Raw genomic sequence first — 137,536 nt, forward strand, 5'->3', positions numbered from 1 at the left:
GAGGTAAGAGCCAGAGCAGACACAAAAAAGCAGAAGAGCAAACTTATGCATTCTGGACCATCCTGCAAACCCATGACACAAGTAGCTGTCCTGTGAAAAAAAAAAAAAAAAAGGTGCACTGTCTGCTCTTTCTCCAGACATCCAAGGAGAAAGGAAGCTTGCTGTAATCTAAGCATTAGCAGTCTGAACATCAGTCCTCCTATTCAGACTTGTGGCTCCTCAAGTCAACTCTTGATCAAAGGTAGAAGAAAGCAAGTATGAACTGACAAAGTTAGTGGACCTGAGACACAAGGACTCCTCCTAGACCCCCCTCCTTGGACATGAACAGGGCATAAGCCAGTTATTGTGGTACTGGAGGACGACAGCTTTCACATTACATACTGTGGAGCCAACAGACCTGCAGCAGTCCATGAGTGGGATCGGGAAGGGAAGGGAAGGGAAGGGAAGGGAAGGGAAGGGAAGGGAAGGGAAGGGAAGGGAAGGGAAGGGAAGGGAAGGGAAGGGAAGGGAAGGGAAGGGAAGGGAAGGGAAGGGAAGGGAAGGGAAGGGAAGGGAAGGGAAGGGAAGGGAAGGGAAGGGAAGGGAAGGGAAGGGAAGGGAAGGGAAGGGAAGGGAAGGGAAGGGAAGGGAAGGGAAGGGAAGGGAAGGGAAGGGAAGGGAAGGGAAGGGAAGGGAAGGGAAGGGAAGGGAAGGGAAGGGAAGGGAAGGGAAGGGAAGGGAAGGGAAGGGAAGGGAAGGGAAGGGAAGGGAAGGGAAGGGAAGGGAAGGGAAGGGAAGGGAAGGGAAGGGAAGGGAAGGGAAGGGAAGGACATAAATTACCATGGACTAATTCTTCCTTCTCATTCTATTAGCTAATATCTACAGTCTTACTCATCCCATAAAGCCCTGACTACAAAATAATTTAGGAGGTCCACAGATACCACTGTTTTGTGCTATGATAAGTCTACAGAGTTACATGCAATGACATTTATAATACAATATGACATAACATTTAATTTGTACTAAAAGTCATCCTGGAAAGTCACTATTGTTTATGCAATAGTACAAATGTTCTTTAATGAACTGAAAAGAAAATTTTGATGATCTATGAAGAGTTGTAATACATCTGATGTTGTAGCAGATCTTGAAATAAAAACATTTTAGCACTCACTGCTTTTTATGCATATACATTGTTATAAAATAAAAAATTGAAAGAATCAGGATAGTCACAAGATACTCCTTTTCTTCTTATAAAAAAGCTCATCACAGTTGGCAAAAAGCTTTCCTTTGCTTCTGTCATAGCCATGACCTTAACTTTTCTAAAATGCTTTGTCGCAATTAGTCTTGTTTAGATCACTATTTTTGCTGGGGGGTCTTTCTTACTCATTTCTTCTCTGACATGCTATATATTCACCAAAATATCCAGCTGTTCTAGGAGGTGACATTTGGAGTTTAACACAACTACTGCATAGGACAGTTTTGATAATGTCCCAGTAAGCTGCAATTGACTGAATAGTATTCTAAAATCCATTTGGTTCCATTAATCTTTGAAAGTAAACCATTAAAACTGATCCTCTTCCTTGATGGGCAATAAATATAAACCTCACAATAAATGATCTATTCCTAACAAGGCTGTAAGTTTGACATACTCGAGCACCTACTCTCTCAGTCTAGAAAGAGGATCCAGTATGTCACCATGTATATGCACTGAGCCGGAAACTATCCATTTGTTACCCTTTTTTTTCCATGCTATATGAAGTTTTTCACAGTTGGCTATGGGTAGCACTCTCAACAACGATTTTTATTCCATTTAAGTTTCAGGCTGGGACCTCCAGTAAAACGAATCCTTTTTTGGATTAGAAAATGATGTCACTCCACATTTCCAATGAATCAGATATGCCCTCTGCATTATCTTTAGTAGAATCAAAATAACAAGAAGAAAAATAATGTAACAGCAAAAATTAATTGAATTTTCACAGTAGTTATTTACAAACTACGTCCGTCCTCACTTTAATCTTGAGTTTAGTCTCCAATCCTGTTCCAGCTGCAACTGATTGCCCACTGACATGTCTTTTGAAGTCTGCCACACTAAATGTTCCAGACCTTAAAAGTACAATAACCACATATAACCCTACCATTCCCAAAGCACCATGTGCCTCATCTATTATTTTAACTTAAAAATGTGGTGTTATATCACCAATTCTGACATAGCTCCACTTGGCAGAGTTATGGAAGTAGAAAAGGCAATTTGCCAGTCAGGAAGCTGGGCAAGAGCCATTCTGCACTTAGTACACAACTTAGGACCACTGAAGATTCACTTAATACTGCCCAAGCCAAAATGGTCTTCCAGGAACTGTTATATCTGACATCTTTGCTCTTTCCATGCTCCATTCCTCTATGACAATTCTTAAGCCTTTACATGGAAAATGGGTTGTCTAGGGATGGTGGTGATCCCTTTCTGGCATTTAGGCATTTCTTCAAAACAGCAGCAGCCTAAATGGCTGTTCAGAGTGGGCTGCCAGCAATTACTACATTTTCTTTTTTCTAAGTTCTCAAAATTTCGTTTAGAATCAAGATTGGAATTCCTGCTACTGAATGCATTGCAATCTCAGAAACTGGAGAGTCTTATTCTGCCCTAGAGATTCCATGGTCTGTGCTTCTAGTTGTTTTCTGTTCTCTGCAATTACAAAGAAAAGTATTCAATCAATAGATCAGATCAGTGTAGCAATGGATCGGTGTACTTTATCGTTTTGCATTTAACTTCCGCAGAAAGTCAATGACGTTAATGCTTCCCTTACATTTTTTTCTCCATTGTAATTTTCTACTTTTGTCCAGTTTTTCAGTAACTTGGAAACCTTTTGTAACTAGTTTAGCAACCTGTCATAGTTTTCATTCCACTCATGCATTAAACCTCACCTCCCGTTTGCAGTGGGTACTGAATAGTAAGGCCTGCTGCACTTCCTCAGTGCTGGTTCACAGTGCCACCTACACAAGAGAAGAAAATGGGTTTGGAGTATCTAACGCAGCTTGTCCCACCTGGCCTTCAACAAGGTGAAAGTATCCACCCAAATGCACAGGGACAATTTGGTTACTACTTCCTGAGTCACCACTGAAAGGTAGGGAGGGGGCCAGTTTGTCTCATACCCCACACACGTCTATTTTATCTGACCTAAAACGTGAAGGACACCTGTCCACATGCCCTTTTTCTGGTCTGAACAAAGGCACAGAGAGAGTGGCAAAACCTCCATGGGCTACCAGAAACTCCCATATTTAAGACCACAGTAACACTTGTCACACCACCCTCCTGTTCTTCCCATGAACCGCAACGAATCAAAGTAAACCTTTAAGGTGCCTTCCAGAAGGTCTGAGCACCCACCATAGGGTGGATTATTAAAAGTGCAGATTTCTCACATACAAGAGGAGTAGTTGACCATGTTCAACTCCATATTTCAATTCAACCACAGGAAGAAGTTCCAAATAAGAGTATCTGTTTGAGCTGTCCTGGTCAAAGGTGATGATAGCTTTTTAGATGTGATTTGCAAAATATCTATTGATGAACACACTTGCACTCCCTTTGCATTTTTTTTCAAGTGGTATTTGTTAGGTAAAATCCTTATTACCTGTTAATTCAGTCCATTGTCCACTACCTGAAAACCTTTTGGTCAATTAAAAAAATAAAATAAAATAAAATAAAATAAAATAAAATAAAATAAAATAAAATAAAATAAAATAAAATAAAATAAAATAAAATAAAATAAAATAAAATAAAATAAAATAAAATAAAATAAAATAAAATAAAATAAAATAAAATAAAATAATTGAATGTATTTGTATTCTCATAAGCGCAACTTTTACCAATACCATACAATATACGTTCTGTATTTAACCGTCTCACTTATGTGTAACTTCACTGTAATAGCACACATAACACCTGAAGAGCATAATACCAGAATTTAGTTAATACATTTGAGTGGGTTAGTTTTATCAAGAATTGGTTTGCTTGTTTTTCATGAAAAAGTCTTGGCTAAATCAAGAAATGAACCTTTGCATTCCAAATTCTTGTGCTACTCTGAGAAGCAGTACTTGACATTTGTACGGCAGGCAAGGATTGATTTGCCCCACACGGGAAAACTAAACAAAACAAAGTGATGAAGGAAAAGCTTATAAACTGTAATAATGCAGTGGTGCTCAGAAAAGTCCTTAAATCTGGTACAGAAGATGTGAAATAAGAGAACTTTCATAAAAGTGCCATTTTCCAAAAAAAGGGCCCATCTTTTTGTGATAACCAGGACAACTACGTGAAGCTAGCAAGGTTTCTCTGCTACCAGAAGAGGACGTTCTACCTTTATTTGAGCTCTTTCCGTGGGAGTTGTATGAGTTTTATCAGTTGTATGAGAAACCAGATCAGATGATGCATGCATCCAGGACAACGGGAGGGTCCTAGAGGCTTCTTCATCTCTCCTGAATTTTAGGCAGAGACGTGTCAAGACAGGCTTCCAAATTTCCTCAACCCAAATCCAGATCTCTTTCAAATAATCAGCTTTTGCTTGCAGTTCTATTCACACCTGCAGAAAACTTTATGCAGACATGCTCTTTATCAAATTGAAAGTCCTGAGCTGGCCATCCTTGACACAGGCAACAGCTCCTGTGTTGAGAGACAGAACAACGAGGGGGGAAGAGTAAAATAATAATAATAATAAAATTATGCTAATACGATATCGACACCACAAAATAAATATTCCACATATATATGTATGTGTGTATATATGTTTGTGTATGTTAATAGTACCTGGTTAGTACAAGGTTACACTTGAGGATTACTCTTCCTCTTACTCAGTGTTTTGCTGCAATTTCCTCAGATAACAGCCGCCTAATATTTTGGATTATGAAGTCTGTTGCAGCTAGAGCTGTATTACAGATAGGGAAAAGCCACATATTTTATGTAAATTGAGAGCTAAAACTGAAATTTCAGAAAGTTTGAGATGTTAGCATATAGGGGTGTTTTAAAAGGCTTTATTATTCCAAGTTCAGGGCCAGCTGCAAAGATTGGACTCACATCCAAAAACATATATTAAAATGCATACACTTCTTGGTAGAAAGAAGTTTTAAAACCTGTCAGGCTGAGAACAACACTCTTTTTGTGTGCTGCCTGACAATTCAGTTACAGATCGACCCTATTGTTTTTTTGGTAATTTAAATGTGATTGTTGGCAAAGCAGAAAAGGGTGGGGGAGTAGTACAGGGAGGCATACAGTGAAAAAGAAGAAAGCATTTCTGATTATACAATGTTGTTACACACAAACCCAATATTTAGCATCTAAAAAAAAAAAAAACAATAAAAGAAAGAGCAGCTGTTTCTGTGTGATGTCAGAGAACAGGTGTGATACAAATCTCCATACCAGCGCAATCATATTGATCTCCCGATGATGCACGCATGAAGCACATGTGCAAACCTTATCGACCCATCCGGCATCTCATTTCCAGGAATACGGCCTGAAAATGCCCCTTTATAATTGAAACCATTATCAGGATAAACACCGCATTGGCCAATTAGGAAAAAAAAAACAACACAGACAAACTTGGGGGAAAAAAAAAAAAAAAAGAGAGAGAGAGAGAGAAGAGAGCAGGAGCAGAGCGGGGAACCTGTGCCCCGGCGGCGCGGTGCCGGGAGCGGGGCGCTCGCTGCGGGGGCAGCCGGGGCAGCCCCACCGCTGCCCCCCAGCCTCTTCGGGACGGGACCCCCGCCGGCGGCCGGGACGAGCCCCCTGCCCCCGCTCCCCGGGGGGCATTGCCCGGGGATGGGGTGGGCTTGGGGGTCCGGCCCCCTGTAGGCACCTTGCGCCCGGGGTCCGTTCCCTCCGGGAGGAGAGGCGGCTTTGGAAAGCTGCCCTTTTCCCCGGGATGAGGGGTGTTTTGGTATTTACTGTTGATGTCGTCTGCCATTAGAGGGCACTAAGCAACCCTGCATTCACGCTGCTCCAGCGAAAGAGGAGAGAGAGGCGGGGCGGGGGGGCGTGTGGGGGGAAGAGTGGCACCAATTTGGGAAAAAGATTAAAAAGGATGCGGAGTCCCGGAGCTTCTGAAGTGCTCAAAATGCCCGGGCGCTGCTCAGGACGATGATCATAATAATAACAAGGAAAAAAAAAAAAAAAAAAAGGAAAGAAAGAAATGCAGCGAGGTCAATCATTTACCAGTCTGCTTCTTAATGCGTGTGACTGCAGGTGGTACCGGGGGACATTGTGATTCATGCCCACTTTCAAAGCGGGACCCGGGCCCGGGCTGAGGCACCCAAACAACTGTCTTCTAATATTAGCACGGCTGTATTTCTGGATCTATTATAGTCTGTCCAGACAGATCCCATTGTAATGGGATCTTTTATTAAAAGATTAGCACTATCTCCTGCAGTTGGTGGAAAAAAATCTGTTATCGCTGAGTTATTTGCAGTTGTGGGGAGGGGGCGGGCGGTGGGGGGGGCCGGGAGGCGGGCGCGGGAGGAGGGCTGCGGGGAGGGCCGGCGGAGGGCGCGGGCGGCCGCGGCGCACCGGCCCCTGACCCGGCACTGTCCGGGCATTCCTGTCTGCATACTTCGCAGTCTGTTGTGCTTTGGTGGCTCAGAAAAGCGAAAGAATCGAAATTAAAAAGGCAGCTTTTGAATAAACAATGCCATTTTCCGTTAAGTAATCGTTTTGTATAAAAGGAAATATCGCCTACTCAGTTTCATTCAACGGTGCCAAAAAATGTTATAAATGAGAGACCGCCAACTTTTCTAAGGGGAGAATAATGCCAGACTGTGCTTAATAAACTAGTGCCCTAGAAGTTCATTATCGATGTTGCAATCTTTTCTGATTCTGAAAGGAGACCGCCTACGTCGCCCCCATTCCCGTCTCGTCCTCCCGGGCTCCCAGTGAAAAAGGCTGTCACTTGGGCAGAGCCCTAGGTATTAAACTTTTATTCGGTTCCTTGCTGGTTTTTTTTTGTTTTGTTTTGTTTTGTTTTTTCGGTCCGGGGTTGGTCGCTTGGTTGGCCGGGGCTTTTTTTCGGGGGCCGAGCCGTGTGCGCGCCGCTGCGGGCACCGGGGGCTGCGAAGCGCGGATGGGGAAGGCTGGGGAAGGCAGCGCGGAGGGGGGAGGCACCGCGGAGCGGGGCGCGGAGCGGAGCCCCCCCCGGGCAGCGGAGCCCCCTCGGGGGGGCAGCGCAGCCCCCTGTCCCCCCAGCCCCGCTCCCTGCGCCGCGACCCCCGTGGGTTGCCAAAACCCTCCGGGTGCGCGGTGCGGGTCCCCAGGGCTTTGCGCTGCCTCCCGCGGGTGCGGAGCTTGCGCGGGTGCGCGCCCCGGGGGGGTGGGGGTGCGCGCCCGCGTGTGTGCGTGCACCTAAAGCAGATAATTGGAGAGGGTTTCCAGAAGGTGGAAAATGTCACCTGATTCACACTGAACTTTTTAAATCTCCCCACCCCCGAGCAGACACACACACACATTAGGAGACCGCCCACCGCAGACAGCTAAGACCCCCGTATAGATTTAAAGAGAGACTGCATTCAGAGCCTGACGTTCATTCAATAGAGCGATCATAAGCAGGCTGGCTAGTGCTCGCTCCCTCTCCCTACTCCCCCTCACTCTGTTTCTGTGTCTCTCTCACTCCGTGCTACGCTGAGGATGTTAAATCAGAGAATCCACCCGGGCATGCTCTTACTCCTGATGTTTCTCTGCCACTTCATGGAAGACCACACAGCGCAGGGTAAGACCGGATTGTTTATTCGTAGATGCGTTTTATTGCTGTTGTTATTACTGTAATTTTCCGTCTTTCGGGCGCTGTTTAGTTTGCTGCGGTGTTAAACGCCTCTCTCCAAGGTCCAACAGGAAAGAAGTTAACTGTGAGCATGGGGCTGCTTTGTACCGAGGCGCAGAGGTGTCATTTAGGTTGCTTTTTGATCGGATCTTCGCCCCGCTCTGCACAGGCACAGAGAACAGATGAGGATGTTTCTTGGTATTTTTGTTACTATGCAGCATGAATGAAGAGCAGCATCGTGGGGGAACTTTTCCTAGGCGCGGGTCCCGAATGAGTGCTCAAAGTTTGTTGGTAATTTAGCTCAGATTCTTATCTCGCCTGCCTGACAGAAGGAGAGGTGATGATGGGGAGCCCCACAATTACAGCTGACGCTTTCAGAAACCAATAGTGGTCATTTTCCGGACATTCCTTTAATATTAGGATTTCCTCCTTCCCCCCCTCCCTCCCCTAGTGTGTGTGTGTGTGAGTAAATGTTAACGTGCTGTAAATTCTCCTGCGCTGAGGAGTATGCTTCAGTAAGTTTGCTTTTTTCTTTTTTTTTTTTTCTCCATGCGAACAAAACAGCCCCGAACCTGGTATTGACAACTCTTAAGAGCCCTCTTTCGACACAAGGGAATATTGATTTTTAGTTCGGGGGCTTTTTACCCCTTATCTTGACCGTGTGCCACCCACAACCTGGATGTCTAACCGTTGCTTGCTTTACCATTTTGTTTTCCTTTTTTTTTTTTCCCCCCACGCCCCTGAGCTAGAGCAGAAGTTAAACTAACGTAGGCAACTGTAAGACGCAAAACTTTTTTTTTATTATTTTTTAGGGCGTTGTTTGTTCTGTGATTTTTGGCAGGGGGTGTGGGGAGGGGGTCACGACACGACACGTCCCCCCACGCCCCGCGACATCCCGGCTGGCCGATCCTGACCCCTCACTCCGGTACGTTCCCATCGGAGTAAGGAGGCAGGATCGAGCCCTCGCTGGATGAGCACCAGAATCAATTGGTATTGAGTCGCTGGAGAAGTCACATTGGTTATTCACGAGAGGCTCATCCCAACCAAAACTCTCCAGCTAAAGCAGGGGGAGTTGCTTGGACTAATGTTCTTGGCGTGACTCCACGAATAACAGGCATACTAGTAAAAAAAAAAAAAAAAAAAAAAAAAAAAACTCTATCCGGTTTAAGGACAGTGTACTTTCCTCTGCAATGCTTGCCGGAGAGACGGCACCTCCAACTTTTTCAGTTGGATCGATTTTGAAAACTCTGTAGGGACCTCCTCCTCTGTGTGCCCTTGCGTTGTGTGTACTTTGCTCACTTTCTTTTTTTTTTTTTTTTTTTTTTTTGGAACTTTGCTGACTTATTTTAGTAAAGGGAAGACGTTTGTTAATAGAAGCAGCGAAATGTGGAGATTTCGAAAGACTTCGCTAACAGCGAATGTTCCCAGTCCGTGCGGATTGCAAAACGGGCTGGGGCTGCAACTGCGTGCGGCACTAAAACAATGCTGCTGGGCAGCCGCCGTCAGGAGGAGAGGGCAGGGGGAGGAGGGAGGAATTTGCAAGCGCGATTTTCTTTTTATTCCCTTTTAAATGCACATCCTTTTCAAGCCTCTGTCACGTGCCGGCAGGGCTCCTTCTGCTCTACATATGGAATAAATACCTCGGAAAACTGCCTCGTCCTGTTTTGATCTGGTCTTTTGCTTTCAGTCGTTTTTAATTATTATTATTTTATTATTATTATATTATTTTTACTGTTATTATATTTAACCGCGGTCCCAAGCGGGCCGGGGTAGCTGCGGGTTACGAAAGGGGGGCAAACTAAATCAGTCGCAGCAGCCAAAGTCGGGGTCGCCCGGGGCGCAGCACGCGTTGTGCCCCGGGGGTGGCGGTCACTGAAGGCGTGCGGGTGTCCCCCCCCCCCTTGTCCCCCCGCAGCTGGGAACTGCTGGCTCCGGCAGGCGAGGAACGGCCGCTGCCAGGTCCTCTACAAGACTGACCTCAGCAAGGAGGAGTGCTGCAAGAGCGGCCGCCTGACAACCTCGTGGACGGAGGAGGATGTCAACGACAACACACTCTTCAAGTGGATGATTTTTAATGGGGGAGCCCCCAACTGCATCCCCTGCAAAGGTGAGGGGGGCCCTGCCAGGCACACAGGCCCGCGTAGTGGGTTGGGGGAGGCAGGGGGCCACAGGAAAGCCTCGCTGCCCCGGGGGGACCCCCTTTTTCCTCGACCGTGCAGAGGGGTGGAGGGGATGGAGCCCCCCACGGCCCTATCCTCACAGGCTGGGGGATTTCCCTCGCCTTCCCTTCCCTGCGTGGGTGTGGGGGTGCGGGGAGGTGTGTTCACTGTGCGCCCTAGGGTCACGGCATGTTTTCGTTCTCTGAGTGGTTTTGGCACCAAGTGTGTCCCGCACGCTGGGTACTGAAGGGGTGCCTCTTTCCTTCCATCAGAAACGTGCGAGAACGTGGACTGTGGACCCGGGAAGAAATGTAAAATGAACAAGAAGAACAAACCTCGGTGTGTTTGTGCTCCGGATTGCTCTAATATCACTTGGAAGGGCCCCGTGTGTGGCTTAGATGGGAAAACCTACAGGAACGAGTGTGCCCTTCTCAAAGCCAGATGTAAAGAACAGCCCGAACTTGAAGTCCAGTATCAGGGCAAATGCAAAAGTAGGTTTGCAAATCTCATCCAATCTCCCTCAAATGCCAAAGGGTGTGTGTCTGAATGTAGGGAGGAGGAGCTGACGTACTTCCCCAGTGTAACCAGAGTGATGTTCCAAGTGCTGGGAGACAGTAACTAAACCATGCTCAGCAGACCAGGGCCTAGCTGGACTGAGAGTTCCCCAGGGTCTAGCAGCGCTTACGTCCAGCTCCCCTGAGATGGGAAGGTCCCCTACAGCGGCCCTTAAATGAGGATTGCTGCTGAAGGCTTTAACTGATCGTTTGTTTCATTGTGTCACCCATTCGCTTCTCACTGGCATGCTGGGGGTCCCCTAATTAATCGCTCTGTGTTTCCATCTTTATTTCAGAGACCTGTAGGGATGTCTTATGTCCAGGCAGCTCCACGTGTGTTGTGGATCAAACTAACAACGCCTACTGTGTGACGTGTAATCGAATTTGCCCTGAGCCTACCTCTCCTGAGCAGTATCTCTGCGGGAATGATGGCATAACTTACGCCAGTGCCTGCCACCTGAGGAAAGCCACCTGCCTGCTGGGCAGATCCATTGGATTAGCCTACGAAGGAAAATGCATCAGTAGGTATCTCGGCCGGAGGGATAAGACTGGAGGGAACTGAACTTGCAGTCTTGGCTGCTAGGGGTTTCTGTGGATGTGGATCTGTGGGTGGGTGGGAGCACGAATGGATGGATGGGGTTTGTGCTGGGGAGCCGGAGAGACTCCGAGCACCCTGGGTTTGTGTTCCCCTCCAGGACAAAGCAGAGCCAGGGTGCGCTTTGCACCTGCAAAGATTGCAAAAGGAGTGAGGGAGTAAAGGGCATGATCTTGCTCCTCTTGCTGTCACTGTGGGTGCCGACATTAGCGTCCAAGGGAAAAGTACCCACCATTAAATAGATAATGACATGGTTACGGCATAACAAGGTCTCAATATTCGGTGGATCTGGATTCCTGGAAACAATTGTCTTGGCAAAGCTTGCGTTAACTTAATTGGAAACATCTGATCACTTTTTCCTCTTCAAAAATATTGCAGAGTTTGGAGACAGTTGGTGGGTGAAGATAGGAAAATAATCTCAGTGCATCCTGACATTTTGCACTGTGATTCCCAGAAAGGAGCGGTAGTGAAGCATGTTACAGGGGAGCACCTTGCAGCCTCTGCTCCCCCAAACTGCTGGAGGGATGCCGGGGAATCTCAGACAGCTTTTAGTTGGCATAGGTTGAGGTGAATTCCCTCTCCAATCTTGTAGACAACGGCTATATGTGGGTTAGTATAATAATAATTGATTTAGAAATGCTGTATGTGTTGCCAAATTCTCCACTTACCACTAATTTGGGGAGCTGAATTTCCACTGACATCAAACAGAGCAGGAAGGTCATGTGCAATATAGGCAAATGTAATCCTGTATTCCCAGGGCCAAGCTGTACTGGCACGGATGTCTTTCTTCCCCCACGTACAGACAGGGAAATGTGTCCAAGGGACTACTTGCTTAAAAACAGCAAACATCACTCCATCTACAGCATCTGAGCTTTGTCTATTCACAGTTCATTGGGAAGAAAAGGAGTTTGAGGTTGTTTGGGTTTGCTTTTTTTTTTTTCCTTTGTCTTTTCACTTACCTCTAGTATCTTGTGTATATTTTTAGAAGCAAAGTCCTGTGAAGACATTCAGTGCAGTGCTGGGAAGAAATGCTTGTGGGATTTTAAGGTTGGCAGAGGTCGGTGCGCCCTCTGTGATGAGCTCTGCCCTGAAAGCAAGTCAGACGAGGCAGTCTGTGCCAGCGATAACACAACTTACCCAAGCGAGTGTGCCATGAAAGAGGCAGCCTGCTCCATGGGTGTGCTTCTAGAAGTAAAGCACTCTGGATCTTGCAACTGTAAGTGAGATTTTTAACTCTGCAGACACTTAAGGCTTCTGAAGGCAATCCCTAGGTAACAAAGACTTACGCCTTTAAACCTAAGAAAGTTTAATTTAGAGATTCAAGATACGGCACACGTGCCATACGAGTATGTATGTATCACGCACACGCTTTGGTTACTGATGAAATGCAATAGATGTCCAGCATCCAGTTGGCTTTCAAGTTGGGGTATTGGGGATATTCTGAGAACAAATCGTTTTCTCAGAAACGGGTTGCCCTAGGAGTATACTTTTAGCAATTTTTCCTAATTTGTCTGCTCTCGTGTGCTTCGCTGATTGCTTTATTAACACTCGGATAAACTCTAACTCTGTCCAAATGAACGAGCCTGATGGTAGCACATGAGCACCTGGCTTGGCACAGTTGCCTCTACTAACTCTGAATGAAGGACACAAAGCAGTTAAACCTAGAACACAAGAGCGCTTTTTATTTGATTTCAGGAATCTGCCAATAAAACCTGAGCCATTGATTCTTCAGAACTTTCTGCAGTTATGACTTCATAGATTATGTATAAAAAACCTTATTGCATAACAGCAGATGCCAAAGAGCATCTCACTACAAGTCGCATAAAATGCAACGCTGTATTATGGCTGTTCAGAGGGCTTTGAAAACATGCACTGAGCTGCTTCTGCGCTGTTGTTGTCCTTATTTAAACAACAGCTCCCCTGTATTCCCCCATCTAGCCATTAATGAAGACCCAGAGGAAGAAGAGGAAGATGAAGACCAGGACTACAGCTTTCCTATATCTTCCATTCTAGAATGGTAAAACCTCCATCACTATTGGAACAGCCATTGGGCACGAAATCAATGTCCATACTGTAAATAAGTGTATGCTTATTTATTTTGGGGAGAAAAAAAAGTATACATATAGTTGAGTCTCGTAGACATTTATTTATACTGTGTCATGTTTTATAATTTATACATAAAATGTCTGGTTGACTGTACACCTTGTTTTTTGAAGAAATTTATTCGTTACGGGAAGAGCAGTGTTATTTATTGTGAGGTCTCTTGCTTGTAAAGTAAAGCGTTTCTTTCTTCTTGTAAACTATAAAAGTCCATTCCTTAGAGCTTACCCACATGATCTCATCTCTTTGTTTCACTGAAGTTAACTCTTTTCCACTTTAACAAACTTGCATGTCGGTTTCTGTTATGTTTATTTATTGGATTTTCTTCTTGCCGGTCCTGTACATAAAAGATCCCTCGGGTTTTTGTTTACAAGGAATCTTGACTGACCAAAAGGCATTGTAACTGACTTAAATATACTTCCAGGGTGCAGTGAGGCGGTCTTTAAGGAAACTTCTTCCACTTCACTTTTCTCTGCTTCTGATCAGATCACATTCTGACGTGATCTCAATGCGCTGAGCATATATACTGTACTATACGAATTCCGGACCCAAAGAAATCGGATTATGAAGGTTGTTAATAGCTACAGGGCTAACTGTAATAAGAATAAAAGTTTTATTTTATTTTTAATGTTTTATTTTTTTGTAACATGCATAAATGTTTTATCAGGTGTTTCCTTTAAGATGGTCTTGCAGTACCACTTTCAAAGTTTTGTTTCCCGATCAAGTGTGTCACTAAAAGTTTTATCAAAGCTTTATCAGTTCAAGTTTCTTGCTTTTCATAATACTTTTTTTCTGATGCAATTTTATATTTTCAAACATGGCGAGTTAAATATAAATTCATTTAAATATATAGTTTTGTACTTTTCTACCATGTAAATGTGCAATGTATATAAAAGTTATAATGTGTATTTGTAAATAAATGATGAGTGAAAAAATAAAAAATGGAATTTTCCCTAGATGTAGTCCTCATTTTTTTTTGCTTCTAAAGGGTTCTGGTGCAGGGCAGATGTACCTGTAGTCAGGGGAAAGGAGGCTTGTTCCTGACTTAGCACTGAAACACACTGGTTAAGGCCAAAGCTTTCAGGAACACTAGTTCAAGAAACACTTCTTTTCAGACAGAAGCAACATCTCCAGTCTGTTGATGTTACTTTGTTTTAAATCCAAGTACTCTGAAGGATGGGAAGAGATTCAGCATTTTTGTTTCCCTCTCCATCCTGAGAATAAAATGTCTGTCATTTCTTGGACATCTTTAATTTGCACATTTCTAGGAGGTTTTGAACACGCATTTGAGATTGTGTTAAGCTTCAGTTCCACGTTAGTGAGGTTCTTGTTGTATCTTTTTAGATGACTAATAGAAAGGGCAAATGATGAACTTGTTGCTCAAATGTAAGATGGGTAACAGCACAACAGACAAAAAAAATGATGCATCAAACAGCACATTGTCACTTGGAAATTCTTTGCTCCCAAGAGGAGAGTTAATTCAGAAAATCTGTTTAGTTCTGAACCAATCTTCAGTTTGAACACTTTTAGTGTCCAAGACTCAGTGTCCAGTGAACTCAGAGGAAAGGTAACAGCCAGCCATAAGCACAGCAGGGATCAGAATCTTGTTTTATGCTACCATGGTTATGCTGTTCTTCCAAACAAGGCTCCACTTATCAAAAATTCCCTGTCATACTGCACAAAACTTAAAAATGTACTTAAGCACCTTATTCAGTAGCGTTTAAGCAGTTTGCTGAGTTGAGGTTTCAGAGCGGAAATTGACTTACCCGTTTTGTTTGAATACAAATCATATTTAAAGCCTGTTCCTGCTATAGTCTTCTGTGTATTTCTTACTATACAGTAAACTGTAATTTGTTATGGATTGTTTAGCATCATCCAAAGCAAATATAATTTATTCATCTATGAACACATAAAGACTACAGGCGTGCATTTATAATATTGTATTCAAAATAATATCAAAAAAATTCTGCCTTTCCTCCTCCTGTTGCTTCGTTTAGACAAGTCATCTCTTTGGAAAGAAGTGCACGATGAGAGGAGCAAAGTGAGCAGGATTTTAGTCTCCTGAGGGCAACAGAACCCAGAATAAAGAAGAATGGGGGCTGGGAAAATAGAGGGATGGAAACAGACCCTATCGGAAAATCTCCTGACGAACTAATAAACACATGACAATGAAATAGAGATGAAATGCTTAATAGATGTGGTGAGTACAAGGGGAGAGTTTTCTCAGCTTCAGGTAGGTGCCAGCTACCTCATTTCCAACAAAACAACAACATTAAAAGGCTGCTTTTAATTGTAAATATATTTACATGTCTTACTGTAGCAGAGCAGGATTTCTGGGTTCTAATTTTGCGTCCTGCTTCACAAAGTCACAGCCAAATTCAAAAAAGCATCAAAAATGCCAGGAAGCTATATTTATGTATGTACATGTACACGAAACAGCCACACACATAAAAATAAATAAATAAATAGATAGATATATCTACGTTAGGGTTTTGCTGATAAAATTATCTAAAAGTTCTGCCATGACATTTTCCATCGCTACTGCTATTTCCATGCAGCTGAAAACCTCGAAACCTACCTTGCACCAAAGCCTGCCTGTGGTGTACAGGTGAGGCATCTCCTGAGAAGCTTCATGAGGTGGGTGCCTTCTGAGCATGTCTAACAGACACCAACCTCAGCATCAGGCACGATGGCCCCAGAGCCTTTCTCCTAGAAACACGTCCAGAGGTAGTGGCAGCACAGCTGCCAACGTTTTACATAATATCATACTTGGAGATAAGGTGCTTGCTGATGAAGTAGGAGATGCAGGTTCATCGCCAGTCTCTTCCTGAGGAGATCTTTCCCACATCTCCCAAGAGCACATCCACCAGCAGCTCAAGGTGAAGCTCAGAGAACTGTCTGTCATGCCTCCTGAAGCCATGCTTGTGTCGGAGAGGAAGCAAGATTCTTTGAGAGAGGATAATTTGCAACCCTAATAGGTGCTCCTTTTGAAGAGGAAGTCTTGGGTTCTTGCCCCAGGGGCTGCCTACACGTTTTGCATTTGTAATTGAGTAACATACATAAATAATGCTTGAAGCAGGGGACAGAATCCAGGTTGCCTCCCCTTTTCCTTCCCCTAGTATGTAAGTGCTTCCATCCTTGAGCTATGAAATCATGTTTAACCCTCTGTTTAAATCAAGATTACAAATATCACATCTCTTTCTACACTGAGTCATAGTTACAGCATGAGAGGCTTTGCTTTTTCCTTTTCTCTCCTCCAGACTTGTATGTGGGGAACTTCCTGGGAAGTGGAAATGTGGTCTTAATTCCCTCACTCTAAGGAAGGTGCTGAATCTGTTTTTTCTAATTCCTTTCCTTTCTGGGGGGTTCAAGAAGGTAGTTTCCAGCTCTGAAACCATCTTGCACAAGCTCCTAAATCCAGAAGAGAAATAAATTTTCAGGAATATCTTTCCTCTTCGGTGTTTTCTGTCAGCTGGCATATGTATTTCCCTTGCTGTAAATCACATTTCTGAAACTCCTAGTGAACTCCTAGTTCACCATGGCGTGTACTAATGTACTGAATCCCAGACCTCGAAATACGTTCACAAACGCAGGCACTTAAATGTCAAAGTGTATATGTTTGAAAACAGAAACCCATGCTCTGGCTCTTAAGCAAAATCAGCTTAATTCCAAGAGACTCGGTTTGAGGCATTTGAATGATAAGAATATTGCTTCTAAAGCCCTGGTTCCCAAATGTATTCATCCATGCAATACATGCAAGCGAGTGTAGACAGTTTTGATCACACTCAAAAGCATTCCTGATAGCTATGTTCATATGATAGACTTAAGAACAATATAATGGACCTCTTTTGCACCTTTTACCTCTTTGCTTGCTTTCTGCCTGCTAATGCACCTCACCTAGAACTACATTCCAAGCCCCTCAGCAAATTTCAAACAGCTGCCATTTCTTTTTTTTATTACATAAAAATGTTTCCTTCTTTCCCTCCAAATGGGAATCAGGTGAAATTAAATTTCAGTATGCAGTGTTGTTCTCTAGGCAGTGACATTTTACTATATAACGAATCACCAGCACAGAAACATCTGTATCTTATCCCTTTGAAGAACTAGGATTCCATGCTTTCTGGTGAAGCAAAGCATTTGTACATAGACCAAGAGGTTCACAAGCTATCAGATTTTAAATTCGTAATTCCCTGAAGATAAGGCAATTACTTTTTTTCTTTGTTTGATATTTCTGTAATTCCAAGGCCTGCCTGACCCATTATGGCAGCATGAATTTTACAGGTAGGGGTATGTGAAAAATAGTTAACTCAGAAGTTAACTATGTATTTATTTATTTATTTGTGATAGGTGTAAATAAATAACGGACTTCAGTGGCTGAATTTTGCTGATGCTCATTTGGGATTATCTGTATAATTCAGTTAGATTACTCTTAAAAAATACAGCCAATGAAATTATCAAGCAGTGTAGAAATATAATATGAAAGCAAGATGAGAGCCATTGTGTTCAGTTTAGAGACTGATTTGGAGTTAAAACGTGTACAGTTCATTTTCCTCTAATTTATAGGTACCTTCTTATGATCTCTTAAACTTTAAAATGATTTGTTCCACTTTCCTTTTGGATTGAAGAGCACTATTGTGTCAGAAAACTGAAAGGAAACTCTGGACTGTGATAACAGGTTATCAGACTTACTAGATGCAATTACAGGATAAGGAATTTACCAAAGTGGTCCAGTGTAGATCAGAATGCCTGAAGGCTGATGAATTTCCACCTGTGCAAATCAGCAACAGTGTGAGAGCCTCCCAATGCTTCCAGTGAGGTCTATAGATAGTCAGAATTCCCCAAAACTGAAATCACTGCATTCCCATTGAAGAGTTAAATTTTACTAACCTGGTTTTAAAAATTTTTGAAATATTTTTAAATTAATGTTGGAACCTTTCTTGATGGTATGTTAGAGGTTCACAACAAAGACAACATTAAAAAAAAATAAAATATTTTCCTCTGTAGCAGGATTGTATGCAAAAATACAGTTTTACATAAGTTTTAATATATTTTTCAAGATCCCTTAGCAGCTTGGAATGCTGTCATTCAGATAACAACATTCCTATCAGTCTTTTGCTGAGCTTCATGTTATTTACTGTTATTTTAAGTTTTAAGCACTTCACATTTTAAGAGTCACCTGGAAATACAAGCATGATGTTGATAAGTGGCCATTGTTAGAAACTTGTAGAAGGTACTAATATGTGCATTTGATTTTTTGAATTAGAAGTATTGCTGAAAGAAATATGGCAAGACATATAGATAAAGCAGATAGGTAGTTATGCAAATCCTTAAACAACATGGAAGAAAGTGTCACTGAGGACAAGAAAGCCCAGCAGAGGCCCACCAGGATGCTCAGGGACTGGAGCACCTGCCCTAAGAGGGAAGCCTGAGGGATGGGGCTGCTTCTGCCTGGAGAAAGGAAGGATTTGGGGGCAACCTTCTACCTGCAGGAAGGTCATGGAGAAGATAGAGGGAAGATCTCCACAGCAGTGCATGGTGGCAGGACAAGAGACAACAGGAATCAGATGAAATGAGAGAAGTTCATACTGGGTATAAACGAAGCTTTTTTCCCCACGAGGACAATCAAGCAGATGATCTCCTGACACCTATTCCAACCTGAATTATCCTATGATCCTATGAAGAAGTAAGTCCACCCATTTTTAAGTATTACAGACTCCAGAATCAGAAAGGAATGTCCAGTTTAAAAATAAACAATTCCCTAAAGAAACATTTATGGAACCATATCACCACAGCTGCTGGATGCAATCATCAGGAGGAACATAGAGTGTTCCTTCTTTAATATGTCTTTCCCTTACACGATCCTTAAGTGATCCTAAAATTCCTCATAAATGCTATTTTCCCGTTGATTTTAGCAAAACTTTTTGCTGTGCAAGGAGTGCAGTACCTGTTCTCTAGAATATTCATTCTATATAGATTAGAATGCATAGTGGAGAAAAGGCAAGCAAACATATTAAAGTTTGTCTCCGTATTTTTAAGTGAAAAAAGTAAATAAGATGAAAGAGTGAAGTAGTTAAAATGCAACTTTAAACTATTGTATTGTTCAGATTGCAATATTTTTTTTAGGACTGACAATAATTCTCAAAGAGACAATAACAAGTACAAGCTAGATTGGTCAAGACAGCAAGGAAAGCAAAAAAAACCCTAAGGCAAGACACTTGGAAAAATAATGGATAATGCCCACTGGAGCAACTAAAAAGAGCCCTGCAGGGAAGTTTCCCATAATCTTTTCCCACATACAGATGGTTTAGTTGGAGCAATTCAAATCCTTGTTTCAAATGGTGACTCCACCAAAAAAACTACAAAAAGTCTAAAATGCTTGGCATAAAGATACACAAATATTGAGTACTTCCACATTTGGACTCAAACTTCAGAGAAATTATTTTTCATTCATTTTATGGGAAACTAAAAAGGGACTCAGTCTATCTCTCTAATGATACAGACACAGAGCTCCAAATTTAAGCAGCCCACAGACTTGAGAGTCACACTTCCCAACCCAGCATGCCTGGAAGCTGTGACAATTCATTTATTAATCTCCCTGGCAGCCTCCATTTACGGGCTCTGAAGGAACTTCAGCCTTAATTGAAAGGCACTTGCCACTGTCAGCAACCTAGCAAGCAGCACCACATGTGCTGACGGGGTGAAACCCAGCCAGGGCCCACAGCAGAAGCCCTCATTTCCTATCTGGAAGAAAGTCTTGGGCAGGATCTGAAGTGTTTAGTTGCAGCCGGTGTACAGCAAAGGTAGCACAACAGCTAGGCTTGGGGTCATACAGTGTCTTCATTTGGATATATTTCACAAATATTCTGCAAGTTTGTAAATAATTGCTTATCCCATACTTCAAAAAATATGTGCTGAGGCTTAGCAGTATGCACTGATCTTGGTATTATTACCATTTTGTCTGTAAAAGCAGACTGGGTGGGGTGATTGCAGTGCTATTTTGGAGTCAGGTATTCAGATACATGCTTAGGACCTTATAAACATTCGGAAATAGATTTTACTCACTGCCCCCCACCTCAGGTCTCCTCATTACTCAGTCATTCAGGATTTAAATAACTCTTTTCTGAAAAAAAAAAAAAAGGTGAGAGTTTTCCACTTGATAAGATTTCCTTTTCTATTTTTTTCTCAAGAATAAGATTCCATATGGAAAACTGGGAGAAACAGAAAAGTGTCGTCACAAGGGGAAAAAAGAAAAAGGAAAAAAAAAATAAAAAGGGCAGAGTAAAGGTCCCAGGAAAACAGCACAAGACTGAAGAGTTATTTCTCTCTAAATGCCAACAATGCTAAAAGTTGTACTTGAATAACTACACACAAAAAGCCAATTTATCAGCCCGTCATATGTTTAAGCAATGCTTTGAACGCTGAAGTGCCATCTACTGGTATGTCCTGTATTAACTAACAACATTCCTTGGAGCCCACCATGGGACACAGGAAAATGAAGTTTCATCTTTTTCGCTGCCACTGGCTTTTTGGTGACTGTGAGTAACAGCCCTTGCCAGAGCAGTGTGCTAGTCTCCCCACTGTGAAAAAAGGACATTAAGATTTCATAACCTGGGGGATTTCACATCCCATGCAAAGCTTTTTGAGATATAATGGTAGAAAGATCTGCAAGAGAAGTAGGAACTCCTATAGGAGCATCTCCTTGTCCAAACACGGCACACCAGTAGCAAAGGTTAAAAAATGAAGTGGGAGACACAGAAGGAAAGGAGAACAGAATACATCAGAGGAAGATGAAGGGAGAAGAGGGTAAAGACCAGTAGGAGTTAAGCAGGAGGAGAGTTGATAGAACACACTGTAAGTGATTAATTGGTAAGGACAATACAATTTACACTGCAGTTTTAGCAGATGTGTATGTGTTGTTCCAGCTGTGGGAACAACAGACTCTCCAGATCTTGTTTCTGACACACAATAACTGTGAACTCCATTATGTGCAATAATAAATCTAAGCAGCACCTCCAACATATGAATGAGCAAGAAAAAGAGGGTCATATTTTCAGAAGTGTTAGCACATATTTGTCAACACCCAACTTAGCTAAATAGCACAAAGGAAGACTACAAGACAATGGTAACCCATACCCAAAGCAGTGTGTGAGCTTGCAAGTAGATACACATTTTTGAAAATCTGACCCATGTTTAATAGGTAAGGCCTCCAGGGATGGCAGACTGCGCAGGGTCTTGGGTAGCCTGGACGGGTTTGTTTTGCCGATGTATTTACTGGCTGGTATGTTAATTTTTTCAATGTGTTATAGAACAGTTCCCAAGTTAGGGTCATGACCCCACTTGGGGCCCACAAGCCTGGAAGTGAAAATGAAAGTGGGGTTGTGACCCTGGAAGTAGGGTTGCTAAGGGAAAACTTTGGGAAGCCCTGATGCTGTGCTACTAGGTGAGACCCCTATGTGGACGGTGAGTTTAATCACTGATGAGGGATAAAGTTTTTAACAATGCCTATTTCTCAGAGACTTTCTGACTGATTTACTGCCGGATTCAAGTACAGGTCTCAGGTACATAAAGAAAGATTTGAGAATTAAATTCAGAATTGTACGTGCTACACCTTGAAAAGATCAGGCCAGTAAGGACAGACCCACCATTTTCTTTAAAACTTCCATCAGTCGCATTAGTCTACTGATCAGAGCATTTCCCCTGACAATCCTTGGCTTGAAGAAATCACACCCATCACACCAAAATCTGCCATTTTTCAGAAGGGTGATCACCACCAGAGTATCACTGTGGGATGCAGCTAAACTTACGTATTTTTGCTTCACTCTGCAGTGTGACCAGAGGAGGTGGGGGTTGTCCCTCCCTCACCACCTGCATTATTTTGGGGCATGGAAAGAGTATGTTTCATTAAGGAATGAGTCAGTAATGGTGAGCGAGCATACTACATAGAACGGGAAGCCCACTCTGAAAAAAAAAAAAAAAAGACTGAGTCTTACTCTACTCTTTAGAAGTAGCGCACATACTGTCTTCAAGAACAGATCCTAAGCTTGAATTAGTCTGGACTTTGAAGGTTTGCAGTTCAGCTGCCACTACACATTCACCTCGTGCCACTTCAGGCACCCTAGGATGTCCTGGTTGGCCTCCAGCTGCTGTTCCCAACGGGCACAGTTTCCCAAAACTCCTGTGCCACATTTGACAGCCCCATGAGGAATCCAGGGATACAGTAATGAATTTTAAATGTCACAAGATCCCTACGTGTGGAAAAGTGAATTGAGCTAAATCACGTGAGTACTTCTGAATGCAGTCATTAAATGTAGACGCAGAGAGTTGTATCTCTTTATTTCTCATGCTCTATGAACATTTATTCCAATCTCAAATTATAGTGTGCTATGAATGCAGCATTCATGGTAGAACTGGAGAGTATTCCTGACTTCCACCTAATGAAATATTTTGTAGCTATTAATAGAACAGTTGTGATATGTAGCATGCCATTTCAGTAAGCGAAGAGACATTAACAGCTGATTTTTGGCAGTGACGTGTCTATTTCTCATTTATTAGTAACTTGTATTGATTTATACTAGGATTAATTATTGATGCAAATATTTCACCCATATTTTTTCTGTCACAATCAGAAGAAAAAATGCATGGCTGTGAATAATCCATACAATGGTTTATGAAGCCCAAACTCCTCTGAGAGTATCAGATATCCACCTGGTGTCCCTGAGTGCTGGATTTCACATTTAGATTTCTGAATTAACAGATGTGTACAGTCACATACAGGCAGAAAGCTCCTTCTTGATGCAACATCTGAGGAGCCGTGTGAGCACTGTTTATTTTAACAAAATTGTGAGATATCTTGTGCTTGTGAAATTTGGTCCAAATCTACTAATTTCAAAACGTTATTAACTAGTATTCTGAAGTGAGCTCAAGTTCTAAATTTCAGTTCACAAAGCATATCTGAAAAAGGATAAGTGCACATACTGTAATACAGATCCAAAACCAAAATAGTCACAATTTTGAACAGAAGCCCCTAAAACTCCAAAACATACTTTTATAATATATGCAATCCTATTGAAAAGTAAATCTTATTTACATTCTTGCCTGAACACTTTGATACATCAGATCCAACGTATTTCAAGTCACCTTAGGCAACTAAAATTTGTAGAAGTCATTATTATCAAAACTATAGTGTTAAAAAGGGGAGGTCTGAGAACGAAGGAACTCGATTCAAACTTACAAAATTTTTATAATGCTGCAAATTTGAGATATTTGTATTTGTTATGTTTCCAAGCTTTTTCTCCACTAGTATTAAGGCTAGAAAGATGTTTTAATACAAAGCACAGGCTTCTATGTATTCATGTTATGCAAGAACTTGAGGATTTTAAGAAACTAAACAAAAACAAATATCGAAAAACACAATACAGTTGTAAGAGTCAGCAGGGCTGACTGCCAAGCAGAGAGGATTTTATTTATTCAGAACTGTTCTGTGTCTATGAAACTGAAGCCTTGTCTGCACTTAAGAACATTTCTTTTTATTGGTCCCGCATTGGGCAATCATTCTCCTTATCCAGAAGTGGTAATTCTAGATGAAACATGATTTTAAAGGTATATCCTACTTCTGGTCATAGCAAGAGCCGAATCTTCAGCACGAGTGCCAGCATACTTATATCTGCACTAGGGCAGTGTGAAGCACAGTTACGATGATGAAAAAAATTGCACCACTAGCAAACATAATCATTCTAGTAAAACTTATTAAGTATAGACCAGACTTGAATACACTATTTTCTGAAGAACCGCAGAAACCAAGCTGACATTTGGGATTTGCTTTTTCACAGGAGCAAGTAGCCACAGCTGCTTATAAAGTTTTAATAGCTATGTTTTTCACTACAGTAGCAAATCATATAGGAATATATCAAATAAGCTTTTATAGTAGTCTTGTAAAATAGTCAACAGCATGTATCAAGCCCAGAACCTACATTCTCAGTCTTTGTTCTGATTATGTTAATAAAGGGAAAAAACAACAACATACAAAATAAAAACCCCACAACATAATATTTTGACATATCTGATACAGAGAAAAGGAAGAGTTGAATATGCCTGTCATTATGAAATCCTCATCTTCTTTAATGAAAAGCAAAATATTTAAGGTCAAATTTTCAACAACTCACGGAAAAAAGCTTGCACATATTATTTGCATATTCAGGCCAAATAACTGTCATTTTCTTGTACATACGGTCACTTTGATGTCTGTCTCAGGCAAATTGGCTGCACTATCCTGTTCACAGCATTCTTTGAATTTCCTTGGGTTTCACAGAAACTGCAAACCATAGATGACATCTTTGTTTAAAGCCTTCAATGGGGATGGTGGCTTAACCAACTGTTGCTTATTTTCGTGAGGGAGGTGAGACAGAGTCACTGTTATGTGCAGTCTTCTTCCCTCTCCCCAGGTTAAGGAGGAGCACTGCTGCCAACTAAGAAACCTGGTTTGAGGAAGGAGGTGGTGTTTTTCACCCTTCCACACCTTCTGTGAAGGCAAGTAGCCCTAAGCTGCTATGCTCAGTACGGAGAACTGTGTGGGGCTTAGGTTACTGAGCTGGAAAGGAACCCTAGGTGGTATTCAGAGGCAGGTGAGCGTGCAGTGAAATCTTCTGAGAACGCTGCACTGATAAGCTAAATGGCTATAGCATGGGTGAGCAAGTGCAGCATGAAATTGTTATATTTTGTTATATCATTGTTAGGCCAGCTACTGCCCTCCCACAACTCGAAGTCATATTCCAGAGATTCACCCAGGCCAAGGGTCATCCCCAACAGGCAGTTCAAATACAGCTTACACAGTGCGAGGGGCAGACATGCTAATCACACAGACAGAGGCCTTGCCATTCCTATTAGCTCTGGGATCAAAGAACAGTCCTCAGTCCATTTTATTCACTAATACAGACAGAACCTTAAAGTCGGATTTACATGCTGCATGTGTGAAACGTCTCACTTATAAGGTCTAGGAGTTACTTGTATAACTTGCAAGTGATGGAATGACATAAGACAAAGCCACAAATGAGTTGTGCACGATACTCATCTTAATTCTCTAGCAGAGGCACACAAGTATCAACCTGTCCATGTTCCTTACTCCTTTAACAGCACTGCCGAGATTCTTCTTGGAGAATCAGAAAAAAGAGATAGCAGGTAAGTGAATATATTCAATTAGTATCTTAATATGCAAATATTATACAAGTAATATACTAATAACAGAAAACGTTCTTGTTATTAAAGTGCTCAGGAAAAAAAATTGATTGATTTGAATAACTCGAGTGAACTTCACAAGCTGTGTTTCCGAATAGGAGAAGTGCCAGATTTGGAATAAGTAGTTGCCTTATGGAGTCTTGGCGTTTTCTCCTGTTCAGAAATGCAAACTGTGAAGTTCAACTGAGCTATGCAAATCATCCTGTCTTATGCTTCTCTTATTAGGCAATTCTGTCTTGATACTCTGAGTAATGAACTGCAAAACACAGTCTCAATGGTACATGGAATCAACATGTTACTTCAAGAGCGGAGACACTCTTAGTAAATAATTGTTTGGAATAATTTCTTTCATGCTGAAATTAAAGAGCTGCTGTATGCACAAACATAGCTAGGAGGACTGAAACAAAGAATAAGAAGGAATGAAGCACTATTGGACACACCTCGTGGGTTCCTGATATCACTAGGAATATCCCAGGTGCATAGTTCAGTCTGAGATGCTATCTAAACTATGGGATGTGGGCAGATAATTCACATTTCCTTTCTTGTGTGTCACTGATCTGTCTGCATGAGAACAATTTATCTGACCTGCTAAACATAAACACATCAAGAAGCTTTGCTTTAGAAAGGATCCCAGTAATTTTTACAAGGTTAAGAAAAATACCAAAATATATCAGTAAAAGAATGAAAAAAGGAAAAATGTATGACAAAAAATCATATTAAAATAGCCAGATGGACTACTAGCCCTTGCAAGCAAGAGGAGTTAAAATGCATAAACAAGGCTTATGTGGCTTTGTTTTCATTCCAGAAAGTTGATTTTACAGCAAGTAATTAAAAGGTACCATCTTGTAACACCCCAGTGGAGAGAAAGCTAGTTTTCCAGAATTAACTAAGCAGAGACTATGCTATTACCTTCATACTACAGAGCAGCAAAGGAACTGCTTTGTCTCTATCAGGATTTCACAGACATAGTTAGCAGGTACTAGCTGATTGACTGGAGGGAAAAAAAAAAAAAGAGCAAAAGAGAAAGAAGTGAAAACACAGCTTCTGAACCTTCACTGTATTGTTAGCTGGAGAAATCTACAGTAAATTTGGGCACCCAGCTTAGCCCAAGCCCAGTGAGCCACTGTGCAGTATTACTCCTCTACTCATGAGAGCTTTGTGCGTGTGAAGTGTGGTGTTCTTAGGAAGATCTCGTACTTTTTTTCCTGCAATAAGATGAGTTGTTCTCTAAATTCTTCCAGTGGGAGAACTTTCTGTCTTGGGTAAAACCACTTGAAAGTATTAGCTACTGGCATGCTGATGATCTTAGCTTAGCTTTTCACTGCAAAGGACATGGGCAACCAGCCTTGCTAAAAGTGACAGCCAGGCTCTAGCAATATAAAGGTAAGCGGTAAGAAAGGCAAGGGAAAACTCGTACAAAATAGCGACTGTTGCATTTCTCAGGCTAATTTTAGCAGTGTGATTTGCTTAGATTCATTAATTATTTCAGCAGACCTAACTGCCAATAAAGACATCTGCCATAAAATTCTCTTGATATCATCTGAAAATTAAGTCTTGGTCTCACTTACTTAGTGGTCCTTGCATGGCGGAAGAAAAGACTGTTCTATTTTTCTATTGACATGATGATTTGAGGGAAAGATGTCTTTTTTGCCATCAAGGAATCCAGACTGCTTGCACACCATTAAAAGATTCGGTCAAGAAGTCCTTTACTAAGGAAGTTACATTCATCCCTAAAAATTATGCTCTTTAAATAAAAGAAAATGCCACCCATATTTTCAAAAGCTGTAACTTTTTGCTGTCTATATAAAAATAAGATGAAAAGGAAGGGAGTTTTGAAAACTGACTACAATCATCCTGCAAAACAACAGGGATCTTTTTTGTAGTATTTTACAGTCAAAATCCACAAAACTATGGGGTCTTAGATGTTAGAAAACAAGAGTCATTAAGCGTTTAGGTTGTTGTGATTAATCTTACGAAAAAGCCCTCTCATATAAAAACCACTGAAAATAAACAAATAGAAATATATTCTCTTCACATATTTTGCTGAAAACAGACTACCTTTTCAGTCATCATGAGACACTTCTGCAAGAGGTCTTCAAGACATCTTTTAACAGGCTGCATGGTAATCGTATTCTAACTGTAATTCTATTGTCAGAAACTGGTGATAGGGAAATCAGGGCCCAGGATACTAGAAAGAAATACAACCTTCTTCCAGATATTTAGGTGGAATGATATGGAAATAAAAAGGACCTTGTGTTGTTTCCTTCTGATGACTCCTCTCCACCTACTTTTGCTATAAACAAAGGAGTATGACCTATGCCAGAAAAAAAAAGAAGAAAAAAAAAAAGGAAGAAAAAAAAGCAGGACTTGGTGCCTTGTCAAAACGGGAATGAATAATACAAAAATAAGCATAGAATTGGACTAGGCTAGAATCAACTCAAAATAAAAAACATTCCCTAGGAAATCTGAGTTTGGAGCTTATTTTCATATGGAGATATTTAAACTTTCACTGATATTTACAGCTGTAGACATCCCAACATGGTCTTTTTCCATCAGTAAGCGAAGTTTAATTTCTGTCTTACGTATTTCAGATGGTTTCTATGGGTTTGCTAGAATGACCCTACCAATGTGCAAAACGTCACAGCAGAAGGCAATAACTAAATTAATTAATATAAAAGGAAACCAAGAAGAGATGGGTAAAATGCTAGACAAACATTTTGTCATACTGATATTGAGTGGTCAGATACTGTCACTCTTTGATGAGATAATGTATTTTCAGAGAAAGGAAATGCAATAACAGTAACCCACTTGGTCATCGAAAAAAAAAATGTGGTATGACACCATAAATGAAAGCCTAAGTTATGGTGGAGGAAGGTGAGGATTACTAGAAGAACAGTAAGGCAGGTAAAACAAAATGTCCAGAAAGACGAAAAAGGAGATGATTACAAGTATTCCTGAGAAAGGAAGTATCAGACCAGAGTGTTCCTCAAAAATCATGCTTAAAATATTTGTAAAGATGTGACAAAAGTCCACGCATACATATGTTCATAACAAAAGTTAGGATATATAGCCACTACACAAGACACCACAGATAGCACCTACAAAGAACTGGACCAGTAAATTTACAAGAGAGAAAAAAGAATGAGACTCTAGACGGTGGGACTACTAACAATACAAGACAATCGTGTGATCCCGACATCCTATAAGTCAAACACAATCCCAGGACAGGATACAAAGAGCACGAAGTTCTTTAACAGTCTTCCAGAAGGAGCACTGGGGCAAAAATAGCCTAGATAATCTTAAAACAGAATTCCATCAATTTATTAAAAAGATTAGATGATGTAGTTTCCTAAAATAGGAGAAGATTGGATGAGCTAGAAGATCCCTTTCAGTCCCTATATATGTTTTAAAAGACCATAACACCTTGCCACTATTTCTAGAAATAAGACTTCAAAGCACAATAACCTGTATTCAACAATTTTCTATTGCAGTTAATTTTCTTATTCCAGTTCTTCAAAATGAGAAGCTATAAATGCAAAACTCTTTAGCCATTTGAAAAAAAGGAAAATCTGCATACAGAAATCTGAGTTGCTATGGAAAACTTTTAACCTTTTAAAGGCAACAGTTTTAACCTTTTAAGGCAACAGTTAAACCATAATAAATCACAGAATCCTAGAATGGTTTGAGTTGGAATAGGCTTTACAGCTGCCTGGACCTAGAAAGGACCTAGAGATATTGGTTGACAGTTGGCTGAACATGAGCCAGCAGTGTGCCCAGGTGGCCAAGAAGACCAATGGCATCATGGCCCCTATGAGAAGTAGTGTGGCCAGCTGGGCTAGGGGAACGATTGTCCCACTGTACTTGGCTCTGGTGAGGCTGTACCTCAAATGCTATGTTCAGTTTTGGCCCCTCACTACAAGAAGAACAAGGAGGTGCTGGAGCAGGGCAACAAAGCTAGTGAAGGGTCTAGAGAACAAGACTTATTAGGAGCAGCTGATGGAACTGGGGTTATTTAGGCTGGAGAAAAGGAGGCTCAGGGGAGACCTTACTGCTCTCCACGACTGCCTCAAAGGAAGCTGTAGTGGGGTGGGGGTCAGCCTCTTTTCCCAGGGAGCAAGTGATAGGATCAGAGGAAATGGCCTCAAGTTGTGACAGGAGAGGTTTGGGTTGGATGTTAGGAAAAATTTCTTCACTGAAAATGTTGTGAAGCATTGAACCAGGTTGCCCAGGGAAGTGGTTGAGTCACCAGCCCTGGAGGTATTCAAAAGACATAGATATGGCGTTTAGGGACATGGTTTAGCGGTAGACTTGGGAGTTCTAGGTTAACAGTTGGACTTGATGATCTTAGAGGTCTTTTCTGACCTAAGTGATTCTATGATTCTACAAATCATCTAGTTCCAACCCCCTGACATGGGCAGGGACACCTGCCACTAGAAGATTTAGGAAAGAATGAGGGAAAGAAAACATGGGCTTTTCCTTCTTTGGGAGACCCTTACAGCTGAAGGCTGTGGTGATGGAAAGGGCCATAACAATAATTATTCAAGGCAAAGCTCAAATTAATTTACATAAGAATTCGTCAAATTCACTTTTATTTTGTAGTAAATAATTAGCAGCTAAACACAGTCGAATATCAATGTCATTTTTTCTTCTGAATATCTAATTTTCCCTGCTAACAAGTCACAAGGTGATCGCTATTTAGATACAGAAATTGTGAATGCTGTATATGGACTTTGTAACTTGGACATTTTTCAAGAATTATCTCTAGAAATTGAAAATCAGAAACATGTAAGAGCAAGTTTCAACAGTTTGTCGGTGTTTTTAAAGACAGAAAACTAAGGAAAGGGAAAACTCCTCTGTGAAGAGATACTAATAATCCTTCTGAAGTGCAATTTCTAAGTTTGTAAATAAAGAGCGTATTTCAAGTCACTGCAAAATTTTGCATTTTTTTTTTAATCCAAGCAGAAAATTGTGACAAGCTTTTTTTTTTTTTTTTTTAATCATTATCTTTTGGAAGTTGTACTTTTTTGTATTCATTTCAGTTCACTGGAATCAGATAGGTCAATTCAGCAATGCATTTTAGCATGTTCCAAATTTCTTTAGGGCCAAGAATATCTTCACTGAACATACAGAGGACTTTTATTATGTGAATGTGAGAAATACTGTTGGGTTTGAAACACACCTGAGGAGACTTTATAAAGTCTTTTAGGCTAAAATGTGCTCAAAATATGTCTATTTTTTAAGATGCATTTCTAATGAGGTAATGTAACTTAGTGGTACCTCTAGTATCCAAATAAGAAGGTAAAAGCTCTCTAAACTCTCTGAACCTGTTAGATACAACTTACACAGTTGTCGTGTAGCTTAACAAAAATAATCTTTGTGAATAGATATATTTACCATTTCTAAGATTCATACAACTAGAAAGAAGCATGACGCATAAGATAAAATTCAGACTTCCAGAAAATGTTGGAATTTTTTTTTTTCTGAGAGCCTTTGTTCTCATTCAGAATGCCAGTGATCCTCTCTAGACCACAAAGATTCAATAGAAAACCTTGACCATTATGTCCATTTTGTTCATAAATGTACCCTTTTATTTCATCTTGTGCTCTCTTTTCAGAACAACTACTCCCTTCTGCAAAAGGAAAACCCTAATAGCACTTTCCTCCAGTGAATTCCAGTAAAAGGGGGCAAGCTATAATAGAAGTATGGAATCATGGGCATTAAAATGAAACCATATGGAAACATGGGCTGAGGATTTAAGCAGGAAAAGTACTGTTTAAAAATTAATCTTTATGGCTTAATGCGGATTGTTAGGAACACTTAAAAAGTTCTGAAAACTATTAATTCAATGATGTTACATAGCTGAGGCTCTGAAAAAGCTAAAACAACATCTATGTCGTCAGACTGGCTCATCGTAGAAAGACAGCCTGGGAAATACACTTTGTGACCTAAATCCAAACTAACAAAAGACCCTGAAGAATACTTATTGTATCTGTCATTTCAGTCACAATTTCTGTGACCACTGACATGTACATGTGTACAAGGAATTCATTACCCTGTTGTGGTATTACTACCCTTCACCTTCTTATGAGGGAAATAGAAAATGAGAAAGAGGAAGGGTCTCCGAAGTCTCACATGGCAAATAAAGAGTGAAGAAAGGAATATGAGAACTATAGTAATATTTAGCCTGTTGTTTATAAAAAGGGAATAAATTGTAAACTTCAAGGGTATATAATGGAAAATATATGAGACAAGTAGTCTTAAAAAGGGTGGTGGGGTTTTTTTTTATGCTTTCTGAATTGACAAGAATACACAGACACAACAGGGATTACAAGTCTATTTGATAAAGTCTCTATTTAAACCTGTTTCTGCTTTCTTTGTGGAATGAGCTAATCTCTCAAAAAATACATCCTATGAAATGACTCAAAAGGTAACTGCTAATGTAAGGCTTAGAGGTCAGAACAAATGCGTGAAAAGAGGTAAGGAGAGGAATAATAAATATACAGATAAAATTAGGAAAGGTCCAGGATGAGGTAATTTCACAAGCCAATTAATCTAGCAAATGCTTAACTGTTTCACTGAAGAGCAGAAAAGAAAAAGTGATGATCTATATGGTCATTGATATGAGCCGTTCATATGAAACAACACATGGGTGAGTTAGGTCCTCCCCTATTTGATGCTGAGATGGTAGTATCAGCATCAAAAGGCACAAATTTGAATAACTTTACTGTATTAGCTAAAATTAAACTCACCAGTAATACTGAACTGGGTGGAAAAGAACTATTTGTGTCTAACACTTTCTGTTTCAGATGAAATATATATATATATTATATATATATATTTGATGTTTAAATAGAACTGCCTTTGGTGAAAACTAAATCTGATACAAAACTAAAACAACAATTTTATCAAGAAAATGTCATAGAAATTGAAATAAAAATGACCCCAAATTAAAAGAACTAATTAATTATATGATTAGGGATTTTAAAATATATTTTAAATGATTTATTTTATCTCAATAGTTCCATTTTATTTGTCAGGGAATTAATATCACTTTTGCTTTGCCACTGCTTCCTGTTGGATGTAAGTATTCTCTTCCTCAATATAACAGTATCCTGCAGTTGAATGGCTGATAGGACCAATTAATATGTTAAGCCTTTTAGTGGCATAGGACTGAACCATCCCATTTTACCCTGATGCTGAAACAGGCCTACAACTTATTTCATGTTAAGACTCTGAAGTTTGATTTGATAAACATCAAGCTATACTCTCCAAAATTAAGAACTTACCTATTTCTTGTAAGTAGAAACCTTGTAGCATTCATAGTCCTACTGTTATTGTTAGATTATGTGATTATTACCTCAAAAAGAAAAAAAGAAATGCAGTGAAATAACTAATTTATAGTACTTTTTTCAATCATGAAGACAAATTTTAGTATCCAATAGAAATTGCATGACTACCAGAATGATAATCCCATAATCAAATATGTACGCTACTAATGACAAAGTACACCTCAGGTCTTAGTACAAAACTATATAGGTAAGCAGACATCCTTTTTCTGAATGTTTTTGTGATTAGTTTTATACAGGCTATAGTATCTTAGCAAGTAGGAAATATGATGTGCATCACAGGTGTCATTGTGATTCAATCACTAAAAAAGTGTTTAAAGAAAGCCATTTAGAGAAGAAAATAGAAAATTAATTGAGAATAAGCAATCAGGTATCTTAATTTATAAAAATAACAACACATTTTGGGAAAGGTGTGGCATGCAAGCTAAAGATGCCACTGCCAAGAATCTGTATTAAAAATGCATTCCTCAGCACGTAATCTGTCCGGTAGTTATTTTGAAGAGGCTATAATGGTCTTCCACCAGTGTAGTAAATAAAACCAGGACATTCTTCAATATCTCCTCTTACAAATGAGCCAGAATTTCTTTTCTCCTGGAATTTTTCTAAATATTCTATTTAGAAAATATTCTGCCAATATATACTTTCGTCATTTACTTCCATGGAAACAGAATCATTAATCCTTAAGAATTCCAACAGCTGCTTTACAGAAATCATATTATTTTCCTGGCACCACAATCCTTTTTGTAGAAACTCATTGTGTCACCAAAACCACATACCCTGTACAGTTAATACAGCGATGGTCACAACTGAAGTACAATACAGTGGGCTGTACTACAGTGTAAGATTTTGATCACTTCCATCCAAATACAGAAGGTGCAGAAATGCATGTATGGCCTTTTCTAGACCAGCATGCCACTGCTTAAGACAATTACAGAATCTGTAATTCCTTATCCAAAGCACTCAGAGAGAAAGCAAGCATAACCCAATTGGGATGATGCCTTCCTCTTTTTGCCGTCTCTTGATTTCAGATTCCAGTTACTACAGGGACATCCACCCCTCATTTCTATATGAACAGTCACAGATATTACAGACTTTTTGGCAACTCTTGTGAATCTTAGACGGTCAAACTGTGTGTTTAAGAGACAATTCAAATTTCATTTTACAACAAAGATCCAAAATAATACTCGTGGTTCTGTAGGATAATTTGAATATGCAAACTGAGTAAAACAAAAAGACCCTAAAATCTGAAGGTAACCCATATTTTTATTATTAAAAAACAAAAAAAAAACAAAGCACAACAAAAAAACTCATGACACTCTGAGCCCAGCTTCACATTTCTGAACAGAAGGGTTTGTAACACCAGGTCTGTGATAGACTCCATCCCCATATAAAGTATACTATGGTCAATCTTCTCAGCAGATGGAGACCTGGGGATTTCCATGAGAGGGGAACCGCTAAACTGCAGAGATCTGAACACTTGCCCTTTCCCAGAAGAACTGAGCCATGGAAGCTGTTGGGATATGTTGGCAGCATGAAAGCCTGCTCATCAGTGAGCTCTGAGCAACACACCAATGCCTGCAAAGAGCAAGAAATAGGGTTTTCTTCAGTCTGGTCAAGAAAACAGGAGCACAATGGCGAATAGCACATGGACTGTCACACCAGGAGAAAGAAAAAAACTTTTGTAAATTTTGCAGCACAGTAGTTAGATGCTGATTCTGAACTGCAGAAGTCCAGGATCCAGCTCCTGCTTCATTTCGTATGGGGCATAAAAAAGCAGCCAGCCTTGAAAGTCCTGTTTATATGAAAGTGATGTGGAAATAATGAAAAACTTAGGAATATAATTTCAAAAAATGCCACACAACACGTAACTGTCTTATGGTGTTTCCTACCACTGAATATCATCAAGCTCATCAAAACTGTGTCTTTCAGAGAACATTTCTGAGTTGAAAAAAACTTAAATTTAAAGATATTATTGAGGATGAGAACTCCAGCTTGGAGGACTCGATGACATCTTCTCCTGCATTCCTATCATTAGAAGCACCTTAGAAGTTCTCATAGGACTAAAGCAAATTATTTTCACAGGTTTCTTATTGGACAGCGTAGCTGCTTCATAAAAATTAATTGTTACTACATATTTTAATAATTCTCTGCTAATCTACCAAAACCACTAAAAAGCCTCTTCCTTCAATGAAACTGGTGACATTTAGTATCCATAGTAAATGCTATTCAAAAAATTAGGTAAGAAGAAAGAGAATACTTTAAAACTAGTTTTAAAAGAACTTAAATTTCTCTTACAGAGTGATGGTACCTCTTGTGAAATCTGACTACAAAATGTGTTTATGCATCCAAGTGAGGATCAGGTCACTGATAAAGTGAGCTTCAAATGGCAAACAGTAAAAAAAGAAAAAAAAAAAAGAAAGAGAGAGAGAGAAAAAGACAAAAATATTAGTTTCAATATAAACTTATTATATACCTTTAACTAAATTATCATTTAACCAAGTAATCTTTCTTAGACTTTATTTTTCTAAATTCTCAAATCTTTATGTTTATTTTAGCTCACCTGGCTGCTGTTTTCATAAAGAATTAGAAACTTTAAAATATATGTATTTTTTAAATTACTTCTTTTCAGTAATACATTAAGAAATAGTTCCTAATTTTGAATGAAATGGAAATAGAGTTCAGAAAAATGGCAGTTCCAACGCACTACTTACCATTCAATGATTTAGTCTGTTCAGCGGTATTATATAATTACAGTTTTAAAACTTTATCTTTCACATTAACCAGTTTAGGGGGGTTTATCCTAAATCCTATGTATTACTTCACAAAGCCCCTAAAATCTCATCACCATAATTTAGAGCTGATAAAATAATATCAGAAACATCAGGTTTCCTGATGAAACCTGATCAGGTTTCCTATGATGGTTGGCTACAGAGGAACCTTTTAATTTTAGTATCACGAATTGAAAGACCAAGTGCCAGCCAGACTTATATTCAGTTAAGACTAGAGAGGAACATTTCCTGAAGTCCACGAACCTCAGGAAAAGTTCTGATGGAAGAATAATTAATATTAGCATTATCTATCCAGGATGGCTAAAAGGAACAGAATCTCTAAGAACTGCTCTCCTTTTATTATGCTAAGACACTCCCACTAACAAGTACTCAGGCACACCCAGGATCTTTCAAAAAATCATATGAGAAAGCAGATGGCTATAAAAATTCAAAGACTAAAATCTGCTTCACCTCCAGTTTAAAAAACAAAACAAAACAAAAAAAGCACTAGAAATTACCCTACAGATGTTAATAATTGTCTGGGGTGGGAGACGGGGAAGGGGGAGGCTGGCTTCTAAGTAAACAATACAAAAAAAGACAAAGAGGTCCCTGCTGATGTAAAACAATAAAAGCAGTTTTCTCAGCAGTGTCAGCTTAGCAAGCCTGAGGGTCTGTATTTTAAACCCCAGCGGCCTGACGTCACTCACCCTGATGCTGTGTGTGAAGGAAGCTATCTCTCCGCGATGACCGACCTGAAAAGTGTTTTCAAAGCCCAGTGGGCTAATGTCACTCACACCGAGGGTGGATGGTGGGATCTCTCAGGGTGGCAGCCCGAGGGAAGCGAGCTGCAACACCAGCAGCCTACCATCACTCACTCTGATGGCAGGGGGTCAGCTGGGATTCTTTGGTGGCCTCCCGGGCAATAGTTAAAAAGAAGATTTTGGTTCACATGTCAATGTCTAGCTTGAAAGCAGGGAGTATAAAAAGTGATTTTTTTTTTTTAATTGTAGTTCACAAGTGGCAGCAGTGCAGTCAGGAAGGGGAGTTTCCCTGCGAGACTGTTTGATTGCATGTGAAGCTCACAATGGAGCTGGCGTTGCCTGGTTTTAATTTTTTTCTCCTGTATGAGCTGAGATGTTTTATTCTCCCATATGGGGGGGGGGGGGGGGGGGGGCGGGGGGAGAGAGAGAAATTAAATCCAGACAGCTCCAACTGCATTTTAAATTTCATTTGCAATCAAACAGACTTTGAGAATATTGTCATCTTCCTTACCAACCTGGCTGCCATGTAGGGAATGTAAATAAATACTGAAATCCCCAAACATCATGTTCTTACGATCACTCATCTTTTAACACAGAAATTGACATTTGGGACAAAATCTTCCATCAAATTTATCCTGGCACTGAAAGCATGGTAAGGTTTGTAAATAACTATATAAGAGAAATAGTCTTTGTCCAACTGCAAATGCTTGGAAAAACAAACAAACAAACAAAAAACCTCTAAGGGTAACTGCAGCTGATATTTCACCAGCAAAAGAAATTACTGTGGGTAAAATGGAGCCAACAGAGTCACTACTTACACAGTGAGCTCTTAAAAAGACAAAACATACTTTTCAAACCAAAAATTGGTATTTGAAAGACTAAATTCCAGTCCTGTATAAGTTAATGTGAATAACTAAGTACATGTTAAGCTACCGCCATGCTTAGATATATGAAGGGTCAGAATCCGAGAGTTGTCCAACACTGAAATGAATATTTTCTGTACGTAAAATCAATACAGACAACACACAACATGGAACTGAGTGAGAATACATGTAGCTGTAACCAGTATAATCAGTTTGCTTGTGTCTTGTACCCCATTTCTACCACTGCTTTGCCACATAGGGCTGTCAAGATCTCTGAGAATGTTGACTTCGTTTCCTGAATAGTTCCTACAAGCCACCCAGGATAAAACGCAACAATTCAAAACAATGATTCACTAAGGAGTATCTCTAGATTTCTCACTTCTAACTGCAGTTTATTTGAGACTATGAAATTATTTGTATCTGAATCGATTTCCTTGGGCATAGAGTAAAATTGTACAACCTTACTCTCACAGAAAAAAAGTAAAAGGTTAGATTTTCCTCTCAGATTCTCACAATGTGTGGTGGTCACATATGTGAAGAGAAAATATGACTCTAACCCTGCATAGTTAAGCTAATAAGCTTTCTCATAGAGTGAGACAATAGAAACTGTGAGCATACTGTACAGCACAATAAGTGCTGGCACATAAACTGTTTCAGTCTTGAGGGACAGTGTTTCACAGTATATCAGTGACAGAAGACCAGCTTGCAGCCAGAATTATGAATGAAAAGTTTAAGCCTTCATGGAAGTATGGACTTCGAATGATTCTTTTGCGGTCACCTCAAAAACCAACTTACTGTATTATTTGGGGGAATACTGCATGTAAAGCTTTATTTTCTAAGACTGTGTATAAGCACACAAATTGATTAGTTCGACCTAAGACGCAACGATTAAGAAGGTCTTATATCATATATAAGAATACATTTACACAAAGTTAAGCCAGTCAGATAAAACAGTACATACCTAATTTAAAACTTTACAGGAATATCTTAGAGGTCTATTTCTAAGGTCTATTTCCTGTTAAAAGTGGGAAAGAGAAAAACTCGTATCTCTCGCCCTTTCCGAGGCACCAGACTGCAAGGGACTGTTGGTGCATATTAATTTCACGGTAAACTGTGTGCTTGGAATTGCCACACATGCTGTCTCTGGAGAGCTATGGTTATTTGTCTAGAAATAGTCTCTCATGTTTGTGACTACTATACAATAATACTTCAGCAACAAATGCTATGGTTACATTTATATTAGTAAATAAACAGTCCAAAGACCCTTTTGTACCCCTGATACAGCTCAGCTTACGTGGCACAGCTCACATCCGTAGAACTAAACTCTTTCTCCTCTTCTCCCCAGCTCCAAAAACACAATCCAAAACCCAGAATGGCCTCATCCACACTGCTTATTAGGAACAGTCCCAGGCTCACGCTGGTTCCCAGACTGTGCTCAGACATTGTTTGGGACGGTGCTAATTGGCCTGGGCCAAAACCTTTCCAGGGACTGTGCTAGCAATTAGCAGCACGTTCACTTGCACACATGCTCAAACCCATCAGTCGCTGTGATCTAGCACAAGACAGTCCTATCCCTGCAGCTGCCAAAGGCAGCTCCTGATTTTGGCACCTTCCTTTTATGGATTCAGTTAATAAAGCGCCAGCTCCAAGCTCCAGCTGCCCCATGCTACTACCCCGTCCTTTCCCCATCACCCACAGGAGAGGTAGCAGGAAGAGCTCGAGTTCAAAGAAGAGAGCCGTGTGATGCGCTCACATGCTGCCCAAACTGCCGTTTCCATCTCTGACAGTGAAAGAAGACAGCAGATGCAAAAACCCTGAAAGCTGGGTCCACCCCAGAGGTCTTCAGATGAGCTCTGAGTATCTGACAACTGATGGAGAATAGACAGACTCACACAGCTTGCCTCAGTTTACATTCGGACCTTCAAGGGCAACTGGCCTCAGCAAACCACTCTTCACCAGCTGATGCCTTTGAACTGCATTAATCTTCCCCTGCTTCCAGGGAACGACAGATTTTTCCTAGCTGTGGCATCACAAAAGGTACAAGTTTAGATTAACTGAAGTAAACGTGAGTTGGTGTGAAGGCCTCCTATAACCTACCATCATTGAGGCCACTGGAAAAAGATTTTGGAACAGAGGGATAAAAGTTCTTGAGTTTTCCGAGAGGCAGATATTCCTACTCTGTCTATCTGAACGTGCATGAAGGTTCGGTGTGAGAGAGAACGTGCATTATTAGGTTGGTAACTGATACAGTTGAAAAAATCACAGAACCTCAGGGAACAGTTTTTCAAGACCTCTCAAAACATGTGAAGAAAAACTAGTAAGCGCAAAGGTTCAGTGTAGTTTCCCACTGACATTTAACACAAGCTGTCACTTTTCCATATAGGCCATGCTCAATTAATCATTGCTACAGGATTACTCCTGCTGTCTGTCATACTACATCTGACTTTGACCATATTTACTAATGATGGAAAAATTCCTTTTAAATACTCCTATCCGTAAAAGCACCCAATTTGTAAAGCACTGTCCTTACTGTCTTTGTACTATGCTGCCCAGAATGATTTTTCATTTTTCCTCTTTTTCTGCATAGCTGCTGTTGTTTTGAAAGAGAAAAATAGTATACTTTTCATTTCCCTGTAAGTCGGAAACGTTTGACGGGAAGATAGTGTAGAAAATTACGTATTTGAGTGGAACATTCTAACAGGATGATTTACAACAGAAACTGTTTTGCAACCTTTGCCTAATACAAAGACTATGAAATAGTGGCTCCAGGTCTGACGTTTAATTAGGATTATATAATACAAGGGTGTTGTTTGTTTGTTCTCATTGGAAATTAATGTTCTGTTGATTTGATAACTGCAGAAAACATTTGTTCAGAGTTTCTTTAACTTTTCATTAGAACTATTATTCTTCTGTCCTTTATTTGGGACAAGAAAGCACTGAATTAACTTGCTTGTGTAGAATTTTTGTATCTCATCTTGTCAAACTGCACAATAGAGAAAAAGGCAGGCTTCTCCTGGAGCAACTCACAAACCATTAGACAAAACTAACATCTCCTGTAGGAGTTTCACAACTTTTTGTTTAACGCTTCTTATAATTTTTCCAGTTTTTCAGTAAAATTGAAACTTGAGATAAGGGGTTTTCTTTTTCTTTTTTTTTTTTTCTTTTTTCAAAAATGGCAACAGATTTCAAAATAATTAAAATGATGTTAAGAATGCAGACTTTTCTTCCCCAGAACCAGAAACTTTTCAGTTCTTCACAGCATTGCAGATCCCTCTCTAACCCTGCGCTTTCACACCATGTGTTTCCGGAAAGTGTAGGTCATTTGAGGTTTTGGCACTGAGTACCACAGCGTTTGACTCTTCCTTTACAGCAATCTATCTTCCTTAACCGTGAATGAAGCGTCATATTCCAGGATGTGTGCGCTGTTATTTACTTGCCTTTTTACAGTTAATGCATTAAAAATATGACTCAACTTTAAGAGAACAGGGGCCTTGTCTGTCTTCCTTGTCTAACTATAGGCAATACGTCTAGAATTGGTTTATCTTCCTTGTCTGACTAGGGGAATAAGTCTAGAAGTGGTTTATCTTCCTTGTGTGACTATAGGAAGTTAAGTCTAGAATTGGTGTAAAGTCAAAACAGGGCTCCTACAAGCACAGCATGTTAGATACTTGTTTACCTTAGTGCAGCAAGCACCTGAGTGTATTTTAAGCAGAAAAACTAAGAAATAGGTCAAGACGTGCAAGAAGACACCAGAGCTCTGCTTTCTCTGCATGGAGCGTGCCCTTTTCTCGGGGACACCTAATGAGGGACAGCGGGGCTCAGCCCCTGCCACCCCGGGGTGCCCCGCACCCAAGGGTGCCGTGAGGCCTGGCAGGGCCCTCCCGAAGCGCTTCAGTCCCCACGTCCTTCGCTGAGGACAGCAAGAGGAAGGCAGGAGGAGGTCGGCAGGGCGGTGTGAGGAGGGTGCTCGCCCCCCCCTTGCCGGTGCCTGCCCCCCTCCGGCCCCTCCCGCCCCCTCCATCCCTCCCCGCCCGCCTTCGCGTTTCCTGTGTCCGGGCGGAGGAGGTTTGTCCCAGCGCCGCCGCCGTCCGTCCCCCAGCGGCTGCGCCGAGCGTCATGGCGGCGTCCCTCTCAATGTCAGCGGCTGCGAGGCTCCGCGCGGCGGCCCGCCTGCCGCCCGCCAGGTAACGGCACCGCGGGCGCTCGCCGGACGCCGCCACGCAACGCCCGGCACCGGCGGCACGGAGGGGCGGCGGGGGCGGCGGCCCGCGGGGGAGGCCGCGCTGCCCGGGGCCTGCGGCCGGGCCGGGGCCGCCGCGGGCGCCGCGAGGGCACGGCCGGGCCGGGCCGGGCCGGGCGTCCGCCCGGGTGTCCGCCCGGGTGTCCGCCCGGGTGTCCGCGCGTCCCAGCTCGGCCTCCCGACCGCCGCCGGGCCTCCAGGAGGGGCACGGGGGGGTCGGCGCTGGCCCTGCCCGGCCTGTGGGCAGCCGCCGCGGCTCCTCGCGGCGCCGCCTTCCCGGGGATCCCTGTCCCCGTACGGGCGCCGTGGCTTTGCCCCCTTCCCCTCCCCGACGTCTTTTAATTTTATGTAATTTTTTTTAGAGGACGCGTGTCCGCCCTTCCGCTGTCTCCCCACTCGCCTCGAAATAACACTGGAAATCACCTTATAATTTTTGGTGCTGCTGTGTTGTTTTTTTTTTTTTTATTGTTTTTTTTCATTGTAGAGACCTGTATCGAAGGTCCAGTGCGTGGCCCAAGCCGTAGCTGAAGGTGTGTGCGCATGTTCTGTGTGCGCCACGAGACAAGTTTTTCTGAGCTCCTCTGATCAGCCAGAAAGATGTAGTTCAAGGCACTCTACTGCGATTTTGAGGGCTTTCAGTGCTACATCAATTTTTAAATATAAAAGTGGGTTGTAGAAAGTTACAGTGACTCTTTTAAATGTGTATGTTTATATGTACATATGTAAATGTACACCCAGAAAACTGTACATACATACAGAGAAGAAAAAGGACTACAATCGTACTATTCTTTTACGCATTCTATGTTGACTGGCCCTTTAGTCACTTGTGCTTATTCCTTAAAATGACACCTGTTTTACAGTGCTGAAAATTAATCTTCAGTCTCATAAAAACACTTTGGAACCCAAATATAAATTTAGGAATTCCTCTGTGGTAATGCAGAAACTTACTGTTCATGTTCACTTGTTTCTGCCCGCTGTTTGGTCCTCTGTGGTGCTGATACAACTGTCCCCTGTACCTTGTAAACTGTGTCAGTCAACTGATCCAGGCTAAAAATAGCTTTGTTTGTTTGTTTGGAAGTTTTACCACCCTACCTCATAAGCATTTATTCCAAAACAAGTAGTAGGATGTAGCAGGGGTGGGAAAGGAGCAGCATGGAGGTGTGAGGTAGGGACTGTCAGGTTGGTGATTCTTCCAGGAACAGGATCTTTGAAATCATGCCCCAGGTTCCTTCTCTGCCGCAGAAGGAGATTGGAGTGTTAGTGTCCTTATTTTTTTCAGTAAAAGAGAAATTGGAGATGCTCATCTCAGAGGAAGTTGAACTTGTGTTTCACATTCCTTGGGAAAGTCACCTGATCATAAATCTTCAGGTGGCTTGGGAGAAGAGGCAGGGAGAAGCACCGTGAGTCTCTCTTATGTAGAATTTGTCACATTTTTGCAATCATTGCATGTTAGAAAAGTGAGAACTAAATTTTCCTTGGAACCAGGAAACCTGGAGTACTGTGTCAAATTCGGGATTGTCCAGTATAGGAGAGACATGCAGCTACCAGAGAGAGTTCAGTGAAAGGTCACGAAGATAAGAAAGGAACTGCAGCCTCTGTCCTGCGTGGAACAGGACTGCTCACTAGGAGAAGAGACTCTAGCTTGGTGGGATCTTATCATTATATAACTGTCTGAAGGGAGGATGAGAAGAAGATGGGTCAGTTTCTACCCAGGAGTGTTCAGTGGTGGGATGAGAAGCAGTGGGCACAACCTGGCACACAGGAGGCTCCATCCGAGCACCAGGAGCCCTTCTGTGCTGTGCGGGTGAGGGAGCCCTGGCACAGGCTGCCCAGACAGGCTGTGGGGTCTCCTCCTTGGAGATCTCCAAAAGCCCCTGGATGTGGTCCTGGGCAGCCTGCTCTGGGCGTCCCTGCGTGGGCAGGGGTTGGGCCAGATGGACCCAGAGGTCCCTGCCACCCTCAGCCCTTCTGGGATGCTGTGAAACCACTGAATTAGAGATTCATGTTGTTTGCTGAAATTATGGGAGTAATACGGTTTATTGTTTGACCACTGTAGGATTAAAGTTAAAACCTTAAAGGAACAGTTCTATTTGCAGTGGGTTTGTTTTGTTTTCTTTCTTTTTTTTTTTTGTTTGTTTGTTTTTCATGCAAAACAAGTTTCTCCAACAAGTTCTTCAGTTTTTGGAACAGAATAGTAGTTTCCTTCTGATTTTGAAAACAGTTCCCAAGATCATTTTCCAGTAGTCAGAAAAGATTATATTCTGATTTCCATGAGTTATATTTGATCCTTACAAGTACTGTGTCCTCCTGTAATGCAAAACTGAATTTATCAGTGCATGTTTAAGCACTTCAGAATACACATGCCTAAGTTGCTTGGTGTTTCTGAAGTGTTGACTGCTAACACAACAGGGAAATAAGTGTTTAGTCATAAATTAGGAGCACACACAACAGTATTCCTGATACCTTTAGGAAAAGGAAATAGTGTATGTCTAGTTTAAATCACTGAAGCAGCAGTTACTGAGTCCATCACTCTTCTCTCTAGTGGTGACCATTAAGAGGTGGCTTGAACTGATACAGAAAGTAGAAGTGCCTTTTTTGCTTAGATCACGGTTTTGAAACTTTTATACTGTGAGATCTATCAAGTTTAATGATCTTAAAATTATGTTGAATATGTTCCGAGTTTGACCTCTCTGGGAAGAAGGGCGTACCTAGCTTGTCTGTCTCACTGAATTACTTCAAATTTGACCTCTTTAAGTTATGCTCAGCCAAAATTTGATTTAAGGGTATAATTTAAATAGCACATTTTTTCAAGATTCATGTGAATAGAAATAGAAAAAAAAACAGTAAAAGGAAAACAAAGGAGGGACTGTCTTAAATGTCTTGTGAAAGATTGCAGTTTTGTCATGCGTTAGAGAATGTGGATAGGCTGAACTGGGAAGAGAGCACTTGAACTTCTGTGATCGAGTGACTGCTTCAGTTAACAAGGGAAGACCGACCGATGTCATCTACCTGGACTTCTGTAAGGCCTTTGACACGGTCCGCACACAATGTTCTTATCTCTGAATTGGAGAGAGATGGATTTGAAGGTGGGCTTTTCAGTGATTAGCTAATTGTATGGATGGCTGCAGCCAGAGAGTGGTGGTCAGTGGCTCTGTGCCCAAGTGGAGGCCGGTGACTAGTGGTGTCCCTCAGGGGTCTGTCCTGGGACCGGTGCTGTTTAACATCTTCATCAACGACACAGGCAGTGGGATCGAGTGCATCCTCAGCAAGCTTGCAGATGACACCAAGCTGAGTGGTGCAGTCGACACACCAGAAGGAAGGGATGCCAGGGGTGCCACCTGGAGGGACCTGGACAAGCTGGAGAAGTGGGCCCATGTGAACCTAATGAGGTTCAACAAGTCCAAGTGCAAGGTGCTGCACCTGGGTTGGGGCAATCCCAGGCATGAGCACAGACTGGGAAAAGAACTCATTGAGACTGCAGAGAAGGACCTGGGTATGTTGGTTGATGAGAAGCTCAACGTGAGCTGGTAATGTGCGCTTGCAGCCCAGAAAGCCAAGCGTGTTCAGGGCTACATCAAGAGAAGCATGGCCAGCAGGTTGAGGGACAGGATTCTCCCCCTCTGCTCTGCTCTCATGATACCCCACCTGGAGTCCTGTGTTCAGCTCTGGGTGCCCCAGCCCAAGAAGGACTCAGGCCTATTAGACTGAGTCCAAGGGAAGGCCACAAAGATGATCAAAGGGCTGGAGCACCTCTCCTACAAAGGCAAGTGGATGAAGTTGGGATTGGTCAGCCTGGAGAAGAGAAGGCTATGGGGAAACCTTATTGCGGCTTATAAAACTTTATAAATGAGCACATAGGACAAGGGGGAATGGCTTTAAACTAAAAGAGGGGAGATTTAGATTAGAGGTTAGGAGGAAATTTTTCACTCAGAGGGTGGTGAGGCACTGGCACAGGTTGCCCAGAGGAGCTGTGGATGCCCCATCCCTGGAGGTGCTCAAGGCCAGGCTGGATGGGGCTTTGGGCAACCTGGTCTGGTGGGAGGTGTCCCTGACCATGGCAGGGGGGTGGAATTCGTTGATCTTTAAGGTCCCTTCCAACCCAAACAATTCTGTGATTCTGTGTTCTGTGTTTGACAACAAACCAATTTCTGCTGAACTTTGGAGCTATTCATTCCAAAACCACTTAGCATTTGAGACTCTCGTTGTTTCACAGTGTATTGCAGTCAAGATACAAAGATTCTCATTTCTGTTGCAGAAGTGGAATATTTTGTGTATGGAGGTGTAACACCTGGTTATACTATCCATACATTTCTTAGTAATGGATTTTTCTTGTCACTTATCAGTGATAAATGATGGTTCTTCAGAATGTATTCCCTGCCTCATGTAATTGTGTTGTAAAGACTCTGAGGATGATCAGAAATGTTTTGCTTGTTCATTGTAATGGACACCTGAGGTTATGAGAGTGAAGAAATAAGGACATTTGTGTAGTAGGAAGTCAGTTACTCAGTTCATGCTGTATGCTGAAGAGAATCCGGCAACTTGGGGCATCATTTAAATCTTATTCTTGAGTTGGCATTTATATTAGCAAGAGAACAGAACAGAATGAGACAGGAAGCCATTTTTGTGGGAAAATAGCTTCTAAATGCAGAAGAAGCCCATCAAATTGTTCAATTACTATCTTGCTCTTTCATCAGTAATAGATTTTTTTTTAATTTTTTTCCTCAGATTAACTGACTTTTTCATATTACTGTCTTTTTTATCATTATTATTTATTTTCTTCAAAATAGCATTAGCTTTTGTTGCATGTTCTTAAAGTATGTCTTAGTAGGCAGACTTCAGACTTCCCAGAGACAGATCTGCATTGACCAGAGAGCTGCACAATAATTCACAAAGCTCTTGCTGTTCCTGGCTAATGGAAGCACTGTTTAGCTAATGTTAGTGCTAGCCAGTGTGACTTTTTTTCAGACTTTGAATAAGTAACAATTGGCAGCAATTCTTTTTTATTATTATTATTTCAGTCACCTGTTGTTCATGCCAGCCACATACTGTCATATGCTGTACAAGATAATGTACATGTGGTGTTGTCAGGTTCAGACAAATCAGAAACTCTTGATTTTTCTTTAACAAACAGTAGTTTTGCGGCATTTAACTTAACCAAAATTGATACCAGTGACTAACCACATCTGCATACACTGTATGGGTTAAAATTTCAAAAGATCAGGGGATAAAGTTCATAGATATCTTAACCTTGCAATGTAAGTTTCTTTTGGTTGTTTATGGGAGAAAAAGACCTTTGAAGTATTATATAGTTAACTTGGATTTTACAATTTTATTCAATTAATTTAAATTTTGTTTTTAATGCATATCAGAGAAATAATGGTGAATCAAACTGCACTACCACAGTAGTACAACTGCCGACTGAAATGCAGAACAAAGCTCCAGGGAGTTTCTTACTCATAAGATTACAGTGACGTGGAGGTTTGGAGCACACTCAAGGTGAAAGATGTGGAGAGACAAATGGACACAGCAAGGGGAGAAAAAGATGAAAAACACTGTAGCTTGTACAGATAATGAAGATAAGTTTAAAAACAAGACTCCAGGCAGCAGTGAATCTTCATCTGATCTTGCAGACAGCCTCAAGCACCAGTTTGAAAGAAGTAGGTGTTACATATATCTAAGTGTATAGTTAATTTAAAATCCATTCTTTTTGACTCTATCCACAGTGTTGAAACAATGATTGTGTGGATAAAAGAGTCTAGCAGTCACATCTTGAGTATTCACTGTGTCTGAAAGCATAATCAGTGGTTATTTTTTATTGTCACATGCCTCTTGAATCATAATCTGGTCTCTCTTTCTTATGAAGGAAGAACCTCTTCCTGCATCAATTTTTCATGCTTTGACAGATTTCTGACGAGTAGGATAACTCAAGTCCTTTTGCAGTACATTACGTAGGATGTCAAAATCGATAATCCTTACTTGCTTCTGTCCTGCAATATTTGACATGCCAACAGCATACCGTGTTATTCATGACTGGTGTATTGTTCATGGATATGCATGAACCTAGCATCATGCATATCTGTACAAGGCCAGAGCAGCTCTGGTGAACCAGAGTAGTGTTTTCAATCTCCTGCTTTTGGCAGTATGGGGAGCAGGGTGAAGGACTGTTCCCTGGTTCCTTTAGGATGGAAAGAGGATGCTTCGGAAAGGCCACACGGAGAACAGGAAATGTAATGAAACATTGGGAACGTTATAATGTTGCTGTCAAAATGAAGAATTCTGTCAGAGATGAGAGAAACACACAACTGAAAAATACCGTTTCATATTATTTAGCCTTCTTCTAGTTCTTGTCCTTAATGTTCTACGGGACTCCCATAACGTTTCTTAAATTTTAGATAGCTTCAGTGTTGGTCTAGGTGAGGAAGAGGATCATCAGAAATATGTGGAAATAGGAGGGTCGGATGGGGAAAAGAGGTGGGAAGGGCCAAAGTTTGAGAATGGGGGGAAAGGGTGAGAAGTGTTGTTCTGGAAATGACTGTTTTTCTATTGTAAACGGAGAAAAGTAAATAGTGCAGGAGGTGATGATAGCAAAGCATACCTGATGAGACTTCTTAAATTGCTGCTCACAGTTGAGCATGTAACTTGGAATGACTTATTTTAATTTTATTGTTTCCTTCACTTTTGGAATTAGAACCCCAAAGAGGAAGATAGAAGGAATGACAACCTCTTTAGTAAGAGGTTTAATAGAGAAAAGAAGGAAGACCTTTAAGGTACGTTTGTATGGGAAGCTAGCAAGTAAATAAGGTGTGGGTTTGCTTCTGCACTAAAACAGTTGAAAGCTTTTATTACCAGCTCAGTGCAACTAGTCAGTTTGAGTTCAGAACCACTCGTCGCTGCATATCTTTAAAAAAACATTATTTCATTCTAAAATATATTTTTTCGTATGTCTACTGATCTGTCCACTTAGTGGTCTTCCTTCTACTTTGAGGATTTGAAGAGGAGTGGAGAATGAGAGGAAAAAAAAAAAAGAAAAGAAGGGGGCAGAGGTGAAGTTTGTTGGCACTAATATCCTAAAACAGAAGGACATAATATTTTCCTTAGGGACTAAACAGTTTAAAATAGATTTTGATACTGTGTTTGAAAATGATGCCTATTTTGGTTTAAAATACAAAAACAAAAATAAACAAATTCTTTCATGGAAAAGGCTTTTATGGTGGTATTTCCTAATACCAAATATTTGGTGTCTCTAAGTTTAAGAGAAGTGTTTTTGTACAACATGTTACAGTGACTTCAAACATGAAATTTATAGATTAAGAAATGCCATATGGATACAAGAAGAAGGGGAATTTGAATGCCAGCTGTCAATAGATAGCATTTCAAATCTATGTGAACAAAATAATAAAATTTGCTTTAGTTGCAGTGGTTTAATATATACTGTTCAGCATGTATAGACTGGGAAAAACTTTTTGGGTTGCAAAATAACCTTGATATTCCCTTAACGTAGGTTTGATATTTATGATTCAGTTAACTGTCTTTTTCCACTGTAAATCTTAAACTCAATGTAGTATCTATATATGGTTGCCCAGGAGATGATTGTTTTGAGCTTGTATTTCTGACTGGTAGGAGCTGTCACCTTTAAAGCTGTTCCTCGCAAAAGCAGGTACTAGCAAAATGTACAAGTGAGATTCAAAAGAACTTAAGTTCCAAAAATGAAGTAACTCAAGAATTTAATTGCCATCTATCTCAATAGCATGCTGCTCTGGCCTTTCACTTGCAACTAGCTACAGCCAGATTATTTATAATATGTCTAGCATTCATGCTATATATCTAGCATTTCTGTTTTGCACGGAAGTAAATGCAGTAGGAATTGTTAGACCAATGTATAGGTCTCAGTATGTTAGACCAATGTACGAAATCTCCTCTGTGGCATTGTTGGTAATTTCACCGGTTCTTAAGCTCATGTTGACAAATGGTGATAGAAACACTAATTACAGTTAATATGATTGATATTTTAAACTTTCGGTCGTGTTCTCAATTTTCAGTATTGCTCTTGCTGACATCTTAGTGACAAATCATCTAGTTAGAATAGTAATAATTTCTACTCATCTGCAATCTGTGGCAGTGTCTGTCAATTTTATTTTTTTAAGGAATCTGTGGACATTAAACGTGCTTGAAAACAATGTTAGGTGTAAGATAAATTTCTGGGAATACAAAAGCAAAATCACTACTCAGTTCTGTCTGGGCGTAACAGGTAGTCTCGTTCGTAGTTATTATGCTTTATACTGATCTTAGTGATGCAGGAAAGTATTTGTTTTTAAGCTTGTGTATTTTTGATTATTTAAAAGCGAACTCTGTCTGCATTTTCTTTTGTTACTGTAAGAAATTAAACTTGTAGTATTCAGAGAAAATTTGGAAATGAAAGATATTCTACCTCCTGCAGCAGCTATTGATTTTTATGCTATTGAGCAAATTGGCTGTTGTATACAAAATTGGCTGTTTTAAGAGAAAAGTTATTTGTATTGAAATGCTAAGCAGGGAAGATAAAGCCTATTAAAAAGAGTATTTAAAAAAAATGAGAACAAGTTTAAAAAAATCTTTTATACTAACAACTTCAGAATATTTTATAATTCACCAGAGCTTATTTTTATAGTTTCATCCATGTACATGTTTTCATTCTCACAACAATACAGTGGATTTTGATATGCTTTTTAAAAGTTTTGTAAGAATTGGATTCTGAGTATGTCACAAAGTACACATCCAAGCAGTTTTAAGATTATGTGCATTATTGTTTCTAATAAAAATACTGTTAAGCTAGCAGGAGGCAAGCTGAAAATTTACCATTGCCTTCTTTATAATACGCATGTCCTAAGAAATTAATGGCATAGTTTTGTCTGAGTTAGTGCAGTTGCTCCCTACTGCCCAGTATAAAAGTATGTTTAGGTACTATTTTATTAACAAGCCACTTTCAAGCATCAGTAATCTGTGTATGACTTAATCTTCCCTTGACCCGTGACTGATGTTGAGGAAGTAAATTAACTTCTGACTTGACTAGACAGACTGTAGGCAGCTCTAGAATGTGTGTGGGCAAACATTTCTTGCAGCTGTTTATTCTTGCAGTGTTAACATGAAAGATCTCATGAACAGCTTCTTCTTATTTTTAAAACTCATATTTAATGTATTTTATATAAAATATTTGAAGTCTGATCTTTTTTGAATGTGTACAGTACAAATATAATTATTCTGATATTGTCATTTGCTATAAATCTAACGAGGTAACGTCCTACTAATGTTAGTGATGCCATAAAGTCCAAAACAAAGTCTTGAGCCATAGAATAACAGTTTAATTCTTCATCTTTTCTGTGTATTTCAATAGTTTTAGTTAGAGATTTTTATGAATATTGTATCTGAATTCAGTAATCTTCAGAAGTACCATTTTTTCTTTACAAAAGTAGAGTTGTATTTTGTAGCTATTTAAAGACCCAACAATAAACAATTGTCTTACTACCATCAGTTAGAACTACTATATTTTAAATTAAGGAAAGAAACAGCTCTTCATGCAGTAGTTTTGACTGTTCTGTCATGTATTCAAGGCATATTTGTATGTGCTGCGTAAGTTATCAAGGGGAATTCTGCAGCAGCGATGTTTTGTCATACGTCAATGTTGATTGTGCCTACCAGAGAAAGAGACAAATAATCTGAATGTTGTTGTCTGAACTGCAATTCAAGAATAAGGTTTGCATTTGAAGCACCAGTTTTGCCTTAAGGGTTTATTCCACTTAAGAATAGAGTGAGTAATAGCAAGTCTACTTTCAGGGAGCTAATAGCTAGTAGGACTATGAAAAGAGACTAGCAAAAGGAAAGAACAGCACCAGTGGAGGAGAAGAGAGTCGATGTATAAATAAGAGTACAAAGAAACACACAAATATGGTAGCCAATAAAATTATTTTTATCTCAAAGGTGAATTCTCAAAAATTGATTGTAAGATGTGTTTACATTAATAGCTTTAAATGGAAAGAAAATGCAGTAAGATAATTTTGGAACAACAGTGCAGTCAGCCATTCTTTTAAAGCAGAGTTCATTTAAGGAACTTGACAGTTTCACATTACCCTTGTACCACAGCATAGTTTATCCCTCATCAGTAATTGTCTGAGGACTGCAAATGTTTGTACGGTATGCTGTAGAAGGAAGTACTTCTGTTTATGAACTAGAGCTATGTAATCACTACTTGCACTCAAGTGTAGAATAGCATTTGAAGTTCTGATGTGATAACTTCTGTAAAACTTAATTTGGAGACACTTACATAGGCCACATAGGTTGCAGCCAGCCATTTGTTTTAACCTAAGGATGGGTGGGTTTTGTAGAAGCTAATTAATCACACTGGTTCCCACACAGAAAAAAATGTGTGGTTAGTATCTTTTGAGAAAGTGGTAAGATAAAAAATCGGTCGTTATAGAGAAACTAGATAAAAATTGTCCTTTGGTTTGACTGCAAAGTAATAAGGCTGAAAAACACATGCAAATGTATTACATGCAGTTGATGAATCTGAACTTGATAGAAATTAATGGCTAGTAGGAAGCAGCAAAGTCTTCCGTTCTTGCCTGAAGGGAAGGCAAGTTGGAAAGCAAAGGTGATCTCAGCAAGAACAGGGCCCTCACTGACCAGGACACAGTCCTTCAGCATCTCAGCATGAGCAGAGCTAAGTGCAATTGATAAGTCTGTCAACAGTCCCAGACAAAGCTAAGTGATAAAACCCAGGTCCAGGGTCCATCCAGGGAGTCCAGTCAGGAGCAAAAGGAGCCAGAGACCGGTTTGAAGACAAGCTACAATGTGTGTCTCAAGTCCATCCAGGCAACAGGATAGAAACATGGTTGGAGCCATACTGCAGGTTTGGGGATTGAGGGATTGAGACAGGAGCCTAAATCAGGACTGGACACTGGTACAGTTAATCCTGTCACTCAGGCAGGGAACGAAGACCCAGAGCTGAGCTTAAATGGAGCTTCTGGTGTTCACGGAGGCTGTGGGTGAAACTGACCAGAGTTACTACGGCCTGTTAGTGCCCTCAGGGCCCTGACACGTGGTCTGGCAGCCTTGGTCTTCATGCTGTTAATGTTAAGAGAGCAAGCTGACTTGAAAACTCAAATCATAATTATTCTGGCATATAAGATGGCACCATTGGTTTTCTTCTCTGCATATAACTCAGTAGGCAAAGAGTTACTGAAGTATTACCATAGAATCAGAATAGTTTGGGTTGGAAGGGACATTAAGATCACCCAGTTCCCACCCCCCGCCATGGGGGTAGGTCTCACGAGAGCTGACAATAACAAATAACGTATTTTTTCCACTCAGAGGTGTGTGGAATGGATGAGTTGGAATTATTTCAATGAAGGAATAATATGTACAGGCAGAAGAAGAAAAAATGGGCTGTGGTTAATTAAGCCGTGTGGTATTGTGGAAAGTAGCAAAGGCAGATGATAATTGTGGAATGGTGACAGTTCGAGGAGGAATTGAGAACAATAGTTTGACCTCAGGAAGGAAATTGAAGAGTAAGGTGGCTGAGATGAGGTAAATTGGACAAAGCAAGGGTGAAATAAAATTATCCACAATGTTAACTAGATTATCCCATTGTCATCTAGAACAACTGCTGAGAGCATATAGTTCCGAAAGTGACCTTCTGAATGTCATGTTCCATTTGTGAGCCATTTGGCTGTGATGTTTATGAAGTACTACAAACAAAAATGAATAAACAGCTCTTGAACACTTTTTTTTTTTATAGCTGCCCAACAGCTGAGGCATACTAGCCACATAGATTCATTGACTTTTGTGAACTGTTATAAACTGTAGTTTTGCATTAGCACTTCAAGGGATTGATTCTCTTTTTTACTACAGTTCAATAGTTTACAGTTGAAATGTTTGGTGACAGTAACATAAGAAAACTTGCCTTAATTTGTATGCTATATTTTGTAGATTGAGATTAGCGTAGGATTGTTAGAATATCTGTTACATAAACCTGTGTGCTCAGTCAAATAGGAAGGCAAAATTAAGAGGACAGGGACAAAATACAAGACCACACTATGCCGTAAAAGATTTTGAGTAAAGATTCTTGCATGTTTGCATTTTTTGTTTAGTTTTACATAATTAAAAGGCTCTTGTTCGAAATGCATAGTCTTCCCTAACACAGAGGTGGGCTGTGGAACATTAGTTTCATTCCTCACAGTTTTGGAATTAAACCCTTTGACTTTTGTTGTTCTTGCTATAAAGAGAGCACAGTTTTTAGTTACTGTCTAGTTATGTGAATGCCTGAATGTGTATGTGTGGGGAGAAATTTGACATTTAGTAAGCACAAACAAAGCAAATATGTCACCTGTGTATTTTGTGTTTACTCCCAACAGAATTTTTTCTCTCTTCCTTCTTAACTTTATTATGTTTTCTAACTAGATAACGTAAAATTCAATTGATAGTTGATAGTAAGTTGTGCAGCATTTCTAGTATTATTTGTCTTTCAGATGACTTGCCTACAGAAGGTTTAGTGGTCCTCAGCAAGCTGCGATTTTCAAATTGTGATCTGCAATGAAATTTCTAAGATTAGGTCTTATTCTTTAGACTAGCATGTAATGGAATTGCTGATCAGCAGCTGTACAGGTGGTAACAGCTTAGAGCTCCTCCGCCACCTGACAGCAGATGGACATCTTATAAATTACATATTCTATTGCTGAAAAAGTAGTAGACAAAATATCCTTTTTTTCCTAGTGAGTTTTGTGATTTCAACTACAAAAAATAAGTAAATATTTTTGGGTCATTCTTAGCATGTAAATCTCCTCTGTCAAAAGTGTTTCCAGTCTTTTCACCAGTGTTGGCTAGGATACTTTGAATTACGTGCATATAGGGATCTAAAAGCACTTGCATGACTTTGTTATGAAGTTTATTTGCAAACAAAGACTGAGTTTACATCCTAGAGGTTTGAGAAGACAGTCTGGTATCAGCCTGGGGCTGATACAACAGAGCTGTTTCAGGACTTAGAGCCCTTGTTTGCCTGGGTGCTGACATGAACTGGAGTGAGTGTGGATTTTTGCCCCAAATATTCCTCAGGTCAAGCAGTTTTCAGTGTGTAAATGCTTGTGCCATGCATGTGCCACCTAGTCAATTCTGCTGTTTGGCAGTGCTCTGGAGCATGGTAGAGACACTTGTGTAACTGCAGGAATAGTTTGAGCCTGCCTGTGCTTTCTGTCAGGCTTTTGCTGAGCCACAGGAAGGGCTGCACTGCTCTTCGCTGTGTTCCAGCTGGTGGCGGCTCACAGAACTGGCATTTGTCCTGGGGACTTCACTGGGGTGCCACAAGTGCATGTAATGCACTGGTCCTAGGGCAGTATTGGGAACTGGAGCTGTGCTTGCATAGTGCTGTGGTTCAACTGGTGCCATGGCCGTCACTAGAATTTTTTTATCCATGGGGTAATTAAAGTAGAATCCCAAAGAACTAAAATCTGACTGTTTTCTTCTTAGTAAAATATTTAGAAGTATTACATTAATTCAATTTCCAAAAGTAAACCAACTTAATATTTTGCTTTGGTAATACCCACTAAGTTACAAACCACAACTTGAATGCTAGAAGTTATTTTCTTGTTTATTCAGTACAGTTAGATGCCCAGTGCTTCTTCTCATAAATAGATTTCTCTAACAATAAAGCACGATCAGTTCGTGCCCTGATTTCCAAACCCACACCAGAAATATATGTTTTTTCATGTGACCTTCTATGTTTATGTTCTTATGCAGTATTTATATATTCCTATTTAAATTTTGGTCTTTTGTTTTTTGGTACATAATATAGAAATTTCAGTACTTTAGATTAAGTAAGTCAGTATTCATTCATTCAGAAACAGAACTTACAGTGTTTATAATTCAACATCGTTTTGCAGGCAAAGTAAAAACTATGATGTGCCAATATTGTCTGAAAATGTAGCTATAAATGGGAAACTTGCTTCTCTTCCAAACCCAAAAGTTATTCGTGTGGGTTCATACTGCAAAATAGACCTTCATGGTCTCCACGTGGACTGTTTGGCATTATAAACTATCCCATATTAATTTATGTTGGGATGTTGTAAAAATAATAAAAGAATCCTGGTAAAAAATAAAATATCAGTGACTCTGATAAGGCATTGTCACTTTAATTACAGTATTACAGTAGTAAATTTACTACCAAGGAAGCACTATCCCACTGTATTTAAGTTCGTCTCTCACAAGTTCAACTTTACAAGCTGTCTGTATAAAAATGCATTATATTGGGCCTGAATACCATGATCTGTACTGTATCTGACATCATGTAACAGGCAGTCATTAATGTTCCCATTTTACACGAATGAACATTATGCTAATTTGTTTTTAGTCTACTTAATTGTAGTGTGTGACTAGGTTGGATGCTGTGGAAAGTTCTGAGCTGACAGTTTTTCCATGTTCTTGTTGAGAATTTCAAAGTTTTTAGGGTGGCTATATGTTGTGAAGCTTATATTATTCCTCATAAATGCCTTACTATAAAAAAAAAAAAGTTGCTTTTCTAAGAATGGTTATCTCATTTGTGCATCAAAGCATTCAGTTCCGCTTCTGCATATGTGCATCCTCTGGTGCTCTGGTCATTCATTATCAGAATACTTAAAACTCCATTTAGACTTAATGAGTGCTTTCATTTTTTGTGAGGTGCATGAAGTTTTCTTTAGGACATTGTTTCATCTCTGATGTGATCTGGTTACATGTGCCATGATACCTAGTTTTCTTTAATATATCTCCAACAGTTGACCAAAAGGGGGTGCTAATAGATCAAACAGTCAGATGTGTTGCATGAAGAGGTTAAGGAGCCTTTTTTTCCTGCAACGAATTCAATCTTAACTCCTAGATTAGTACAGGTAAATACAAGTTTTTGCATCTGGATGTCATATATAACATGCTGGTAGCAGTGTTGCTTTTTGTGGAAGGCAGATGCATGCGTTAGGAATATGGCTGCTTGTCACCTTTTGCTAGGCTTGTGGGACTTCCTTGTGACACTTCCTGGTGTTCTCTTCTGCAAGACTTCAATGTATTTTGCAGCATATGTGGTTAAATAAACAAAAGCATATAAGTGTTAAACATCGGTTGTTGGCAGATATTTGAGAACTTCAAATTTGGTAATATTTACAAGTTGACTGTAGATATCCAAAGTTAGTGTTTCCTTCATCCAAATATCACGGAAGACTTCTGTTTTTGACTGGTTTCTCCAGTTCAACAGAACTGGTTAATTAATGCCATCAACAGAGCAGTGACCTCTTAATTGTCAGAAGGGAGGAGAAGACGTCCCTGAAACCAAGGAACTCTGCTACCTCCTTATTCTATGACAGGATAAGATGGTTGAGAGACTAAAACCTGACATATCTTGTGGTGAAGACTAAAGAATTTCAAATGGCTTCGTAATTGACCTCTCCATTTGTGTAGCTGAGATGCAGAACCTATTTGTGACTTCACTGACTGTGGGTGGAAAATAACCTTTTCTCATAGAAGACATGCATGTGGTTAGTTGATCACAGAATTTGTTTTTCCAAAATAAGTGAAACTTACATAATTTTTTGAATTCTGCAAATTCACATTTTCACTAGTATTCATCATTAATTCATTCACTGTTACTGAGCTAGTGTGTGAGTCTTTTTACAAGTATTTAACAAGAAAACCATTGAGTGTACTCTTTGCCAATTTTCTATGTTTCTACTCTTTCTATTGAGTATAAAATAACTTTGAATTTACTGTGGGACTCTAAAACAATAAGTTGTAGCCATAACCCAGTCTGGATGTAATGTTCCAGCCTGTAACGCCATTCTCAAGAACAGTGCATTTTGAAAGAAAAAGTGACCTTAGCTTTTTTTTTTAAATTCCTAACACCAAAACCCAGAAATGTCATAACATGTATTGTTTTATACCAGATCTTAAAGCTGAGTTCATGCTGTGCTGGGCCATGATTAAACTCATGCTTTTTTTTTTTTAAAAAGTATTATAGTTATTTTTAAGGGAAATGCAGCAAGTAATATAATAAAAAGATAATAAATGATAGGATTAAATGATAATTCTGGAATCGATTATGCAGGATCATATAGATCAAGTTTAAGGAATTTAAATGCCCAACACAGTACTCTGGGGGTGGGAAGGGAGAAAATACCACTTTTGTAATTGTAAACCATATGACATTTTGAATTGTTTTTTTTGTTTTTTTTTTTTTTTTGAGCAAAAGAACTTGCTGTAGGTTCATTCCAAGTTAGTCATGTTTGTGGAAAGACAAATATACCTTGTTTGTGTGACAGACTAATGTGTAAAGAACAAAAAAGGTATCTTCCATTAAGACAATGGCTAGGAGATTTAAGAGAGAAAGTATCCTTGGGGAGAAGGGAGATGGTGCTAGATGCATCTTAACCAGCTGTAGCCAGTCCTCTTTAATGGCAGAAATAAAAACGTCTTAAGAGACCAGGAGACCTTGGTTTGCTACAATCCACAAAGCTGCAGAGTTGATTAGCTGCATAATGAGCATGTGAGAAAGTACCGGGAAGATTATAGAGAACACGAGTGATTTTTTTTATAAAATATTAATTTTAATTTTAAGTCATTTTGAGTTTTTTGTTTCTTTTGTTTTAAAAGACTAATTATTCTATTAGAAGTCACACCTCTATTCATGGCAAGGTCATGGGTCACATCCTCCCAGAAATTGTACTAACGTACAGTTTAAAGTACAGATGGGGGGAGAGCATCTGACATAATCTATAAGGATTTGTGCAAAGTATTTGATGCTGTCCTCCCTGATATCCTTGGCTCTAAATGGGAGAGACATGGATTTGACAGATGGACAATGGTGGGTAAGGAACTGGCTGGATGGTTGCACTCAAAGAGTTGCAGTCAACAGCTCAGTGTTCAATAACGAGATTAGTAATGAGTGGTGTTCATCAGGGGTTGGTATTGGGACCAGTGCTGTTTAGCATCTTTGTTGGTGACATGGACAGTGGGATCGAGTGCACCCGCAGTGAATTTGCCAATGACACCAAGCTTTGTGGTGCAGTTGACACGCTGGAGAGAAGGGATGCCATCCAGAGGGACCTGGGCAAGCTTAAGCGGTGGGCCTGTGCAAATCTCATGGAGTTTAATGAGGCCAAGTTCAAGGTCCTGGGTCGGGGCAATTCCAACCACCAATACAGGTTGGGTGGAGAATGGATTAAGAGCAGCCCTAAGGAGAAGGACCTGGTTATGTTGGTTGATGAGAAGCTTGATGTGAGCTGGCAATGTGCGCTTGCAGCCCAGAAAGCCAACCATATCCTGGGCTGCATCAAAAGCATGGCCAGCAGGGTGAGGGTGGTGATTGTCCCCCTCTGCTCTGCTCTCATGATACCCCACCTGGAGTCCTGCGTTCAGCTCTGGTGCCCCAGCATGAGAAGGACATGGAGCTGTTGGATCAAGTCCTAAGGGGGGCCATGAGGATGGTCTGAGGGCTGGAGCACCTCTTCTACAAAGACAGGCTGAGGGAGTTGGTTTTTTTTTTCAGCCTGGAGAAGAGAAGGCTCTGGGGAGACCTTACAGCAGCCTTCCAGTACCTAAAAGGGGCCTACAGGAAAGCTGGGAAGGGACTCTTTGTTGGGAGTGGCGTGATAGGACAAGAATCATGACTTTAAGTGAAAGGAGGGGAGATTTAGATTAGATAGAAGGAAGAAATTTTTTTACTAAGAGAGTGGAGCAGGTTGCCCAGAGAAGTTGTGGATGTCCATCCCTAGAAGTGTTCAAGGCCAGGTTGGATGGGGCTTTGAGCAACCTGGTTTAGTGGGAGGTGTCCCTGCCCACGGAAGGGGGATTGGAATTAGATGATTTTTAAGGTCCCTTCCAACGCAAACCATTCGGGGATTCTATGAAACCAGACTTTTGCATTTAAAAGCTTGTTTGTTCATCAGTATCTCACTGTAAGAAAAATGCTTGGGCAGATTCACAATGGATCTGGCAAGCTTGGAATCTCATCACTCTTTTTATTAGATAGTTAAGTTTGAAGGAAGTTTGATCTGTATTTTGAATAGGAGATGAATTAGCCTGGAAGATAGCAGGGTTTATTGTTGCTGTATCTAAAACTTTCTGCAGAGTTTCTGAAGTTTAGAATTAAATTGTTGGTCTATTTATTTAAAATATTTTGTTTATGGTAATTTTAAAACAGAGCTTGGTTTGTCACAGAATGGTAAAAAATGGGACTCTTAAGGTACCAACACAGAAAAAAAAAAAGCATAAGCAGTCAAGAAAGGCATGATGTTGTAACGTGAAGCCATTTTGCTTAGAAAGAGAAAGGAGGAAAACAGATTACTGTTCCAGAGGTCAAAGAAAGGAGAATCGTATGAGAATGGAACAGTAAAAAGTGTATTTTATACTTTTGCAATTCAGTCTGTCACAAAAAGCCACCTAAAGGTCCGTAGTGTATGTGGGCAGAGGCAAGTATTAATTGGGAATTTTGTGTGAGTTACTTTACTGTTGGGGACAGAATAAAAGGTTGAAACAGAGTAGTCACCTAAGTGATTTAGATTTTATATTCATTTAATTTGAAGGTTAAATAAGTGTTGTCAAGATTAAGGGGAGATATGAGTGATGAAATGATATTTCTTGTCGTGGGAGTTTGAAAAGAGAAGATTGCGTGAAAGAGGTTTGTTTCATGGTTATCTCCTCAGTTAAGCTAGGACTTGAAAGTGCTCTAAGTTTGTGTCACTAAATGGGGAGGAGCTGTTGACTCCACTGGGGGTAGAGAGGCCTTGCAGAGGGTTCTTGACCAATTAGAGGGCTGGGCAATCACCAATATGAAATTTTAACAAGAGTACATGCCAGATTCTGTACCTGGGAAGAGGCAAGCCTTGCTATATGTACAGACTGGGGGGATGAGAGGCTGGAGAGCAACTCTGTGGAAAGGGGTCTAGGTTGACAGCAAGTTGAACACAACCCTTGCAGGCAGGAGGGCCAGTCATACCCGAGGGTGCATCAGGCACAGCATGGCTAGCCAGTTGAGAGAAGGGGTTGTCCCGCTCTGCTCTGTGCTGCTGCTGCCTCACCTCCAGCACTGTGTGCAATTTATGGCACCACGATATAAAAAGGGCATTAGACTATTAGAGAGTGTCCAAGGGAGGGCTACAAACATGGCAAAGGGTCTACATGGCAAGATGCATGAGGAGCGGCTGAGGTCCCTTGGTTTGCTCAGCCCAGAGCAGAGCAGGCTGAGGGGAGGCCTCATGGCGGCCTGCAGCTCCCTCACGAGGGGAGCGGAGGGGCAGGCGCTGAGCTCTGCTCTCTGGGGACAGCGACAGGACCCGAGGGAACGGCATGGAGCTGGGACAGGGGAGGGTCGGGCTGGGGGTTAGGGAAAGGTTCTGCACCCAGAGGGTGGTCAGGCACTGGGACAGGCTCCCCAGGGCTGTGGTCACAGCACCGAGCTCCTGGAGTTCAGGAAGCGTTTGGACAACACTCTCAGACAGAAGGTCTGATTTTTGGGTGGTCCTGTGCAGAGCCAGGAGTGGGACTTGGTGATCCTTGTGGGTCTCCTTCAAGTTCAGGATATTCTGTGATTTTGTGATCTAAGTGTCTAACACTAGGGACAAACATGCAATGAATGAAACTTGTTGAAAATGAAACCAGTGCTCTGGGAATCAAGTAACGCTTTCTATTAACTTTGAAATAGTAATATTTCAGATCACGTGATATTTCAAAGTTGTTGGTACATAGGAAAGCTCCAGGGTACTTTCCTATGAGAGGTGCAACAAATGGCAGTGTCAATAGTCTGTCATCCTTAAAGCAAAGCTGGTATTTTATGTAGTCTTACACAGAGAGACCTCCATGGACTCCAGCTCCAGATTCTTAGTCTAGTCCAAATGCCCATTTTCAACAAGTTTTCAAACATGGAGTACTTACAGAAAGTTCCAACTCACTGTAATCTGGGGCTGGGCAGAAGTCTGCATATATAAGGGAACAAGGTTGCAAATTCCAGTGGCAGGTGGGCTTTTTCAAAAATTGTGTAGTCAAGTGAAGTGGCCTTTGAAAAATGATGAAGAGTAGCAGAAATTGACTTAGGCTAGTAAACTGTCTGTCTGCTTTTGAAGAAGAAGAGCTAAAACATCGCAGAGAGCCTTCCAATTCATCCCATCTGACAGAGACACCTTGTGCAAATAAATTATCTCCTTCTGTGTGCAATTTTGCCCACCTTTAATCTGATGGGATTTTTACCAGTATCAGTTCTTTTTCTGTTAATGTTTATTTTTTTCTGAAAAGGCAGAAATTTTCAAAATGAACAATCACCTGAATAATAAAGATGTCAGGTAACATAACGCTGAGTGGAAATAAGTTTGGAAGGGCATGGCATGAAATACATTAAATTTTGTTCAAATTGCATCTACATTACAGGGATAATGTGTGATTCTGATCAGCCTAGTTACTTCAGTCCTGGCTTACATAAACCCTTCACATGTTCATCAGACCTTTTCACAGAGCAAGGTTCTGAGAACTTCTTGATTTATATCAGATTTTCTGTTCAGAAAGGACCAATTTGATTGTATGGGCCAATATTCTTCTTTGGCCGTATATTTAATAACGTAGTGAATACCATATCACACGGTGCTCTAGAATAACCATGGAATGCTATTTTGATACTAAAATGCCTGGGATGGAGGAAGAAACTTATTTTCCTATCATAGTGTTTTGCCTTGCTTAATGTGTGCTTTCAGCTGCTTTCCACTGGAACTCGTGTAATACTCCTGTTCGAGAAACTTTTAGGATAACTTCATATTGGGCACGATTTTGAAGAAGGATCATCTAAAAGCATCTTCATAGTATATTGCAGTTATCGTTGTATCCTGTTCACATGCCATACTTGTTCGATATGTGCAGATTAAAAAATGACATCTGTGTTGTTCTCTGAAACAGAGCTTTTGAGCTAACAGAGTGGTTATCATTTAGATGTGAAATTCTTGCATTCCCTGGCTTCTCCCAAAACTACTACTTCAAAATATCCTTGCAGGCAAATTTTGTCATTTCAAATGTGCGTCTGTCCATACCAGAAAGTAGGGTGATTCTATAAATTTTGTGCTTTGAGTTCATTTTTCTTGACATGGAGGCTTTCTGTTGTTGCTGTTTTCAAATCAAATATAATTTAGTAGCATGTATTCTGTGTTAGAGGTATAGATTGGTGGGAATCTGCATTTGAAATATTACTGGACTGAACTTTGTTCCATTTGCGTAGATCTGTAAGATTTTTGTGGCTTACTTGATAGTCGCTGATTTTAAATTTCCTTCTATTGTAGGTTTTACCTCGTCAAAACTTTACCATGCCAGCATTGTCTGAAAATTGAATGCTCATTTAGTTAATGTGTTAAATCCAGTACAGCTATTCTTTTGTTATGTGGAATTATGAGTGGCTTTTTCCAAGAGATCAACTTAATATCTTCAAATGTGGCACGGAGGGACATGGTTTAGGGATGGGACACAGATATGGGGACACTGAGGGACATGGTTTAGTGATAGGACTCAGTAGTTCTGGTTGATGGTTAGACTTGGTAATCTTGAAGGTCTTTTCCAACCTAGATCATTCTGTGGTTGTATGAGTCTATGAAGTGCATTTTCACCAAAATCCACAAAAATTGGAGAGGGATTTAAGACTAGAAGATGTGGGTGGATGCATGCATTATAGGGACTTTTCCCCTGGCTACACCTTCTATGTTCTCATTGGCTTAATAAAATGCTATGTAAAGTACACTGTTGTAATTCTTCGGGTGTTGAATGACTTCATGCAAGTTACCTCATCCCAATATGACCTTCAAATTACTGAATGTGAACTGGGCAAAGTGGGGGGCTTTGAATTTTGATAGTGTTGCAGATTTTTGAGTGTCTTGGAACTCTGTTTTAAAAGCTGTGGAGTTTTTTGTGGAGGCAGTTGTGGATGGTTTCCTCAAAAGAGAGGTAAATGTTATCAGTAGTGTTAAATTGCTAGAAGTACAGTTGTAAGCATCCCATAGACAAAATCTCAAAAGTTCATTTGTATTTGCAAGTATGTCTTGTTTCCCAAGTCTGGTAATCTGAAGAAGAGTTGAAACTGAAGTGGCTTAGCCCCTCTTACTGTTCAGTTATTTGTATTCTTGCACTATTGTGCCTCATTTGTTTAAAGTGACCTTAATTAAATGTGAAGCACACTACTAGCTCAGAGAACTGTGCTTTCTGGCTTCTTTCACTTGCTGTTGAATTATTTTGCCAAAAGATGATTTGCACTCAAAAGGCCTTATCCTGACATCAGTGACATAATGCAAATTGATGACAAATTTTGTTTCTCAATTCAGTGATGGGGGATTGGGTTCCATATTTCCATCTTCACTTTGCAGGTTTAGCAATTATGCAGAAGGATTAATCATATTTCTTGGAAGCTAATAAGCTGGCCCATACTGATTCAGGAGTGCAGCAAAATAGTTGTGAGCTTTGCCCACTCAGAGATAAAAAATTGTGTTTGAATTATCAGCTTAATGTTTTCGTGCTGTTTATTGTTTTTTTCTTCAAAAAAAAAAAAAAGGTTAATTTCTGTTGTTGAAGCCTAGAACTGGAGCTTTCCCATTACAAATACGTTTAAGATTTTTTTCCTCTGATGCCATCATTTTAAGGATCAGAGTTCCAGAATGCTTGCAGCAGCCTTGTATTTTTCTGTCTGTTCGTGACAAACCAGCTACTGTACATTCATATAGAGCAGTACAGTCCTTGCCACTGGCAGTCTCTCTGTGACAGAGAGCCTGTAGGCTGACATAAAGTGCAGCCTGTTGTGAACTGCTAAGTGGGAGTCTGCCAAAAACTCAGCAGACAGAACTAATTGGGGAGAAAAAGGATTTTTGTGCCCTCATCTCTCCCTCTTCCATTTTTTTTACAAGACGGATATTGTTAAAGTAACTTGTTTATGTAAGATTTGTCTGCCTCTATTTTCTCATTGCATGAATCATTTTTTAACTTCAAGTCTTGCACCGCAGGTCACTGAGCACTTCCACATGGCGGCTGGCACAGAACCAAACTCGAGACACGCAACTCATCACAGTTGATGAAAAATTGGTAAGGGTTTTCTACTGCATACTGCTATGATACAGCCTTCAGGGTTATTTCTGCACAATAGGCATTCAGTATGGTATTCTCCGCTCTTCTAGGAAAGCCATACAAATGTGAACTACAAAGTAAAAATCCTTCATACATTTTTAAAAAGGCAGCATTAGTAAAACAAGTATGTGAAGGAAATACGGCATTCCAAGTATTAAGCAATATAAAATGATGAGTACCTTGTTTATTATTGTATTGTGGTCAAGGACTAGTATGAGCTGTAATTTATAACAAATTTGCTGTTTTTGAAATCTGGATATTCTTCTGTGTAGTGAAATCATACAGGATTTGCCAGCTTCCTAAAATTATCTTCATTAGGACCCATATTACTAAAGAGAGTGTGTAAAGAAGCATGCAAGGTTATTGTTACTATGTACATATACTCTAGCTTTTGAATATGCATGAAGGTTAGATTACAACTAGGAACAAATGCATAACATTCTTCTGCTAATCAGTAGCAGATCAGAAATTTGGCAATCTTTTCTTGTAAGTTCTTCCATAATGTGTGGTCTGTTACTCTAGATGCAACCTGACACTTATGTTTACATTATTCAATAGTTTAATTTTTGTAAGACTTCTGGAGGGAATGCGTCACAGCAAAAGCATGCTTTTCATTGGTTTTCATACTGCTTTTGAATCTTCAAGAAAAAAAAAATCCCATCATATGTACCAGACAGTTCATATTTATCTGCTCTCTTGTATCCCTGAAGCTATGTTAACTACTTACGAACAAGAGGAAATATTTGGGATTTGTATTTATAAATTGAACATTTGTGATGATAACTGCGAGTGGAGACAGCTCAACTTTAACAGATTATTAGGAAAAAATGCACCTATTATAGCAACTCTTTAGGGCTTTTATTTCTAATGTTTTCTAGTACAGGTGTAGAGAGATATTTTTTTTACCTGCCTGTGCATTCAGCTTTTTTATATACTTTTTTTTTTTTAATTTAAAAATTAGTAACATCATGTCAGGTTCACAAATAAGGAAAGAAAAATAATACTGTATTTCAGTGAGGGTGGTTATTTGCTTACCTAATTTCATAATTTGGAATTCAGGAAATTTCATTTGATGTACAAGAGTTCATGAGTCACTATGTAAACAAGATGCACCAAGTCAATAGACCTACATTTCCCTAAACATATTATGAGTTGTGTTTGTTTATTGTAGCACTGTTCTTTAATACTAAAAAAAAAATCTAAATAACATTTTTATAATGCCTTAATTTACAGCGTCACATTTCCCTAATGTAATCTCAGGTGATAGATAGATACATGGGTCTGAAAGAGACTGCAGTGCAAAGACAGACCCGCAAAATAAATACTCTTCTATCTTCCGTTTTGTATTTAAATGTACATTATTCTAAGTCAGGGTTTTTCATTTCCCTGTCTGTCTATGAGAGTTTATCCTTTCAGTTGAGTTAGTGATACTAATTCGAAATACAACTGTTCTGTTCTCTCAGTGCTAGTGTAAATGAATCATAAATGAGGTGGCTATTTCTAATGTCATTATGTGTTCTCATCAAGTTGAAGGCATTCTTAACGTAGTTGGTTTTTTTTTTTTTTTTTATTTTTCAGATCAGCCATTGAATCATTTTGCTCAATACTACTGTTTGCTTGTCGGCTTTTGGTACATATAAACTAAATGATCTTTTTATCCTCAGTTCTTTCCAGCATTAAGTTAAATGTCAGACTGAATATTATTTTCCTACGGTACTGTGCATGTAGGCACGCATTCTAGATACACAAATCCTTTCCCCCAGACTCTTGTGGGGCCTGAAACAAAATGATGTCAAATTAGAATAACATTTATAAGGTTTAAATTTGGATATTTAGATATAGTCTGACATCAACTTACAGGTGGCTTTTCTGTGCACATCAGAAAGGAGCAGCAAGAACAGGTGGAAAATGGGCTGGGGTTATCCATTTGCTGTATTCCTTTTGTAACTCTTATTTTGAAACTGAACTCCTCCATGAGTAGATGCTTGCAAGGTAACAGAGTAACACCGTGGTTATTAAAAGAGTCTAATTGCCTGTTGTAATTGAGTTCCCAGTACTTCTGTGGGCCTTGTATTCCTACATGTGCATACACTTGCTAGAACTTGATCAATGTGGATTCCTTTGAATTACCTTGAGTCCTGTTTGAATCTGAAAGTATTGAAACATCCCTTGTCTTGGTAAATGCAAATGAAATTGGAGGAGGAAGAGTATCATAACACTGAATTATTAAGCAGTAGTCAGTTGCCTTCTTGCTGCAGCCCAGCATGTGTTGAATGCAACAGAAAAATGAGCTCTAATGAAATAGTGGAAAATGAACGTGGTCTAAGAGTTATATTGTGGATATCAGAAGAAAATGGGACTTTTAAATGTAAAAGGAGTTAAATGCTCCGCTTATATATAACTAATCCAAGAAATGATGTTTTTGTCACAATTATTAGTCGTTTTCTGTGAATGTTGAGTAAAATATATTTTACGGACAGTTAAATCCAAAGAAAGTAATACAAATTGAACAAAGCTAAACAAAAATACAGTTCTTGCATCATATTTTGAATCTCTGGCCACCAATTAGGTCATGTTCCAAGAGTCTGGACAAATAGCTGGGTGAAAAGTAGTCTCTCAAGACCCTGCTTGTGTTAGGAAATTTGGGCTATAGAGGACAAAAGCTGCTGGCAGCAAATCTCCCTCAGGTAATGTTACAAACAGCTTAACTGTTTGTGTGTATGGAGTAACTTAATGTCCATGATCATGACATCAGGCTTTGGTGGTTTTGCCTAAAATTGGGATTTAAACTGTTCAAAATTACCATGATTTGTTTCAGTCATTATAATTACAGTGCATCAATACTATTGGTTTTAGCTAGAAGAAGTCCAGCATGTGTGCTTTAAGCAGGCTCCTAGTCAGCACAGGTGACACTGCACTGTGGTTGTCTAGTGTGGAGTTTCTAGAGGCTAGAAACACTCATGGAAGCAGCTGTCTAAATAGGAAAGGTGCCATAGCAAATTCCCCCCAAATATTTGCCACTAAAAGAACTTTTCTATAATGGTTAAGTGATACCAGTATTGCATTAGTATTTCAAAATTAGACTATATCTAAATATACAAATTAGTATTTCAAAATTAGGGCAGAAGGTATCTTAGGCATCTCAAAAGTAGGATATTCTACCAGTAGCATATATGCAGTGACTCAAAGCAAAAATGAACGTAAGCACAGTTGTAGAGTTTGGTCACTGGGGAGATGCTAGAAACATTGTGGAACAGTGGTTAAGGATCAGCTATTAGTTGCAGCCATCTCACAGATGTTTTTATTCTGTATTAGGCCAAGATGAAATAGGATGGGTTCCTACACAGAGTTAAGCATTTGAGAGCAGTACTATCAAGTGCAATTGACATGGTACTAAAGTGATTTTTGCACCATTCCGGGACATGTAGGCTATATCACAAGCATGGCAGGCTAACCACAATAATGCTATTGACACTTCAGCTGCTGTCCTGAAACTGTTAAATTTTGTCAATACTGTTAATTAACCTTTTTTCAGCAGTGGTTCAGAAGTCTCAGTTCTGAAAATTAGTAGAGGGACAGTTTTCTTCTGATTGTAGACAAACTTGCATGTAGCTGTCATTGACAATACCTTGCATGCTGCAGTATATGTTGAATTTGGCACAGAAAAATCTGACCCTTTTTAGGAGATGAGCAGTTCATATTTTTCAGATCATGTTCACGATTAGCAGTCAGTACTGCATCCTGCAGCAGCCTAGGCCAAAACTGTTTAGTAACTATTGTGAAATGAGGATCAAGAGTCTTAGCAGCTTCCTCTTGGCTGTCCATAGGTAACAACAGTTAGTGTTTACTACGGGATAATCCAGGAGTAGCAGTATTAGTAGGGTTCTCGGAATACAAACCTCTTTGGGGAAAAAAGGTATGCATGGACTTTCAATAACTAGTTGAGGAAATACTCCAGTCCATTTTTTCTACAAGACTGCAATATTAGCAAACATCACACGGTGTTTTCAGGATTGTGTCATAGTTGTTCACCTTCATCCAAATCCCAGTTTTGGCGAGGCTTGGGATGTAGTGAAATTGTATGATCTCAGTTTGAAGAGTGAAGTGTGGACTGTATGTATATTATAATAAACAGGGATAATACTGCAGCTCAAAATAAAATATACAAACAAGTGAAAAATAGCCTGGAATGATGAAACTTATTTGGATATCAATCTGATAGTCTACAGTGCTGTGAAACAAAGGACACAGTAAATCAAGCTTTAACATGCTTTTTGAAGTGTGATTGTTCCTATCAGCCTTTCCCAAGAACCGAGAATATATAATATACTGCACTTCGAAAAACAAGGCAGTAATGTGTCATAAAGTTACGTGCAAGACAGTGAGACATTGCGTTTGAAGACTGCTTATAGGAGCTGTTTTTGCAACTCAGTGAAAAGAAATACTTGGCAAAGCATCCATTTATTAAAGACAGGCTTACTAGATTTCCTTTTCTTGAAACTACTATTCAGCCAAGAATTCTCCAAGCATTACCACTGTGTTAGATAATAAGGATATCATGGATGTTCTATGTTTTGGTTTTTCAAAATTCTGTTAACCCCTTGTGGGTGATTCCTTGAGGGTTAGTTCAAGCTGTTCATAAAGCATTTTAACAGGATGAAAGAATTTAGAATAATCTTTTCTTCATTTAATGCACTCTAACTGCAATATTTATTCAACTGGTTACCATAAAGAATTCAGTTTAGGATAGCGTTCCTCTTTAGATGAGGAACGTAACTTCAAAAAATGTTGTGTGCCTTATACTTTGGCCAAAATGGCCTTTTGTATGTCCCGTGGCTTGAAGAGGTACTTTATTCCATCACAGTTGTGTCACATAAGCAGGTGGCCAGGTTATTTGAATTCTGTATTGTACTCAGGATTCAGGATAGATGAAAAATGGTTTGGTGCTGGTATAGAAAATGTTTAGTGCAGTGTGTTTTGTCTTGTTTCACTTCATATTCAATGCTTTGTGTTTAGATTACATTTAGTCATCTGTAGCTGTGATGTTTGACACTTGAATGTGTCAAACTTGAATGTTGCCAGTGCAGAAGATGTTTAAGATATTAAGTCACGTTCTAGAAGTACTTCAAAATTAAATGAATTTTTTCAATATAAATGAAATATTCAAAACTTTAAGTGTTTGCAAGTAAAAATACATATCCATCTACTTGAATTTTGTCTAATTTAAGTGTGGACTTAGGCTGAGTTAAATACTTAAACACCTTTACTCTTTTTAGAATGACTAATAGTTTGTGTGCGTGCATTTTTTACTGGAAAACGTAATCTTTAAAAACATTTTTCTATTTCCTTTTTTTCTTCAGTGAAGATTAACAAATTCTGCCCTGGGGAGAAAAAGACTGTCTTGGATGATTTTGTCAAGCTGTTGATATGATGTTTAATATTTAAAGGTTTTAATGGTTTGGGGAATGGTGATAATCTTTCTCACTTCACGTACACCGTGCTGGTCTGTCTACCAGAGCACTGTTTATTTCTAAACAGTGATACTCGGTTTAAATGACATGTCAGTTTCTTTTGTAGTTTTGACTGGTAGTTGCATTTGGTCTATAGTACAGTACAAGCTCAGGTGTAGGGTGTGTGTGTGGAGCTACAGATTATCTAGCCATTTACACATTTTCAGCAGTGCTAATTCAGTATATTTGTAATTAAGTAATTGGAATATCCTATCTTAGTTCAGCCTGTATGGCTTGCTACAACTTGTTTTTGTAAGCAATTGTAGTTTGATGAAGCTTGCAATGGTTTGGAAAACCTGGTTGGCTGAATACTGATAGACAGCTTTCTGTAAGAATGTCTGCAGGCAACAAGTTACTCCACAAGATGAAGAAGCCTCCTGTTACCTCTGAACGGTTATAGAAACTACATAAATTGTCCTCACATTTAGCCTCTTATAAGAGCTTTTAAATAAACCGAAGCTTAGGATGTATATATATATATATTTTTAAATACAGAAAACTTTACATTTTGCACATGGCCTTGAACCCAGTGTGAAGTGCTGCATAGTTTTATCAATGAGCTGCAGTTGCACCCTTATCCCTGTATAGGTTTGTTTAGTTTTAGGATAGGGTAAATGATTTGGATTTCTTCTTCTGAGAGCCTTTTCTTCTGGTGGATGGTAGTGCTGTCTCTGCTGGGTATTGGAAGGAGGAGTGACTGAGATTGAGCTTACACAACCTCCTAACATCTCGAGTGTCTGTTTTGTCTGGACTTCCTTCATGCAGCATTCTTGTGCAAAAATTTCAAGGCTTTAGTCTGGGAGCACTGGGTCAAAGAATATGTCTGCTTGAAGAGTATGCAGGAGATTGTTCTGTTTCATTACACAGTATTTTATTTTCTATCAAGGAATACTCGTTCTGAAGTGCTTGCTACAATGGCTGTTCAGAAAAATAAAAGGAGTATATCATGTTTAGTTTGTCTGGTTTCCAAGGGGTTATTCAACATGCAAATACTTGTTTGGTTTTGTAAGTCTAAATATGCAAGCAGTGTTTCTAATCTGCGAGAAAGAATAAAAGTAAGCTGTTGATACAGTCTAGTAATCAAGAGGAGTAAGAAGTAACTTCAGTTTTGGAGCTGTTTTGTTTAGTAGTTTTGCTTTTTAAAGACTAGGTCATATTTTCATGTTCTCATAAACAATGCCGTTACCCTGGCCTTGTCTAGAATGCTTAGTTAGTATCCCCTGTTATTGAATATTTCTGTAGATTACGTGAATTCTTTTTGTCTTGTGAGGAATAGTGAATAAACAAGTCCTTGTAGAGACCTTGTTTTTCTGTCCACTAAAATGTCTCTTTCCTCATTTGTGTAGTAAATCCAAATTTAGATAGATAAGACACACATTCTGCTTACTCTCTGAGAAAATTCTGTGTACAGACTTGAAAGCGGTTTCTAGTCTTGAAGTTCTAGCTGAATTGTTTTATTAGTCAGAAAGAAAAAGCTTTCCTTGTCTGGAAGGGAAAGTTGCAGCCCAGTAATCCCATAAGATTGGGCATGCTGCAGAAGAGCTTGGTGCTTTTTAACTACTACCCATTTCTACTCAGATGATCAATGGTGAAATGGAAACTGATGTTCTTCCAGTTCTTGACAGCTTGTTGTGTGCCTTTGAATTACTTTAGGAGTTGCTTTCTCAAATCAGGAATGTTAAACTGTGTTAAGTGAGGACATGGACCATGGAGAGAGCAACTGATATTCAGACCACAGAGTTTTTTAGTTCTTGTCTTGTGAAGTCTTGCATGCACTGTAGGGAAGTTCTCAATCTCTTGTTTGGTCTTGACATACTCAGTGCTATTCATTCCATAAAGCCTATCCATTTATTTTTTTGTGTGTAAAGGAAAATCTTTGCTTGATGGGGAAATAACTTCCATCCTGTTAACTATGAGCTTGAACACTACGTTAAGAAATGGGAAGAGCATGAGCTATTATGAATTTGTACCAAGTGCTGACTGAAAAAACACTGACAAAGGCATACTGAATGAATGCAGTATTTTTTTTGAGATGTTATAATTATGTCACAAATGATAAAAAAAAAAGGGGGGGGGGGATATGAAGAGCAATTCCTGTTACCAACGTATGAAAATTGGATAATTTTTCCTTTACAGACTCATTTTATATATGTTATGAAATATTTATGTGAAAAAATAGATAACATTTTCTATATAGGCCAACATCACCATCATCAATCATATATTTGAAAGGTTTCATCGAGTAACATGTTAACCAGGCACAACTTATTTAAATATAGTTTTATTCTGTATTCTTCTGATTTTTATTCTTTCGTAAGTGACCACATTTTTGCCACCATGCCTACTCCATTTGAAAGCATTCTTGGGTCAAATAATTCTAGCTGTCTGATAAGTCAGAAGTTGCATATCATCTTCTGTAATGTCTGTTTCCAAAACAATTTCTTACTATTTTATCACTGTTTAGTAAACATAATAGTGCATTGTAGTCTCCTTTGATTTTTTTTCCCACAGTAATAGAAAACTGAAAAGGAAAGCTGTAGTGGATCAAGTTGAATTACTGAATTTGAATACCTAGTTTTTTATCTTCATGACAGGTTTCTCTATTGTATTAGAATGTACAAGACCATGATTTCTGTCCTGTAAGTAACCTTTAAGGCCAGGTATATAAAAGCCAAAGCACAAATTACAGTGACAAACTTCTAGATAGAGCAAGCTAAAAACAGCTTGTAAAATAATACTAATACATTCTATTTGTGATTCTGCTTTTTACAGAGAGATTGTAGAAAGCTTCCATTTTAGCCATATAGGTAAATTTAAAGAAATAGCTTTTGTCCAGTGGAATTCAGCCATGTATTTATGGATTGTGATTAACCAGTTGAGGCCTCATGAACCTACCAGGGAATAATGAATGTGTTACTGTTAGAAAAGATCCTCCTAAAACACATCGAAGGCTTAAAAGCTGTGTGCACTAATTAACAAAATACAGTGAACATTTAAGCTAATAGCCGCAGCATCCCTGCTGGATAGACCTTCAGTATGCTAACACTGCATAACAGTTCTCTATTGTGCATCTCTTTAAGGAGGGTAACTGTGTCTCTTCTTTTCTTGCTTCACTACCTGCTGTGTATGGAAATCGTGTACACTATTTAGCACCCGCTTTTAAGTCCATGCATATTACATAGAAGCATTGCATCTTGCATTAGGGTAAGGGACAGCTTTTAACAGTCTCGCTTCCTTGTAACTTCTTAAATGCAACTTCTCTTCTAAAAAGCATGCGCCGGCAGTGATCTTCCTCTAAATTTGCATTTCTTGATTGGGGTTTTGTGCTTGCTGTTTTTCTCCCGTGTGCCTCATACCACTTGCTACTTTGTGACAAAGATCTGTTACAGAAATCACTTTAATTATAAAGGAGATGTAAAGAATAGAGAACATGCATCACAATGGAGGCAGGCATCGGTTTACATGAACTCAGGATTTCAGGATATTGTTCTTAGTAGCAGACCATGCACTACTGTGACAGTATTGTCAAATTAAACTTGAAAATGCTACTTTTTGCTCCCCCATCCCCCACTTTGATGAAGATATTTTTTTAATAAAAGCCTAAATAGCTTGTAAAATTTTAACCCTTCAAGTTAAACAGTGTTCTACAATTACCACTAAGGACAGAATAAATAGGTAGTTGGGAGGTGAAAGGGAAAGAACACTGGAATGCACAATAGTGGAGTTCTTTAAAAATATTGTAGCATTCTGTGCTGTAGCTACTGGCTTAGGGAGATTAATGGCTAATTAGACTGAATCCACAGTAGCTGTTTCATATACTGTAGTGATGATGTTACTTACAACTTCATCATAAGAAGTCTTACTAGAGTTATCAAGTCTTAAAATTTGGTCATGCATCCAAATTTGAACTCAACAGCTCAGGTCTTTGCTGTCTAGATTATGAATTGTCTCAATAAAAGCACAGGTGTTCTGCTTCACTGCAGCAATTGCACAGCTTATACGTAAGTAGTGTCCCAGTTCACTGTCAGCCTCTGAATGCTGTGTTCCCTCGAGTCTTTTGCAGCTTGAACTGTGGAGCTTTTCCACAAATCTGGAGAAGGCACACTGACCACACATCTTACGCATATTAGATAGACCCTGTCCCCTCCAAAGGCTGGAGATGATAAAACAAGCGGTGTCAGTATCGGGGGGCTCTACCAGGGCCTTATTTGGAAAATTTCTTAATGTGAGGTTTTGTAGGGTTTTCAGATGGGCCCAGAGCAAGTCAGAACTGTTCATTTTCTCATTTGTGACAGAATTTCTAGAAAACGGTAACTTTATGAAATATACTTAGGTCATATGTGTATGATTTATTTTGTAAATACATACACATAAGTACAGGTAACTTCTAATGAATGTTAAAATAAGGACTTCACTAAAATAGCATCAGAAACACACAAAAAGTACAGAAATTATTCCTAATGTCACTGAGCTGCTGACTGGGGATTTGGCTGTCCATTATCAAAACTACTTCTTATACACTGGAAGCTTTTTTAAATGCAGGTAAACTAAAAGTGCCTCTCCTTTGTTTGAAGGTTTATGGTCTAAAAACTCCACTGTTCTCTTATTTTTTGCTCTTATATTAATCTGAGGAGTGACTGTAGAAACACATGTATTTTTAAATGCCTTACAGGTAATGACAGTAAAAGAGCCAGCCATCTGTGTGTGTGGAAGTGTAAGGTTTGCTTTTACATGTGCTTTGAATGAGTTCTAGGTAATATGTGCTATCTAAATCTTACTTTGTTGTAAGAAAAAGTAGTTTACAAGATATGCTATAAATAACTCAGAGGCTTTTTTCTACCTCATTAAAGATAAGCACGCGGTTTATAATTTCCTCAGTCTAAAGAATGTCGTGACACACTGAAGTCTCTTAGAGGGCTAGCAGTAGCAATATCAATATATTTCATAAAAATATATTCTTTTTCCATTTTTCCTTCCCTGGTCACCTGTACTCCCTCTATTTAATAATGATTTTCTTAATTACAGTCGTATATGTTACAGACTAACTGTGAAATGTAAAATCAGATACTTGATTCCTCGTTTCTTTAATTTCATGACATTTACTCAGACAATATTTGTAAAACTAGGAGGTACTGTTACAGGAAAAAATGCGTTCTTAATAATTAAATAATAGCTTTTGTCTTGCCCTTTGATTCTTTCTTGGCCGAAAAACCTATACTAAGCATGAAATATCTGTCTATGCTGAAAATGGGACTTTGTTTTGAATACTTTAAGTTTCTAAAATGTTGTTTACCTGTCCATCAAAAAAGTACAGGCTGAATGGTAAGTATTTTCTGCATTTTTGTCATGCATTATGGTTTGTCAAGAAAAATTCCTCTCTGCTTTGAGGTTTTTCAGTGTACCAGTAGATGCCAAATCTCATATTTCTGTCCTTATTTTGAGCATTATGGTTTAAACTCACAAAAGCACAACTCAGCAGCTTTTTACGTAAATTTTAGCATTAATCACGTCTATAAATACAATTTTTCTGTTACTCTGGCAGGACACAAATGTGAATACACAGTTTGGGAATGTAACAGCTTATAAATAAAGTGCTTCAAGAATTGAAAGATGGGTTGGTGAGGAGGAAGTTTTCTACTTATTGCTGTGAAGTCCCATTCAAATTTGTACAGAGCACATGGGATTTGCAGAAGTCCCATTGCCTATGGAACTGTTTTGGAAACTGACTCCTCCTTTCCATAGTGGCAGTGTGTAGATTTAAAAGTATTAAATGAGCTTACGATGATTCCAGCAGTGTGACAATTTCTGCTTCTGTTAGACCCGCTTCTTGGCATATCCTTCTCTCTACACCCAGTTTCTCTTCAGTGTTTTCTGCAAAACTGTCTATGTAAAGAGATTTTCTTTAAATAAAAGCTTTCTTGCCATCATTATTATTATTGAATCCTATCTCATGTTTACAGTATTTGGTTTTCTGTTTGTTTTAATGTGGTTCTTTCCCTGCTTTTCAACTTTTTTATTAATGTTCTGCAGCGCAGTTAGATGGGAGAACATAGTATGGGTAACACACGTTGTTCACAGATTACTGTGATAATGCAAAAAGATTGTGAAGCCTGAAAGAAAACAGTATTCTGTGTGATACAGACTTTCCTAAGGGCAAATACGCTTTTTTCCCTTGTTATGTCTGTAGCTGTTAGATAAATGTTGTCTGACCATGTTGAGTTCATTCTGCTCCATTTTTCCATTCACAATTTGCATAGTAGACTTTGTTCTCTTGCACGTATTTCAAAAACACTGTAGTGAAATGTAGAAATGTAAATATCCTCATCCTGACTTCCAGCCTAAGCAGCTGAGCCCACCAAATAAAAAGCCTCTTTCACAGCTGCTATTTGATGGGTATTGTGCAAGCCGGTCCGTGCTTTGAAACAGCAGCTCATACAGAAAGTGTATTGCGATGTGAAACGTGAATTTATAGCAAAACTTCATGAACTTAGGCTGGTAAAACAGGTTGGGGGTGGGGAAGTAAGCAAGCTGCTGTGAACTCCTGTAAAGTACAGAAAACTTCTTTCCCTCCTTTCTAACAAGTGTAAACTCTTGAGGTTAAGTAGGTGGGGCAACCGGAAGTAATTACTAAGGCCAGTGGCATTTTTGCGGTTTAATAAAGGCAGAAGCTAATTATTCAGTTTTTATTTAAGTGAAATGATGCCAAAAAGGAGGTTCCTGCCGAGCAGCTGCACTCCTTCAGTGTTACCCTAATTTACCACAGACACAACTGTCACAAACAGAACTTTTAAACTTGATATATAGCCACGAAAGTAAGGAGCCCTTTGTCCGGAGTGCATGCAGAAGAACTCCTTTATACAAATCAACTGGCAGATGACGGACAATGATGAAAATTTGATTCTTTGAAGTCATAATGGTCATTGAAATGTGTGAAATTCTCGTATTGAAAAGAGAGCGGCTAGCAAGACTCTAAATCCTGGGTGGTTGCGGGAAGCTTGCTGGGAGGTTTTTCTGTGTTTTGACATCAACTTCCCATTGCTTGTTCCCTGTTTCCTTTATTTAAAAAAAAAAAAAGAGGGTGATGCTAAACAGTATAGTTGATAGCAGTTATGTACAGTTTTTGCCTATGCATGGGGAGAAATGTCAGAGCTGAAATATGATACCTTTGCGAACACCTGACTCATCCATTCAAAAATACTTATTTTCAGAGAGATTTTCTGTCGTTTCTCTGTTTGCCTTGAATTACAGAGTTCAGTTCCTTGTCGTCTTTGGAGTTTGTGTTATTAGTGGAGCACTTAAAGAAACTTTCCTTTCCTTTAAAAGTTATTTTTATGCTGAATCCTGCTTTCGTTGACTCTCTGCCTGTGCATGAGTTTTTCTCCCCCCTGTATAGCACTTTCATCATTTTTATTACTCCTTCCAGGACAGTTTTACCAGCCTTTCCACCATGACAAGTGTTCTTAAGTAGTGTAAGTTGTAATAAAGACACAAACTCCTCTTGGTTTGTAAGCAGTTTGATGTTATTTCTGCTGCTTAAATAAATGTTTTGTCTCTCTGAGCTTATTTCAAGAACAAAATTGCCACAAATGGTTATTAAAAAAAAATTGAAGTTACTGTTAAAAAAAAAAAACAGTGTATAGATAAATAATCCAAAAACGAAACGGTCAGAATTCATCTTTTAGATGGTAGCATGCATTAAAAACATGAAGCAGAATTGTTAATTTTTAGTACTGCAAAGTTATACAGTTCAAATCCCAAGTCTTTTATGTTATCACCTTATTATTTAGAATTTGTAATGCTGAACACCTCACTAATATTTTTATATGCTAATAGAGCAAAATTCAGTAAAGAACACTTAAAACGGAAAAGATAGTAGTGTGAAACTAGCTGTCAAAAACATCATTGTTTTGGAAAGTTGGTTCACAGGTAGTTTCAATGAAAACTTGAACTCAGAACAAAGCTCTGAAGACACAGTAGAGAGTTCAACCCAGTGCAGCACAGTTCTTTTCAAGTATTATATTGTTTTAATGGAATCTTGGAGCGGGAGCTTTAGCCCATTGAAATGTCGCTTAAAGGACAGGTTCTTCTGTCACTAGCTGGAGCTGTGTGGATGAAATGATCACAATAGAGTGTTGTAATGCATTTTAAAAGTGTGAGAAATCAGTTTGTCTAGACTAAGAGTGCGCCTACAGGGAATAGGAATTTTAGAGCTTCTGTGCTCTTTAGGTGTCAAGTATGTGATAGATGCCAAGCCTTTTTATTCCATATCTTTGGCAACAGCTCAGCTATGCTACAGTACCTTACATGTCTACAGCAAGCAAAAACAGTGATTTTATGTCAGGACAACTTGGGCTTCAGAAACCAGAAACTCATTGTCCTAACAACTGTCTGTTCAATTGCCAGCTTTAAAATGGGGAAGATATCAATAAACAATTGCTAGATTCCCAGAAGGCATGGAAACTTTAGCGATAATGAATCAAAGTGTGAAGAGCTAGCAACATCATGTAGATATTTCAGTTTTTGAAAGTAGGCAGGTTTTAGTTTTCACCTTGAAAAGATTTTTTATGGGATGAATCCTATATTATTAGTAAAATAACTTTGATTTAGAGCCAAACAAGTTCCCAAAAAAACATGGCTTGAAGGAGTTTAGGATTTGTCTGGGTTATTGGTTTTGTTTTCATCCAGATGAACAAGTCTAGGCATTTCTTTACCACAGTTACCTCATATATATAGCATTTGCTGGTTTTTAATAATGTTTTTTTAAATAGTGTTCTGTACGCACTAATACGTAGTGTTTTTATGGTTTTCTGGTGTGGAGGCTTCAAAAGAGAAAATGTAATATGTCTATAATGCTAGTTAGTATAGTATTTAATCACAGAGAATTCAGAAGTAATTCACAAACCTGTAAATCCGAAGCATAAAATTCATAATGGACATAAAAGTTGTTGAGTTAAAAATAATAATTAAAAAAAAAAAAAAAGATTTTGTGCTATTTTCAAGCTTGCAAATTTAGAGGTATTTGATTGCTAACTAAACCAGAATCTATCAGTGTAGCAGGATCCAGATTATTTCAGAAGGGAAAATGAAATATTGGGGAAATATTTTCTCAATAGAAACATGTTTGTTAAAATACAGATGTAAAGAATAATACACTTGTCCAGGTCTCTAAAAGGCAAGCTTGGAGGCATGATATAAAAGGCATTGAAGTCCCACCAAACTTTTACTGCATGTAAAAAAAAAATTTGATTAAACAAAGCAGTTTGCCAGCTCAAATAAGAAGACTTGAAGCTATTTCCTTCTGAAACTGTGGTTCAAGCTTCAGCAGTCAGAAATGCCAGTCTGTCAGGAGGTGTTTCTTGTGTGTTGCAACAGTTCAGTAATTGGTAGTCTTTCTTTTTCATATCATTGCTAGACTCATTTTAAAAATAAACATTACTTGATCCTAATGAAATCATTTATAATGGAATTGTTAAGATATTTTGACAGTTGCCTTTTGGTAGTCTGGGTAGAAAATTTAAAATTTGGAAAATCAGTTTGCATGTTTGTTTGTGTCGCCTTCTGTTCTAATTGCGAATACAAGTCAAATGCTTTAAACATGCTCCCTGCTGCAGTTTTGAGGGAGTGATCTCCCAAAGACTATTTTCTGAAGTAAAACAAAAAATGATACTTGCCATATTTCAAAGGATTATCTGGTGACAGCACCAAGAGCTTTTAAGTTTGCCACAAAACAAAATCCCATAAAGTTAGTAGCTAGAGACATGTAAAGCCACAGTATTTTGTCTAAACTTGTTTGCCTTTTCATTCAATTCATGCCACTGCTGGTGTGATGAATTCAATATGCCCAGATTTCTGCTAGTCTTTTTTGGACTTTAACCACTTTACAGCTTGTTCCTGGAGAGAGGAGGGGAGGGAGGGAGACCAAGGAGCTCCCACTGGCCTTTTAAGTATGTAAGGAACAGGAGCAGTTCAGAATTTGATGTTTGATTTCACTCTCTTTACTGTACTAGGGTGAACTGACAGGTTAATTTTATGTAATTACTGTTTAGTTTTTAAAGAGAAAGTTCACTTTATCAGATGCTACTGAGAGTAATTTTTTTGTAGCAATTCTAGTGAGGTTTTTCCTTCTTATTCGGTGTTGAAGTCAGCTTCAACATAAAAAAATATATTTTTTAGGCTGTTTTTTGTGATCCTTCAGTTTTTATCTTTGTTAGGTTTGTTTGTAGAAAGCTTACAAGCCAAACCTTAGTTGAGGAGGGCATCCTACTTCTGGCAATATAACACATTATAAGCCATTTTTGTGAAGGCTGGAATCTCCTAAATACTTTTATCCTTCACAAAAATACCTATGAGCGTTACCAGTGTCAAATGGTGCAAATAAGTGAAGAACATCCCTTTAAAAAATGTCAAATTACTGTATAATACCTGTTTAAAAGACATGTACTCAAACTGACACCACTGGTTGTTCAGTGTTGTTATTACTCATCCTAAAAGATTGAGTCCCTACTGTTGGTCTAGAATGAATAGTGCTAAATTAGGTAGCCTTATAATCTGCATATGTTGAATTAGAGTGAAAAAAAAATAGGTCTGCACTCTGAGAGGGGGTAAGTAAGTCAGCTGAAGAGCCCTGATGTATGTGAAATTTTGTTCCTCTTTTGATCTTGGATATCAACTAGTAGTCTCGAGACGATGTGACTCTCAAAGCAGATATTCAGAGCTTGCAATGCACTTGGCCTTATTTTTTAAAGAGGAGAGGTCAACTTTATGTAATAATGAATGGTTAGAGAAGTAAGAGAGCTGAGTTCTGGTAACCTACTCTACAGTGAATAGATTATTGTGGAAAAGATAACTTCTGTTTCTTCCTTCATACTAAGCATACCTTTTTCATTCGTTGTGGATGTTGGTGCCTCTTGATTATATATATATATATATATATATATATATATGCAAACTTAAGCCCAGGTGAAAGCATTTATACTACATCAGATAGATGGCTGACCAGGATCTTGGTGAATAGATCTGTTTGTATTAGGTGTAGGTTCCTAATGTTTATGTAAAATTTCCAGAGTTGTTGATGCTTCAGTCTATGCTCTAATTCTTTGTTTAAGGGGGAAAGAAGAGTTCACGATATATTTCCATGGGTGCTTTAGCCGGTACAAGTTGGAGCAGTCCTGCCTTCACAGCTGCAGTCTGAGAGTTGGAGGGAATATCTCCTGCCTATCGTCTGGCACTATCAGTTGTATAGCTGGGAGATGAGCAGGTTCAGGTAGCTGATCCATGTTAAATCTAATTCAGCCACGGGAAGTAGGATGAGAGCTGTCCCATTGTGAATCTGCTTCAGCTTTATAAAGCTAGACTCATACATTTCTGCAAAACTTCTCTTATTGTAATAAAAAAAAAAAAAGAAGAAATTGTGTAAAAAGCGTAAGGAATATTATTTTAGAAGTCTGTCTTTTATGTGAATTCTTTTTTAACAAGTCCAATTGTATTTTTCACAGGATATCACTTCTTTAACTGGTGTTCCAGATGAGCACATCAAAACCAGGAAAGTTCACATTTTTGTTCCGGCACGTAATGCGATGCAGGCGGGAGTTAACAACACGAAGAAATGGAAGATGGAATTTGATAACAGGGAGCGCTGGGAGAACCCTCTAATGGGTTGGGCATCTACGTGAGTAGTTACTGAATTTTGAGATACTTTTCTTCTATATTTGGCTCTTACTAGTCATGTAAATTTTAAGTCTGAAATTGTTTTCCTACCTGTAAATCTATTAGTGTTTTAACACTACTTACAGTGGTTGAGTTTGTTAGTCATATGATTAATGATTGTGTAAAAACAGATTTTAGCTCACGAAATCATCTGGAAGAGTTTGGTAAGTGTTAAACAGAAATTTCAACTATGACATTTGTGGTGATATTACTGTATGCCAGCATCAAGAAGAGAAGGCTATTAGGTACCTGAAACAGCGAATCCCTTCTCAACTGTCAGTTGCATGCCAAATTTAAAATCTGTTTAAATATAAACTAGTGATACCTAGCTTCTCTAATTTTTTTTACAAAGTTATATAAATACCGTGACGATCTGAAATGAGGAGCTACAGTTAATTTTTAACAAACAGTTTAAAAAATGAGTTTGTTTCAATGTTGCTATTAGGAGTAGTAAAAAATCTTAAATGCACCAAAATCTAGAAAAAGAGTAATGCTATAATTTAGAGATGTAAGTATAACTTAGATGTAGTTAATTTTTTTTTCTAAATGTACTACCTACATGATAAATGTGGTTAGAATTCCTGTAAACTGGACAGCAATTTTTATCATGATACTGTAATTTTGTTATGAAGCTGTTTTGTAGAGGCATTATCAGGAAAGTTAATTATTATCTGTAAACAAAAATTAAACACTGGAAATTAACTTTCAAACTTCAGAAAGGATGCAGTGTGTACTGAAAATGTCTGGCTGCAATCATACTGGCATTTACAATCAACACAAAATTCTGATAAAAAAGCTAAATGCTTAACTATGAAATATTTTGGGAATGCATTTTTTTCCTAAAGATGTAGTCAGTCTATGACCAAATTGAGATTAAAAAAAAATAAATTATGAAATATTAGTTGAAAATAACTCCGGAATCAAGTCGTTCTATTATTTTGGCTTTCCATAAAATATTGAGACTTAAAACCTATAAAGTCTTGGTGGTAGTAACTGCAAAGGAATTATGGAAGTGAAGCTAAAGTGTTGACTAGATGAGAAAGAAATAGTAATTACAAATTAATATATCAATTGTATTGAAATATCCTGTTAAAATACCTGTTTTAAAACTTTAAGCTTGTATACAACAATGACCTCATCTTAAGCAATTTGTGGGTTTTTTCACCATCTCATCTTAAGCATATTAAAATTACTGTTTCAAGGTAAGATTTCAATGCTTTAATACACTTACAGCTTGGATGATTCCACTACTGCCAGTAGTCGCTATGTTTAGCAAGTAATGACTGGGTTGTTTCACAGTGGCCTAAATTAACTTAAAGACTTATGACAAGCAATACACCTTTCCACCTGTCTTGTGAGCCCCCAAAGTGTGTAGCCACCAGTGTCCAGTCCATTTATACACCTGCACAGATTAGAGTACTGTAACCAGTGCCGGTAACACCAGCTTTATATTTCAGGTTGAATTGAACTTTTCTTCAATTCCCCTTTGGTTTTCAGCTGACTTTAACTTCTTCAGACAAATTATTTTTTTGGGTAGGATTCTGTGTTTACCCATTCTTTTTGAATAACGCGATGTAATTATTGGTGAGCCCCTTTCCTCTGAACTCCATACGCTTACTTACTGTAGGTCTTTGCAGTATTTCTGTGATTTTACAATCTCATTTCATTTTTTATTTTTTTTTGTCATTGTCTTCTCTTCTTGGTTGTAGTTTTTTCAATGCAAATTATCCAGTTGTAGATCTGAATAAAATAGATTCATGGCTTTTTTTTTTTTAATTTGGGAACTTTGGTTACAAGAATACTTATGGGTAGGACATCCTGCTGGCTGTTCTGAACTCTAGCATTTGTTCACAGATTATCTCAAATTTAAATACATGGATTGCACATTGAGGAATAGAAATCAAAAAGCTGTATTTCAATTGTACGATGGATGATCTTACCAGAGAGCAGAACACACTAATTCTGCACAGTCCTCATTTCCAAACTGCCTGTATCCTGGAAGTTTTTCAGTAAACTTTCAGTACCGAACAGGTACAAGTTCCTCGCTACACATCAAACTTAAACTTCTTTGTTTCCCACTTAGTAGTGAGTTGACTACATTTTTCCAACCTCAGACACAGAAGAAACGACCAATAAGCAAAAGCTGTCACAATATTGCAATATACTTGGTTGCGTGATCACACAGTGGACTAATTCATAGTCCCTAATTCTCTGTACTGCCTTTGTAAGATAAATCTTTACATGTTTTTAAAAAAGCCCATCACAGTGGCATGTCAAAGTGTAATTTCTGCCTTTATCCTGTTATTCTTTTTTTTCTTGGGGAATATATTGGATGTATAGTGAACTCCATTTTTCCATGTGTACATCAGATAAAATTACATTGTTGTCTTTGCTGGAAGCTAGATTCCCCCTCTTCCCTTCCCCCTCTGCCAGTCACAGGCTTTGTCCTTTATTGTAGAGTTCAGTGTTTCTTTGGTTGCTTTTTCTCTTCATTTACCCATATAGCTTCAAAGAGAGAGCAGTCAGAGGCAGCTCCTTCAATAGTTCGTTGCAATTTGGTCTTGTCTTGCAGTTATCTCCCAGGCTCATGTGTGGTGGCTGGCTCTTGGAAGCATTATGCAATCATTGCACTCCTACAGCCCCTATCTTATGTCTGCAAAAGTCCTGTGGATTAGTTTTTAAAGTCCTTCTTTTTTAAAACTTTATCATTGCTTTTAAGTTAGTCTTTTATAGCAACAAATAACGAAGTTTGTTTTTTACTGAGATTTTAATTTGTTTCAAAAAACATTTTACTTATTTGCTTCCTTTCAGAAATGTGGTTGAGAATAGCTGATAATCTAAAAATAACCACTGTGTAATTACTTAGCTAGCAGTTTGAGTTTCTGAACTTTGTTTTCACTGGTGGCCTGAGATCTGAGTGATGTACTGGAACAATTTTTGGTGGTCATGTGACTTCAGCCAAATCGGAACTATGAATTTGTTCACATCTTTTCAGTCTTTGATTAATTCCTGCTCTGTTCAGTTTGAAATTCTGCTCTCTTCTGCATAAGATTATTCTCTCATTAGCTACTCTCAGACTTCTGGCCTCCATGAATTGTTCGAGATTGCCGTAATCCTCCCAGTCACCCAAAAAGAGTGTCCACACAGCTTTCAGAATCAAAAAGATTGTTGCAGTGCATTTATTATAAATTCAGCAGGTAGTTAGACATATTTATTGAGTAAAAAAACTTAAAAACATTTATTTCAGCAGAAAGTTGGGAGGGAATTTTAAACTGAAAAGTGGAAACAATATTCTTCACAATGTAAATGTTAATCTTGGAACTAATTAAAAATGTCAGGGATTTTGAATGGCTGAAATTCAGGCTGCTTTTGAGGTGGTGTACTACAATGACTTGTGTAATACAGCTTTTGGCTAGCACAGACACAGATACAATTATTTTTTATTTCAAATGTTCTTAGAGTTTGTCATCTGATTTCTTACAGAGCTGATCCTTTATCTAACATGGTTCTTACTTTCGCTACTAAAGAAGATGCCATTGCCTTTGCTGAAAAAAACGGTGCGTATTACATTTATGAAGTATGATAGATTCAGCTTGATGCTTAGTCCTGGTTAATGTGACGAATTAGTAGCACTGACTTAAAGCCAGGAATAACGCACATGGGGCAAAAAGCTTCTTCAGCAGTTTTTCCAGTGGTGTGCAGCTTGCATCTATATTTAGTCTGGGGTAATTAAGAAGTAAAATTTCTTGATCAGACCAAATTGTATGAAGTTGTTGGTTGATTTCTACTATGCACCCATAAAAAGAGGAATCCATTAACTTTTACAGTTAAAAAGCTAAACCATTCAGACCAGTGCAGTTTATTTGCACTACTTAAAGTCTGGCATATTAAATTTCCCTGTTGCTCTTAGAGGAGATCATTTTTAAACTTAATGGTCTTAACTGTATTGAAAAATAAATTGTATTCATTAAGAAATGAATAGGATGTGACATTTTTAATAGTATTCTGTAATGTTTTGCAAATAATAAGAAATTATGGAAAATCTAGTGTTGCTTTACTTACACTTGTGTATTGTTAATGCTGCTTCTTAGGAAATTCAGTCTGTAAGAAAAAAACTGAATCCTGGCTATTATGTTAATGAGCTAGTTATGTTATCTCTTTGGACATGATATATTTTACCCTTTTGGTATGCGTATTCAAGTTAAATACTCCATATGTTCCGTGTAGGAAATCTATGCATTCACTGAATTAGTAATGAACCCCCGTTGTGCAGAAAGCTACAAAGAAATTTTACCAACTAAACTAAGGCTGTGACTTGTATTTATTAGTTCAATATTTACTTAATTTGCACCCATAATTTTACCATAAGATATATGAAAATTTTCTGCAGATACTGTGTTAGCTAAATTAAGGTGGCATAGGATTATATGTATGACATGTGCATCATATTTTCTGTAGTAGTAGCTTCAGTATCAGATGCAGCTGGAAATAGAAATTTTACAAATGTACTTTTAGAAAGAAATGAGGAACGTAGGCACTCACTTAGAATGGTACAACTTCTGAACTGATATTATTGAAATACGTCGAAGTCTGGGAACACAGATAACTTCTCTGTCCTTTCAGTAAGAATTACCCAAGTTTTGCTTAACAAAATTCCTTGAAAATCTCATGTTTAGCTTCTGCAAATCCTGGATATTGCAGGTATTTTTTATAAGATTGGGATATGATTTTGGTACAGTTCTCACTGAATGACTTGAGGAACCTCAGGCAAGGTGTCTTTGTGCCTGTCCGTTCTGAAGCAACTTCTTTAGCAGGAATAAGAGCACAGAATACAGTAACAGGAGAGATCTCTGTCCAAAATGTGACTGCTCAGGATGGTCTGAAGTTGAATCAAGGAGGAAGCGCTCATTACTGGGTGAAATTAAAAGTTTAGCCTGTAGACCTAAATTTTCCCTGTCTGACATCACTGTTGAAAAACATACAGTTTTCGTAACAAGGACAGAGTTTTTCTACTCCAAAGTAACCTTTCGTCACATGATGAGGATGTTCTTCCAGAGGATGTTCTTCCACAGGCAGTGAAATCTGCTTTCTATCCACTTAGCTTGTATGGCAGCGTTATGGGCAAAAATAATCTCTTACAGCGCTGTAATATTTTTATAAAATTGACCTCTGCTCTTTGTTGTGAAAAACTGACGGTTCCTAACTCAAGGAGCGTGTACCAGAGTGTGAAACCTTATCACATATGGCTGTCTATTGCAATCCAAAGGTAAATGTAACTAACTTTGTGGATTTTGGATAGCTATGGCAGGCCAAGTCATTGTGCTGGCAGTTGCAAATCTCTTTTGGAGGTATTCAGTGCCTCTCTATCTAGTGTATAAAAAGATGAAGCAATAACTTGGGGCTGTAGATTCCTTTCCAGCAACCAAGTGCCTCAAAGTTAGGTGTTGTTATGCCGAATGTTGCAATACCACAGTCTGTCTCTGGATGTAGTTCTGGCTGTTCACTCAAGCTTAAATTGTTAATCAGAATAGTAGGCAAAAGTCAGTGTTCTCACACATGGAAAGAATATGTTTTTAAAACCTCACCCCTATTCCAGTATTTCTTATGGAGAATAGTTAACTTGGAAATTAACATTGGTTCAACCTAATAAACAAAGAAAATTTTGGCATTTGTGAATACACAAAATTGAGGCACAGTGACAGGGCAACTTGTGTATCTTAAAAAACATGTTTTGATGTGTAGATGCATTTTGAGTGTTTTCTGTGAATATCTTAACAAATGAAGAATTTCAGATATATGTTAAACCTTTTCAGTTTTATCAAATTTTTGTTTTAAAACTAAAGAAATGTATCATCTTATTAGTAGCAGTTAAAACTGCATTCTTATCCACTTCTAGCTTCAACTCAAGAATTTCAACTTTGAGTGAAATGTTGCAGTTAAAGAGACCAAACTTTGGAATACTGAGTGCTGCCCTGGCAACTTTCCAGGCACCTGGAGGCTGCAACCAATTTGCATTTTGATTTACATAAACACTAATATCTTCACCTCCTCTTTTCTGACATTTTTTTAGCATTTCTCTGGCTTAACTATCACATAATTTACTTGTCTTCTATCACTTCATTCCCTTCTCTTTTACTCCTAATTTTTTTTAAGTTCTTGTAAAAAGGTTAAGTATTATACTCCCTTTTAATGTTGACTTTTTTTTTTTGCTGTTCCTTACTTTGGTCCTCCCACCTTTCTTTTTTTCTCCAATATCCATTGTCTCCAATGTCTCCATTCACTCCCAGAGTTACTGTATTGGTCTCCTGTATGCTATTTTTTATGTCACTTCACCTTTATTTCTGTCCTAGCTATTTCATTTCCTGTCCCAGCATACACAGAGTGCCTGTGTGATGCTATAGAGTAACATAGATGCTATAGAGCTTGTGAAGCTGTGAACTTGCAGGGCTACATACAGAAATGGTTGGTGTTCCCTGTTGAGCTTTTCACTGATGACTGTCAAGGTTTCTGGAGGAGTAGTGAAAGTTGAGGTATGCAGTATGGTGAAATATCTCAATTGTGAGAACAAGCATGTATGACGTGCATGGCACTTCTGTATTCTCTGCTGCCAGCTGCAAAGGAAGAACTTAGTGGATGCCTATCTGGAGAAAAAGATACTAAAGTTAAAAGGTTTAAGTTGCATTTGCTCTATATTATATGCTGTGAATATTTAAAATTCCTTTTTTTTTTTTTTTCTCCCCCCTGCCCCTGACCGTTTCCCCCACAACCCCCAGGCTGGAACTATGACGTTGAAGAGAAGAAGGTTCCAAAACCTAAATCCAAGTCTTATGGTGCAAACTTTTCTTGGAACAAAAGAACAAGGGTGTCTACAAAATAAGTTGGCATTGGCTGTCTCTGAATGTGAATAAAGTCAGCTGTGCTGTATTTATAGTCCACGTATAATACATCTCTTAATCTCCTAATAAATTTGACCTTTAAACTACAGATGCATCTTGTGATGTCTATTTAAAATGTTTTTGATGTCTCCAATTGAACCTGTTACAAACTTCCTTATATGGAGAGGAGATTTGGGGTGTTCATACTTCTAAAAATTTGCTGCATTAGGAATCTATCAGAAGGAATGTTCGAAATCAGCTGCAACTTTAAGGAAAGATTATGGTTTATCTTTCTGGGTAATTTTATATTCAATATCTTGTTTAAACGTATCAACTCTGCATGTACAAACTCTCAACAGAAGTGTATTTTTCTCATTATATACAAGATAAATCTGTTGGATGAATAGCAGTGTGATATACAAAAATTAACATTTGACCATAATTGACACAATTCTTTATAAATATATGTTATATAAGGTCCTTTCTGCTCAAATCAATACTGACATTATTCCAGAATAAGAAGATAGAATAACTTCAATATAAACCAGTGGTTTTGTGTTGAATATACAGGAGGCTTAGTCCAAAAGACTGAGATTATAATTATTTCTCTGTGGTGCTCTTCCAGCATGAAACTAAACCAGTTAAATATTCACGAATTAAGTCCAAAGAGTGTCAGGTGCCTCACACAGCATCAGCATACACTAATTATATAATTATACTTTTTTTTATTGCTAGTTGCATATTTATATGCATTGAAGTTTCCTGTTGCCTAACAAAAGATGTCGTGATAGCATCTCAGACTTAACATTGAATATATAGTCTAAACTCAGTCTGTGTTACAAGACATTAAATCATTAATTATAATAATCTACAACATTATGTTTGGAATCCTTGGTCTTACATGTCTGCGGCTTTTGATTTATTTATTTTTTCCTTTAAATTGTATTTAACAAATTGAGGTATCAACACAAGATCAGAGAAATTTATTACAAAGCGGGGAAAAGGTACACCTTGTTCACATGCAACTTAGAATTTTATCCTAACCAGCTCTCACAAAAGAAACAGTTGAGCTCTCTTCACATGGAGATCAGGAATGGTGGAAGTGCTATCCACTGCATGTTAGCAAAAAGAAGGCATAAAACTACCTTATGTTGTCTGGATTTGCTTATATACTTGTTTCAGTTTTAACCAGCTGCCCTATATGCTGGCTAACATTTGTTTAAACCATTGTTTTTGACACAGTTTCAGTGTAATCAACCAGTTGGCTGATGTCGCTGTTTTCCTACCACAGACAAGAACTATTACTTCAATTCATCTTCCTATTGAATTTTGAATGCTGCATTGTGCAGTGGAGCCTACATTCCTCCAGGAACACCAAAGTGCACCAAACTAGAATCTTAACAGTCCAGAATCTACTGCATCTCTTTGTATTTCAGCTAAGCTAAGTATGCTGTCCTTACTAATGAGACAGTAATAATAAAGGCTATTCGGTGACTTTTTTTTCTTCCTTTTGTGTTTTGCAAGTGAAGATCAGGAAGATCTTATTTTAATTGTCTTCAAGCTTTGTGAGATAGTTGTCAACATTAAAATAGAAAAGTGCTTGAGTATCTAATGCAGCAGATGCGCAACTTGATTTTTGAAATTACGTAGTCCACGGTAATGACTGACAAACATTAAATATCTGTCATGATTATTGGAAGCCTAATCTATGGAGCTGCTTTATGTTAATCCATACCGCTCGTAACTAGAAACAGTTTCACATAGAGCAGAGTTTTTTTGGTTCTTCAGCTAAGATAATGACAATATTCAAAAGAGCATTTGTTAAATTTCTTTTTAAAGAGGGTAGAGAAAGTTGCTGCTGTTCATTTGTTTTATCTATCTATACATATATATATACTCACACACATCTTCGTTATGGTTCTCTGACATGCACCCCACCTTGAAGTTATTTAGTGAGGTTTGAGCCAAGCCTTTCTTTTCCTCCAACCACTTTCCTAGGACTTGGGCATTTTTTTGATCTAGGATGTAGGGGTTCTTGAGAATGAGCATGCTGACACTGGTAGAGTTGATTATTGTTGCTATAGTTTTTGAAACATAGGAGTAAAATTGAGTGCTACAGTTTGCAAGAGACAAAAGATTAGTGCCAATGGGATTATATTTTAGATATATTAAAAAAAAAAACACTAGATACTAAACTTCATTCCCCTTTCACTAACATACAGAGTGACAGAGTACTCAGAGTACTACAGAACTAGACTTAAACTTAAATTGTACAAGATGATCTGATCAGCTTTAGTTACATTCCTTCAGAAGTGAATGCTTCATTGTTGAACACCAGCTTTTATCCACATGTCGATTTTACCTGTGTTATGACAGGTAAAATTGTTCACAAATACAGAATATATCAAAACAAAAGACAGCAGGTACCATAATTAGTCTTCTGAGTATCCTCAACCATTGATCTGACATTGGAAATCTAAAGTGATTTTCAGGAGTCCAGTGTAAATGCTGAATGAGGTTAGAGATTCATCTTGGTGGTGGTGGATGTAGCTGTGCTGCATACAACTAATCAGATGTTTTCCTGGTAGCGATGTTTGAGAATTCTGGAAGCATCAAAATTCTTCATGGAAGAAAGAAGACTTTAAAGTTCCCAACAAATAAAGCACATTATTTACCCAGTGGAATTTGCATGCATCTAAGATATCTTACAATCTTAAACAGAAACAACAAACAAAATATTAAAGAATCACAAGACGATTGCATGCCAACATTGTAGAGATGCCTTACATAGGTGTTACTTTTGCACTGAGCTGTGTAGATTTGGGAACTTTTTCTTGCAGTTCAGTAGCATCCATTATTATGGAGAGGCTTACACAAAAAAATAGCAAGGCCTAACCTGAAGGTTTACACCTTTAAGGTTTAAACCTTTAAGGTTTAGAAGTCTACACGCAGACTTCTGCGTATTTGTTATGTGAAGGAGTTCTGGAGGCAGAAATCTGCTACTTGACTAAGTCCTGTCTCAGTTTTATCAAATCATTCTACAGTATCACCAATTTTCTGAGAAAAAAAAAAAGGCTTATCTTTCATTGGTTTATTGGGAAACTGCATGTCACAATGAGATCTGGAGTATTTGTGTTACATATGGGTGAATGTGCTTGCTTTTAAGAAAGTTTTGAAGTCGTTACTTTGTGTGCATGCATTTCTGTGTAACTATAGCTTGTTAGAATAGCATGTGGCTTCACACATTCACAACTTTACTACTTTTACTCCTATCAGGTCTACAAGGTATGTGGTACATTTCTTTTATTTTATGCCTCTTACCATGTGGAAGCTTTAATGCATGGGTTTTTGGAAGATTGGCCACTGCAGTACTATAATTTCTGCTTAAAACCAGGAATATTTTGGCTAAATTTTAGAATTTTAGCTCTTTTTTTTTTTCTTTTACCCTGCATTTGCATTTCCCTCTTCCTGTCATCTTTTGTCATAGGAAAAAAACAAACAAAAAAAAACCATACCAACCAACATTATCTGTCTTGGGAATGCTCGGAAGTACCCTAATCTATATACTATGCTGTCTTTTCTCTTACCTAAACAAAATTAAAATGCTGCAAGTAAATGCTCCCCATCCTATTGCTGAATTCACATACAAATACTTAATATATTCTTTGCAGTATTAGATTTCCTACTAAATGTGGGTGTGTACCTGCGTATGCTTTGATATATTTTGCTTGTGTTGTGAAAAAAATATAAATAAAAAAATAAAGGTATTTTAAAGGTTTTTATGGGACACATTATTTTGAAGATAGGGTAGCATTCATATTTCCTATGAATACATTTTTATTAAAAATATTTAAAACTTAAAATTACGATGTTGTAATGGAACCTAAAGACTGTCAGGGACCTAAGAGCACATTTTCAGATTTCTATCTACTATATTCCTTAACTGTGCATTTTGATGGATAATTTAAAACAATCAGACTATTAAGTGATATTATGAAATGGAAAATTTAATTACCCGTATCTGCAAAGTTTTGTCATGGTAGAGAAGGAAAAGTTAATTTGGACTAGTTTTAGCTTTTACTTGTAATTTCACACCAGGAACTTGTGTAGTTTGTTGTTGCCAGACATACAGACATCTGACCTTACATTTGGTTACTGGGCATGCCAGCATATTTTATTATTCCAAAAAGAACAAAACTACAAATAAACCTGAGGTAACCTACAAAATAATTTTAGACAGTCATATGATAAGTTACAGTATGTCTGGCAATGTAGCTTTCTTTGGTAAGTCCTTGTCATCTTCTTACATTCTGAGGAGGATTTTTTTTTTTTAAGTACTTGACTAATGCTAGAGAGTATCAGCAACAGCAGAAGATTTCTGAAGTAAATGTGTCTACAGTAACTCAACAATAATAACAACAAAAAGGTAAATTATTTTGACATTGTATTGAAAGTTGAATTTCAGTTGGATTTAAAATAAGGATTCTTCTCATCCACATTTATCATGACTGATCATAGAAATGTCCCTGCCTGGAAGCTTTCCTGCACAGAAAATATAAATGAAAACTTTTTGGAGACGTGATTAGAATAAATAGGAAGGCTGTCAGGCCTAAAGAAACTTGAAATTGTGGAACTATTATCTGTAGCTTAAACATTTCGCTTAAAACTATTTCTTGACCTGAATAACAGAACATGACAAATCTGATGTCAGGTTTGTTTTGTTTGTTTGTTTTATTCCCCTCCAGTGGTCTCTGTATATACTGCCATGCACAGATAAAATATAAAAAGGATGGGTCAGTTTGGCTGTTTAAGAAAGTAACTCACTTTACACATGTAGAATTGTAGAATATCCCGAGTTGGAAGGGACCCACAAGGATCATCGAGTTCAACTCCTGGCACCACACAGGTCTACCCAAAATTTTAGACCACGTGACTCAGTGCACAGTCCAATCGCTTCTTAAATTCAGACAGGCTTGGTTCAGTGACCACTTCACTGGGGAGCCTGTTCCAGTGCGCGACCACCCTCTCGGTGAAGAACCTCTTCCTGATGTCCAGCCTAAACCTCCCCTGTCGCAGCTTGACACCATTCCCACAGGTCCTATCACTGGTCACTAAAGGGAATAGATCGGCGCCTGCCCCTCCACTGCCCCTCGTGAGGAAGCTGTAGGCCGCGATGAGGTCTCCCCTTGGCCTCCTCTTTTCCAGGCTGAACAGGCCAAGTGACCTCAGCCGCTCCTCACGTATCTTTCCCTGTAGGTCCTTCACCATCTTTGTAGCCCACTTTCTCATGTCCTTCAGGGGAGTCAGTGAACAAAGTGACTCCAGTAATCCATCTGGATCTACAGAGGATTTTCACATAGCAAATTTTGGAATTCAGTGGCAAAGAACTTTTGGGCTTCCCAGACTAATGTAGCTAGCATGTATTCAGTGGTATACATTGCTTGGGGTGTTGCACCTGCCAAACTGTGCATGAAGTTCTGAGGCGACACCTCGGAGTGGTAAAGTTAGTATGTCTGTGGGAGCTCTAGACACTCCTGACTCATCACTGGGTACTTTAATATCACATTATGTGTGGAATTGAATTAGTGTAGCACCTAAAAATAAAAGGCAAGAAAAGGTAACAACAGACCAACAGAAAGTTTGTCTATCTTAACTACTAAGTGGAGAATATAAACACATATATGTGTGTTTATTCTGGATACAAACTGTGTCAAGTTCTTGCTTGGATTTGGGGATGTAATTTACACCTAGGATTTTGCTAGTGTATGTGAACTACAGGATCAACCATGTATATACATGTCACTTAGCAAGAAACTTCTAGTTTGTGCATTTTTTGGAGAGCTGGAAATGCTGGATATTTCGGGGCAAAAAAAGAATAAGTAGGGTGTTTCTTTTTTCACAGTAGTGATCATCAGCTTTTTAAAAGCCAGTTATCATACTCAGGTACTTACATGTGGCTAAACTTCACAGATTCAAAATTATTTTTTAATATTGCAGAAATATTTAAATGAATATTAAGTATTTTCATATACGTACAGGTTACCTTCCTAAAATATCCCAGTAAAACAGTGGCTTTACAGTACTCAATACAGTAAGTACAATTATTCTTAACAGGTATCACTATAATCAGAAGTAGCAAGGAAGACTCGAAGATACTGTTTACCCAGCTATTGCAGATATAAATACTGGAAGATATTTAAATTTTCTGCATTATGTAGAGAAGATGAGAAAATTCTTAGCGTGTCTATCAAGTAAAGCAGTTGTCTTTTAGCCTGCCTTGGATGTCTGTTACAGGAATATGTATGCAAAGTTCTAGTCAGTCTATTGAGATGATTTTTCTAATCAAATGCAGGCTTGTCATTGCTGCCTTCTGCTTTAACCAGCTAAGGGAAGTAAAACATCAAACTGAGAAATACTGTAAATGTAAAATCTGAACAGAACACTTACTACAACCAGTCCCTAATATATTCTCTGATCAGTGCTCGGATGTTTCACCATTTTGGTTTACAGACAATCTGATAAGTTGCTGCCAAGTAGGTGTTTTGTCAAAATTACATAGAGAGCTGCTCAGAAATGAAATGTATTTTTGCTTTCTTCCCCCTCACCCCCACCTGACCACTTTTATTGCCTCATCTGGGGTGTCTGCACAGTGCTTGAGAAAATCTTTTTGAGTGTTAGACATGGCTGGGGAAATGTTGCAGTTGCATGGCCTTTGCATTGTAGACTGTCTCATTTATTATTATATTGCATAGGTCATGAGATTTTTAGCTTTATATGGTGCATTTTTTCTCTCTATTTGGCAAGACAGATTTCGAGTTTATTATAGGGGTACTGACAGCAAAGTTCCTTCACCAGTCAACGTCCTGAAGTGTAGACTTTAAACATGTAAAATACCCAAAAATCACAACTGGCATAAGATCAGATTAAAAAAAAAAAAAAAAAAAAGGAACTGAAACACTATAAAAGAAACTATTAAATGTGTTACCACTACAATTAAATATGTTTTCTTTAACACTTTCATAATCCCTGGTTTGCAATCGCTCTTTGCAGGTATACATAGAGCAACTCAGAGGAGAGAATGGTTCGTTTGGCTCAACAGGGAGTAGTGCTAAATAACATCAGTGAAACCATGCAGTAACTAGATTCCACATTTTGTACTTGTGCAAGTGTTATAACTATGTAAATCAAATGATTTAAACAAAATTATTTTTAAGTAACTAAGCTATAAAAAAGCAAAACCTGCCACTGTCAATATAATCCAAATTTTAAAAAGAAAGGTAAATTGGAAACAACTTTGCTGCAGCCCATCACTGTAACTTGTACAGTATCTGCTTCTATGTGAGGTGATGTGAGAACTACCCACCTGTCCACAGTGCAGATATCCACACTTAAACTGGATTCCTTTAATAGCTGGTAGGTTTTGATCCATTTAGCTAGTGTAGAAATCTGAAGAGCTGAGATGCACTGAGCTTCAGAGGTACGTTTTTGTCTACTCCCATAGGCGTGATGTGAATGCTAAGTGTTTATATGTCTGAAAAGAGAGACTAAACAAGCTATTGGGGGGCGGGGGGGAGAGATCATTAAAGGTTATTAAACACATAGAAGCCACCTCCAGCTTAGAAATCCCTTATGCATAAATGACTGGAGGCTGTGAGAATACTCGAAGGTATACGACTCAGCAGGCATCCCTGCAGACCTAGACGGCTGCCTACATTCATTCCCCATAAGAAACAGGACGTGGGCTAGATGGAGCCACGGTAACCACCTTTATGTTCTTATAATCGCTTATATGACTATAAACAGAGACTAGTTAAGCTGCTGCTATCTCCACTGTAAGCATGTCAAGATCAGTCATCAGTACCACTGTTCGTGTCTGAGCGATGATTAATTTTTGATCCGTAAAATATTATCTAACTAACTGAGGGATGTTGAAACTGTCAAAATGACATCACTAGATCTGACTCTCCTTGCCTTGTGCAGCTTAAGCCTGAATTACAGATTTATTTTTATTTTGTCATATCTCAAGTTCCAGGTATTTTCCTGCCGCCCTTAAAAAAGATGGCTGAGGCAGCTGTCCCTGCTACAAAGATGGGCTAGGAAATGCCTTCTTTACCTTTCTTTTTTCTCACACTAGTAGTTTGGTTCAGTAATGAAGTCCTGCCAATGTCTGAAGATTCTACATATTTTCTGACGGAGGCATAGATGCTACGAGTGAACACAACAGGAATGCAGTTAGGTATACTCACTTCTCTGGATGTGACCTCCAAAATAGCATCCTCACTTCCCATCAGTGCCTACCTTCGGATTTCAGACTAAGAAATGTGAGAGAGAAAATGCAGAGCCCATGTTTGAACTTAAACCTTTATCTTCCCAAAGAGCTCCAGGAGAAGAACATGGGAGGCAATACAGGAATCCCATTTCAGGAAGGGGAGATGACAGACCTGAAATATTTTTCAGAGAAAGAGCTGAGATCATTTTCAGTTTCTCCTTTGCCTGCTTTCTATCCGCTGGAAGGCAGGTTATGTGGAAAAGCAGGTAACAAATGCAATTAGCACTGCTGCTGCTGACTTTTACATGTTAGAACAGAGTAGAAAATAATCAGCACCTGGCTCCCCCACTCACCAATCACAGAGTGCACCTTAGGAAATTGTCTCAAAACCAGGTTTCACTTCTTGCCTCCTTTTCCCACACTGCATGATGGCTTATCTTCAAAGCATTCCCATTTCACTATCTTCAGACAATTCTGTTTTGCAGGTGGAAGGCAGCTTTTTGTTTTTCCTCAACTTTGATCATTACCATATGGTCTTTCATATGTGCTCAGGGTCTCTTTCCAGGATCACGATTCATTTTTCTATTCCCGGGCAATTTTTTCTGACAAGGTCTCTACACCAAAAAAAAAAAAAAAAAAAAAAAAAAAAGAAACAACAACAACAAAAACTGAGAGACAAAGTGATGTGGTTCTTGGGAGTATTTTGGATTCCAGATAGAAATAGTTGTATGGTGCCAGGGACATATATCTGTGGCCTGGCCTGAGGATGAATGTTATCAGGTATGAAGTCTTATCTCAGAGGAATGTTAACCTAAGACGCAAATATCCATAATAGAAAACAAATGGTGTCACACAAAAATCCAGTTCTTACCGGCGCCTGTTGGGCCTTTTATTCTTTTCCATAGGCATTGCCTTAAAGACTCACAGTCATTCTTTGAATGATGTGGTTATATGTATTCCATCCTGGCGCAACGTTTTTTGGAGTTTGGAATTTCTTTTTTGGCCAGTAGGCTCAGCATCCCACATCTGTGCACTTGAATGACCTTCTCCATCTCCTGAGGGCATAAAATGGCAGTGTAGCCAACCGTCTCATCTGCGATTAGAATTGCTAGTAGTGTCTAGGCACTTAACTCTCTTTATCTGTGGCATATCATTAATCTAGTACTAGGGTAACTCAAGAAGGTTTTATTTTTAGGCTTCATTTTGAATTATTTTTAACCTATCAGAGGCCTGCTGTTTAAGTTGTCAGCAACATAAACAGCTCTCAGTCTTGGCAGCTTGCAAAATATTCTCTGAAAAAAATGAACTAATGTTGGGAAATGTGGATTCATTGAAATCATTGTGATTTATGAGGAAATTCTGGCTTAAGTAAACATGAGTTTTGAAATATTTTGCCGCCCAGGCACTTCAGATCAAATCACTGAACTTGCATAAGATGAGCCAATAGCTGGAAAGTATAATATCTGGGAAGGCACACTCGAGGGACTTGCACCTGCTGCTGCTACATCCCAGGTGAATTCCCAAACTCTAAGGAATTCTAAGGAATTCCTCTCCATTTTCCTGGCCCAACTAATACCTAGTTATCTGTATAGAATAGGACTGCTCCAATCAAGGGACAGAAGCTGGCAATGTGTCTAAATATGGTTAGGGTACTTGTCTCCTATGAGAATGACCTAGGTCAGATTTGGAGCCAGAACTTCAGTATAGATTTGATGTATCCTAGGAAGCTGGTGTGACTATTAGTTGCTCTAGTTTATTTCTCTGTTGCACTTTTTTTTTTTCTTTGCAAGGAACTTCAAAAGCTCCATGTTTTATTTCCAGGCAAGATCCTCAGGGATAATATTTCCCCACCCACTTCTAGTTAATTTAGGGTATCTTCTTTGCCAGATCACAGGCAGAATATGCTGTCTCTCAAATCTCTGCCAAATTTTGGCTTAGAATGAAAAATAATATAATTTCTAATGCCATCCTGCAGAATAGAATTTGCAAACTCTGGATTTCAGAGCATCAACAGGAATCAGTAAAACTAGCTTCAATTTTAGAGAAATCCGTAGGCAGCAATAACCCTGGATCTAAGAATACTTAGTCACGTGCCATTGGGCACATCCTTTTCTCTTGAAGCCAAATTTTGTCTTTGTTATATGCAAGAATTTCTGGCCTGACATCCTGATTCAGAGAATAAAACATTCTGTCATGTCTGGTGGAAGGATCCTGTTACAGTGTATAAGGCTGTTCTCACAACCTTCACCTGTAGTGATGCTGATGATAAAAATTTGCAATCTTATGTTCATCCAAATAAGCGCTCCTCCTATTTCCCTGAGACTCAGGGAGTCTGATCAACTATCAGCTTTTCTTTGTACTTGACAGCAATCCATCCAGCTTCTTAGATGCTCAAAAGAATTGCTGTGTGGTTACTCTGCAGTTACTGAGCACTTCCCTTCTAGCATCAGAGGTGAAATGAATGGGGGCTGTTTTTTGACTCATTAATTTTGTTTATTAAATTGCCTCTGTGTGACTATAGGACCTTTTATGAGTATTTTAATTCTGCTTCTTGAGAACCAATAAAATTCCATTTTACCTTAATACCCAAGCAAAAATTTGTCCTTCAAATATTTGTAAGCCTTCCATGTCAATCATTTAAATACTATAAAAAGGCTTCATATGCTGTATATGTTAGAAGACTTTTTGATGACTTACATCTTACCAAAACATTCACAACCCAATTGAGGTGACTGGTTTTGTTGAAAAAGTAAAAAAGGAAACCATTTTTGCAAGCAGTGCTGCACATTTTCTCCCCAAACTAATCCATATGGATTGCTAACTCAAATACACTATGTTAACAGATAGCTAAATGAGAATCTTCTCCCCAGACAGATAAAGATTTACTCCATAAAAGCTTCTGCAGCTTCTTTTGGAAATACTCCCATCTTTGGAGTATGCACTATACCACCTGTTTATGCATTTATGAAACACTGCTCCCTGCGGGACAAGTCTAGGATGTATGCTTATTTTGATAGAGTGGTACTTTAATCTTCAGTCAGACTCTCAGCAATTACCTCCTGCCACTGAAGTCATGTCCAAGAGTAAAATACATGATACTTTTTTCTCCTTCCTTTGAATTACTTCCACAAATTAACTATTTTTTGTATTGTGAGTGTGTGTGTACACACACACACACGTATTCCATGCCCTGCTATTAAAAAGCTTTTAACAGATTTATAAAGGAAGGAAATAAAAGGCCTTTGGCTTTGATCTGTCCCTTTACACATCCCTGAATGTGATGTGGGGATACCTAAGACTCAAATGAGGAACATGTAACAGCTCTGGATTAAATATTCTTATGCACAACAGATAAAGATTTGTTGCACAAATAGATTTAATAAAACAGCAACTGTAGGAGAAGAAACAATTTGGTCTCCTTTGAGTGAGTATTTGTGTTTTTCACTGTTGGTCCCTTGCAAATGCTAATCCAGTGATAGGAAAGAGATGCTTACCATCTAGCTAAATAAAGATTGAAATGCTGCTTAATCAAATAAGCTTATGTTCAAATGTTTCCCTGAGGGCATCCAACTGGTTTGATGTCTGCGTACTGTTAACCATTGCTGGGTATTCTGTCTACATCCTATACTGTCTTATCCACATCTGAGCTGTAATTCCAAATATAACTTACTCACTCAGTAACAACTAAGGATATATAGGTGCTTTTTCTTTTAAGGGATCATCACAATTCTGCTCAGGGAATAGATATCCTATTAGCTCCAGCAGGTTGGATCATTGTGGTTTTAGAAAACTGATCCTTTCCTGAATAACTAATCTGTTCTGGCCAGCCAGTATGTTTGTCAGGGAATTCATAATAAATGGGATAAGCACTTTTATTTTAGCCCTATCAGTATTTCTTCCCTTCTAGGAAGAATAGGGTTTTCTATTGCTGTGTGCACAGCACTCAAGGTGCACCTTGCTGCGCCATCAAGGTGCAGATGTAAGACCGAGGTGGTTCAGTAGGAGTTCCTCCTCCAAAAATAGCTCATTGACATAAATCTTCTTGTAGAACTAGTGGTTGGCTTTATACATCTGGAAGAAATAAATGAAGTGGCCTATAGTCTCCAAGTGTCAAGCCTGAGGATAGCAGGTGTTGAGCGACATCTTACAAAGCTGAGCAAGGACCCTACTGTAGGCCGTCCAATCTTCTGGGCTGCTTTTGGAACAGTACCAAAAATAGTGATAAGTAAGTTGCAGTAATGCTTTTAATGCCATTTGGCGTAGAAGGTTGTGACCCTTAACATCACATCTTCAGCATCACTGTCCAAAGACAAAATCCTGCTATACTGCCAACCTGTGCACACAATGAAGTCAGAATGGAAACACAGATAAGTGATTATTATATTCCTGCACCATCAGAAGCTAGAACTTACTCTTCCAGCTGATGAACCAGTGAAACAGAGAAGGGCATATGAGTGACTACATTAAAAAATAAAATTAAAAAAAGTAAAAAATAAAGTGTCTGTTGTAAACTGTATGTTCTCAGTATGTTCAATTAAAGGACATATGGAGCAATTGCCTATACTTAATGTTCTTTAGGACAGCAAACCTATTCTAAATAGTTACCGTCACAGAACACCTTGAACTTCAGTCTGCTTCCCACAGGAATAGCTCTAGTCCCACAGAGCAGGACTTTTCATGACTAATGTTCCAGTCAAATTAATTCTTTCTTGAACTGAGGTGCCTGCTTGGGGATTCAGTCCTGCCTTTGGATTTCAGACACAGTTCTTTTTTCAGTCTTTCCCAAAGCAAATTAAAAATCTTAGATTTGACAATTATTTGGTGAGATTGAAGGGCTAAGGAACAATCTCAGCTAACCACAAATTCCACAATTGTCTACAAAACTATCTGCTCTGACTGCCCTAAATATGTAACTATGGCACTTCCCCATGAAACTTCAAAATCCTATATAAAAGTTTCTGCCACTCTGTATCTAACCCAAAACTTTCAGCATAAAGACAAAAAAAAATTGTCAGGGAGGATAATATGCAAGAATGAAGTAGGAAAAAAATAAAGATGTCATGAACATCCCTACCACAGCCTTAGCAGTAACGGGGCATTTGTTTAAAGAAAATGCGTAGGGGATTCTAGAAAATGAACACTACTTGATACCACAAAGAAAGGCAGAAAACGGAAAAGACTCTGTCAACAGTCTGCCAACACATGCTGAACCTGGGAGAGGAATGCATATTGTACTTAGTGGTCATGCTTAATATTGTATTATACTTAATAATGGACTTAACTTGATTGACCTGGGCAGTCAGGGTTTTCCTAAACAACTGAGCAGGGCCGAAAAGGTTTTTGTCCAGCATAAAAAAATACCAATGATTTCTGCCCCAATATCCCATCACTTTCTGCAGCCATTCTCTAATGCTTCAAAAGAAAGTAACCCTGCCTACCCTCATTCCCCAAAAGCCAAATTATGCACTGAGGGAAAATGTAAATCCTTCTGGCCCCTGCAGGTAAACAGCTGGCAGGATTAAAGTATTTAAAATACAGTGCAAAATACATATATGGAAATTCAGTCTCCTTTCAAGCCTCCGTTACAGATACAAGAAGTTAACCACCCCAAGATACAAATCACAAGTTTTAATTTTCAACATCAGAATGACTTCTATCCTGGCATCAAATCCCACTTACACACTTGTGAGTTGCTCTCATGAAAAATTATATTCCTTGTGATCCTTACGGCGTTTCAAATACCAGTCCAGAATGGCTTACCTCTGAAATACTGATTTTTCTATTCCAGTTGCCTTACTAATTTGGCCTATAACCAGTTCATACACCTATTTAGCCAATAATTCCTCTCTGGTAAGTGTTTTCTGTTTTAATACTACTAATAATAATAATAATAAAACTATCAGATTACTTTTCAGCATTTGATTACTAAACACATTGATCACTTTCTATCTCATTCTTTTTCCATTTCCCAAATTGTTACAATAGCCATTTCTGTCTTAAACTATTCCTTTTGTAACATAAGTGGTAATCAATGGACATACTCTAAACAAAGCCTTATCTTGCCTTGGATGCTGTCCACTTTCAGAGCACTAATAATCTCATGGCAGAGTATAGTTTTCTTCAATATTAAGACAGCTACTCTAACAGAGAGCTACAAGATAAGCAGGACCAAGTTGAGCATACCCAATTTTAACCGCTGGCAATATTTCTTTTGACAAGAGTATTCTCTATAGCTTTGTCTCCAGGTGTTGTTAGAAGATAAGTGTATCTATAAAACTTATTTTGTTTTACAGGGCCATACATAAAGAATGAGCCTCTTCCAATACTGAAAGTACATTTCAGTCTGAAGACAAAAGGGAAGGCTTAACTGAAGGTTTCTGTTCAACCAGTTTGCTTCCAACTATAAATACTGTCCAACGCAAAGCCAAAAAGATTATTTGAAATAGGAGTGGAAATTGGTTTGTTGTTATTAGAGTTGGTGATGCTCTGGAGGTGAAGGAATGTGTTACTGCAGTTAACTCACACCAGCACTTGATAATGTAAGTATAAGACATCACAGTCAAATAATTTTCTCAGAAGTAGGAAACGTATAAAAGTTGGCAGTGGCTTACCAGCCAGACTCTGAACTTTGCTTGTAAGGAACCTGGGATATCAGTCTGATCAAATGGAAACACTGAAAATTTCAGATAAACACTGGGAAAAAAGAAACTTGTGCTCTGAATTTTGTTGTTGTTGTTTTCAAGGAAAATTTCAGATAAACACTGTTAATTCATTAACAAGTAAATTGTAATCAAACATGAAGTTGATTAATCCAGTAGTTTTTAATTGTCTTCTGATGGTTTAGAAACTCTTTCAGTTTCAATATATTTTGATACATGAGACATTTCCATGGAACTAGATTAGACTAACAGAAACTTATCTTAAAACAGAGAAATGTGAAGCATTAGAAACTGAGGATAAATCTCTCTTTTCAGTTTCTTTTTTTTTTTTTTTTTTTTTTTAAAGAGAAATCTATCATCAGGTGGCCTAAAAATGTTATCACCTCCCCCTACATACTTTGTCTTACGTATAAACTTTAAAACAACAAGGAAAAGTCAGCTGACTATAGTCAACAAATAACAAATGGGAGTTGTTTTCTTACTAGAATGACAGTGCCCATGGTGGTGATTGTACTACTATTATTTACCTTCCATTTGCAACACAGCTTGCTAATCTGGTGGTTATTTGTGTGTAGTCACAAATAAGATAGATGAAGGAGAAAGGGAAGTTATTCATTAAGATTGGAGACTGCAATGTGACAATGGTCAATGTATATCAGGATTGCAACAAATGCTGATTTGCTAAGCCCAAATTGTTTAGGAAAGGCAATGTGTTAAGATATTCTTTAGATAGCTTTGCTTTTCTGTTCCTCATTTAAGGACTGACAAACTAAGTTTTTATAACAAAAAGTGTAAACTTTTATTGAAATTACATTCCCTTGTCATGAAACTAAACGAATTGTAATTTAACTTTACAGATTAAAAAAAAAAAAAAAAAAAAAAACCACCATAGATAAATGTGTAGAGTTGAATGAAATTAATATTAACAACGCAGTTAAATCATTAGACTAACTTTTTCCAGTGGATCAAAATTTTCTTTTCTTCTACAACAGTGACAATAACAGTTTCTTCTAAAAGAAGCAAAGAATGTAAACAAAGTTCATTTTTAAAAATTTTCAACAGAATTCAAGCAAACAATTTTTGTCCAGGTACCAAACAGAGTATGAGTTTTACATGAAATTCCTAAGTCCTGTGGCAAAATTTATCCTTTGAGGTTGCTGGTTCTTAAAAACTGGCAACAGAGATATGCTGAATAGATTATTGTGTAGCACGTAACTATTTTAATTAGACAGCTGCTTTACTAAAACAGCTTTCAAGAACAAGTCCTTCAAATACATTGCAGTGTAATGACTAGAGGATGTTTTGCACTGGGGGAGATACCAGATGATACATATATATACAAGTGTATATATATATCTTAGATGAGGGAAGGGGCAAGGGAAGTGTGTGAAGAGCTGAAGCTTGGCTACGGACACAAGAATTTCCCTTCTGTTCTAGCATTAAAGTAGGTTTAGCATTTGTTCTAGCATTAAAGTGGATTTGGAAACTACTGATCAATCAGATGGTATTAGCAACACGCATGTGTGTGTGTGATCAAAAAATTGTATCAAGGAATTAAATGTTTGGTTACCGTGGATGTGAGGTGCTAAACTTTGTCTCATGGTACTGACACCAGGCACTCTGAAGAGCAAGCTGAAGGACTCCAGAAGTGAGAAAAAGTATAGATGAAATCACCAAACCAGGCTTTGCATAGTTGATTCATTTCTGAATTATAAAGTTGCTGCTGTTGTTTTTTGAACATGCTGTCTTGAAGAGCATCCATATCTGGTGAACTAGAATTTACTGTGATGGCTGCACTGCAAGTGCAATCATCACAGTAAATTCTGTTGCTCTTGCATCACTTTCACAAAAAGCATCTGGCCTAAACAGCCAAGGCAGGTCTGCCTTTCAAAACACAGCACCAGCAAGCATTTCTTTCTACGTGGCATTAAAAATGTAGTTGTTGGTGCCATGAACCCATGATAGCGGGCCAGGAAGTCACAGACCAGAAAAAATGGTGTAATGCTATACTAGTGAATACACCCTGTGAGTGCGGTCTCCACTACTATGAACAGGCACAACCTTTCAACCTCATGTGGTAAGCCAGTAAGGGTATGACTCCATTGCCTGAATTCTCTTATCACAATGGATGTTATTTTTCAAATAAGATCTAGAATTTAAAGCTTTTTGGCTGATTTAGAAAACTAAACAGATTTTATCTTAAAGCAAGTAAGCAAACTAACAAAACGACACCCCCAAAACCAACCAACCAAACAAACCAAAGGATGTTAACTCAACTGAGTTCTGCCTGCCTCTGTGTTCTTTCCCATTTGGTATCTTACGCTGCTGGGTGTATCTAGTGCTGAGCTCCTCACTGATACCTGTCTGTCAAGGTGTAGCAGAACCTCAGGATGGATGGAGTGATGATAAACTGATCAATCTGGATATGTTTCATTCTTAATGTGAAAGAATACCGATGTGCAGTAGCTGTCTGTGGGGATTTCAATGGCTGTCCCTTGGCTTGCAGAGGTGAGCATGCAGCAGCTTGCACTGCTCTTGGAAAGGGGTACATAGGAAGAAGTTACAAGGTAACGGACATTTTTCTTAAGCTCCAATGTATAATAACAAATTACTCTTATCTTGTAACTATTATCCTGATAATGAATAATTTGCACTATTCTTGTTTTTTACACTATCGCTCTTTAAACCCTCCACTGCCTCACATACATGCAACATGGAGTCTCTCTCACACCTCAGCTATAAAATTTTGTGTTAAGTTCCCTGAGACTGCACAGCACCATTACAGCGAAGGTCCTGTCACATTTTCTGGTATTAAAATCTACTGTCTCAGAAAATAGCAAACCTGCTGCCAAAAATGTCTTTGCAAACATGCTTACCCTTTGGTCAGACTATGTGTGCATAACAAAGCAGGCATGTGTACCAATGAGGAAGAAGGACAATGATCAGAACACAAAATACCTTTGGCAGCAGGTGCCAGGGGAATTTCTTTGTCATCCTCTGGAAAAAAAAAAAAAGAAAAAAGAAAAAAGACATACAATTCAGGTCTATCATTTTAGCTACTCTGCTGCTACATTACTACTTTACTGTAGGTAAGTTATGATTTCAAAGTCAGACGTTGAAACTTTTGCTACGTGTGTAGAATACGAATCCTGTGCAGGTGCTTGAACACATCAGAAGTCCCCAGCTAGAGTGACATGGAGAATTCCACTTTACTGAGAGAGTAGTGTCAATATACTCTTCTATTAGAAAGTACGTCCAACATAAAAATTGAGGTTTTTCATGGTTTCTGGCTCCTGTAATGCAATATATAGCAGTTGCTCTGAAACCCCAGAGGCTGTAGCTTTGAGTTGTCTTTCTTTTATTACTTTGCACGAGCTCTCTTTTAAAACTGAGAGGGGAGGACGGGTTAGAAATGTAAACATAAAACAAAGTGATCAATGATACCTATATGGAAAAATCCATTTTCAAAACCAGTCTTCAGTTTTTTTCTCCCAGCATTAGACAGCAGCCAGACTATGCTTGTTTTTGTACATTCTGTGGTCCACAGCAGCTCCTGTTTGCATCACTGTTATAGTGGAATAACAGAAAATGTAACCATTTCTGTATAGGCTGACAAACAATATTTTAAAGCCTCTAAACTATAACTGAATATATGTATATAAATCAGCTGCAGTAACTGGAATGGAGCTAAGAACAATAAAACAGTTTATGAAAAAATCACAAATATTTTTGAAATTTGATAATAAAAGGATTTTCAAATCCTGTTGAGTATAAGGTTGGAGAGATTTAGAAGTCTACTAGACATTCCACTTTATTTTCCTACCTTTTGTCTGCTAGATCTAGATTTTTTTTCAATAAAATTACACACACTTTCTCAGAGTTCATTCCTGAGTTACTACCCAAACAGAGATAAAAGCTGCTCTAGAGCAGTTATTTATTATGTTACTTTATGGCACTTGAGAAAAAAAGAAAAAAGAAAAAAAAAAAAGAAAAAAAATTATTACTTGCTCAGGTAGACTCACGACTTCTAATTTTTCTATTTGAAGTTGCAAAGTATGCTCAGTTTACCTTCCTTTACACTGTAAGTGTATGAAAGTCAGGGCTCAACTTCCTCTGAGCTTCTCCACAAGAAAAGAAATGTTCTTGGAACATGTTGCTCTAAGTATCATTGCGAGAACATGATGATTCCCCCTATAAATAAGTATTAACAGTGTCACAGTGTTCCTAAATATTTTCCTCTGCCAGAAGTTTACTTACATTTTCCTGACAATGACACGGGAAACATTGCTGAATTTAATAAATAGCTAGATAAGATGTTAAACATACCAATGTTGGCCCTACTTATATTTATTTGTGAGTCAGTCTGGTCTAAGGTATGATTACTGGCAATTATTTAGAACATCACTTATTCTAGTCATATACATTAGATAGTAACTTAATAATGTTATCAGGAAAACACGTCTGAATCTGTTGATCCAGTGAAGTCTGATTCTTTTAGGAAACACTAGAAGAGGAGTGAGAATAAAGTAGCAATGTAGTTCTTTCCAGGCTGGTTTTGTGCTTCTGGAAAAAATAGTGCAGGTTTCAAAAGACCATTTTGATGAAAGCAAGATCTTTTTCAGTTCACAGATTGCAGTTTTAGATTAAATAAATATATATATAGTTAACCTTCATGTCTGAATTATGCTGTAAATAAAAAAATTAAAGAAGAAGGAAGTAAAAGAAGGGTGGAAGAAAGTTAAACAGAGGCAGGAATGTAATGAACTTTTTTTTCATGACCTTTGGAATTTCTGGTTGTTTTTCATTATACAACACTGAGACTATCCAGGAAGATAAACTGGTGGAAATGGAACATATTACACTCTGTGGAAAGGAGCTGTTTCAAAGAGAATGACCACATCTGAGCACTGACACTTATGTGGAGATGATGTCAAAGCCACCCCCCTACCACCTTCTTTTCTTTTTTAAGGGGAGATTTTGCATGGAAATTCAGAAACAAATTTGGTTCCAAAATATACTGCTATCCTATAGGATTACCCAGAAGTACCACTGAGGTTACAAGTCATGAAGATCTTCTGGCCTTAATTAGCATGGCCTAGCAGGCACAAACAAAATGTCCCAAACCCTGTGTTTAGCATATAGCTGTAAAAATGAAGCTGAAGAAGCAAAGAAATATAACTCCAATGACTGAAAGGAAGGGCATTGGAGCCTAAAGCTCATGGCACATGATGAAAGATTGAATGGAAATGGCAATGTGAGCAGACTGAGCAATTAGCGGTACAGAAGTACTTATGACTATAGAAAGGTGTGTGGCATAAAGTGAGTATAGATGCTGTAAGGGCTACAGAACAGATCGGTTATCTTAAGAGGGCATGCAGAACCAGGCAGTCAAAACAAGAAATAAATAGATACAACAGGAGGGAAAAAAAAAGAGTGAGGAAAGGACATGAGTTATGAAGTTAGAAAATGGAAAGAAAGAGGAAGGTGGGAGAACAATTTTATTTTTGAAGGAAGAAATATTGATATAAGTTTATTTTTCAGTACGGGATGGGGAGGCAGTTTGAAAGGGGAGAGTATGGTGGAGACTGTGCATGGGAAAAGAAACAGCAGAGAGATATTTAGGGAGACATTTTAAGGTCATTCAATTCTGTATATTGGCAGTAATCCATTGTGGAGAACAGACAGCTACTGTAGTTGTTAGTAAAGATAAATGTCATTGAATTATAGATGAACATAATGGAAAAACTTCATGTCTAGCCATTGTGTAAAATTAGGAGTGGGACATACTGGCTGTGTGGGCCTGGTGAATGCCAGGTGCGTGGGTGAGTAGTGAGCATGGGGAAAGGGTGTCCTATTCAAGTGGGCTATTCAGCTCTTACACTAGCACTGTAATGTCATTATTTTTTCCTGCTCTGACTTCTGAGTACAAACCAAAGAATAGTAAACATGAAGTACATTGGTGACTATCTCAGCACGTCCATATGTTTCTGCCTGCATGTTCAACAAAACAGTGGGGGGGGGGGAGAGGCTTGACTGAAATCAGATGATTGTTCGTAAAGACCTCTGCTATCACACCTGCTAACGAAACTGCACCACACCAGTTCACAACAGACAACAGGCTACCACAGATCCAAGCAGTCAATTAGAGATTAAACCTGGTTTAATATTAAAGTCTTTATCTCTTCTGACATAGACAAATTCTCCCTACCTAAATTCAGTATTTAATAGGTTAATGTTGGTTTGCCAAATCTAGAAATCTTCAGCCTTCCTCATGAAAGTATTAAGTCTTTAAGCCTGTTTGTGCTCTTAGATGTACCAAACTCTTCATGTCTCCTTCTTTCATGGCATAGCAGGTCTCCCTTTTGCTTTTATACTGAACAGTGGTATTTGGCTCTTGCAGCCAGCACAGTAGCTAAGGGATATTTATTGTTTTATATATTGTTTTATGAAGCATCTTTTCCCTTCACCCAGTGCAGTCTGAACAAAGTCAGGGTGGTGGTGTTGCTCCCACTAGTCCCATGCAATACACCTATTGTTTTTTAAGTATCCATTTTGGCTTTTCTCAGCTTTGGCTGCTTTTCCCCCCCAGTATTCTGTACATCACTCCATTTGTCCTTCTGCATGCGCATTTGATAATGACACAACTGCTTTTCCAATAACCTGCTTCCTCTGTCACAACCATTAAAGGTGTTAATAGCCCATTTGCTGAAGATTGTGCTGTCTGCATACAAAATTAACTAAGTTTACACAGACTGCCAACCAGGCAGTGTTGTACAGTATCGGGAGAGTGACCAATTTATTTATATCGGTAAAAATTCAGTGGAACTACTCAGCCAGGGGACTTATAAAGAGCCAGAGCAGAATGCTATGCACAGTTAGCCACCAAAAGCAGCTGTCTAGAAAAATGGTGAAGGCCTATTATCTCCACGCTTAGCCTAAGAATCTATGTATGTTGAAACATATTAACTGCTGGCATACTTAAGCAGAAATTGAAAAATGTATTTTAAAATGCAATTTTTGCATGTTTAAATAAAATACGTATAGTAAGACAGTAGCTAACAAGGAGAAACTAGAAGTGATTTAGATAACATCAATAAAAGAACTCTTCATAAAATGCTTAAAAGATAAAAAAGAAAAAAAAACAACTGTTTGCAAGTGAATTGCTGAGAACAGATTTCGCTCTCTAACCTGCAAGGTGAGATCTGGTGGAAACACTCAAAGCACATCCAAGGCTGCAGGCTCTGGTCTCCTGGAGACGAACCATTGTCATCATCTCCTGATAATCCTGATAATCTCACCCCGAGGCTCATCAACTCAGGTGTTGGAGACTTGAGATCATTTTAGTTTGCAGCCTCTGACCATTTCTGGCTTTGATCATGCCTGAAAATGAGGAAGAGAATACCAATATATTAATTGTATCAGAGCACACACTGGACTTCCTTTCATCATAATTCTCACTCTCTAATTTATAGAATCATAGAATCATAGAATATCCCGAGTTGGAAGGGACCCATAAAGATCATCAAGTCCAACTCCTGGCACCGCACAGGTCTACCCAAAATTTTAGACCACGTGACTCAGTGCACAGTCCAATCGCTTCTTAAATTCAGACAGGCTTGGTGCAGTGACCACTTCCCTGGGGAGCCTGTTCCAGTGTGCAACCACCCTCTCGGTGAAGAACCTCTTCCTGATGTCCAGCCTAAACCTTCCCTGCCTTAGCTTAACGCCATTCCCACGGGTCCTGTCACTGGTGATTAAGGAGAATAGGTCAGCGCCTGCCTCTCCACTGCCTTTTGTGAGGAAGTTGTAGACTGCGATTAGGTCTCCCCTTGGCCTCCTCTTCTCCAGGCTGAACAGGCCCAGTGACCTCAGCCGCTCCTCATATGTCTTCCCCTCCAGGCCCTTCACCATCTTTGTAGCCCTCCTCTGGACACTCTCCAACAGTTTCATGTCCTTTTTGTACTGTGGTGCCCAGAACTGCACACAGTACTCGAGGTGAGGCCGCACCAGCGCAGAGTAGAGTGGAAGACTATGGTAGAAACTAATCCACAGTCCCTATATCTGCTATCATTAGAAATCCAAACATCACTTGTAGAGAGAGGAACATAAGAGGTTTCTTGAGCAAAAATAATACACATCAGCATCACAAATAAAATCACAAAACAGGAAAAAGGGGGAGGTGGAGAGAGAGAGATGCCACCTCTGCCTAGGGGAATTCCTTATCTGTAAGCTGCAAGACAGAAGACTATCCAATGAGCTATCACTCCGTGATGGTATCTATCCATATCACCTTCCCAAGACATTTGACTTGAGATTCAGTCTACATGGATCATTGGTTTCACAGCTCCAACTGTTAGGCTCACGTGTCTAGCTTCTCAGAGCCGGACTTTACCTCCACCATAGTTTCCTCCCTCTCAACACCACACCCTCTCCAGTATCATCCTCAGGCTGCCATCCCTACGAAATGAAGGAAAGAGGCCTCTTTCCTTTCAAACAGACCCATCCTCTCATATCAGAGGAACACAGTCACTTGGCTCCTGTTCCAACGTGTATTATCACTTATCCCTGCCATGTGCACTTCACAATCTGTGCCACTTTCCGGCCACTCAGCCACCCTCTGCTTCTATGATTCAACTTCTGAAGGTTGCCGCCAGCCTGAACGCCTCCTCTGTGACAGCTACACAACGTGTTCTGCACACTGCAGGAACCACCCAGGGCAAGAACGAATTATACCTCTGTGTCATGGTCAGATTCTTGATCTCACCTGATGCAACCAACTCAACTGTAACTGGCAAAAATTTACCCCTAAGTGAAGGAAAGCATAACTGCCTCCCTCTTCTAAGCTAACATTATTGAAAACACAGCTCGTTCCCCAAACCTGGAAGACCTGGAAGAGAGAACTTTATTATATGGTCTGTCTATAGAAGATAAACACACCTGCTATTTCCCTCCTTCTTGTACAAGTGTTCAAAACTGTTCCATCTTGGAAGAAATCCCTGCCTGTCTCTTCTCTAGCCACCTAAATATCAGCCTGCAGCTAAGACAAAGTCTACCCTGGGCTCCGTCCAGCCCTACATGCTGCCCCACCTATTGGGGGTACGACAAGAGCTGTTCCCAAACACGACCCTGGCACTGCAGGGGTTAATGGGGGCGATGGGGAGGGGAGGGGGTGAGCCAAAAGAAAATAGCCCACACTCTTCCCAGCTTGTTTGATGGAGATGCGACCTGGCAGCATTGAAAAGCTTCAAGATTAATGGAGAAAAGGCGGAATCTGACAGCTTTTCCGCTGGTTTCACTCCTCCTGGGTGGGCCGATTGCTCTTGAATGTCACTTGCTACTTAATCTTGTGTATCTGAAACAGACTGACGTGTTTGGGGAGCCCCGCTTGCTCTGTATAGACATCAATTGGGAAGGCAGATAAAAGGAAACTGCATTGAATTACTCTCTTATGCCTTTTATAGAGCACTTTCTGACTACAAAATAATTAGTAGCCCCATCCAATGAAACCCGTCGTGGTTAGGATACTCTTTAAACACCAAAAGTGAGGAGGAGCAAGTATCCCTTACTCTCCTCCAGCTGCTTCCCAGAGCATGAAACCGAGACATGTTTATACTCCAATGGAAACATCGCTAGATAATATTGTCATTTAATATCACCTCACTGTCTGTGAGATGCTTGTGTTGATTTTTTTCTTTGAATTGATTGATTTCTGTTTGCAAGATGAAGATTCGTTGGAGAGTTAACAATTTATGTGTTATATACTTTCCCTGCCGAGCAGAAAAAAAAACCTTACGTACTCTTTAAAAATGCAATACATCTCCCACTCAGCGAACATGATGCATTTTCCCTTGTAGTATATAAAGGGGGGCATAGGAGACAAAAACTTAAGGCTTTTTTCTCCATCTGCAGTGCAATCATATGGTGACTGTCTTGGAAAAGACATCTGATTCTTTTTTTAATCCCAGAATTTCAAGTCGAATTCTTCCTTATCTTTCATCCATGTTGTACCATCTACGGCAACCTAGAGATAGTAGCAAACAGAAATAGCAGCCCACAATAGTTTGTGAAATTTGCTTCATATCCCAAACTGAATGCTAGAAATATGAATTTCCTCCTTTTTATTAAAAAAAAAAAAAAAGATTATTTCTCGTTATACTAGTGACATAACACAGCTAATCAGTCTACAATCAAAAACCCAAGCAGAACTCCAACAGTCTGGGAGTTAACATTTGAAAACACTGGAAGTTAACATTTGAACCTTCGAAGCATCTAAATAATAAGGTGTGCTTTGATGCCGTACAGATTAGCTTCTCTCTCATGATAGAAAATTGTCTACAATAGATAACACTTAGCCAACTTGACACAGGATGTATCTATTATAAAGTATTCTAATATTTTCTTTTTCAAAAAAAAAAAATCACGTTTGAAAAGCTTAAACTGTATCATGCAAACTTCTAGCAAGAAATAATGTCCCAGACAAAACACCAATGCTGCTATTGTGGCACCCAAATACTTAAATACTGGCACCTAAAAAACAGATACTATGAGATGACTGTGCCCTCACCAATTATGTAGACCTATTCAGTTTGGGGAAAAAAAAAAAAAAAAGAGAGAGAGAGAAAAAGAGCTCCATTCTGTGCATTTTTTAAAGCATTTTTCCTCAGATCTAAGTGGCACTTTAAAGGAAGAAAATGTGATTTTACACAAAGACTTGTAACAAGCTATGGGAATAGCAGCCATTTCATTGGTTTGTTGTTGTTGTTAGTTTTTTTCACTCAACTAATTTTTATGCCTTTTAGAGGAAGACAGAAGATATAACCTGAATGATGAATCACTTCTGTGGAAGTGTTATTTTATTTATTTATTACTATTTTTAATAAGGAAATTCTCAGACACTTTACAGCTTTTAAATGAGCAGCTGTTATTTTCTGATTGTTTTTTGTTTCAGCAAAGCTGCAGGGAAGGGCTAGCAACTTAATCTCACTAAGTGTACAATTTATGTCAATGGTTTAAAAAAAATCATTTACAGAATGTTTTAAAATTTGGTTTATTTAATAAACTTGACAAACTCCAACTGTTGAATATTTTTTTGCGTTGGGCTTATAACTGTATTTTAATAAATGAAGTGTAATTAAAAGTATACACATCAACACAGACCATATGAGATTTCTTACAGTTCAGATTGTTAATTTCCCATTTGATCTTTAAGATTGTTTCATGTATTTCTCAGCATTACTCCTTTAGCAAAATGCAGAGAATGTAAAAGAGAATAAGCAAGCCTGTGTAAGATGATTTATAGGAAATGGATTCTTTTATCAATGTATGCTCATTTGAAACGCATCAGAAATGAGCAAAGAAACACTAATGAAAAAAAAAAAGCTATTAGGACATTTTTATAATATTATGCATTATGAAAAAACACATCCCAGAAATTAAAGGGTCCTCACATCACTCTCCCTCCCCCAGCAGGAAGAGATTTGCACTGTTAAAAAATACAGAGGGCTTTAAAGACATTTACTAAATTTTGTTGAAACCACTTAAACAAAATTCTTTCTGTTGATGCAGTCCAACCAAATATATATTGTACTTGTCAGAATAAATCTTAATCTTTCTATATTTGGCTTTGTTTGCTAAACTTGCTTGAGGCTTTCAAGAGCAGTGGTCAAATTCTACACACACATTTAACTTCATCCGTTAAGTTCCTGAGACTTTGGCAAAAATGAAGGTGAGCATGTGCACAAGAGCCAAATCTTACAAGTAAAATGTCCTAAACTATGTTAGAATTTCCATTCTTTTTAAGGGTTGGGAGTAACAGGCAATTTCTGTTAATTAAATGGATATGATTTTCCCTGGAGAAATTATTGTTTGTTGACATTATACCAATGTTTTATCAAAGTAAGAGCAGGAGATGCAGCCAAACCTTAGGCAATATATACAAAACAACTGTTTGCTGTTGCATTAGGATACTAAAGGGAATTTCTTATCTGGGGATGCTTTGTGCAACATATTGCAAGAACTGATTTGCAGCCCAGTTCAAAGCACCTGAAATCATAGCTCACTAACACAACACACTCTCACAACTCACACTCCCTATGAGTCCTCTTTCCTGATACTTAGGTGTGACATTTGTGCTTACAGTGCCTTGACCATGCTAGGATCTTGTTAGCAGTCAATACCCTACTAATAGCCATTCATGTCTGCAAACATCCACACAAATACATGCATAAAACAAAACCCAGAGAGTTTTGTTTTCTTCTGCAAGCTGTAAATGCTGCTATTCCTTATGAAAATGTAATCACAAACCAAGAATGCTTAGATGAACAACACTGGTGGTAAGTTATAGTGTCAGACAAAACAAAGTTTGAACTGTTTAGTCTTTTATATCACTACAGAAAAACAAGAGACTTTCAAGGTTGAGTTGGACTTCACAGCTACACAGCCAAAAACAACAGAGCTGTTTGTTAGACCATCCACACTCACCTCACAGCCCCTGTACATCCTCAGCCCACTGTCCTGCAGAGACACAACATTCTGACAATAGGCAGTTACTGTATAATATATATATATGCATTTTTTTCAACCCAGTTGTTCTATTAAGAAATTTATTTTGAAACCTATCTGTTAAAATCTGATTTCAAACTCCCCATGGCTGGTAAATCTAAAGGTGAAACTTGTACTGTTGCAAATACCTGTCATTAACCTGAGCTTGAAGAAGCAGAACTGAGAAGACCCTCAGGATGCCATCCTGTTCCTTCAATTCCAATTTTATTAGGTCATAGTGAAATGAGAAGGAGAGAAAATGACTGTGGTGCAAGAACTACTTTTTTTTTTTTTTTTCCTAATATGAATGTACAGTCATGAGCATAAAGAGCCTATTCATAGCATGGTGTTTCACAAAGCTATGACAATGTAGAAGCTAATCATAATTTCTTTCTCAGAATGGCTTCGTTGCAAGAATTCCAGAAGAAAAAGCCTTCCTTTGGCAAAATGGGACTAAATTCCATTTTACCAGTCTCTAGACACTTTTCAGGACCCTGAAGTATTCTTTTTCCTTGTACTCCATCCTCACACAAACTCAGTAATGTTTATATCCACTAAGTAGTGTAAAATGTGCTAGCTGTTTTTGGGATTTCCAAAGCAGAGTGCTGTTCCCTGATGTAAAAGTGAAGGCTAATGTTACAAGACCAGGAGGAACAATGCAGCCCCAGCTGAAGATGGATGTTGGAGTCAAGACACGACACCACATGGAGCCAGGCGGGCAGCACTGGAGGAGCTGGGGTGAGGGGAGAACAGTTGCTGTGGATTTTTTAATTGTTAAGTTGGAGGACGGACAAGTGTGTGTCTGCTGGAGGAACGAGTGAAAACCTGGAAGGGAGGAGGCTGAGGCTCTGCATTACCAGGCAGCCCTGAAGTTTTTCACAACACAAGCCAAAAAAATCACTTGGCTCCATACATGCAGGAGAGCTGTGAGACAATTAATGGGTTGCCACACACACAAACATATACATGTCTATTCTAAAGATAAAGAAATGTGGAAAAAGAAACAACAACGTAAGCGTCCTAAAATATCATATTCTGTGTCAAGATTTGGGAGGAGGGGGCGGATGACTAGGTTTAGGATTTGGCAACACTTGATTATTTTTCAAAATCCCCTCCCTCCTCACCCCCATTACTCCCAAGGGTGGGATTTTTTCCATCGTGCTTTTGATGGCCCCAGCCTATACCCCAGGTCTCAGTTCCCATGACGTTGTCTTGGAAACCTAACTCAAACTTCTTTTCTCGTGTGTGCCAGGGAAGCAGGGATCTGCAGCCAGTTTCAGGAGCCCTTCCCCAGCTCCCCACGGCTGCTCAGCACCCCGCAAGGCCCAATGTGCCATCCTATACACTTGGCTCTTTGCTCTGTGGCCACAGGCTCGGCTTGGATGGTTGCTTTCCAACCCCCTGCTGCCTGCCTCCACGGAGGAGTGGAGGGAACGTGCGTTGTAATCCTATTACCTCCTCCCCATGGGGAAAGGAGAGAAGGCAAGGGGCAGGTCAGGAGACAGAAAAGAAAAGATTGAGCAACTGCCTGCAGCAAAATAGGGAATTCCACAAGGGAATGCTGAATTTGGTGGCATCCTGATGAAATGCCAGATTACATAGCCACTTGTAATGCTACTTGCTGAACGCAGGGCCTGAGTCTGGGGACCAAGACTAAGATTATTTGGAACGGTTCATGCAAGTCAGGGATACTGTTTCAGATTCTCATTGGAGTGAAGCACATGACAGTGCACTGGATTACACCATGCATTTTTAAATTTTTCCTTCAAAACTAAAAGGGTTGTTTGTTTGTTTTCCCCTCTGAACATAATCACGAATTCCATTGCTATGAAATACATGGAACTCTCTTAGCAAACTGTTGCTGCATTTAAAATATTGCCACTCTCCTAATGGATTATTGATGATACAGTATAATACAATTAGGCTGGCCACTTTACTAAGGCCATCTGCCAGTGATTCACATCTTGCCTAATTTTAAAATCCTTAACTCATTAACCTCTTTCTCTCTCTGCCTGTATATATATATATATATTATGCATACATATATTTGTTATGCTGGTGTATTTCTTCAGCATTAGATGAGCTTTGCTGATAGATCAGACCATGGCCCAGCTAGATCCAGCTGTGGTACTTCTCATACTGGACCAGAAATGCCACATGCTGCAAAGCTGTGATGCAGTGGAAACTCATGGAAACTCATTACTGTGCTACTGCTGTAACCACAGGCTTTGTGCCACATGAAGTATATATTACCTTCTGCAGCAAGCATAAAGCTAGCATGAATTTCATATACTGTGGCATAACTAATATGACAGAAGTGTTCTGAAGAGTCCCACATTGAATTAGATGGATGATCAATATATGACTTTGTTCTTACTTAGTGATCCCTGAGACAAACAGCTACTACTGCTGCACATTGGTCGGTTCTCAGTTGCTCTGTGGCAAGTCACTTGTCTGTCTTATCCAGCGTAAAACGAGGCTCCTACTGTTAAAGAGCACCTTCCCAAAGAAGGAGGTAGCATTAAGTCAGAGGTTAGATAGACTTCAGTGTCAGGTTGCAACTGGAGCGTATGATTTTTAATGGGACTCTTTTCAGTAGTGTGAAAGCAGGTGATATCCAACCCTACCTGAGGGGGGATGTAGGGCAGAGTAAAGTTAATGAGTTTTATGCTTAATACCTGCTATTCCACAAATCTGGAAGGATAAGCTCCCTGTTCTCACTCATAAACCTTGGTTTAAGAACACTTAACCTGAAGCAGAGGAAAACCCTTTGCTCAACCCTTTGCTATTGTAGTTTTGTGGTGCAATAAAAGGTATTGACGATTCATTTCTCAATCACTGAGCAATCCTAGAGTCACCTACCTGATGGAAGGCCCTTTTCCTATATCTCATTGCACAGCTTCCACAATCTGCTGCATTCATTTTTCTTCAAGCTCATGGTGTTTTATCTTTCAGAAGTAGAAGCAAAGCAGTTCTGGGCTCCCCACTGATGAGACTGGTTCTTCTGGCAATGTGCCAAAGCCTTGTGGTTATCATGTGGTTATCAGGTTTCATAAGACAGTGAAAATCATATTTGTTTATACCATCTTTTAACTAAATCTTACTGCAATCCTTAGAGTTATCAGTTTAAGGTAGTTGCCTAAGTTTGAGCCTAACTTTTTATCTCTGCTCTACTTAGTGTTCAGTATCTTAAAGGTGTTGTGAGAAGGGACTATTCCTCTTCCTGCACCTTGCCATCTTCCCCCACTGATGCTCACATTTTATCCTTCCCAGCTTCCATTGTTTCAACAGTCCCACAATGACTTTTTATTCTATAACTAAAGAAAATTTGTTGTTCCCAGAACAAGTTATTATGGCCAAGTTCTATGTGTCTGAAAAGGTGGTCTGTAATGGTTTTGCTGGCAAAGGCATGGCTTTAATTAGTGTTGACAAGATATTAAATCTCTATTACACTTACCTATTTTCTGGCTCAAGTTCTTGGAACATCCCATCTTGCAGAATTCAACTTCTTTTTATTTTTTTCCCTTCTCCTGAGTTTCCAGTGCGGGCTGGATGGGTAGCTGCAGCTGCCTTGGTGCAATACGAGCCCAGTGCATGCAGAGCTGACTGTTTTGCAGTGTTTGGTGGGTAAAGGCACTTAGGAGCAGTTATATGGTGTAGAAAGCATGGATGAGAGTATCTCATATGACTTCACATCTGAAGTGTGGTGTTGGCAAAATGTGTTTCTGTCTTTGTCCACCCTTCTCCTTTTTCACTTGCTAACACACTGCCACTGCTCTCAATGCCCTCCACATTTCTTTCACCTTTCCTCCTCTTCTCTGTTTCCTTTTCCTGTCTTTTCCACACCTTGTGCCCTGACCTACATCCTCAGAGAATGTCTCAGACCCTACATCCCTTTTCCAGATCTCCAAGAGCTATCACATGTGGGGAGCATCACACGTTTGGATTTCACGTGTCTGGCGACATCACCATCCTGGTGCCCAACAAAACAGGAGCCCAGGCAAGTGTCTCATTAAAGAGCTGGCCTGGCTTTCCAGTGGTGAGTGCTAACAGAGAGCATCATGAGTTAAGAGCTCCTGGATGGATCACTGGGGCTCATCAGCCACTCCTAGGATACCTTTGTCCTCCTCAGTCCACAATATCTTCCCCTCTTTTACTTCTGTCACATGGAAAGGGTCCATTCTTACCTTCCAGGCTGGGGTCAGGGAGAGGTGCAAGGTTCTCATCCTGTGGTCTGGGCTCTTACAAGGTGTTTCTGATTAATAGTAAAATAAAAAGCTTTTTTTTTTTTTTTTCCCAGATATTGTTGCCGATGTTTTTTTCTGAAATTTCTTGCCTAGCATTAAAAAAGGTCAGAAGGGAAAATACCATTTCACATTGTTCTCTCTGTTTGTCAGACATACCCTATTTTTCAGATCACTTTTATTATGAAGATTATTACTGAACATAGACAAAATATCTGATACTCACAACAGGGTTTCTAGGGTTTTTAACCATACAAAACATCTCTCAATTTCCCCCTACAGGACTATTTCACAGGCTGATCAGAAAGCAGGGTCTGCTCTTCAGACTGTTTTTTCTTAATTAGCCTGAGATTCAGACAAATAAAATCAATGAGCTGAAGTCTGGCACACTGATTTATTTTCAGGAGCAAGGTCTCACTTCGCAATAGTGTTTGAGGAGACTGTGTATTCCTCTTTAGTTTTATTTGCTGAGTTCCAGACAGAGGTTGTATAAAAATAGACACATATGAAAAACAACAACAAAAAAAAAGCTTTCTTCAACCTATTATTCTCAACTACACACATCCTTGAACCATTCTTTTTCTCCTTCTGTTTACACCAGTCCAATGTTTGCGCATTGTTATCATCTCTCTTAACAGTCTCCCAGCCCAGCTCCACATGACTAACTCCCTTAATCTTTGTGGCAGGGAGGAGTGGTGGAAATTGCAATTGTTTTGTATCCACTGGCAGCCTGACAGATGAAACAATCCCCACACAACACTCCGCTATCAGCCCGCTCCTCACGTTACCTGGCAGCAAACTGACCAGCTCCAAGGGGTTGCTCAGGGTATGAGAAACCCTGCCACAGCAGCCCCGGGTGGTCTCAGTCTGGATTGCTCTGCCCCCACCTTCCCTCCTGCTCCCCATTCAGGAATTTTACAGCTAACTAATTTTACAGCTACCTTGCACTGATCATACTCAAGCAATTACTTACTGAGATGGGTCAGAGAACTAATCCAGCTGAGAACTCTCTTGGAAAAAGGAGACATTGGCATCAGTGGGCAGGCGGTGGAGGGAGGTGGAGTGCCCATCAGCATACACTGGGGAGGAAGGTGCACTGGCCTGCAGGGCCTAGCATCTGCACAAAGCCACCTGACTGCCTGGCTGCCCTCCTGTTCCTGCTGGAGACGCTGCCCAGGGACACCCATGTGGATGGGGCAGACTTCCACGGAGTGCTGCAGCAGGGCAAGAGCGGTGGCTCAGGTCTTACCAACAGCTGGCTGTACAGGAGGATTTCACAGAATCACAGAATCTTCTAGGTTGGAAGAGACCAGAAGATCACCAACCTCTGACCTAACATTAACAAGTCCCCCACTAAACTAAATCACTAAGCTCTAAATCTAAACTTCTTTTAAAGACCTCCAGGGATGGTGACTCAACCACCTCCCTGGGCAGCCCATTCCAATGCCTAACAACCCTTTCAGTAAAGAAGTTCTTCCTAATATCCAACCTAAAGTTCCGTGAGACCAGGCCCACACCAGGCTGAATGCAGGAGATCTCTGTTGCACTGCAGGTCACAAATGTCTGGCAGAACTGAGTTTCTTCCACGGATCTCTCCTTGCCATGCCCCCCAGTCCACTCATGTGGTAAGGAAAGAAAGGTCCAGCTGTCCTTAGCAGCTCCTTTTCCAGTCCTTGGACTGTGAGGACTTTGGTCTACAGCAAGCAGCTAGCCACTTGCTCAGAGAGTAAATATACCATTTAGGAGTTCTGAAGGAGTTCAGGAATTGCAGAACAGCCCTAGCAACACAGCATCTGACCTGGATGTTCCTATCAAAAAAATTGCCTTGGACAAGACACGGCACCACTGCTCTCCACATCGCCAGAGGAGGGGGGGGGCTTTCCTCAAAAAGTGAATGAGATTTGTCTCAGTTTTGCCAGAATGGTCAGGTGTGGCTGATAAGTAAGGAGGTCAGGGCCCCAAATGATGATAATTCCATTCTATGATAAATGTCCCCACTCTTTCCAGCTTATATAATGACTACTAAAAACACTAACTTAATTCCTAATGGCTCAAAGTGAGCACATATCGAGCCCATTAATAATACAAAGATGTCCCAGAAAAACTGGGAGAAAGCATTAGGAAAAAAAAAAAAAGAAGAAAAAGAAGAAAAAAAAAGAATTTACCTAAAACCTCCCTAGGAATCTAATCATGATAGGGTGAGAAAAGAATGTGGCCATGGATTGATGGATGATGTGTAGATATTTTTTGTTAGAGACTTATGAAACAAGTAGAAAGTCCAGATGTTCAGAGACACTAAATACTTCAGTATTTCTGAAATGGGTGTTGTCAAGGGAGCTAGTTAACACCAAGATGCCCAAATACGATACATCTTCCACTTGGCTTTATTAGCTGGCCTAGCTAAGGGTTTCTTCTATAAGGAAAAGCATTTTGATATTCAGCAGAACACGTTTGTCAGTTCATTTCAACTAACTGCATGAGGCTACCCATTTTAATAAAACAGGATCCAAGCATAGGACCTGATTGCTCTTCCATGTGTCTGGGAAAGGTGCAAATAGGGTGATTGTGGGTTGGAGTAATCTTCAGTCCAGTTTAGCCGTTCCACAGAAACCTGGAAACTGGACATTTCAGTCAAAGGCACTGAAATTTCCCTATACTCAGGCAGTTCTGACTTAAAAGATCATTTATGATTCCTCAGCTCTTTAGTGATTTGCACCTAGTCAATTCAGCTTGGAGACTACTAGACTTTTACTATCTCTAGCCTTTTTTTTCCCCTTGTCAATAGATATTATACCTCTTCAGTCTAATACTGGAAGAAGCTCTAAAAGATCGCTCATCTGTGTCTACGTTTTAAGCAAATTAGTGAGCCACTTACCAGACAAACTTAAGAAAAAATATTTTTTCCTTTAATTTGTGACCTGCTCTGCTGGAACTTAAATCAATGACACTTCTTCAACACCGTGGCAACACCTAAGTCAGATACAGTTTTAGAGTACAAATGACTTGACTTTTCATCTTGGTGAATTTTCAAAGGAAGATCAAATCTTGCTTCCAGGCTTTGTTCCAGTCAATCCAGTGGCTTCCCTAGTAGCAGCACACCTGGCAGTCTTCTATAATCTGCAGAAATTTTTCTCCTTCACTGCTGGGGCTTGGCTGCAGGTTTGCTGTTCCTCTCGGCAGGTTCTCTTTGAATGGCGGTCTCACCACTTGGTGCCAGGATTTTCATCTGCAGTCTCTGGGCTGTCCTTCCACCAGCTCCCCAGGGAAGAAGGAACACCTCTGCCTTCCAGAAAGTACTTGGTGTCCTTCACAGATGTTCATAAGGATGTTTTTAAAACTTTCTACTACCCAATCTCTTGTGACTTCCTCCATTCTTGACCTGATTAAGTACTGGGTAGTTTTACATTTTGTCCTTTCTGGAAGAAAGGTTTTCTGACCCAACAAATAATAATTACAACCTTTCATGACTTCATCCATAACTGCATTATTGATAGCTCTCCCAGAGACTTGGAAGATGTATATAGCTTTGTAGTTGTTTCTCGCCTATATTACATTTACCCTCACCCCTAATGAGGGTAAGTGAGATACTCTCATTCTTTCCTCCATCACTTTGTAGGCTTTGTGCTCTTACAGCTGGTAATATACCAGAGAAATATACCAGCTGTAACCTACCTCCTCTGGAAGCTGCTCCCCCCATTTTCCTACAGCACTTTCTTTACCAACATTGACACCCCAAGGAATCACAATTGCTTACGGGAAAGGCTTCATATATCACAAGTCTAATGTTATAATACTTTTTGTTTGTTAACTGCCTTTCTCCTAAGAATCTTAATGTATTTGTGAACACAAAGCAACCCATTTTCTCACCAGCTGAGGTAGATTGGCAGGTTTTGTAATAGTTGCTTCTTGTCCTCTTTACAGGGGAAATATGCTCATAGATAAAATTTCATTTAAATTTTAGGACTTCTACCCAATATATGACATTTGATAACGTTTTATGATAATAATTCAGAAAAAAAAATTATCATATATAATATTTTTCTTAGACCTGAGGGGTGGTGTGAACATATGTGCATAAAGACAAACACACACGTCTTTCTTTGTATATGGAAAACATTTTTCCTCAGTGTCTGAAAGCACACAAAGCATTAGTGATACAGAGAGTAGAACAAAGAAAAATATGTAGTTTCTAAGTGTGACCAATGTATACAAGAAGTAATCATTGTTGGGACCACTAAAAATTGCATGACCAGCAATGATTTATTAGTAGTGGAGAATCCAGGGAAATACTCCCCTCTAAATTATTGTTTCTCTGGCTCTAAGCATTCAATAAATTCCCAGCTTGAGCCAGGGAATGTATTTCTCCTCTTCTCTGTATTTTCCTGTGGTTTGCCTTATCATTCAGTAAATATATTTGGACATAGCATTATTTTTCTTGATCTGTGGATTCAATAGCATTTGTGGCTCCCCCTTTGACCCCTCCTCCCTTTTAGGAACTTCACAAATAAATCATTAGCTGGCACTCCCATAATTAATTGCTCTCTTTTAAAATTATATAATAGTTGTTTAATATTAAATAGGCAGTGCAGGGTAACACATAATCTAACTCAGGTCACTAGGTTGAAAGGCTTGAAATGTTTTCATTTTCATACTTACACTGCATAATTTCTCACTTTCTTTTAGAAAATATATAAAAGTATTCTCGACAATTTGCCATCCTTGTACCAGGATGGCAGATCAGTAAAACATCTTAAAAAAGAAATCTCTGGCTATTTTCTGAGAAACCACCACTCTCCTGCGACCAGTTATTTTTATTAAGGACTTAAATGCTTCATGCAAGTCTTATTTTGTCCTAGTTTCTGCAGTTTTCATGAAAAGGAAGAGGAAAATATTTGTCCTCAAGTGCCAAAAAGAACAGGCAAAGTTACTTTGGTTTGAAATGAGCCAGAGCAAAAAGTCCCTCATGTTGCCTAAGCAAAATACTCAAGTTGACAAGCCATTGCTGCCAGGTTGGTCAAATCAAGTTCATCTTGGCTGTGAAACTGCTGAAGATGTTACCAAATGTAGTGAGGGCTGGGAAGCCTGCTGATTGCCACTTTGAGAATAAAAGAGGACAGAGTCAGCGTTCAGAGACTCAGTGACACACAGGTAACTACTGGCATTTCATGATGGTCTTTGCGGAGTTTCTGCTAATTAAGAGAAAACCATTGCCATGACACCAATTAAGGAAAAAAAAAAAGCATAGTGAAATTTCTAAAAATCGTAAAATTTATGTTTCACTACTGAAGACAAAGACGAGTACTCATTGTATTGTGGGCCTAGTGATGGGTAGCTCTTGCAGCTAATGAGGAGGAAGAATCAGAAAAGATCTCCCAGGCCATAGATGGGATGGGCCAAACGTCAGACAAAGTTAAAAACAGACAAAGATGCATCATCAGAGGCAAGAAATCATTTGTTGGGCTTTCTGGTTTTATTTTTAATTGTAAACTGTGCTGATCTGGGCATTGTTGGCTCTGTAGCCATGACAAGGATGGTGCATGACTCTCTTTTTTGCTTTTTGGCTAAGATGCTAGACAAGTTCGTCTTTTGAAAATTAGCACATGTGACTAAATACACAATGATAAAAGCACTTATATTATTTCCATAAATTCCCCTGACAGTCATTTGAATGCAAATTGAACTGAAAGAAACCCTCTTTAAATGAATTAAGAAGGAAAGGCAGCGGGCGGGGTGGGAGGGTAGGGGGGAGAGACAGGACTGAACACAGAGAGACAGAGAGAGTAGATACAACCTCTTAAAAATAGAGCCGGTTCTTATTCAGTATAACTCAAGAAGGCATTTTTAACACCATTATATAGGGTCATAGGCCTCTTCAGTTCGTTTATCCAGCTTGAGTGCAGTGATACAGTCAAGATAGCGAAACATGCTTCATCTGTTTCAGTACTGCAGACCAGAGACTGTCTGTTATGTGTTGGCTTTTTCTCCTTTTGTCCCCAGGAACAAAAGAAACAGCAGTCTCTTAACTGAAAGGATAACAGCACAAAATTGAAATGATACAGCACAAAAATTGTGTCATATGTTTAGAATCTGCAGCAAACATATCTGCTTTTGGCGAAGCTCTGTTGCCCTGGTTTGTGCAGGCTGTAGAAGACAGATGACTGTTAGAAGATTTACAATAAAGCTACACTTAATCAGTCAACCAGTTTATTTTGGCTTGAAAACTGTGAAGAAGGACAAAAGTTTATAAAACGTCAGAGTGTGGTAGGTTATTTAGAGTGAGTTGCTCTGAGAAAGGAATACACTACTCAAAATTAATGTTGTTTCCTGGTACTGCTCCCCATCGCCACAGCAGAAACCAAGTGGGAACTGCAGCATGGGTACAAACACCAAGGTCTGAAGATGAAATGAGGAAAGGCAATATGGGAGGAATACACATCTTCCTGTAAGCCCCTATCAAAGAAGCCAGATGGAGCATGAAGGTTCACCTGGGTGTTAGTCATCCCAAAACATTACATTGGAAAGGATTAGGACAGGGAAAATATGACAGATGGAAATTAATCTTGTATGAAGTAGTATGCAGAAAGTGAATCCAGAAGGAAACCAGAAAGAAACTAGCCTTATACACTCCTCATGTTTTCCTAAATCAAGCATTTGAATGCTGGCCTTTCAGATCTTTCATATTATGAAGACCAATAGGTAGAGAGAGATCTAATGAAAAACCAAGTATGGTTTGCAAGAAGTGGCACTGGTGATTCACTGTCTGGTCTTACCACTGCTCAATTGCTATTCAGCTCTAGTGAGTCAGGGATAACTGTACAGATGGATATATCACATTCAGAAGAGACATAGAATGGCAGCATGGCTCATTTGCAAGTATATTTTCATTTAAAAATAAGTTACTTTGTCTTAAATAACTTACTGTTAAAGAAACTTGTAATCCCTGTCACTAATTTTTCACTAAGACTAAATAAATTTAACACAGTACAAAGTATTTGAGGCTGAAATAGCCACATGGACCCATTTGGTTTAAATAGAATCAATATGAACTTTGAAAACTACAGCATGCAATTACACAACTCAGCTTATCTAATCTGAACTTCAGATTGTCTGAAAATAGAAACTAATTGATGTGAATTATAGTAAAGATGAATAATACATTTAAATAACAACATGAACTGCCAATAAATCTGAAATAGCTGGTAATATAATTTAATCCAATAGCAAGAGTTTGAAATATGTAGTAGAACAGACTCTAAACTGTGAAATGATATCCTTTCTTTGTGGCTGTCTGGGTTTGGGTTCACATTGTTCAAAAGATACTTGTGAATGTTTAGCTACAGCTGAAAGAAACGAACTACATCCAATAGATCCTTTCTTGTATAGAATACATCAAAAAGACAATGCCAAAATCTATGAAATGCTTAGACAAAAGACTCTTTAAAATTAGTCTTTCATGAAAGCAATTGTTCAATCATCTTCTTAGTATGAGCCAAGACGTAAGTGTACAATTCCTGTATCAGGTGAAATTACTCTATTGTACACACATTTTCTTCATAAAACCGTAGTACTATGATGCAAAATTTAGCCTTTATCCCAAAGGAGTCTCTGAGAAAAATAAAATCCAGGCCATGCCGGGACTCCACCAGGTCTCCTCTGAAACTGCTGCAGAAGAGAGCTGTAACTGTTTACAAGGTACCACAAAACCATGTGCTACTTGAGATTAGTGAAATCGAGCCCCTTGTTACCAGATGAATTTGCCTGGGTTACCAAAGTGAAAGTGCTTTGGGAAGCTTAATATTAAAGGATTACAGCCTTGATTTGGTGGTCTCATCTTTGGAAGGCCTTAGTTGCAAAGGGGAAGCACTACAGTGAGAGTCAATGTTCAAACACTAGCTTTGCTTCAGAGTCTGGATGAACTTCAAGCCAACATTTCTGTGCATTTGAACTCCATCTCTGCAAATTGGAATGGAAAAGAAGTCTTCAATTGAGGAGAGAATTTTGTGAGGCTTAATTTGGTGAGCTTGTAAAGCTATTTGGATAACAAAGGAGAAAGAGCTGTGGGAGAATTATGATGTCAGGATGTTCCAACCACACAAAACTGTGGCATAATTGATTAAGTATTGATGTGAGGAGAAGTGCTAGAAATAGATTAACTACCAGAATAGATTAACTATCAGACAAAACCTCTTCCCCAGACAGCTAGCAGCTTGTACTGCCCAGACAGCACATTCAAGGGCACTGCATAAAACCTAGATAAAAACAGAGAAATATTGACATGGTTTCATCTCTTTTTAACCATTGTTCTGTCTGGATGGCAAAATATTTTAGCTACAGGTCATGTAGCAGTCACCCTCTAAAAACATGCATACTTCAATGTGTTAATATGCCTGTAAACAATTGTTCATGTGATGATAGCCTGGATGTCAGCAGCGTGATGGGTCTCGGCTCCTATCAGACAGGCAATGGAGATTCTGTGGAAGCTCCAGACATAACTGACACCCTTGTAAGACAACAACACTTCATTAACACTCCCAATACTGAGTTTGATGTCAAATTCTCAAAAAATGCCCTTTTTTTTCCCAGAAAGATTTTCTGATTGCTTGAAAGGGGGAGAGAGAAACTGAGATAAGCAGCCAACAGAATTAACATTTCCCCAAATGATTTTGAGACGTTGTCAGCAGTGGTCTGATCAGAGCTGCTGGCATTGTGCCATGCTGTTAAAGGAGCGCGTTAAACTGTGAAGTTAGTCAGCCCTTGCACTGAACCGTGCCACAGATGACACCCCGCATTCAGAACTTGCTGCCTGCAGCCACCCAGAGGTCACTGCTCAAGGCATTCCCAGCCCTCGGAGCTGCTGGGGCTGTATGATAAGGGGGTAAGGTCCTTTGGATGCCAGGGCATCCAGGAAGGAGGGAAGAAGTTAGTTTATTGGATTTCTACATTTTCAGCTGAACAGATGAGATGAGGATCAGCGTTCTGAACCTGTCCAAGTTTCTGGATGGGCACTGCATAATGGCCTCAAGCTGGAAAAAAAAAAAAAAAAGTAGAACTGTCTGCTCAGGGGAATGGAGGCAAGATCTGGCCCAGCAATGAGAGAACTTCACCCCTTCTATTTGGGTTCAAGAAACAAGCCCAGGATACCATGACCAAGGATCAGAGGGTTGTTTTGCAAGTGCTGGAACGAGAAACCAATTCTCTGTTTATGAAACAGATCTGCCCTAAGTGAGGGAAGGTGAAACCCATCATCCCCTCTAGTCAGTTTGTATGGATTTGCCAAGTTCACCCCACACTCTGTCTCCCTGCTGCGGAAATGATCCCTTGCTCCAAATATTTCTACTCTGTCTTTTCATCCATTGAAAGTCACTGGAGACTCATTACATGCTGCAGTAAATGCTGCAGACAAATAGAATTCAGAGATGGAGAGGAAAAGGTGCAATCCCAATGTTTTTTGAGACCATCAGCACCACAATCCCCATAGCTCTGAAAAACAAGAGCTGTGAGTCCCCATAAGAGGGCCATCAACCACTTCAGGATGACAGTGGGCCATCTATGTCCTAACTCTGACACTGGGGATAACTACAGCAGGATGGAGAATTGCGCTGAGAATGAAATCCCGACCAGGCACTGTTTGGGAAAGACATATTACAAAGGCAGATAGAGAAATGAGGATAGATGACAAAGTTTCAAAATAAAATTGACTGTAGGTAAGTATATCTGACACAAAAGCAGTTCTGATAATACAGAATCACACAATTTTATCCTCTGAAACTTCAATGTAATATTTTTTGTTTTCCAACACAACATTTTCTCCAAGTGCCGTTTTGAGTTTCCACATTGGTCTTCCCTACAAAATTCTTTAATGAAGATATTCTGGTAATATTTTTTTTTTCTCTGAATTTCATATAATTACTAGTTTAAGAAACTGAATATGATATATTGTAGTGTTAAGTAACCACAGAATATGGACATGTAGGTTAGACACTGCTCTGTGAGAACAAATAATTTCCATGGAAGAGGAAAAAAAATCTGAAGGATAAATAAATATTGTAATATTTTATATATTCCAGCTATAATATCCCATAAATGATTAAATGAAAGAGTTATTTCATAAAATGCATATAGAAAAAAATTCATTTATTTTGTAAACACAGGTATGGCTAAACAGCAAACTTTTATCAAAGGATACTACAATTGAGAAAAAAATGATGGCATTTACCTTACCATATGGAGGCCTATGTGTCTCAGTACAGTGGTGGTATCCAACATGCTTATCTGCACTCCCACTTAACTCTGCATCTGTCTAGCTACCCAGGAGAACGATGCATCTGGAAAGGTTGAATAGGCCAAGGGAGTTCACACGTATTTTGCAATGTTCCTGAGAAAACTTACTGGAGAGAGGTCAACATGTTTTGTTTTTTTTTTTGTTCCTTCTATCGCACTCTTTGCATTAAATGAAAACATACTGCATGTTATTTGAACATCCTGAGATATGTTTTTTTCACTAGGAATGCAGGAATATAGTTCAAAGTATTTTTTGCATTGTGGAACCTTGTATAGAGGGGGAATACTTAAGTGGGCATAATATAAGGGTTAGTACTGGGCAACAGATGTAGACAAAAGAAACAAAATAGATTTCTGATGGAACAGGTCATGGCATAAAATGCTTTCCAAACATGTTCATACAGTTACAATCCAAAAATTAGCATTGTTGCTATTTATGGGAATGATCTATGAAAAAATTCTTATCTGGGCAAAATTAGCAGTGAATATAGCAAGTAAAACATTTTTAAATATTGATCAAAAAAGAGAAAAATATGCCTGCATTCTTAGAAGATCAAATACTGTATAAGGAAAAATATATTCACAAACATCTCTGAGATTCAGAAGCCTCAGCTTTTTCTTAATTATTAGGTCACTGACTCATGGAGTGGTCAGAAGTAAAGGTTTGTTTGTTGGAGAAATCTGATAACTTGCACTGTGACTAAGACCAATTGGTAATGGCCTTCAAATCTTAATACCTCTAGTTTAGTCATAGTGAGAACTGAATAGATCTTTGTAAATCAATGAGTCCAACAAGATTTCTCAAGAAGGATGTCTTACCTGCCAACTGTTTTCTTTTCATTGCCTGGAAGAGGAAAGTTAGCTTTCCTGGCTCTTTACCCTTTTAGTTATTTTTCTCAAATGTGAGTAACATAGTGAAGAGAAGGATTTTTTTTTCTTCCTTTCTTACTCTTTCTTTCTTTCGTACTCTTTCTTTCTTACTTACTCTCTTTCTTCCTTTCTTCCTTCCTTTCTTCTTTTCTTTCACTATGGAGGAAGGTAACTCAGTAAAAAACTGGTATCCCCATATTAAAAATCCTGCATTTGAATGCTCAGCCAGTAACTTCTATACTATTGGTTTTACTTTAACTAAACCTGTATTAATTTATATATTTATGGAAATAAGTATCTCTGGGTCAATCCTGAACCACAACTGCAAGGCAGAACAGTCATCATGGTTAAGGAGCAGGTACTCAGCAACAGCCATGACTCTTAACTCCTACTCTAACCAGTTACTCTTATTTCTGAAACAGATCTAGCATTGAAACACAGAGAACTCTTCAAAATAGTTAAGGAGATGATCCGACATCACCTGCATGTTCTTAATTTAGGGTGTTTGCTACATTTATTACTGTTAAATACTTTTTAAAAAGTAGTATGTACCTTCTAGCAGATGGACTTTTGCAAGTTTAATTTTAATAATAAATGCAACATACCTTTAGCAGTTTTGGCATTCTAAGGGTTGTAAAAATTAAGACAGAAAAGCAACTTGTTTCTTGCCCTATAACATAGCTGAAAATGCTGACCAACAAAGACACAACTTTCTTCCACTTAAAAACAAACAAACAAACAAAAAAACCCTGTAAAAACATTTTTTCCTAAGAAGAAAAAAAAAAAAAAAGAAAGAAAAAGAAAGAGAGAAAGAGAAATAGAGAGAGAGAAAGAAAGAAAGAGAGAGAGAAAGAAAGAAAGGCTGCAATTTTTACATCTATAGGAAGTCAAAGCATCTCATTCAGCACCAAATGACATTATTTAAAACACAACAGTATGTTATTAAACAGCAAGCAGTGTCAGTGTGAAAAACCTCATGATCCAGAGGTTTATTTGCACGTTATGTATTTTGCAGATACATTATTCAGTTACTGGTGGTATCAGAAAGCTAATTTACAGACCAATTAGTTACTACCAGGCCTGTTGGGCTGAAAACAGTAAAAATCTAACAATGGGTTCAATTTAAACCAGATCAAAAACTTTTCCAGAAGAAAAAAAAAATTGCTTGAAGTGGCAAAACTTTTAGTTTCTGTGTTACACAGCTGTTGCTCTTGTAAAGAAGCAGCTGTGGAATATCCAAAGTACTTAAAAACTTCTCCAACTCTGGGTGGGAGATGGCCAGCACAAAGTGTATAGCATATCTCTCTACACGCTAATAAAGGCATGAGCCCATAGCCACCAGAAAATCCCATTCTAGTCTATTTGAGCACTTCACAAAAGTTAATGCACCTTACCTATGTTCAAAGCAGCAGCAATTCAGTATTATAGAAATGGCTGGAGACAGCACTAATATTTGAAAAATGTCATTCACATCTGTATTTCGCCCCCCTTATCAATGCTTGCTTTTCAAGTCAAGGAAGCAGGGACCTTCCAGCAACAGAAAGGCTGTAGGCGACAATGCTCACGGCATGTCTCTGAGATCACCAATTCATTGCAGGGGACCAAGCGCTTGCATTACATTTGCTCCACTGATCTTAATGGCAGCACACTTTGTGTAACAGTGACTTGACATATAAAACTTCATCCCCGGATAAAATAAAAATGTTTCCTAAGTTTTCATTAACATTTGGGTGAGTTAGTAGCACCCTCCTCCTGTCACAAGGGTAAGCACAGCAGGAAACCAGGACATCCCAAATGGTTTCCCATGCCCAAAAGCCAACTCATTTCCATTTAAAACAGCTTTGAAGCATCACTTCACAACCACAGACACTCACACGGGTGATCTGACGCCCTTCCTGACACAATTCCCAGGAGGCAATGCATGTTGAAGACCTGCCTGGCTTGGCAACTCACTGGGGTGCACTGTGTGCTCAAACACGGCTGTTCACATAACTGAGGTGAGCCGGTACTCCCCAGAACATAGGGGGACAGTTATGTACCAGTAATCCTGATACAGGGTGGAACTTCTCTGTCAGAAGCAGTGCCGAAGCCTGAGTCACCCATCAGAGGACAGGATTTGCCCCTGGGGCAGCACAAGGTCTTCCCGTCTCCTCTGACAGAGGAACAGGCTTTGATCTGCATGGGATGACAGTACACCAGACCGCCTCTCCTTCAGATGAATCCACCAGACAGCTGGGAAACATTCCTCAAAGGGTCACCAGCAAAGGGCCATGAGGGAGAGTGGCCCCAGGCCCCGCTCCTCTGTAATACTTCCTCACCGCCTCGCCTGTCTGCTGAGCAGGCCTGCTGTGAGTTCCCCCCACACCCAGGCTCAATTTGTATGCAAATCCTCCCTCATTTGTTCTTGCTCCCTTCAGAAAGGACAAATTTAGTATAATAACTGTAATTGCTTTAATAACATGAAAAAAACGACACCTTTATGGGACCAACAGTCAAAGACTGAAATTGTAACACAGCGTGACAGGTGTGGAGGCATGCAACCGTTACCGTTTTTCCCAATTCGGTATTTCTTTCATCGTTTTGAAAAGGGCTCATCTCAGGAAGCCAGCATGGCTGGCTTGAGGCTCTTGAACCCCACAGGTTCACAACAATTTACGAGTGGCTTCTGCGGCAGAGGCATGCTGCCGGTGAGCAGCATAGACTTTGGAGCCCCTCTCTGGAGGAAGAGCTTGTCAGTATGACCGGGGGAGGTGGAACCACTACCAGTATCTCCTCAAACCGGCGTTTGCCATCAGTGCTGGGATGCACATAGTAAAAACAGTATGGTCTACAGGTTGTAGGCTCAGGCAGATGGTTATCCCCACTTCCCACCAGAGAGCCAGAGAAGTCAGTGCCTGGTTGTGGTCAGTGTCTCCAGTTACATTGGGCTAACCTTCTGCACCCCTCTTGCTCAACTAGCCTATGTCTATTTGTGGCACTTGTCTATATGGAAAATGGAATGAATTGTCAAGTAATTTTGGGGGGTAGAACCACCTTTCCTATCTGCGTTACTTGTACAGCCAACTTTTTCTGGTTTAATCCCAATATTAGCAAATGAGAATCAATTTTCAGCATCAGTCAGCTGGGTTCAAGCATATCTGATCACTTTAGTTGATATGATAGCCAGTCCACTAATTGTAACATATTCTAGTTACTATTTGCGTTGTAAACTGTAGTTTTAATCCCAATTCCTGCATTACAAAAAGGTGAACCCATCATCACAGATAAGTTATTGAATGAATTAGAGTTCTTCACTGTCTTAAAAGTAGACAGATTCAAACAAAAAATGCAAATACAGAAAAAAAAGATGGTGAGAAATGTGTCTTCGTGCACTCTCAGATGGAGAGAGGCCACAATACTGTGGCTCATCTGGAGATAACTGATTCTTTTGAGTGCAATGGGAACTCTATGTTTGCCTCAACTACCACTTTGAAGGCACACTTACATGACACAGAAGGGAATTGCGTAAACAGGTATTTTAATATCAAGGGCATATTTATATCAAGGGTGTATCAAGGGTATATTTAATACCTATTTAAAAACAAGTCTTTTAATATCAAGTGTATTTTTTTAAATGTTACATGCAGACAGGAATTTAAGGTTCAAACCAGCAACTGGAAACATCGATTAGTAGTGAGCTTAACCACCTCCTTCAGGTCTTAAACAGGTTAGACATGAAGTGGTGCCCACATATGATCTGTTTGAGAACATGCAAATCACCAGTATTGATATTATAAAATGCCAAACTTAGAAGAGGAAACAGTTTTCTTCCATTTAATTTGACCCAAATCTGAAGGCAAAACTGCCTGCTGAATCACTCACAATCAACCAGAACAAGATTCATGATTCCAAGGCAGTTTTATGGAAGATTTCTCAACGTTGAGAAGGAAAAAAAAAAAAAATTATTTTCTACAGTTTCCATTTCTTTAATGTCTGTCACCAATATATCAACATATGAAAATATCATACAGCATTTGACCTTGATATTAAAATTATTTGGAGATCAAAAGCAAGTGCTAAAAATAACCAATGTATTTATAAAGCCCATAGTAGGAGAACGCTATATTACTAGCACCTCTCAGTGGAGGCAGGGATGAACCAAAATCTCAGGTCCAAACAACAGAATAAGAAAGGAAAACAAACAAACAAAAAGCTAAGGTTCTGTTTCAGATCTCAGAGCTAGGGCTACCAGGAATGTTCCTGGTTCTGCAAAAGACTTTGGTGTTTGAATGATAGGTACTCTTGACTCTACAGGAAAAAAGGAAAAAACAAGCAAACAACAACAGCCACCAACCTTCTTTAGTCTGAAAGTGAACACTAAAGTCAGCTTGCCATGTAAATGAAATGAGGGAACCCCAGGGAACAAAATCTCAACAACATACTGCTGCTATCTTTGGGTAAACATTTGTTTGCAATATCTTAAAAAAAAACAAAAAAAAAAAAACAAAAAAAACCTGTCAACCACAGTGATTGACGACTTCACCCCATTTATCACTGACAACTAGAATTATTTTTTCAGCTGTGGATCATGTTAATTGTGGAAGCTAATAGAGAGGAATGTGAGGTAAATGGTCTCAATACCTTTAGTATGTGTGATGACTTTACCAGACTTGCAGTACTGTATTTACTGTAACCAAAAGGTCATGCTCTTTATTTTAACGATAAACAATGAACTTTTCTACATCAGTCACACTCCTGCAAATCATGCATAAGAATAACAAAAAGTTTTAGAAAAGGCAATTAGAATTTTGGGATTTTTATAGGTTTGTTTGTTTTGCTTGTTTATTAATGTTAGTTTCATATACTTGAAGGAAAGCTTTCAGGCTTTCAACTTCAACCGACATACAAATAAACCATGGAGGATTCAAACTATCTCATTGGCAAGAAAGCAATTTAGTAAAGATAGACTAAAGCTGTTATAATTTACATTATTAAGAGCTCATTTCTTTTCTGTGGGAAGATAAATACTGAGGCAATGATGAGGCTGCATTGTTCACTTCACTGTTAAACAAAAAAGCAATTTCCAAGATACTGCCATTTAATCAGTGTTAATTCTAAATGACATAATCTCATTTACATCCTGAATCTCTACATCTTCCTAAGACACCACACATGTGAATGCTATAATAAAATAATTCTGACATAGTTCTGCTAATAGACATTTGTTGTTAGAAGCATTAAAACTACATGATTTTGATACTGACAGAAATGTAGTCTACGAATGTTATAAAATAGTAATACATAGAAGTTTAAAAATGGAATCTACTCATAATTTGGAGCATAATCTTCTCTGAGGATATGCTATCAAACATTGTAGCACACAGTCTTTTATGAGATGTATGTTGACCTTTTGTTCCAAAAAATAGCAAGCTGTGTATTAGTGGAAAATAGGTATGTGAAATGTGGAAATGAGATAGGGTGACACTGGAAAGGAAATTCTGTTTTAGCATGTGCTAACAGAGTGCAGAACGTATTCATTTCTATAATAGAAATTTTTTAAATTGACAGCCTTAACACACAGCAGGAATTGTTGCTTTAAAGGGACTGTGTCAAAGTTGACAAGCCCAAAATGTAACCTACCATAAAATTAAACTTTTTACGAAATGCCCTTTTGATCTTGAAAAATCTATCAACCTTCCAAATCCAAGACTGTCACATTGTTAAAATACCAAATACTTTGCTGTGTGATTGGCCATTAAACTTGGTTTGGTTTTGCAGCACGTATATGCAAGTCATGATTTTGCTCTCTCCTCCACAGTATCTTTGGGACTGTGCAAGATATTAATAGCATCCAGTACTGGATCTTTTGTTTGGGATTGCCATGATTTAGCATTTCAGTTAGCAATAATTTATAACAAAGCTATAATATGAGACTTCTGTACTCCAACAGTAAATGTCTCCTTAGAAAGAGGGCAGTTCTTCATGTATGGAAGCTGCCAAACCACAAAAGGATTTATTTTTATCTTGTTTTACTTAATACATGCAAATTCCTTCCAGGGCACACTGAAATGCAATATATTACAGTTACATGGCATAGTA

The 137,536-nt window shown here is 39.0% G+C and overlaps 2 protein-coding genes and 4 long non-coding RNA genes across 9 annotated transcripts in view; 3 read left to right on the top strand and 3 right to left on the bottom strand.

Annotated features, from left to right (window-relative positions):
• The window catches only part of LOC308185746, an 11,772-nt gene extending 5,905 nt beyond the window's left edge, over positions 1–5,867 (bottom strand). Inside the window, exons 1-3 of the long non-coding RNA XR_013943715.1 lie at positions 5,378–5,867; positions 4,323–4,624; positions 2,896–2,964 (exon numbers count right to left, since the gene is read on the bottom strand). This is a non-coding gene — a long non-coding RNA (uncharacterized lncRNA). The remainder of the gene's footprint in view (positions 1–2,895; positions 2,965–4,322; positions 4,625–5,377) is intronic.
• A 988-nt stretch (positions 5,868–6,855) lies between these two features.
• On the top strand, positions 6,856–14,127 carry FST (follistatin). Of its 2 annotated transcripts, XM_080574662.1 has the most exons (7): positions 6,856–6,915; positions 7,630–7,712; positions 9,679–9,870; positions 10,195–10,413; positions 10,773–10,997; positions 12,057–12,287; positions 13,010–14,127. In XM_080574662.1, the coding sequence occupies exons 2-7, from the start codon at positions 7,631–7,633 to the stop codon at positions 13,090–13,092; spliced, it is 1,032 nt and encodes a 343-aa protein (XP_080430788.1). In that variant the 5' UTR covers positions 6,856–6,915; position 7,630; the 3' UTR covers positions 13,093–14,127. The 2 variants fall into 2 exon arrangements, with proteins under 2 accessions (XP_080430788.1, XP_080430789.1); XM_080574663.1 differs by lacking the exon at positions 6,856–6,915 and having other exon boundaries at positions 7,445–7,712; positions 12,767–14,127.
• Positions 14,128–23,242: 9,115 nt separating this feature from the next.
• On the bottom strand, positions 23,243–38,873 carry LOC308185897. 3 transcript variants are annotated; one of them, XR_013943807.1, is made up of 4 exons: positions 38,435–38,873; positions 35,044–35,125; positions 32,689–34,323; positions 23,243–25,316 (listed from the first exon to the last, which is right to left on the bottom strand). It is a non-coding gene; the product is annotated as an uncharacterized lncRNA (long non-coding RNA). The 3 variants fall into 3 exon arrangements; XR_013943808.1 differs by having other exon boundaries at positions 38,102–38,873; XR_013943809.1 differs by lacking the exon at positions 38,435–38,873 and adding an exon at positions 36,224–36,618.
• Positions 38,874–41,167: 2,294 nt separating this feature from the next.
• NDUFS4 (NADH:ubiquinone oxidoreductase subunit S4) lies at positions 41,168–88,704 on the top strand. The gene is made up of 5 exons (XM_080574586.1): positions 41,168–41,324; positions 64,384–64,462; positions 81,510–81,682; positions 85,204–85,277; positions 88,494–88,704. The coding sequence occupies exons 1-5, from the start codon at positions 41,257–41,259 to the stop codon at positions 88,595–88,597; spliced, it is 498 nt and encodes a 165-aa protein (XP_080430712.1). The 5' UTR covers positions 41,168–41,256; the 3' UTR covers positions 88,598–88,704.
• LOC308185899 lies at positions 41,461–59,153 on the top strand. Its single transcript, XR_013943812.1, has 2 exons — positions 41,461–47,037; positions 48,069–59,153. It is a non-coding gene; the product is annotated as an uncharacterized lncRNA (long non-coding RNA).
• A 141-nt stretch (positions 88,705–88,845) lies between the features above and the next one.
• LOC308185900 lies at positions 88,846–115,204 on the bottom strand. Its single transcript, XR_013943813.1, has 3 exons — positions 106,968–115,204; positions 106,482–106,520; positions 88,846–97,478 (listed from the first exon to the last, which is right to left on the bottom strand). It is a non-coding gene; the product is annotated as an uncharacterized lncRNA (long non-coding RNA).
• Between the last annotated feature and the right edge of the window lie 22,332 nt (positions 115,205–137,536).

Source organism: Anser brachyrhynchus (genome assembly GCF_964034855.1).
Source record: "Anser brachyrhynchus genome assembly, chromosome: Z".
Lineage (NCBI taxonomy): Eukaryota > Metazoa > Chordata > Aves > Anseriformes > Anatidae > Anser > Anser brachyrhynchus.

Excerpts from the sequence above, each read along its gene's own strand:
- NDUFS4 (XM_080574586.1), top strand. The coding sequence starts at position 41,257 with ATGGCGGCGTCCCTCTCAATGTCAGCGGCTGCGAGGCTCCGCGCGGCG. Across the intron at positions 64,463-81,509 it reads TCACAGTTGATGAAAAATTG|GATATCACTTCTTTAACTGG; the intron begins GTAAGGGTTTTC and ends TATTTTTCACAG. Across the intron at positions 81,683-85,203 it reads CTAATGGGTTGGGCATCTAC|AGCTGATCCTTTATCTAACA; the intron begins GTGAGTAGTTAC and ends GATTTCTTACAG.
- FST (XM_080574662.1), top strand. The coding sequence starts at position 7,631 with ATGTTAAATCAGAGAATCCACCCGGGCATGCTCTTACTCCTGATGTTT. Across the intron at positions 7,713-9,678 it reads GGAAGACCACACAGCGCAGG|CTGGGAACTGCTGGCTCCGG; the intron begins GTAAGACCGGAT and ends GTCCCCCCGCAG. Across the intron at positions 10,414-10,772 it reads GTATCAGGGCAAATGCAAAA|AGACCTGTAGGGATGTCTTA; the intron begins GTAGGTTTGCAA and ends TCTTTATTTCAG.